The sequence below is a fragment of the Protomyctophum bolini genome (assembly GCF_963924005.1).
Source record: "Protomyctophum bolini genome assembly, chromosome: 4".
NCBI lineage: Eukaryota > Metazoa > Chordata > Actinopteri > Myctophiformes > Myctophidae > Protomyctophum > Protomyctophum bolini.
Window position 1 is genome coordinate 34964784 of NC_137865.1, and position 117923 is coordinate 35082706.

Here is a 117923-nt window from a genome sequence, read left to right on the forward strand (position 1 = left end):
TAATTTAAACACTGTTCTACCTATTTACCCAATGGAGAACAAACAGACACGGTGGTATTATACACACTTGTCGACATAATTTAGTGAGGTCTGTCAGGAGCGCACAATAAAAGCAGGGACACAGAACCTTGTTTACAGTCATGATGCAGGGCCTCTTGTGTCTCAGATACTAAGTCATCCTATTTCCTCCTCCTCAGCCTCAGACATTCCCAAATCCCAATATTTGTCTTCTATTATCCTCTGTAAACTCTGAAGTATATATCCGGTGGATGAATGGCTGTGCGTGCAGGCATGCACGTGATTAAATATATATATATATATATATATATATATATATATATATATATATATATATATTTTAGTCATTTCAAGAAATTGTAAATTTTGTTTCATTTCTTCCGTCAAAACTAAATCTGTTACAGTATTAATTGTGAAAGTATTGAAATGTTAAAGTGTATTGCCGAATATTGTGGGAGTCCTAATTGAATTTGCATATGAGATTGCTCTTCGAATTCAATTCCTGGCTAACTCTAATAACAAAATATATATGTTCCTCCCCCCTCCTTGTTATTACTGTATATCTCTCTCTCTCTCTCTCTCTCTCTCTCTCTCTCTCTCTATCAGATGGGGTGCATTTCCTTTTGTCTTCCTATAGTCACAGTCCGGCAGCCAAGGTAGACGGGTGGGAAATTTGGTATGTAGTATTTTTTTATTGTCATAAAATATTGTCTACCGCCTGTTAGTATTGAGCATTTGTTTTAGAGGGGTTTCTTGTGACCCTACCATTAACAAACTGTCAAAAATGTCAAACTTTTCTTATGCTTTAAGTAGCATGTGACATGTCAAACTAGGGAGATTTCATGATTCTGAATCCATTCCTAGCATTAGTTTTGCACAAAAAACACTCCGTGTGCTAAAAACAGCCATAGCCACTTGCCCAATGTGTCAAAAATGTGTTGACCTCATCACATTTGTGCTGACCTTGTCATGACATCTATGGCCGTTTCTAGCCCAAGGAATGTTTTTTTGTGCAAAACTAATGCTTGGAATGGATTCAGAATCATGAAAACCCCCTAGTTTGACATGTCACATACTTAAAGCATAAGGAAAGTTTGACATTTTTGCCTGTTTTGCCTGCCATAAGATGTTAATGGTAGGCTGTCAGTATTGCTCAATACTGACAGGTCAGCAAGTGGATTCATGAATGTATACACAATAATCTAGGCTAAAAAAGACTATATATACCAAATTTCCCACTTTGAACAAAAGAAGCCTGTCGGCTGCCGGACTATCTCACATCTCGCTCTTCTTAAGTGCAATAATTTGTGTAATTTCCTCCTATTTAGTGGTTGATCCATCATGAATTGAACGCACGCACACACGCACGCACGCACGCAAATGCAAACGCAATATACCATGGGGGGGGGGGGGGGGGGGGGTTATGTGCTCTCTTTACTCCTCGTTTTTTTCTGAACACCTCTCACGCACTCACAGCTGCGGGAGCTTTTCTCCCTCATCTCTCTCTCTCTCTCTCTCTCTCTCTCTCTCTCTCTGACTCGAGGACCTACTCTGCAGGTGCAGCCTCTTATTCCTGACCCCCTCCCATCACCCCCCCCCCCCTTCTCTCGCTCTTTCCTTTCCGTCTTTCTTTCTGTTTCCTCTGAGGATCCGCATTCACCCAATAAGCCATCATCATGTATTCACAAGTATACAAAGTATCTCTGATGGCTGTTTAAAACATTATTGGTTTATTCACCAATCTAGACAAGAGTATTGGTTACATGTGTGTGTGAACAGTGAACTCACACATGCACATGCACATGCACATGCACATGCACATGCACATGCACATGCACATGCACATGCACATGCACATGCACATGCACATGCACATGCACATGCACATGCACATGCACATGCACATGCACATGCACATAATATTCTGATAATTAACCAGTTAGTTAACCAGTAACCACCCTGTTTCAAGTAAAATATCTACAATATCACAGCGTTGAGATTTTTTGACATTTTGGGAACTTTGGGAAAGATTTCCGAGAACGTTCCATATACAGGTACAGTACATTGTCTGACATGCCCAAAATATGGAGGCCGTCCAGGTCGAAAGTGGTTAAATTACATTAGATTTAGAATTAGATTTCAGTATCCAATTCACTCAATAAATGAGAGAATAGACATCTTGCCATTTCATGGTGAAGCTTGTGGTCTTATCTAATCTCGTGCTAAACTTACTGACCTTTCCGACCTTTGCCAACGTGTATACCATTGTTTTTATTGACCACTGAGACTTGAGAGCATGCTCTCTTTTGCAAGGACGCCTTGAGTATATGACACCTGCCCTGATCATGTTTATACAAAACAACAAATAACACCATTTTACATAAGGTGAATGTTAAAAAGAACATCATAATGCTAATACACTGGAGCTATACAAACACAAGTACAGTCGCTATGTGTTGCATCCTCAAGTAGTGCTTTAAATTATAGAGACCAGTTTTTACAGTTTCAAAGTCCTGGATTTTCTTCCATTTGTCTGGAGCGTAAAAGATGAGCATTTATTCTAGCTGTGTTATACAAGGTTCAAGGTTGTAATTTACATATCTTGTGTACAGCCTGTACATACATAACACAGGCCTACATAAGTTATGTACAGTAGGCCTACCTGTACAGTACAGGTATAGGCCTACATAAGAGTAAAACTTATTTTAGTTTGGCTTCCTTACAGACAATGCAGCAGCATAGATATATTCAGAAAAGCACAGCAAAGCACAGCAAACAAAAGGATATAATAAAGAGTGCAAAAAAGAGCAATCAAAAGAGTATTTTTTTTGTGCATGTTTCCCCTGTAGTATAGCAAAATTATAGGTAAACTCTTTTGTGAACAATTGATGATAATCAACAATTTGTTCCATCAACACAATTTAGTTTAAGAAGGTGCAATTTGAGGCTATTCTGTTCATACAGCAACATTTGTTGCTGTCGGGAGGAAACCTCATAACTCCATTTTCGAGGGGGGGTTTTTTGTGGCATAAATCAGTGCTATTAAACACCCTTTACGTCTGTGTGTTGTTTCGAAAATATTGAACCAATGGAAAGTAGTAAAAAGTGTTTCGGACAAAACCTCTTAACTCCATTGGACCCTCAAAATGTCTGCTAAAGCAACTAACTCCACCACTTCTCCCCCTCTCATGGAAGTAATTGACAATATATAAAGTTACAACACCAACGTTGATGAGGCTGTATTGCTATATTGTAAAATATAAGGTTTTCTTAATTTCCTGAAAAATGTATATTTTTCATTTCCTGACAAATTTATATTTTTCATTTCCTGAAATGAGGTTTCCTCCCGACAGCAGATAAACACTAAGAACAGTGCAATTTAAGTATTCACTTCTGCTGTCAGCATGTGCTGACAGCAGAAGTGATTAAGTGAATGTAACTGCATGGGGTACAGAGCTGGGAGACAAGCGGACTGTTTGTTCACTGCAGTCATACAAATGTCTCAGCATAGCACCATCTATTGGACAATTAAAAGTGGTGCAGGTCAATCTCCTGATGCACAGAAAGTGTTGAGTCGAAAAGATTATGGACTGGTAATGATGACAAAATGTACACGATGTCTGTCATACGCCTGCGTTGGTCACCTAAAGGTGCATGTGGTTGTACAATGATTTATAATAGTGATTACACAGTGGTTCATCTGGTTCCTGAGATACCTGGATGGCTGGTTTTTGTTCTCTCTGTCTTAGAGCATTGATTGATTGATTGATTGATTGATTGATTGATTGATTGATTGATTGATTGATTGATTGATCGAAATATTTATTTACAGTTTGCGGAATACAGTACATTTCAAGCACAAACTCAATACAAAGACTGTTAACTGTGAGTGGACCCAATTAAGCATTACACTTGTTTACAAGAGGGCCCACCTTGTTCAATTCATCAAAACATTTAGAGACGTACAGACACTTCTATATAGGTGCCCATTGGTGCCCTTTGGGAGTGGTTTTGAAGGAGTCAATGACAGTATAGTGACAATTTAAGGAATTTTTTTAGGGTTAGGGTTAAAAAAGTAAAAAGGTAAAATACTATTATTGTAATCATTAATCAAGAAACAAAAAACTGGTCAAACATTGGCCAAATTGTCAAATAATATAAGAGGCACAAATTGTGAAAATAGCCAAATTGTGAAAATGTAATGCCTCAAACTGGGGGTCCCCAGTTCAAATATGATTATTTTCGGGGGTGACGGGGGTCCCCAGTTTAAATATGATTATTTTGGGCAGTCCCCAGTTCAAATATGCTAATTTTGGGCATTTCCCAATATGTTTATTTTTGGGGGTTCCCCAGTTCAAATATGATTATTTTTGGCGGTCCCCATGCAGTTCAAATATTTGGGGGTTGTGGTCTGAAAAGGTTGACAACCATTCTGTCTTAGTAGAGGACTAAATTCACCTGGGAGCCTGAGTGAACACTATTTATTTATAGTGACTCATAGGAATAGACAACCATGAATAGTCTGGTGAAAGCCGGAATTTAGACGGCACCCGGAAGCGGCGCCCCAGCCTGTGTCTTCCGTGAGAAGGAAGCCCAACAACCCACGGTGAGGCCTTTAGGAGGGCCATTCAAGCCGCAAAGCGAAGCCGCAGCACTACCGTTGCCCAGGTGGAGCCTGCAGAACCATTGCAGCTCAAGAAGGTCAGGGGGGCAGTCAGACAGATATTTTGTGAAGCCACTAAGGAAATCGGGATTTCCTGAAAGTTCATATAATGGCCTGTTGTGGCGCTGTCAATAGGCCCAAAAAAAACCATAGCCCCATAGAAGTCCATGTATTTGGGCCCAACTTCACCTAGAATGTATTACCTTAATAAACATGGTCATGAATACTTTCTGCTTCCAGTCACTAGTTTAAAGTCTCATTTCTAATGTCATAATATTCTTTTTGGAAAATTATGGTCCCATGTATAAAAAAATGTACCATAAAGTCGCGTATGTTCTGAGGGCCGTGGCTACCGTTACAGTCTATGATTCCCCACCCACTCGAGTCAAAATAAAAACCAACTAAGAAGAAGTCCCGCCTCGTTGTCTGGGCCAGCCAATGGCCAGCTGGGCCAAAACGGATCTAGAAAGATGGCAATTTACAATTCAAGGACTGACCGGCTTCATTTTACGTTCATGTTAGGGTCGATTCATACTCCTATTTTAGAGCCGAATAAAAGTCGGTTCGGCGCTGTAGAGCCTACAATTTGACGTCATTTGAGGTTCGGGGGGGGCGGGTACCGTCCTAAAGTCGGCTCTTCGGTGCTACTGAAATTTTCTGACGAGCCGAAATCATTTCGGCACTACAGCGCCGAAATGGGAGTATGAATCGGCCCTTAGACCCGGGGAACGCTTTGTCCATATTTTTTACAGTCTATGGGCTGTATTTTGCGTGTCTTAAGTACCAGGTCTTATTCCCTAACTTGAGTAAACTAAAGACCTGGAGGCGTGGTCAATGCTCTTTGGCCACTCAGAATAGCCAAATGGCATTGACCACGCCTCCAGGTGTTTAGTTTACTCAAGTTAGGGAATAAGACCTGGTATTTAAGACACGCAAAATACAGCCCTATGTGTCTGGTGCTGGGAGTCTGGTGCAACGCACAGGTCCTGGACCTGGTGAGAGCAGGAGTGGACCTGGTGAGACCATGGGGGAGGGGCCCGGACAGGAGTCAACCCACAAAGCCTAGTCCTTCCACACGCCAGATTGGTCTACCTCCCAGTCCCGGCAGAGTAGTTTGGGAGTGGCAGATTGTGTGGCCCTGGTCTTGCCCTAATCATTAGGGAAAGACCAGGGCCACACAATCTGCCACTCCCAAACTACCCATTAGGGCCTAATGGGATTAATTGAGGGTATAGCTACTGGGACTCGTGACATCATGTGACTTCATCAGTGATGTAGATCCCTGATGTCATAGTAAATGCGACCTGCTGTCGCAATTAAGCCCATATATGGAGATCCCTGATGTCATCAATATTGGCCAGCAACTCAATATTGATGACATCAAACATCTGACCTCAAACCTCAAACCCTTAGATCTCCATATATGGATATATGCCAGAACCTGTTCTCCATCCATCCTCTTCGATGTCTCTCTTTTGACTGATACCTGTTAATTATTTTATTGCCGGCTAGCAGTTAGCATTTATGTTCCCAGTGCCACCATACGCGTTCACTTTAAGAGTCAGAGTTTGCCCGCCCCCCACAAACATTATTCACTACACACACTTTTGCACAAGCACACACTGTTTACCTTTCGTCAGAAGCATTTACATGGCGGGAGCGTCGCAGTACAAAGGCACAGATTAAATCCGGAATTTGTATGGCAGAAGAAGGACAGCTCTCCTGGATTACGATTTATGGACGTTTGAAAATCCTCCTTTCAACTGCTTTACACGGTGATTATATTTTCAATCCCATAGCTGGAGAGGTGGGGCGTTGCCATAGCAACTGGACCAATGTTAAAAGCTGCCGTGGGACTGCCCCAAAGTTTTAGTGCAGCCGTGCCCGGCAGCTGGTGAAAACTAGAGCTCTCAACAGGCCCGAGGGCCCTGGGCCCTCATCAAATCCTGTACAGTACACTCAAGATACTGCCCCCGCTGCCACCCTTAGATCTCCATACAGTATATGGAGCTGACCAGGCTGTTCTGACATTCCTGTTGATCTGACCTCATCAAACCCTGTACACTCAAGACACACTCCATACAGTATATGGCCAGTACAGAATCCATTCCATATGTTGATCTGATCCCCCATGCAAAAGCACCAGCAGTCTGCTGTCAGCCTGTCACCCAGGCGGATATGTTGATCTGACCCCCTGTGCATGCACAAAATAGGGATGCTAAATTGAAATTGGCTTGAAAAAAGTTGTCTGTACAATAAGAGTTGACAATGGCTTTTTCCTAAAGTTAGATTTAGCATATAATGAATTGCATGATAGTGTCACATGCCGAGTGAGAACCACTACTATTGATATTCCCTTACAATCTAGAACAATACAGTAGGTTGATTACAATTCTCAAATTGGGCTGTGCTTTTGTCAAGTAGCCTATTCATACTATTTTAAGGCTTAATTTACAAAATCCATATAGGCTATATATTCCATATATATATATAGCCATTTATATGGAATACTCGAAAGTAATCTCTCAATATGTTTCTAAGATAATTATTGTTTATTTATCTTCAGCAATGGTATCGTTTGTTAGTGAAAGTAATAAATGTTATCAAAGTTGAAGTCTGAAAATAACAATTGCATGAGCATATGAATCACTGGAATGCATGGAAAGAAATATGTGCTGTCTGTAAGTTGTCAAAAAGATCACAGCCTCTTTTCTTAGATCCCTCGGAAGCTTTTGTCTCAGGGAATGCTGTAAGCTAAAACGACAGCTTATCTAATAATAAAAAGAAAAACCTGTCCCCCTCTCTCTATTATGGATGACCCACTCAAGCGCTAATTGCCTTGCACTCTCTCTCTCGCTTTACAAACCTCAAATGGACAAGCCAGTCGCACAAAAGCAGACCCTGCAGTGCTCTCTTTTTGCATGGACTTCCGACCCTTTGGGCTGGCGAGCGTAAACAAGGCTGAACGTTTGACTGATAAGGGAGAGCTCTGCAGGAAGCTTAGAGCGGCTCTGCTTCTTTCTCTTTGTAGTGTCTGGGAGACCCCTCTGAACCTTTCACCTCGTGAACTATCCCTCTTTCTGAGATAACAATGTCATTGCCATTTGCGACAGAGCCTCACCACTTCAGATGGCCAATCGGAGAGTATGGTGGTTTAACTCCACAGAGAGGGAGCAGTGGTGACTGGACTGTGTCAGAGAGTAGAACAACACAACAATGCAACGAGACTGGACGAAAACATTGCATCTTGAAGAAAACTGAAGGACTGTGGGAAGGAAAGCTAGCTGTGCCGTGTAGGCCTATATGCCTTGATTTTTGTAACATATATTAAAGATGGAGTGCCCCCCCCCCCCCCCCTAAAACATGATCATCAGGTATTATTATTATACAAGGAGGACAAATTTCTCAAAAACGCATACAGTATTAATTAAAATTTAGTTTTTATGTGGACACGCCAACCAGTTCATTAAGTATGCCTGGTTTGCCTGGTGTGTGGTGATGGGTCCTGTACTGAAGCCGAATCCGCAGCCAAAGAGTGAGGGGTTAGGGGAGGGGATGATATTGTGATGTCACTATATCACAGATTGTTTTTTTTCATTGGCACGTTTGACTGTCAAGGTTTCAGCCTCCAGGAAGAAACCCTAAATACAAAGGGAAGACATCATTGCACATAACAACCACACCAAGGGGTCTAATGAAGTACTGTCACCTATAGACAGTTAGACACATGGAAAACTGAAGAAAATAGCGTATTTTTTCGCTAATAGCAGATCTACAAGCTCGTATGAGCTCGTATGAGCTCTTATCGTACATCATTAATTAATTGTCATGAGAATTTAATCTTTATGTAGGACAAAAATAGCCGACTTGCTCGTCCACATATGACGTAAATTATCCATTCATTGTCAATGGTAATTTAATGTTTGTGTAAGACGGAAATCTACACTATAACTGAATAGAGGAGGTGCTAGCGCCCCACAAAAAAAATTAAATAAACATTAAATATAGGGTCTAAGTTTACGAAGATGGCTTTGTTCTTGATCTTGAGACTGGAAGGTTGAAGGTTTGAATCCTCAAAGAAGCAGCTTGGAATTTAGGCACGAAATGTCAACATATGACGTGTGACGCTCCATTGAGCAATAAGGCAGATGAATGTCATCTGTGCAGGATGATCTGTCCGGTAGCCAATAGCAGAAGACTGGTTGTACTCTACTGGGAGTGATTCACGGTAGTTGTGTCAGGAAAAGGTCAACTCCCATGGGAGAAAGGTTAAGCAATACATTCGAGCCATTAGAACGGATTATGTTTTTGTGCTCACCTTTGCTCCACTGTTCCACTGCTGACATTGTTCTGGAGCAGCGTCAGAAAGTGGGTCATTTTGGTCCAGAGCAAAGGCTCGGCCGTCGAACCGTTATCGGGCCGGATGGAGTGTATTCTTCCCATCTCCGTGGCAATCAATCTACAGGAAAAGAACATTTTCCCAGATGAGAACAACGTACCATCACGCTTCTATCTGTTGCAAAACAAACACTATCGGACGAGAAGCATGACTCCCTTTTCCATTTAGCGCTCTTATCTTGTTCGCCCCTTCCAAAATGGACATAATTTCAGCCATGACCTTTTGACTGCATGCTCGAGAGCCGTTCCTCTGGTAGTCTCAGGGGCGACATTAAGTTTGTTGGGGTTTCCCTGCTAGAGTATGACACGGAGGAGCAGGCTGATCAATGTGTATCATGGCCCTGGAGTTTGGCCCTGGCTGTCTGCGTTGCATCCTAGTACCCACTGAGTATTTTTCAGGCTATTAGACGTCTACAATATGTCTAAATGGCCGTCTAAAAATGGGTTATAAATGGTCTAAAAATGAAAGGTTTTTAGCGATCTAGGCTTAGATTAGACGTTGAAACAACGTAGTTTCAACGTCAATATAGACGGTCTATATATATATGTTTAAAAAACTACTAATCAACGTCTAAAAAGTACTAAGTAACTAAGTATATTTACGTATATTCTTTAGGTAGGTAAGTAACATTTTGAGGTATTTGTACTTTATTTGAGTACTTTCAATTTCCAGTACATTTACTTCTACTCCACTACATCTCAGAGGAAAATATTGCACTTTTACTCTTTAGTTACTATAGTTACTTTGTAGATTTTGATTAGAATACATACATTAACCATTACATTTCGGCCATTTGAACATAGCAGAACTAGATCGGCTATTTTCAAAATATATGAACTTGTGATTGTGAAATGGTGTGGCATTATCAGTGAGTGAAGTGATAGATGGAACAGGAGGAGTCCATGATGACCAAAAACACATTGCTCAATATGAAACACGACTGGGGTCAGGACCCGAGTCAGCACCAGCGATACTGTTGAAATGCCTGAGTAACGGTCTGCTATCGCATATGGACGTGGACATAATTTACTACTACTATACTACTACTACTACTACTACTACTACTAATAATAATAATAATAATATATAATAACTAGAACTGCACTCTGTCGAGTGCTTGTGCTTGTGCTTGTGCTTGTTGCACACTATGGCCTACTAGTGCGCAAGTAGAGCGCGCAAGTACTTTCGACCGCTACAAACTGTCAAATCTGGTCTGGTGCCAGATTACATACATGTATACATAGGAGCATTACCTTGTCCTTTAATCCTCCCAACACTAAAACATATCGTCATTACGTCACCATCGAAAACCAATTACACGCTGGCATTGGGTCCTTCAATCCACATCTTTATTACGTCATCATTGAGAGCTAGTTATACCAGCTAGTTATACCAGTGCCGGGTGGATTAAAGGAACTGCCTCTATGTATATGTAATTTGTAAGTTGATTAGCGTTATACTGTGGTATGCACCGTCCCAGCATTTTCGATGCGTATGCACCGTCCCAGCATTTTCAATGCGTATGCACCGTCCCAGAAAATGACGTAATGACTAGTTGTGCCTGATAAAACCAATGGTTTTCGATGGTGGTGACGTAATGACAATATGTTTTAGTGTCGGGAGGATTAAAGGTAATGCTCCTATGTATACAAGTATGTAATCTGGCACCACTGCCGTATCAGGCACAAGTAGTCATTACATAATTTGCTGGGACGGTGCATACGCATCAAAAGTGCTGGGACGGTGCATACGCATCAAAAGTGCTGGGACGGTGCATACACGTCCCGGGCGAAACTAGTACTTGCGTGCTCTGCTTGCGCAAGTAATAATAATTTTGAAAAATTGCAAAGTGTGGTTGCCACAGTCACTTACATAGGCCCATCCCACTAATATTGTCAGCCAATTACAATGGCACGTTTTGTTATGGACAAAAGGGCCATTCAAATTACATTTTGGACAGGTGTATTTATACCTTTTCATACAAGGTTATTGATCCTAAGCCACTGATTGCAATGTATGGTGTAGTCCTATAGGAGTCACCAATAACAACTCCAAGCCGACACATTTACTACGTAATGTAGACCTTAATTAATCCCACAGCTGCTACAAACGTTATGCAAAGCTTGGCCAATCACAGCGGAAGTTTGATTACTCCGGAAGAAGAAAAAAGTGTCACAATAACTATAGTCTGGCAACCACACTAATACTAATAATAACTAGAACTGCACTCTGCCGAGTGCATACTTGCTTGTTGCACACTAGTAGGCCAATGGCCTACTAGTGCGCAAGCAGAGCGCGCAAGTACTTTCGACCGCTGGAAACTATCACATCTCAGTATCTCTGTGAAGGAACGTTTGAAATGTATAATCATTACGTGTAACTATTTGCTACCTACTTTTTTACAGAAAAATGAATCATTGATATGTGATGAAAAAAAAGGTATATAAACTGAATTAAAATATATTATACAGTATAATTATTTTATTACTTATTGTAAATTGTCAATTGTTTTAAATGTATTTCATTTTGTACTATAGTGATATTAATACTAAATCATGATCAGAGTAATATGTGTCTCTAACTTCAATTTCTGTAATAATACTTTCAAATTTGTTGAAATATACATGATCTAAAATACTTCCGAAATCTGTAGTTGGATTTGTATTTAATTGTTTAAAGCCTAATCTTGAAGGTCTTTATATTTATATCTTTTTCAGTATAATGGTCTTCATTGAAATCTCCTATTATCATAATTGTGGAAGTCGGAGATGATAGATACTTTACCATTTTTTTGAGAAATGTGTTTAATTCCGAAAGGTTTGTTTTAGGTGATCTGTACATAAGAATGATATATAGATCTTTATTTTTTACATGTATACATACGTGTTCTACTTTTTTCATTACAACTACATACAGAGTATGTAGTTGTAGTTTGATTAGCAGTATACTCTGGTTACTTGGTTCCAAAAAGTGACAGCCAAGTTTTTTTCAACCGTAAGTCTGTGCCTGGTTTGCTGGGACCAGTTACCACATTACGTCATCGTTGAGAGCTGGGACCAGAGTACATGGTGTGTATATGTATGACTAGCTCTCAGTGATGACGTAAGAGAAATGGTCATCTGTGTAATCTGGTCCCACCAGATACCACATTACGTCATCGTTGAGAGCTGGGACCAGAGTACACGGTGTGTATATGTATGACTAGCTCTCAGTGATGACGTAAGAGATATGGTCATCTGGGTAGTCTGGTCCCAGCAGACCAGGCACAGATTTACAAATTACAAATCACATTACAACTACATACAGAGTATGTAGTTGTAATTTGATTAGCAGTATACTGTGGTTACTTGGTTCCAAAAAGTGACAGCCAAGTTTTTTTCAACCGTAAGTCTGTGCCTGGTTTGCTGGGACCAGTTACCACATTACGTCATCGTTGAGAGCTGGGACCAGAGTACATGGTGTGTATATGTATGACTAGCTCTCAGTGATGACGTAAGAGAAATGGTCATCTGTGTAATCTGGTCCCACCAGATACCACATTACGTCATCGTTGAGAGCTGGGACCAGAGTACACGGTGTGTGTATATGTATGACTAGCTCTCAGTGATGACGTAAGAGATATGGTCATCTGGGTAGTCTGGTCCCAGCAGACCAGGCACAGATTTACAAATTACAAATCACATTACAACTACATACAGAGTATGTAGTTGTAATTTGATTAGCAGTATACTGTGGTTACTTGGTTCCAAAAAGTGACAGCCAAGTTTTTTTCAACCGTAAGTCTGTGCCTGGTTTGCTGGGACCAGTTACCACATTACGTCATCGTTGAGAGCTGGGACCAGAGTACATGGTGTGTATATGTATGACTAGCTCTCAGTGATGACGTAAGAGATATGGTCATCTGTGTAGTCTGGTCCCAGCAGACCAGGCACAGATTTACAAATTACAAATCACATTACAACTACATACAGAGTATGTAGTTGTAATTTGATTAGCAGTATACTGTGGTTACTTGGTTCCAAAAAGTGACAGCCAAGTTTTTTTCAACCGTTTTTATGTATGCAAGTCTGTGCCTGGTTTGCTGGGACCAGATACCACATTACGTCATCGTTGAGAGCTGGGACCAGAGTACATGGTGTGTATATGTATGTGATGACGTAATGTGGTTGAAAAAAAACTGTCTGTCACTTTGAAGAGACCAAGCGAAATTATTACTTGCGCGCTCTGCTTGCGCAAGTAATAGTCAGTGTCATATTGATATTATGATGGAAACCTGGAGACTTGACATTAACAAATTGGGTATTATGATCAAAATTATAATGGTGTTTAAAATAAAAGCAAACATTACCCATTTTCCCTTCATTGTCAATGGCATTTAATTTTGTTTTGCCACATATTTACGTCATATTTGAGGTACATATGACCTAATTTCTCCTTTCATTGACAATGGCAAATATGAGACGTGTGGGGACAAAAGCTGTTTATGTGATTGGTTAGCCGATTTGCTCGTCTACATATGACGTAAATTTTCCCTTCGTTGTCAATGGCATTTAATGTTTTTGTTGCTACAAATGCAATATGTCATATTTGACGGACATTTGACCTAATTTCTCCTATCATTGTCAATAGCAATTATTGTGTGGACAAAAGCTGTATAGGAGGGGCTAGCGCCATCATCTCATTCTGGCCAATCGCATCTTCACTTGTCTGACCTCACTTTTTATCCTCAATACGTACTTTGCTCAGCCAATCAAATCATCTCAATTCCGTGCTCAGCCAATCAAATCATCGCTATGATTCACACAAACACACAATAGCTCCCTATAAAAAAAAGTAAATGTAATACAATGTTTGATATGATTACTTTAACCCCTTTATGAAACATCAAAGTGACAACGACCTGTAGATGGAGGGCTGTCGGAGCAGCTCGTCGTCCAACACGGCTCCCCTCACAAACTCGTAGCAGATGCCGTTCTGGAAGCTGCAGTAGATCTGGGGGCCGCAACCGTGAGCGTGGAACACCTGAAACATGTCCACCTCCTTGTCCCGGTCCACGAAGAGCTCCGTCATCCTGCCGTGCACGCGGACCAGCACGCAGCCCCCGGGTTCCTGCAGGGAGCCCACATGGCAGCCTCTCAGCTGGTTGGTGATGCCCTCTGTGAACACCTGCATGGAGGAGAACACAGAGCAGGCAGTGAAAGGTTAAAGATGGGGTGCCGTGATTTTTTCCCCCCCAACCCTAAAACATGATCAGGTATTATTTAGGGGCGAACAGCTATAGTGTGGATTATGTCTGTCTGAACACAAACATTAAATGCCATTGACAATGAATGAAGAATCTACATCATGTGTATCTGAGCAAATCAGCATATGTCTGTCAGTGGGATCCCTTGGCCAATAAGGGACCACCGTTCTTGATGATGAGTTACGATGCTTCAGGAAGGCATAACAAACAAAAAGCACTGAAGACTAAACTCACAAAAAAAAGACAGATGAAACTTGACTTTTGGCTTAAAAGCAAATTAGGAAACCAAAGCCAGAACTTAAAGGGGAATTTCTTCCTTACCATTTTTTTACAAAATCACGTTGATAATATGTATATTGACCAAAAAATCTCTCTAAAAAAAAAAAAAAAACATATAGGGCGCTGGTCCTTTAAGAAAAGCGTAGGAGGGGTCTAACGTCAGCACACGTAGAACAGGAAGAGTGCAGCAACAACACTGCATGGACTAACCTGTCATATCAGCTAGAACAGATGTAAACAAAAACTAAAACAAATCCACCCGGACGGTCCGTTAATTTGGTATTGAACGCTCGGCAAGTTCTTTTTTTTTTTAATGGACGAATGGATACGTGTCTTCATATACGGTAAGAAAACAGCTTGTGCGAAACTCTCCTTTAAGAAAGTGTATATAAACCCTTCCATAAAGGGACCCCTAGCAGCTGTTACCTGCTTGATGCCCGAGCCACTGCTCAACCTCGGCATCCTGCACCCTTAGGTGCAGATCATACCAAGAACACAGATCTAATTGGTAACCACTTAACTCAAAATAAGACAAACTATGGCCCATATTGATTTACACAATTATATACGGTTTTACTAAACCCATTCCAATACATGAATACAATTCAGGCACCACATCATTAACATAAGAGAACATATATGACACAAAGAGCTCTTGAAACATTAAACAAAGAGCTACCATTACAGTCTATGACCGGGAGCCACCCCCCGTTCGAGTCAAAATAAAAACCAACGAAGAAGAAGGGGGGAAGTCCTGGACCAGTTGTCTGGACCAGCCAATGGCCAGCTGGGCCCAAACGGATCTAGAAAGATGGCGATTTACAATTCAAGGACTGACTGGCTTCATCTTACGTCCATATCAGACCCGGCGAACGCTTTGTCCATATTTTTTTTACAGTCTATGGGTGAGCTGAAGAACAATCAACACAGGGATTGGCTGGGGGAAACAGGACACTGAGGACCAATCAACACAGGGATTGGCTGGGGGAAACGGGACACTGAGGAACAATCAACACAGGGATTGGCTGGGGGAAACGGGACACTGAGGAACAATCAACACAGGGATTGGCTGGAGGAAACAGGACAATGAGGTAACACTCATCTTTTCTTTTCTTTTCTTTTATGCCCAAATAAAATGGTATATCATACAAAGAAGCTGTATGTATATTAAAACTGCACAGACACATAGGTCAATAGATTAGATTATATAAAATATAGAACTTCTTGTGTTATACCTTTATATGAGAGTCAAAGTCGTACGATTTGTCACACACGTTACCGCAGTGAAATTTGTTCTCCGTATTTGACCCATATCTTAATTGGAGCGGTGAGCCGCAGCCAAGGAGCGGTGAGCTGCAGCCGTGCCACGCTCGGGAATCATTTGATTAGTTGATTTGACCCCCCAATCCAACCCATTGATGCTGAGTGCCAAGCAGGGAGGCATTGGGTCCCATTTTTACAATCTTTGGTATAACCCAAAGACTGTAAAAATGTTGTAACAATACAAAATCTGGAATCTTGAAACCCATCTCTATGGCACATTTGTATAGTGCACCCGAGCACACAATAATAAAGGGCCACTCTTTGCTCAACAAGCTCCCTTCAGACATTTGTCTTTTCTTCATTCAGCGGTTGTTCAGAATTCTCTCATTCACTCACCAACTGTCCCCAAGGATTTTGTTTCTCTGTGCGCCCGATGGGTCGTGTGTAGTGCAGTTGTTCATATCGAGCTAGAGTGAACAAACATGGCCCCTTGACATCTGATGAAGTATTCATGCCACTGTACCAGTTTGGACTAGCCTCGGAAACCACTTGGACGGATGCCATGGCTTTCCACATACGTACCTTTGGATCTGCTGTCTTTTGTCATACAGATTTGCATGGCCAAGCAATAGATACAATATTTGTGCTGGACAATTTAGCTGCAACAGTTAATTAACTTAATTATTAACATACATAACATAACTAAGAAAAACCTAACCTCACAGGAAGCCACAGGTAAGTTTTAACCTGCCACAGGTTTGTTATAAGTGTCAGGAGCGACGGTGCTGTCGGACTAATGCTTGTCGGACTGTTAGTAATATGACCATACTACTGTACGTAGGCAGTGCACCCCTACATTTATGCCACATCGGTTAGATCAGTGCTTCTGGACAACCGCCTATCTGAGCGACTTTACGCCAGGCACCGCAATCCAGGACATCGTCGTTATGATTTTGAGCTCTTCCTTTTTTTGGATTTTTTCTTGAGAGCTACTGTATTGATTAATGAGCCGCTCCATAACAATAGATGGCTGGGCAACAACTTTACTTCACAGGGAAAACGACCTGTTGAACCAGATAGGAGACTGTCAACTTAATGAGTTGGATGCCAGGTTCCGGAATCTCTCTGTCAGGCTTTTAGGTGTAAAAGTGAGAGAAGCTTGTGAATCACTTTGCTATACAGTAGGTAAGAGAAAGCAAATTATCTACTTTTAGGAGCCTAATAGAGATTGTTAGACTAGTGTAAAACACAGAATAACAGTGCAATGCTAACCTCTCGCCTAAATAGCCGTATCATGCATGCAAAGATTTGTGTAATTTATAGAAGCTAATCACTGCCTAAATGAACTGATATTTACAAAATGTATTTTTTTTCCACTTGTTCTGGAATGTTCAAAGCTCTTAGATCAGCTGTGTATTTGTTAGTGTCATCAAAACTCAGATACACAATGCATCACTGTGGGGGCTGTTGAGAGCTGCAGATGGAGGTATGTATGGTTTGTACACACAACCAGCAGCCCTGGTCTAGACGGATCGAGGGGTCACACACCCAAGTGCACTGTCCCCTAACAAACATAAAATCCATTTCTCTGACAGATTGGACCTTGTGTTTGCACATGGGAACTACCATGGGATTATCCTGTACAGAGCAGATGTTACAGCCAACACAATTCCCAGGATTCCCAGAACAAAATGTCCACCCTGCACGTTGATCTATAGTTCTCTTGGCTTTACAATAGTGTGGATAGTTGGGTGTATTGTATATTGTGATTTGTGAATATGCAACAAGCTAATCTACTATAGTCTTATATACACGTACATTTGAACATAAAACATAAAACAAAAAACAATTTGAGAACGCTCAAGTGTTCTCAAATAAACATGAGAAATTGCATCTGAGCCAGTCTTGAATCTTTTATTTTGGAGTGCTGCTTTTTCCACTTAGTTGGTTAATGAGTCAAGTTATTTTTAAAGCCGAGCACCCACTGCCTTAACCAAGGGCTGTTTCCAGAGGGAGAGCACCCGTTTTTCTTTCTTTACCGGTATCCACCATATCCTCATAAGTGATGTGCTCTAAATTGTAGCCTACTTAGTTGTAGTTAATGAGCAACACTGCTTTTTTAAGGGTATTTATTTTCTCAGGGCTAACATGGTTCTTAATTGAAATACAGTACACGTTAGTTGCCATTCCGACACGCTCAATACTAACCCTGTCCCGAACCCTGAACGCATGTGGAAGCCACGTATTTGGAAGTAAATTAATTAAATGGCGGTGTGTTGGAATGCCACTCTGTTCCCTCTCCAAACTTGGTCCCACTGTAAATAACGTTGAATGCTATTGTAAATGTGAATGTTTGGGCCAGGATATCCCATTCCTACTGTATGTGGAGATATCGTGATATGAAAATGGGCTCTCTAGAAATGTGTAATCCATCAAAAATGCCTGTAAATCTATCTAGTTTGGCTGTATATATTTTCCATTTGATTGCTCATGTGATTAATGTATATTCTGTCCCCAATTAAATCATGTTTACGCACCCATTCGGATCTTAGAAATCCCTGACCACAATATATATTCACCTGCCAAGATATTATTGACCAGAATGCTCTTAATGCCTCAAATATCACAAAACCCCATAAGAATAGTGATGGAAACAATAACTAGGATTACTGCAATTATCAAAATCTACTGTACATTTTATCATGTGATTCACTTGCCTTCATCTGGATGTCCCGGGCCTTCCACTGAGGACGCAGCCTGCCCAGGAGCTCCAGGATGCCAGTACGGGGTTCATGCTCATCAACAAAAACGTTGAGGTGGAGGAGCCGATTACGAGCATCAACTGAGCCTATACCTTCCATTGTCAGGGAAGCAGAGCTACTGTATGCTTCCAACCAGATCCAATACGTTTCAGGAAAGTGCTTTCTTGATTCACGGAAACTGAGCAAGACCCTCAAGCCTGTTTGATTGAAAACTACAGTAGTTATTGCACATAAATAACGTAGTATACTGTGTAAGAGTATATAAGAAGCTTTGAGATTAGTCAAATGGCGTGCATAGTCTCAAGTCCATCCAAATGTCATCCAGGAAGGATCTGCCAGTTCTGAAAAAGTCAGATTGTTCAAACGTTGAGGTGACAACCAGTGCAGGCATTCAAAACACGTTGACAAACCCCTCTAGGATGTACACACCTGACACCTCAGTCCATTTGCTCTAAAGGGCTTCAAAAAGGATGATGCAATCCACATGCGGAAAAGTGCATATACTCTAATGCAGCTGCTGCCAGCGAAGTGCCATCAGCCAGAGCATAGGCCACTGAAGATGTCCACTTATACAATGACTCAGCAAGCCAGCTGGGGTTATCAGAGGTCAATGTTATCCACCAGCTTAAACTTGGGTCAGAGAGTGTAGAGAGAGAGGGGGGGTTATACATTAACCGCTGTCTTTGGACGCTCTTTGGCAAAAGTGTTGATACAGTGTTGTGTTTAGCCTGCTGATGTCTACTGTATGTTGGACACAGTTTAATGAAGAGGTGTTGCAGTTGATCTGTGATTACGACAAATAATGTTGTGTTGACTTTGAACTTTGATTCAGTGAGTCAGGTTAGTTGGAGCCTATTGTTACTGAACTACACCTGTCACAATAGTTCATTCATTCATTAAAAGTTATGGCTTTGAAACAGAACCACAAGGCTGTCGAATGCACCTTTTTAGAAAATATTCTTATTGAAAAGTTAGCAAAGTAAGCTCTGACAATAATAGCATGCAGTTATACTCAAGGCAGGTTTCATTAAGAAATATAATTACAGTTATTATTATTATTATTTAGTAGTAGTCGTATATATATATATTATTATTATTTCTTTTTTACAAATTTGACTCTGATGTAGACCTACTCCACCTCTTCGTCTGTGGTTTCTGGTTGTCCCTGCCCAGTGGTACAGTATTTGACGATTTAAAGTTAGACTTTAAATAGGTCTACTGGTTTTTCTTTTACATTCAAGCTTCAAAGTGAAATTAAAATGTATAGCTATGCCAGAATTTAGATGAATACCATGACCCATGTCCTTTATACAAATGCAGATTTTTCAGGACAAACCTTTCACAGGATGGAGTCCATTCCATTGTCTATTTCGTCAGTATGACATCCAGAATGGCCATTAAAATATCATGCAATTAGCTCATCCAAACAAGACTATTCGTGCTAGCACAAGGCCTTGGAAGGCACATTATATGATCATTCTATAAAGACGGAATTAATTTACATTTTACAGCATCATCTGTTTTGTCTGTTAAATTATTTAGATGTTGGTCCAGTGTTTACCAGTTCGCATCATTACAACAGTAATTCCTTAGAAGTCGTAATTGTGGTGATCAAGCCGTCTTGAGCAGATGTTTTGTAAGCTTTTAGACGCAAATTAAGTTCACTTGTCATCAAAGAGCGTCTCGCCATCAAAGCTGTTATGTATTAACAAAGAGATGGATATGTAGATTAAAAATGTTATGGCTTCGCAGTAGAACCGAGAGTGACTCGGCAGTGTGGTTCTCGGCATGGTTGAACAAGAGGATGGTGGAGGACACACACACACACACACACACACACACACACACACACACACACACACACACACACACACACAATATAGTGTTTCGGGATATTATAGTGTTTCGGGATGGTTTCAGGATATAGTGTTTCGGGATGTAGTGTTTCGGGATATAGAGATCACGGGTACAGGAAGCATCTCCTCCTTTGAACAGAAGCTAAAAGATGCCGTAGCTCTTGGCATGGTCATGGTCATTTGTGCAATCTGCAGGCCTCTCACAACTGATTTATGGACATTAAAGCATCCAAATGTGAACACAAGCAGTTTACATGTGTAACCAAGTTGTGCAATAGCATCCAAAAGGACCAAAGAAGGGGACCCAGCCCGACCCGGGCACGGCCTCCCCGTGCCAGAAAAACGGGGAGGCCGTTCCATTTGCTAGGGGTGCTTTCGGACATGCGCACCGGGAATGTGCTCAGTTCTTTCACTGGGTCACGTCACAGAACACTCAGTGTGGCTAATTTACGAACGACCAGTTAAAACAACACACCTTCCTGTAACATTGAAAGGTAATTCATTCATAACATTAGCTAGCCCCATATGGAACCTCTCCCTCTGCTCATACTGTAGCCCTCAGAGCTACAGTATGAGTGAGAGGAGGAGAGGTTCCATATGGGGCTAAACATTAGCCTACCTGCTGTTGGTCTACACACGTTGATGCGTGTGTAATAACAAAGGTTAAATTTTGCCGCCGGGGGGTGCTCAAGACAGCGCAGTGATGCACCCCGACTTTATAGGGTCGGTCATGTCACAGTGCGACTCAGGAGATGTAGGACCCAATTGCAGAAACAGAGCAGGAGCAGAGCAGGTCAAATGTAGGTGATTTATTCTCCAAAACACAGGAACACAAGAGAACGCAGGAGAATACAAAGAAAAACACTACGAGAACATAACTAGGACTGAACACTGTAACAACATCTAAGATCTGGCAGGGAACACAAGGAACTGAGGGTTTAAGTAGCCACAGGATAACAATACACAGGTGAACAGACCTAACAATCAACACAGGGATTGGCTGGGAGACTAACAGGACACAGGTGGAGAAAACTAGTAAGGTGAGACAAGACAGGAAACAGTAACTAGGGAAAACAGGAAACACTAGGACATCACTACATAATAAAAGGTGTTCAACAGACTGATATCGTGACAGGTCAGGCCGGATTTTCGAACGACAACGCATCGAGTGCACTGAATAAACTAATGACAACAGGGCACACCAGTGCGCTCCGTGCAAATTTCCGAACGCACCTTAGATTTCACTGGTTTCTCGATTTCACTGTAATTTTTGTAATCTCAATCTGCATGTTGCTCAAGTTCAACGAGTTGTTAACCTTAAACCAACAACAAGGTCTGTGAAATTCAGCAATGAGTGTCAAACATTAATGATTGCCAAAACGATCAACAGTGAGCAGTGTGCAGCCGAAGAAGGGTTGTATTTGTCTGAGCTTTTGGATATTATTTAACCAGGGCAGTGGTTTCCAAAGTGGTATCTGAGATTAATTTGACAGAGATTAACCCGATCTTTCTTTCTGAAAGAGGGTTACAAAAAGTGATTTATAATAGATAAAATACAGCCATAATTCAATTCAACAAACTAAGGTATAGGCCTACAGGAAATATGCAGGGATAAAAGAGTCAATAAAACTATGAAAAAAGGACTTAGTATATGTACTGTATTAGGGGGGTGCAGTACTTAGTTTAGACTAGTCATTGGTTGGACCAAATTTCAGTTTCATTGTAGTGATTTCACATTGAAATGATGGATGGCTCATTTCTTCCATTGTTCTGATTTAATGCTAGTAGGCTGTAACCAACTGTAGCATATTGTCATTGTGTTAAGTAATGAGTACTTAAAGGGAAATACCACTAATTTTCACCATTGAACTATTGAGATAATATATACTGGTACCTAGAGATAGAAGTTGTGTAGAAATAAAAAATAAAAAAGTCTCTCCTTTATTGTCTAGAACTGGAGGTCTAGAACTTGTGATCAGTGGCATCACAAAGGTGTACTCACAGAGTAGGGGGGGGAAAGGGGGCAGATGCACAACGGAGAACGCCTGTTAATGATACGCGTGTCATTCTTGTTTTTATTATTTCCACACAAGGTATATTAATGGAAGATAAATTATTTTATTCTTTCATATGATATCTTAATCTTAAATAGGAATGTACCGGTTAAACAATGGCTGGTTGACTATATATACAGGAAAATGCACAGGGAAAGATAAGAGAAAAAAGAGCCTAAGTTCTGTGAAAGTACGCCCGGCCTGAATGGTAACGAGACGGCACTGCAGATGGTCTGTCACTGTTGTGTGGGTTTCACACAGTGAGACTATGTTTAAAATGAGTGGTATTCCCCTACAGAGTGCTCAGAAGGCTGAGGCTCACAAGGGAAAGAGTAGAACTGGCACATCTACTGGACGGCAGGTGCAGGACCAAACAGTGGATAAGGCAATAATTTAAAAAAAAAAGTCTGCACACTGTAACTTTGTAAAGCTCCCAGTCAAGGCTTTATTTTAGACAATAAATGCCCCGTATAGCTCTTTGCTGTCTTGACTCTCACGTGAGAGAGAGAGAGAATTGTGAGTGTGCGTGAGAGAGCATGGGTCACATGTGTCGGAGGGTATGCCGTATACGAATGTGTGTAAATAATATACCATATCATATATGTATATTTTGAAGTGTGACGTAATCACTGTCAATTAAGTGTAATCCTTATTAATGTATTTGTATTCTATAATCAAATATATCAGCAACGTGTTTCTTAGCCTTGAGTCCATATGTTTGCAAATGGATAAAAGTTCCAAATTGAGCCTCAAGCCGAATGGCTTAACAGAATCGTTTCATATCAACTGCCTTAAGAACATCAAATGATCTAGTGTCCTTCACAAGTGCAACACTGTACGCACCACAAAATACCAGGGCCCCATTATCTCCGGCGTGTTGCTCCGCACTGTATTTCAGAAGTGATTCAAAGGGGAAAATGCCCTTTTATTAGGCAAACAGCATTTGTTGGTGTCCTCTATCAAACAGCTCTTTAGAGAAAAGGAGAGAGGGAGCAAGGCAGACATTTAACCTTTTTATATAGTCTTACAATTGAGGCTCTCTTAAGGCCTTTCATTTGTGAAGTTCCTGCACAAAAAAAAGAATCAGCCAGCATGGACTCATTCCATCTACCCATGCAGTGTACAGTATATATATTTCACTTCCAATCAAACCTAGCCAATATGTCATCCCTATGTATTTTTCGCCTCCAGAGAGCCCTACCTTCCCACTATAATTTTCACAGACATTTTGTGTGCAAATGCAGTAATAGACACATTTATCACATCAAAAGGGATTCAATTTTCTTTTCAATCATCCACTGGTATGAATAGCACCACATTCTCCGCGGCCCACAATGAGGAGCCATTACCGTTAAACTGAAGGGACATCACGCTTTGCCTCCACCGATGCATTTAGGGCGGAAAGAGTGTGTCAAACTGTTTGCCAAACACCCTGTGTTTGTTCTTGAATGGAGATGGCTTTCAGACAGGTTCATATCCAATTTTATTGTCAGACGAGTGACATTTTCCTTTGTTTTGAGGAGGTATAGTATCTGTGGTAATCGTAGGTTCTCAGTGTCGGTTGTTCGTTGATGGTAATGCGGGGATAGTCCATTTAAAACAAAACATGTGTCCACTTTACAGTAGTTGTTGTTGGGGTATTTTTACCCATTAATTTGTACGTTTGCAATTAACGATCCTCGCTATCAGGGGAAGCCTTTAATAATAGGGACATGTCTGTCTCAGGGACACTTCTTCCGACACACATACACTGGGCGAGCAGGGGGGTCAATCCGGCGACCTTCCAATTCCTAGACTAACCCACTCAGCTACAGTACGTCCTCCCTAACTATCTTGTCAGAGAGCCGAGGCCCAGAAAAATGAAGAGTGGCTGACAGACAGTGGGAACTTGTTGGATCCTCTTTAATAATAATAATAATTATTATTATTATATCCCACAATTTTGTAACTCATTTTTCACCCAGTGTCAATTATCTAATGTAATCCTGGTCTCTACACTCCCTCCACCAACCTGGGGAGAGCAACGAACTGACCTCATGCTTCCTTCAATGCATGCAGCCGCTTCTTTTCACCTGACAGGGGGGAGTTTCCCCAGTTGGACGTAGCACGTGGAAGGAACACGTTATTTCAACCAGTTTCTTTCCCCTCCATCAGGTGCCCCGGCTGACCAGGGGGAGGCAGTATAGAGACCAGGATTACTGCGCCTGTGTCTGCTTTACTGTACTTTTTCTTACTCTGTATCTGTAACTGACTGTGCTGCCTCTGGTGACTGAATTACCCCCAGTGCATCAGTAAATAAAGGTCTATCTATAAGTTATATGATCTGTTTATAAACATCACTCTTTCCATTTGGCCCCAACAATACAATGCTATCTGGATTTTCAGTGGAGCGAGGACCTGACTTGGAGTATGTGCACAGAGACAGTGAGACAACTCCTGCAACACTTCAGACCGGTGAGGAAATCCACGGTCTCACAGAACGTCCTGCAAGCTTGATATCTACTCCACTATACCACCCAAAGCTTCCTGACACAATGTATTATTATCTTGCATACATTTATACATTATGTATATATGCAGCTGCTTTACAGACCATCATGTCACAACAAACTTTTGCTGCATTACTGAGTTAATGAACCATAAACGACTCTTGATTCTCTAGAATCTTGGTTCATGAACTATATACTGTACTGTACTGTAATAGAGATTGGACAGGTAGGCCCTTCTGTTATTAGACTCTATCTGAGACTTGTTTAGTTAATTTCATACTGTCTAATGTTTCTCAATTAACTATAGGTAATTTCCACAACAGCTCAAAGAGAGCAAAACATTTGGTTCAAAACTAAAGTAGGCCTACCGGTTCTACAATATTTCATCAAGCATGCAGCAGAAAAGTGGAGCGTCTAGAACAGCTTCATCTGAAGCCGTCCTTAATTCTTTTATAGCACTTCAAACTGCCCAACACAGGCGAGTGCGGATCAAATAATCTCCTAAATAAATACCAGTACCAACGTGCTGCTTCGGCAGAAAATGTCCGTGCTGCCTTAATTTCTCTGTCATCTTCTGCCACAGCTTACACACGTCTCCTCGCTGCCAAAACCACGCTAGCCACAGCCCATGAGGTCATCCTGAGCCAACACGCTGCAGACAGCCAGCCAGCCAGGCAGCCAGGAGGTTCTGGACGGGGGCCTTAAAGACCTTTCCCTTAAATCTGATATCATTGGCAGAGGGGACGCTTAACCAGTTCCATCGTTCGACCACACTTTAAAGGGGGAGGGGGAGGGGGGGTGTTCCTGATCGAACAATGTACTGTCTTGTATTAGCCTGCTGGGATATTCTCTGTATGAGCCTCTCGTAAAACTGAAACGGTTCTCATTTTATATGACTTACTTAAGCTCCTCGAGAGCGTTTGAGCAGAGGTTGTGTCTGCGGAGGTGGGGATGCCGTATGCGCGGGAAGCGGCATGGCGGTCGGAACAGTGTTTATCGAGCATGGCAGGCGAAGTCATCTGGTGGCGGTGTAGAACCATCCACCGGCTACCAGACCACGTCAGCACGCGGGGACAGAGGTATACCCCATTTAGTTTTTACAGCGAGTGGAGTGTATTATAGCTGCGGTCTGGCTACTGTAAGTGAATTTGGTTGGAGGTCAAGGAAAGAAATGGGCAAATCACACTCATGGTTTCAGGCGCCAAGAGTTGAAAATGTTGTGCCCGTTAATAAATAGCACTTTGAAAACACTCAATAATAATGTACTGTATGCTGTTAGCATGCTGCGGTATAGACTGACGTTTGTTGACTACTAATAATGCATGGAATTATACTATAGAAGTATTTAACATAAGATATCTAGAGCAGTGGTTCTCAACCAGTGGTCCTTGAGGGGGTTCCAGGTGATCCCCTACAGGCAGCTAAATGATGGCGAGTTGATAACCAAAAGGACCCTTAGGTCTTTAACTCAAAATGAATTGCGGGTCCATTTGGTTAAATTTTACACTCTCAAGAGTTACATTATTGTTAAACATCTGCATTACTTAATGTACAAGACATCTACACAATTAGAGCACAGTATAAGAAAAAAAATTCAAATCATATCTTCTTCTATGGTCCTCATCCTCTGAGCTAAACTCAAATATCTTCTGTAACTGTTTTGGTAACAATCTGTTAGTGTCATCAAATATGGTGGTCCATGGCTCAAATGACGAATTAAAAAATGGGCCTTGATATGAAAAGGGTTGAAAAGCACTGTGTGCAGATCTACAGTATGATGCTATCCTGTCTTGTTTTATTAAGTATGCATTGCCTAGGCACAGACTCCTGGCTGACCTTGGCTTTGGGGAGCAAGCTCGCAGCATTTCATCTTGAAATGAAAAGAGATGCATGCCTGCAATTACAGCGTGTTAATTACATATTCTCTTTCATCTGCAAGAAAAAAATCACACAGTCTGCCCGTTGGGCGTCTCATTTGATAAGGAAAAAGATAGAGAAATAGAAAATGTACTACATCAAAAATCTAGTCTAGTTAATATAGACTTCTTATCCTTACCTGTTTTTGATTTTTTTTTTATCGTATATCGCGATATATCGATATTATATCCCGACGATATGTATCGATTTATTAAATTTAAAAAAAAAAAGTGTGTGATATGAAATGTGAGCTGTATATTCCATCATATTCACATGCTTTTGGAGAGAAATGAGACAGACTCCATGCAGTCACTTTCAGTAGTAGAGGCCTGCAGAGGGGAGCTGTATAGTATGTGACTGTGCCCAGGTGATGGTCGTTATTGATGCTCATTAAAAAAAGAAGCGTGGACCAGGGTTTCAGCATCGGGAAGTGAAAGTATTGGACGGATTCTAGCAACGTTGTGCAGATGGAAGAAGGCAGATTTTGTGATGCTTTTTATGGTGTGTGAAGGATAGAGATGTGTCAAAAATGACTCCTAAGTTTCAGACTGTTGGTTTGTGGGTTATTGGGAAGCCATCAAGGTTAAGAGTTATGTTATTGAACAGATGGGTATGTTTAGCTGGACCGACTAGCAGCATCTCTATAATCTGATTTGGCAGAGTTCAGGAGCAGGAAGGAACTACCAGGCAATCATCCATTTCTTGACGGCTAAACATATTTCAAGGTTGTGAATGTTGGATGGGTCAGTTGCTGTGATGGGGATGTAGATTTGTGTGTCGTCTGCATAGCAGTGGTAATATATATAGTGGTTGCAACTAATTGACTGGCCGAGTCCCGTGGTGGGAGTTCTGCTCTGGTTTTGGTGAATATTAAGTAGTTCCGGTCATTTTGTGGGGGGCACTATGGGGCCACGCATCTAAAATATTAGCAAAACTTTCATTCAACTTTGACCCCTCTATCACATGGAACTATCTTTGGGTGTATATGTAGGCCTACACAAAAAAATCACACCCATGTAAACTGAGTGGTGCAACTCCCCTCTATTGGTTCTCTGTATCGTTCCAATTATATATCGTTCCAATTTCAGTTCCTATTGGTTCTCTGTATCGTTCCAATTTGTATCGTTCCAATTAATTAATGAATTACCTTCACAAAACCAAACACTCTTGACTTCTGTGCAAAATCCCTTTTACCTTACACAACTCAAAAATAAGCTATCACTATTCCTAAATAGCAGATACAAAACACTTTAATCTAAACACACAGTGGGCCCACACTCATACACACGCGCACACACACAAACCAAAAGTTACAGGCCTGATCGTGGTGATGGTGGGGTGATTTAATCATCCTCAGTCCTTGTTGATCATGAGCAAAAGTCCTACTCACAGTTCTTTGTCAGATCTGTAGAACAGTTCGTGAGATGGTGAGATGTGATGAAGCCGAGCAGACTGCAGGAACGTCGAATCCTCGTCAGGAACACACTGCAAACACAGTCTCTTTAGAATGAGCAAAAGTCTCCTCTTGTTGAGAAACTAACTTGACAAACACATGTTACATTACCACTCAATTAAGACTTATTATAACTCACTCAAACAAACACACAAGAATCATGCACTGTGCATCAAACTATCAGAAAACTTCCACTTCACTTCTGTGTCATGTCAACCTGTGTCAGGTCATAAACTCTGGTGAATCTGTTCAGTAATCTTCCACTCACTAAATATTTTCTCTCCTCCCCACTTCACCTAATTGAGAAACCCCCAATCAGAACACATCACTTGATCACACACACCAATCAGAATGAAGAACTCCAGTACCTGGTTAACTGTCTCATTTACTCTTTGCTCAGTAAACTCATTAACCCTGGAACACACCTGTTCAACATTGCACCTCGTTATTGGGTTTTTTCCACAGTCTCTCCTATGCATTTTACCCTTTAACTGCTATGTACGGCATGCATCGTTTTTAAACAAGTCCTGTACTAAAACATATTTATTTGGAGATCTATTTATAACAGACAACCTTTTATAAGCATATATTTTTAACTTAGTCAACTGTTTTAGAATGACTTGTATTACAGTGTATTAAAATATAAGAATAGGGCATGAAATAACCACTGGGCTACATTTGTATTTCAGTCAGATAACTCACGAATAGATTTACCAATATTTATTACAGAATGAGTAACAAGTGTGCATATGATATTTGACTTGGCGTTTGGCTCTGCTGGATTCTCTCCCTGCTCGACACAATTAAGCACCAACATTTAAACATTGAGAGCAGGGAGATAGATACACAATAAACCCCCATGGGGAGCATAAATAGCAGAGCCCACCGGTGGTGCTGGGGTGGAGGTGGGAGAAAACATCATACAACCAGGAACCATATGCAGAGGAAGGCAGGAAGAGCATGCAGTCCAGTGAGCTTAAGTAGCCCACTGCCCGCCCAATTGGTCAGCTGACTGCCACATCGGCCAATGACGTGTGGGACTTGCACACACTTATACGCCCACATAGTAATGCAGCATGTTAACCCCTTGACTATAGTATGCGCCTTTGAGCATGGCATGATGATGAACCCCCTCGAGTATGTCTGACTGAACTAACTCCGCAGGCTACGTCTCATTTATTCTTTATGTAGTTTGTCAGTGAAAAAGGGTAGTCGACGAACATTTCTTTCTTACTCTTATAACTCTCACCTATATTTTCGTGACGTGCGGGTCAGTCATGATGACCAAAAGAATAATCCCGGATAAGCACTCCAAATGAGTTGGTTTAAGGTGGTTGGCTGGGTGTCTCCTTTAGGGATAGGGTGAGAAGTGACCACCCACCCAGCACTGCAGAGACTCGAAGTAGAGTTGACGCTGCTCACCGGGCAGACCAAGGACCAGATGGGTGGGGGTATGGGTATTATATCTCCATGCTGGAGATATAATCTCCATGCTCCATGCTGGAGATATAATCCCTCAGGGGGATCCCTCAGGATGAAGTGGCTAATGTAATGTTGACCAGGAAAAGGTAAATCTGGAAGTCTCAGGTCTGATGGAACTGTTTGTTGCCCCTGCTGCGACCCAACGTCGGGATAAGAAGTTGAAGATGGACAAGTGTGAATATTACATTTGATCTTGGTCAGGTGCATATCAATCCCTGCTCAGTCCTCAGCACAATTAAGACAGCCATTTAAGAGCAGGCGGATATATCATAAAACCCCTCAGGGGCAAACAAAATCCACAGGTTAAGCAAAGGCAGGTGTTGCTGGTGTGGCAGGTGGTGCCGATTGGGACAGTGGGAATTGGCCACACATTGTTTAGCTGCTTGACACTTCACATGCACGCACAGTCACACATGTACATGTGACACGCACGCATGCATGCACTGATCTGTGTTGAGCTTGTATATCTGCTATCTTCAGTGTGGGTCACTGTTGTATGACAGTCCTATTAATTAGCCCATAAACATAATCTTGTTGATGGCTATATGTTCTGGGACCAATAGACTGCTGGGGGACCCCAGCTGTCAACATGGTCTAAGAGGTGAATGATCAGCATAAATGTTTGCAAAACGTAGTCAATATTCAATAGTGTGGATGAGTGCAATCTAAATATAATATAATAAAAAAATATGAATATAAAATATATTACAGTATACAAGCACTCTGATGAGCAGAGGAGTTTTGTTTGCATGCTACAGTATAGGGCAGTATAGGCATGTGTGATGTACAGTAAGCTTGGAATATTGATATTCCATGACGTAGGAAAATTGGCAAAATGTCACCTCTGCTTCAGTGAGAAAAACTCCAAATTCCTTTGAGACCAAAATACCTTCTGCCAAATCCAGTAGAGTGTCAAACACACTCATACTCGCAAAAGATGTGTGAAAAACAGAGCGGAGGGGGGGATAACAGCTTTGGATACCACACCGAAGCCTTAACACACACACACACACACACACACACACACACACACACACATACACACACACAAGCTACTGTCTGCTGAGCTAATATGGGCAGGCATACAGGGAAAACAAATACAATTCTCTGGCTTAATTCTCTCGGAGCGACAGCGAAACAGCCTCGCCACAAAAGCCCTCTGGGATGGCTGATGGACAAGGAGAGAGAGAAAAATATGGAGGCGATGGTAAAGAGAGAAGCGGGGGGAGGGGGAGAGGGGAGAAGTTTTGCTCTAGGGGTGGAGGGGTTGAGGAGGAGTATATAGAGGGTGTAAATGGAGAACTCGTGCTATTGTGGTCTGCTAATGGCCATGGTGGGCTCCGAGGGCCAACTGTCGAGACACATGTGCTTAAAGGAGAGGGTTATATGGGCCGACTGGTGTTTCTGCCTGCCTTGTGTATACATTAGGCCAGTGGTTCTCGAACGTTTTCATGTCAAGGACCCCCAAATTGACACGCGGACTCCCATTTGAAAAGACATGCCAGGGACCCCAATAAGAGAAGATTTTTACAGCTCAGTGACTCACAACCTTTTTAATTTCAAGGACCCCCCAGTTTGACATGCATTAGGCTACGGTATGGACCCCCATTTAATGGCAGTTCCATTCTGGGAGCCCAATTTATATTGTAAAATCACTGTTAACTCTGAATGTGAGTGTACAAATGGAACCAAATGGTCCCTGACGGGTCAATTTGGTTCCATTTGTACACTCTCTGAGTTACAGTAAAATGGTAAATGGTGCATTTATATAGCGCCTTTATCCAAGGCGCTTTACATAGATTGTGCATTACATTCACCCATTCACACACACATTCATACACCGATTGCGGCAGAAGCCATGCAAGGTGCCAACCAGCACATCGGGAGTAATTTGGGGTTCAGTGTCTTGCCCAAGGACACTGCACATACCGGTATGCAGCATATTAACCCCTCGAGGATATGTATGAGTATGTATGCGCCCTTGAGCACAGCATGAAGCGGCTGGAGTATATCTGACTGAACTAACTCCGTAAGCTAGAACTCTGGCTGCAACAGTTGCAGGTCCAGCTGGGTATAGGTAATGGTATACCACTGACTCTGAGTACCCAAATACACTTTACATGCTTCTCCTGAGCCACAGTCGCCCACAGTCCCTAAGGGTCCATTTGGTGGGTAACTATCATTTAGCTCGACCCACTGGAACTCCCTCAAGGACCCGTGGGGGTCCACGGACCCCACTTTGAGCACCACTGCAGGCATTTGAAGTATAGCTGATGTATTCATCCAGACTGACCTATACAGTATATACACATGCAGCGTCAAACTGGCAACAATTAAGCACAAACAAAAGTTTCTTATGTGTCCACTGGAGATCTGTCAAAGTGAAAACAGCAATGGTACCATTTGTTTTCTTTATTTCACATGGAAATTGGTTAAGCACCTTATTTCTTGTTTTCTCATGCCCCCCTGCATGTAAAGTGTATTTGGGTACTCAGAGTCAGTGGTATACCTATACCCAGCTGGGTAACTGCAACTGTTGCAGCCAGAGTTCTAGCTTACGGAGTTAGTTCAGTCAGATATACTCCAGCCGCTTCATGCTGTGCTCAAACATACATATCCTCGAGGGGTTAATATGCTGCATACCGGTATGTGCAAGACGCTTGATTATGGATCCTGCCGCAAAAGGACAAGGAGGCACGGCCTTTGCGCTTAGGCAGGCCCACGGCCGTCTTGAGTGACAGGCTGTCAGCCAGGCAGGCATGCAGACACCGCTGTTAAGAACGCAAGCGCGACGTGTTTTTAACAGAATATAGCGTACTTCGTATTTGAATGCGTTTTTAACAGAATATAGTTTACTTCGTGAGTTAGACTTTAATATTAATGTCACTCACTTCACACGGGTGTGATTTTTAACATAACAGTAGAGCTGTTCAAGCATTAACGCGAATGGAAACGCCAAAGTGATTTCTAGTAGGCACACTAGTACTAGGCATGACGATGATTGACCCAAGGCCAGAATACACAAGACTGAGGGATGAGGAGACCGTCCGATTGGGACAAAAACATAGAGAGACACATTCAAGAACAACAACTCAAAGGCCACCAACTCCTATGTCCAAAACCAAACAAACCAAACAAACAAACAAAAAGAATCAAAGAAACCTGTTTCTAGGCCTTCTGTCTCTGTCAATGCATATTTCATATTGGCTCTCAACAAAGTGAGTCAGGAGCATATTATTCTATCACAAAGGCTTCTGAGCACAGTCCCACATGTATACACTGGCTGGACAACATAGATTCATGCACATACACACACACGACACACACACGCACGCGCACACGCGCGCACACACACACACACACACACACACACACACACACTGTAGACTCAATTGTCTCTGTGCTGGGCCTGGGCTGAGGCTTGTGTGCCCTTAGGAGGTGAAACAGAGAGAACAGAGAGAGAGCAAAGAAGGTCCTCAATTGTCTCTCCAAGGACAGGAAGAGTAATGGAAGAAGAGAAAAAAAACCTGAGAGCGTTTCATCAAAGGCAAATATACATATGACAAGTGTGATGCCTCTTTATAACTTCTTTGGTAGCAGTCCATCCATCCATCTTCAACCGCTTATCCGTAGTCGGGTCACGGGGCAACAGCTCCACCAGAGTGCTCCAGACTTCCCCTGCAGTGCAACATTGGTGACTTCCTCCTGGGGGATTCCGAGACGTTCCAAGGCCAGTGAGTCGATGTGTTTCCTTCAACTGCGCCTTGGTCTGCCCCGGGGTCTCCTCCCAGTGGGACGTGCGTCGAGGACCTCCGTAAGGAGAGGCCAGAGAGGCAGCTGCCCGAAACACCTATAAGCTGGCTCCTTTCCAGGCGAAGGAGCAGCGTTTCTACTCTGAGTCTCTCTCGTGTGACTGAACTTCTCACCCTATCTGTAAGGGAGATGCCAGCCACCCGTTGAAGAAAACTCATTTCGGCCGCTTGTATTCGCAACCTTATTCTTTCGGTCATGACCCACACTTCATGACCATGGAATAGCAGTCTGCAGTAGCCTATCGTTTTACCCATCAATGAGGAGCCTATCACTTGTCCGGCCAAAAAGTGAAGGCTAATTAATTATTTGTCGCATGACCCATTCAACAAGAAGAAATCACACCTGTGAAGTGATGGGTTCTACTGTATGTTATGTTATGTTGCACCTAGATACAGTATGTGTTCTTTGTGCTGTGTACTTGACTGCTTGTAATGTTGTAGTTGTGTGTATAGGACCCCCTCTAAAATGAGATGCTGCATCTCAAGGGAGACAATTGGACTCGAGTCATAGTGACTCGACTCGAGTCTGACTCGAGTCGCATATTTGACGACTTGCGACTCGACTCGGACTTTGAATGTAAAGACTTGTGACTCAACTCGGACTTGGAAGGTAAAAGACCAACGAGACTTGAGACTTGACTCCGACTTGCTAGCCAATGACTCCCGACTCGACTCGACTCGAGACAAGATGACTTGTGACTTGTTTTGTTTCCGAGCATACGGTATTTGAATACAGCGTCGGTGTGCAGCGCAACTCATTTATCACTTACTCTCTTTTTCACCACACAGCTGCAGTAGATTGAAAAGTTGCTTCCTACCTTTGAGTTAGTGTTGCTGAAAGACACCCAGATCCAATTGTATATTCCATATTTCCATGTACTAACTAAGTGTGAAGTTGTGTCTGTAAACTAGTGTCAACACGGAGGCACACAGTGACAGGTGTGAGCATGCGCAGATTGCACTGCCTCTGCTCCAGCGTACAGGGACAAAACGGCCATTAGGGGGAGCCATAGTACAGTAAAATACATTGGGGAATATCTATTGATTCATTGATTGAATACTTTATTGGCAGAAATGTAATCGGTATAGGGTACAGTCAAACACTGATCAAAAAGGGATCACTGAAAAAAGTCCTTGCTGTCTTGTTTCCATTCGGTCCTGGGTAATCAATTCATAATCATGACAAGTCACATGACAAATAACAAAATTCAAATTCTAGACTTGACACAACCTTGTGACTCGACTTGTGACTCGGCTTGACTTGCCCACAACAGAAAGACTTGGGACTCGACTTGGACTTGGGACCAAATGACTTGGGACTCGACTTGGGACTCGGACCTGAGGGTTGGATTGACTTGGGACTCGACTTGGACTTGGGACCAAACGACTTGGGACTCGACTTGGACTCGGACCGGAGCGACTTGAACAATTGTTGATCCTCCCAATATAATTCGGTCAAAGTTCTGACATGCCTGGTCTCTATACTGCCTCCCCTGATGGAAGGGAAAGGAACTGGTTGGAATAACGTGTTTCTTTCACACACTACGTCCTACCGGGGAAACTCCCCCCCTGTCAGGTGATAAGTGCAAGCATGCAGTGTCCTGCATGCTTACTCCTCATGCATAGAAGGAAGCATGAGCTCAGTTCGGGTCTTTACATGATTGGCAATATGTAACGGCAGGAACAATACCACTAAAACATCATAATTTAATGTACATATTGTTAATTGTTTAGGAAACAGTGCCAGTATGTGTGGGAGCACACTGTTTCATCCATGTTGTCTGCATGTTCAGGGTGTGCTTTGTTTCAACCTAGCAGATGAATCCATGCTTCTTGTCATTTTAAGAAACAGACAAAAACATCATATAGGCCTATATATGATTCCCTTTAATAATCACATGCCATACATTCTTAATAGTAATTCTCTTTAAATAAAAATCATTTTTTTTCAATCATATACAACAAGACTCATTTAAAAACATATTTTCCAGTCACTGTACATGACATTAATGGCAGATATTCTGGAATGTACACTGTATGACATACAATTCTCCCAAAAGGGACAAAATACTTTTTGTTCTCTTTTTTTTGCACAACAGGGCATTGTACCAATAGCTCAATAAAGGTGGTTGCACACGGGATGCGTTTTTCGGAAAACCGACGGAAAAATGCAGCAAAAAATCCGAAAAACGCAGCAGTGTGCAGGTCCTTAACTCTTACTGGTGAAAGAAAGACTTCATTATAGACAATTCTGTATGAACCAACATTTAAATTAATGTATTTGAATGCTTTGAATTGGCAGCTGACACAGACCCTAACATGGATAATGGAACAAACAATCCTCTCACAAAATGTAAAGAAGAAGAAGTGCACTATGGCACTCATAGTCCCAGGTATTGAAGAACCCTTAAGACCCAGCACTGCAGATGTAGCGGCTTGTAGCCTACTGTGGAATTGTTGTAGCTTCAATTAATGTACAGACAAATATACAAGTGTTACACTAAACTCTTTTATGAATGATTGTTCTTCCTCTCATTGTCTGACTGAATGCTATAACTACAGCTTGTGTCCTTGTAGCTTGAACACAAACTCACACACTTGCAGTACTATAGTGCACACAGCACAGTATATAGCAAAGTGAAAGTTCGTTTCTTCATTTCTTTCTTCATATTTCGCTAAATATGCTTAGCTATTGGTGTTTGACTTTTACTTCTTTGTGATGCATTTTTATGTAATTAAGCCTCTTCTTCTTATAATATTTTTTTATGTCCCGTTTTGTGCCAATTTTCCCTGGTTTCTCCCAATTTAATTTAGTTCTGCTGATGCTATGCTGTTTGGTCTTTGGACTCTCCAGTGATAGTATTGAAACCACATGCCTCCTCTGATGGAATCACGTGCAACATCTTTTTACCCATCAATGAGGAGCCGCACAGTGGAGGAACACCCCCAGCAAGCCAAATGACGCCATGATGACGTCCTCCGGTGACTCTGATGATGTTCAGGACTATAGGCCAGATCACAGCCAATATGGATCTGACTAGTTATGATTGTCCAGGTCCTGACTCTGCTTGCTGGGCCTTTTCCTCACAGTTCAACAGCCCTGCTGACAGCTGATCAGACTGTATGAGTCACTTCAGCAGCAATCTGAGAATCCCATCGGCAAATAACGGGAAAACAGCAACCCCAGTCTGTCTTGAGAGACTACTTGAGCAGAGACAAAGAAGAAAACAAGGCTGGTTTGTTGGAATGTCTGGCATGCACTTTACCTTGCAATGCGTAGTTTTCCAAATGAAGGTCTCACGATAGTGAATGGAATCCCTACACTCAAAATATATTTATTTTTTTGTATTTTGTTTTCATAAAAAGGATTTTTGTTTAATCAAAGTGCATATATTGCATTTTACAATAGAACTGTGCCTTGTGTTCAGCTCAAAGGAATGATACAACTGCACCTACACAGCCATATTTCTATGTGCAATAATAAATAAATTATTCAGTAAAAAAAAGCCACTAACTGTTGCCCGAACAGTTTACCTTGAAAAGTTTACCATGATTTTCAGTTTGTTGAACTACGGAGTTGTTGAAAATCAGTGAACCCAGTTTTATATCCTCTTAAGGGTCATCCACACCAAGAACGATAACTACAATATAACTATAAATTGGGGATGTCCCGATCACATTTCTTTGCTCCTGATCCAATTCCGATCATTTGATTTTGAGTATCTGCCGATACCGATTTGTCCTGATCGAATATTTATGTACACTTGGGTCCATAATGAGATCAGTTATTAAAAATCTTCTTATTTTGACTAAAAGCAAAAATAAATAAGGTTTTCCCATTCAGACACATAGCAGCCGATCTTCACATGCTCTCCAATAATTGTGATATAGTGCTGAGGCATGTTCTGTGAGCTGCTGTAAAGCTTTAGCGCGGATACTGCAACCTGAACAGTCAACCCCTTTGACCTTTCTTGTTCTTGTAGATCTAACCTCATACGCCACTCGCGGATAACACCGGTGTCACAGATTATACAGTACCAGTGTTTATGTGGATTATGCGGTTGACACGAACCTTAATCCACATGTCCTAGCACCTAGTTAGCAACTAATGTCATTAAGTATATTTAAAACCCATTTTGGGCAGGAACCCATTTTGGTGTTTTAAACATTGTTATAATTTAGCTATTGAAAAATAGCAGATCTAGCTTGTAGGTCTGCTATTTTTGAAAAATCGAAAATTGAAATATCTATTTCAGAAAACTGGAGGATTTAGAAGATTTCTTATTTTCATTTCGAGGTCAGGCCTAAATGGGTTAATGCACAGTACACACCGGTTGTTATGCTCACGCACCTCTATCTCTTATCTCAGGTATCTCAGTTATGTTTTCTTTTCTTTTCTTTTTATCTTTTTTTCGGACCTTAATTGTCAAATAATTACTCATCCTGAGTTGAACAGAAAAGGATGCAACACGGCAAAACATTGGAAATGTCAAGAGGGTTGAAAACTGTTCCATGCACTATATACAATATTAGCCAGCTTTGCGTAAATGTTTGTATTGCATTTTCCAATATCCTAAAGCAAAATTTAGATGCACTCTATGCATGAAAGGTTCTGTACAATAAAGTGTATTATTCATATTGTTGCTGTTATTCCTCGGGTTTGTTCAACACCGGCATTGGACGTGTGATGTCTTGGTGCACTTTGAGCTCAGCTCCATTAGTGTTCGCTGCATTCAGGTCCAGGGCGATCATACGAAGCTCTCCTCCATGTTGGAGCACAGCAGAAAGGAGTCGACCAGCCGAGGTTTGATGAGCTGTTGGTGGTCGGCAGCATCTATGCTGTCTGGACACCCCGCTGCTAGCCGCCTCAGTGCAGCCTGGAGAGAGTACATACTGTACATTAGGATCTGGCACTGGATACACACATACAGCAGTCCGGCAGCCGACAGAATTCTTTTGTTTAAAGTGGGAAATTTGGTAGTCTCTTTTATTGGCCTAAAATATTGTCTATATACATGTATACATTCATGAATCCACTTGCTGACCGGCTGTCGGTATTGAGCAAATTTTTTATAGGGGTTTCTTGTGACCCTTTGAAATTTCAAAAATGTCAAACTGTTCTTTTGCCTTAAGTAACACTCCTTGGGCTAAAAAACTGCCATAGCTACTTGCCCAAATGTGCCCAAAATGCGCTGACCTCATCACATTTGTGCTGATCTCATCACATTTGTCATGACGGCTATGGCTGTATTGTTAAGAAAACTGATGTATAACTTTATGCAACGTCTGGAGATGTCTAGTAACAGCATCATAGTGGCACTAACGAACCCTATGAAGAGCTGTTACCGGGTCACGTCCAGGCTGCGCAAGCACTGGCTCAGCAGCCTGCTGCTGATTAGGTAGGTCAGTAGTAGTATGCACTACTGTACTTTGTTTTATATTAATTGATCGCTTTTATCCTTTTCCCATGTTGTTTGTCTTTTAGTTTTTTTGTACGTTGATCTTATGTGATATGGACTACTGTCTGAAATAAAGATTATATATATGGCTATTTTTAGCCCAAGGAGTGTTTTTTGTGCAAAACTAATGCTTGGAATGGATTCAGAATGTCACATGCTGATGCTACTTAAAGCGTAAGAAAGCGTTTTGTCTTATATTGGATGTTAATGGTAGTGTCACAAGAAACCCCTATAAAATAAATTGCTCTATACTGACAGCCGGTCAGCAAGTGGATTCATGAATGTGTATTATAGACAATATTTTAGGCCAATAAAAAAGACTATATACCAAATTTCCCACCCCACAAGCCCGGCTGCCGCACTACAGTAAATGCATGCACACAACTAAAAGTGCATGCACAAAGGCACCTGTACAAAATAACACTTAGAAGTCATATTGTGTAAAGTGTGGCTGTGGCTCAGGAGGTAGAGCAGGTCGTCCAATGATCCAAAGGTCGGCGGTTCGAATCCCGGCTCCTCCTGTCCACATGTCGAAGTGTCCTTGAGCAAGACATTGCCTCCAGTGGTTGCCACCATTGGTGTGTGACGGTGTGTGTGGCGTCGACTGTTCGCCGCTTCACCTCCCAATGACTGAATCAATGTGATTTGAGTAGGCGTGTAGCATAGAAAAGCGCTATAAAATGTAATCCAATTTTATTTCGGGGTGGGAGGGGGGGTGGATTGTCTAGTCTAGAGTGGATCTAGACTAATTGTAATTTCAAAAATATTTTGCTGATTATTACATTAATGATGTCAGACAGCCCTCTGCATCCATCGAAGGCAAACATTCCACACATACTGTACAAATGCACTGCATATTAACCCTTGGCTAAAAAAGATAAAGAATCATCGTTAATTTGAGTGAACTTGCAGGCGCTGCATTACTGTATAGTGAGAAAGGGAGGGCATGTCTTATTAGCACAGAGAGGCTGTCCAATAACACACATACGGCAAGAACACCGAGACCCCCCCCCCTCCCCCCCACTCTGGTACTATATGAATATGATCAAGTCCTATCAATTATGATCGAAACGAGAGAATGATAAAACATGAGGAGGAATCATATTCATGACATGTACATATTTAAACACACAGGCCTGTGTGTTCTCATTATAATGGTTGGAGTTTGAAGATGCTGGGTTTGGTTTGATGTGTTCCCATGCTGCCCCGTGGACGTAATTAAGCTGACCAGTCATTTGGTGCACCACTGATGGATGGATAGGTTGTTCAGTGTGGTGCAGCCAGTGTTGATTTCGTCGACTAATACTATGACGAAAAATGTTCGTCGACTACCTTTTTTCACTGACGAAAACTAAATGGAAACTAAGCAATGATGACTAAACTAAGACTAAATATATCGACAATTTTGTTGACAAATAAAAACTAGGCTAAAATGTTAGAAAGGGACCATGCAGTGGACAAGAGATCCAGTATAAATCATATTACTCTTGGTTGTAAGACACACACTCGTGTCTGACTGTATGTACAGTACGTACCAGACATGCGACCAGGACAGAGTCGCTGTTATTCCTCTCAGCAGGAGAGCGACAGAGTTCAATAAGGCGAGGGACAGCTGTAGACGAGAAGGACAATCGACATTTCAAGCTTGATAAATGCTCACAGGTCTACACATAAAATGGTTCATAATGTTAATGCTATCTTAGATTGTGTAATACTTGTCTTTTGCTTTGTTTTGTAATTGTTACACTATGCTATTTGTATATTTTGTTCTCTGTGATACTTGCTTTCTGATCTTGTTGTACAGAACTTTGGTTGACCTCTGGTCTTTGAAAATGTGACCTAGAAATAAAGTTTGATTTGATTTGATCTCCACCCAGCGTGGCAGAGATACAGAATGTGGACAGAATGTTGCACATCCATTCTCTCTCATGCACCTGACACCAGTACTAAAGGATCACTAGCACTAACTTAAGAGCCTTTTTCAGTTGCGAGTCTTTTATTGTGCATACAGTGCAGCAGCACACAAGACACATTAAGGCCAGGTTTTCTTTTCTTTTTTTTAAGCAAGACCAACGGCTTCTAATTCAGCATGCAACATTTCCAGGAAGACGAAGGCTGTAGTTTCAATAAACTGTAAGTTGATGTCATTGGTATAGGCATGTTTCTGGACTGTCCACAGCCCACCTCTGAGATACAGAGCGAGTAGACATAAAATGTGCCATCTCATGATGAGCATTAAACCAATTGAGGATATGGTTGAAGTGAAGTGAAATGCTCCCGTAACTATAACCCAGAAAAACAGTAGACTACAGCAGGGGGTTTGCAACCTTTATTTTTTCTTGTGTCTTGTGTCTTGTTTTTATTTTATAGTCAGTGTGCCATGTCAACATTAATTTTAATGACACCACATACACAATTCCAAGATATTTTTTTTTTGATTTGATTTAGATTGTCCACGAATATAACCTTTTACCTTATTTTTAAATATTTTCTCTCACATTGTTATAATGATCATTAGATCATTAACAATAACCCACCTATATCTCCCAGACTCCCTCTCCAGTCAGAGTTCAGTTTTAATGTAGATTGTACAATTATGTGCAGGATGTAATTTACATTAATGTGAGGAACTTCATTTATTTGACTACATTTTGTATTGTTTATTTTAAATCAAAACTTCTCTCTCTCACACACTTGTGTGCCGGGCCCTGTGATCACCCTTCTTTGTGCCAATGATTGCCTATACCCCTGGCCTACAATACCTTTTAGCTGGATGGCTGTTTGAGCACCCCTGGCCTACAATACCTTTTAGCTGGATGGCTGTTTGAGCCACCCCTGGCCTACAATACCTTTTAGCTGGATGGCTGTTTGAGCACCCCTGGCCTACAATACCTTTTAGCTGGATGGCTGTTTGAGCCACCCCTGGCCTACAATACCTTTTAGCTGGATGGCTGTTTGAGCACCCCTGGCCTACAATACCTTTTAGCTGGATGGCTGTTTGAGCCACCCCTGGCCTACAATACCTTTTAGCTGGATGGCTGTTTGAGCACCCCTGGCCTACAATACCTTTTAGCTGGATGGCTGTTTGAGCCACCCCTGGCCTACAATACCTTTTAGCTGGATGGCTGTTTGAGCACCCCTGGCCTACAATACCTTTCAGCTGGATGGCTGTTTGAGCCACCCCTGGCCTACAATACCTTTTAGCTGGATGGCTGTTTGAGCCACCCCTGGCCTACAATACCTTTTAGCTGGATGGCTGTTTGAGCACCCCTGGCCTACAGTACGTACCTTTAAAGATTTTTAATATTTAAAGATGGTCAATCTCGGTTGGAGCCGACCTTCACTTTGAATATGGGACTCTATAGGGCTGTATTTTGCGTGTCTTAAGTACCAGGTCTTATTACTTAACTTAAGACCTGGAGGCGTGGTCAATGCTCTATGGCCACTCAGAATAGCCAAATGGCATTGATCACGCCTCCAGGTCTTAAGTTAAGTAATAAGACCTGGTACTTAAGACACGCAAAATACAGCCCGTCCGTCGTCCGTCAGACTGCAGATGGACAGAGACACTCTTCCAGACTCCTCTCAAATCTTGCGAGAGTTTGTTTCTGGGATAAAGAAAGGTCGATAACAAAGTAGATTTTCTCCTGATTTGACTAGCTTAACTTAAAAAAAGCAATTTTTAGTAATGGCTTGTAAATCCTTGCAATGATCGATTCCAGTATTTAGTTCAGTGACCATGGATCGCCATGCTGAAGTGTGTGAGTGACCATGACCATGACCATGCATCGCCATGCTGAAGTGTGTCAGTGAGCGAGTGGCCGAGATTTTGGGTATTGGAATTTGGCTTTGAGTACCTTTTAGCTGGATGGCTGTTTGAGCCACATCAGGGTCTCTGCTGAGGCGGGCCAGGGTGACGGCAGCTTTCTGTTGGACTCGCTCGCATGCAGCACCCTCTGATGGACTGGCGGAGGAGGGCCTCTCTCCCAGTAGCAGGAGGAGTCTCTCTATGCCTGGAAGACGCAGCAGCGAACAAACGCTAGTGTTACAGCTTGAAGCTCAACATATAACATAACAGTAACAGTCACATAACAGTGGTGGACTTTCCACTACTGTATGTGAGCATATTGGAGTAAGAGAGAGTGTGGAGTATTCAGAATCAGGTTAATTTGTCCTGTCAAGTACACCGTCATTTTTTTTTCTTTGGCTATTCTACCCACCAGATTAGGCAGGCACTGACATAGAAAAAAAAGAAAACTTGACCCAGAAAGTCCCCCCAGAAACGTCTTGATTGATTGATTGATGTTTATTTGAATAAAGCAATTTTAAAAACAAGTAAAAAAAAAAGAAGAAAAACAAACGCATATTCAAAAGGAGTGAGTAGAAGCATGGCTTATTGCTCCCACCCCCTTTCAATCAATACTAAATATCATTCAATAATGATTGATGCTTTTGCATGTGATGTCATTTCATTGTATTCCCTGGCCCTGTGTCTCAAATGGTCAAATAAATATTTGATTAAGGAATATAATATGCCTTTTGTATTTTTTGTATATCAGCAAAAAGCAGATTTTTATGTTAGACATTGAGGGAAATTAAGATTCTCAGATTTAAAATTCTGCTTATCAACTAACCGGTTAATTGATCGATAAGGTTATCAAAACTTAAATTATCAATAAATGAATTGATTGATAATTCCCATCCCTATGTGAGACATGACAGGACCTGCAGCCATCATCAGCACAGATCAAGAGGTAATCGAATAAGAACACACAAATCACACAGAAACAAATAACAAAAGTGACAAATGAAGAAAAAGGCTGCAGCAATGAAAGAGAGTGGTATGATAGTTTGTCAATAAAAGGCTAGAGGAATTCAAGTGTGCCTCAGTTATGAGACGCTGCTGCCATCTTGTGACATGATGAAACATTGCATCGACATGCGCCAATTTTATCTTACTGCACTATACATTATTATTCACGATTAGTGGAATTATGTTTGTTTCCGTAATCCATGCAAGACTCTTCCTAGCATGCACACGCACGCACGCATGCACATCATAGTGTTATAGTAGCTATGCTACTAGAATGAAGTACAAAAAACTTGTCAGAGATCATTACCTTTTTCTTGAAGGACTTCTGGGGCTGACTGCTCCAAGACTGAGAGGTTTGCCAGAATTGTCACCACCTGATATTGAAAATGAACGACACAAGAAGGTATATGATGGCACTACATGCAAAACAAATAAGATGTGACATGAACCCTAAAACATACTTCATACATTTATGTGAAATTACTTAGCTAGGTTTATCCATACATGTCAAAATCATTTATCCAGGTTTTCTGACCATATGCATGCAGTTCAGCAATACCCTACCTACTCAGTACCTTCCTATACAGGATCTCCTCATTGGTCAACAAAAACACCTTGAAGACTCTAACAGGAGCCCTCGTACAATGTTTCTTCGACTGACGACTATGCATGCACCTCTTGGTACCACAGCACCTCAAAGGCCCTTAAACAAGGCTCCAGAATTCCCAAAACAAACTGGTCAGGCTACTACTTGGCCTCACTCCCCGAACCCACATCACCCCTGCCCACTTTAACAGGCTGGTATGGCTTAGGGTTGACGACAGAGTACAGCATCTTGCAATGGGTCTGGTCCACAAGATTTGCTACACGACCAAGATACCCATGTACCTGTCTAAATACTTGCTTAATGTCAACGAAGTCCACAACCACAACACCAGAGGGAGTTCAACAAACCATGTGCAACCCAGATTCGGCACAAACAAGGGACTCAAAATGAATTTTGCTCCTATGCCACCAAAATGTGGAACGCCCTATACTAACAGTCATTAAGACATGCAAATCCCTTGACTCTTTTAAAACTGCTCTACCTTTGTCTACCTTTCTATGTCTATGTGGAGATACAAACGCCCCGGCCAGAGCCGAAGGAGGTGTCTACCGTTCTATGTCTATGGAGATACAGACACTCCAGAGCCGAAGGAGGCGTCTACCTTTCTATGTCTATATGGAGATACAGACGCTCCAGAGCCGAAGGAGGCGTCTACCTTTCTATGTCTATGGAGATACAGACGCTCCAGAGCCGAAGGAAGTGTCTACCTTTCTGTCTATGGCAATACAGACGCCCCAGAGCCGAAGGAGGCGTCTACCTTTCTATGTCTATGGAGATACAGACGGTCATAGATGGTTCCTCTACCTGGTCTTTAGAGTAGGGCGTGTCAACTCTCTGGCGGTCCCTACAGGCCTCGAGTAAGATGTGTATGGCGTTGAGCTGCAAGAGGATCTCACAGGCCATGCTGTCGAAAAAGGTGATGTTAGCCAACGCTGCTGATGCTAGCAGGAACACTTCACCACAGGAGGCGGTCTCACACAACTCTGGAGGTGGGGAAATAAACACAGAACCCCAAATCAATAAATCAATAAAACTAAAAATGTAATCTCAATATATGTTTTTATTTTTCTACTTTAGACTGCTATCATCCTTTGTCAATGATATGTGAGACAACACATAGACAATACAAAAATGGATACAAAATGTATAGATGAGATGAGCACACTCACCAATTAGTTTGCATTGCACAGTGTGCTCAGTGCGCAATTTCCGAACACGCCCTAAATTACTCGAGTGTCTTTGTCACTTACGGATAAGTATGGTACATTTAATACAGCTACGCACTACTTCCAATAAAAGTCTCAACATGCTCTGGCAATCATCGTATTGAGCAAAACATGGTCTTCACAGTGTTTCAAAACAAAAAACTCCAATTATAAGCAGTTAGCCTACTACTGTTAAGAGAAACCTTGGGCTTCCTTCATCTTACATCCCTGTTTGTTTACAGCACACACGCACACATTACACATGAATTGTGAAATATAATTCAAAAGACATGAATACCTGCATGTATAGTGGAGTAAGCAATAGGTCTATTAAAGTTAATTAATAGGCCTATTGTTAACTGCAGTGTTAGGCAAGTTAAGCTGCATGTATGTACAGTAGCTGACCCAACACTGCTAAATTGTAGTTGTAATTGTCCAATAATGCTTCACAGTATTGGTCCACTCACTGATGAGGGCGGTGACGATGTCATGCATGCTCTCCAGGAAGCTGGCCAGGTGATTGGTGGAGGTGTGGTGAGGGGAGGTGATCTGGGCCACCACTGCCGCCGCCTCCGCCCTCGCCGCCTCCGGACTCTTCTCATCCGTCAGGATGTCCGCCAAGCACAGAATCCCATCCACCTGCAACGCCAGGAAACACAGACGTCACATCATGTGGCTCATATCACTTTTAATTATGTTTCATAACCGCCTTCTCTATTTTAGGGGATGTACAGATGCGCGAACAATTGTTTTTATTTTATTTAAAGATCATATGTTTGTGGCCTAAAGCAGGCTATTGGCCCACCGCCGCAGAGCAGAGTCTAGAGATTTGAATCCACAGCGGTGCATCCGGCTTGGCCTACTGTACATCAGAGGTTCATGTTTTGGGTCTGAGAGGCTAAATCTCATCAAATGGTTGTCCGTGGCTCCAATGCCGAATACATAATAGACCTTGATATGAAAAAGGTTTAAAAGTTAAAACCACATGCGGGTCTACACAACTGGTCCGTGTTTGAGAGGGAAGCCGGGTGGGGACTGGAAGGATAGGAAAGGATGTACTTTTTTCCAACAATAGCAAAATAGCTTTGGTATTTATCAAGTTTAAAGCGCGTAAGTGGTTAATAATGTTTAAAACCTGACTCCATCCATTGGAACACGTGTTCGACATTCAACACAATCTAGAAACAAAATTAGAACCAAAATCAACAAATGAAACACTGTAAATTCACATTTATTTTAACATTATATGAACTATAACTATCTACCATCCAGCTTGAATATTAGAGTTGACACAGTGTACTTTGAGTGGGCACTGTGCCCATTCTGCCTGTAGTTGACACAGTGTACTTTGAGTGGGCACTGTGCCCATTCTGCCTGTAGTTGACACAGTGTACTTTGAGTGGGCACTGTGCCCATTCGGCCTGGCAGTATACAACTGAATATTATAGTTCACACAGTGTACTTTGAGTGGGCACTGTGCCGATTCTGCCTGGCAGTATACAACTGCAGCATCACCACAATGAGATGCGGAGCTATTTTAAACCTCACAGACGGATAGTAAAGTGTCCTGCTGGGGTCAACCCGGGTGACACTTTAGTGCAGTCTGCCCATAAAGCCACAGTAATTAAAACAGCAACACTCCCCCATTTAATATCCCCCCGACCGGTGGGAGTGGTACTGCACTGCTGAGAGGTGTCTTTAATAGCCCCCCGACCGACCGGGCCTGTGAGTGCCGGGACTACACTGAGAGGTGTCTTTTCCTTCATCAGTGCATTTTTCTGGCACCCTCCCAAAGTGTGTGCATCATCATGCCGGAATCACACTTAATGGAAGAGAATGTGTTGTATTGTTGGAAAGGTGTCGTGTTGCATCCTGATGATGCAGGTTTCCTATACGTGTTGCAGTTAATCTGCTTATGTGTCAAACTCAAACTGCATACGTGAACAAAACAGAATGTTATATATACACTTTAGTAATTGTGTTACAGCAGCCATGAGACAATAAAACAGAGTAAAGTTCTTCTTCTTCTCTTATGGGGGTCCCTGGCATATCTTTTCAAATGGGGGTCCACGGGCTACTGTGTGTCAATTTGAGGGTTCTTGACGTGAAAATGTTTGGGAACCACTGATGTACAGGGCCCTGGGTTTCAACAACAAAAATGCATCATAATCTGCTAAGGTTAATTATCTGACACTATCACTCACCAAAGCCCATGGCCTGGCGCTTCGAAAAGGCTTCTAACTCTAGAGCAGGGCTTCTCAACGCTTTTGGCTGGGGACCCCCGGTAATGCATGCTGATGTATTAAAAATAATAATAATAATGATAAAATAAACAGCCTGCTTGTATATCTGAGTGAGAACGGAGGGCCAATCCAATAAAATGTGTTATAGGCACTGAAAAGTGCTGCGAGAGCACATTTATAATTAGAAGTGACTCAATCTGTAGGTTCCACCTAAATCTCAGCTTTGATTGGGTGTCACAGAAGTGACTGCGGCCTCCCTGTGCGTGTGTGCGTGCGTGTACGTGCGTCAGTGCGTGCGTGCACATGTGTTAGAACAAGTAGATGGATTGAAAAACAGTAGGACACTCAGTCCACATGGTGGCAGTGTTGTACAATCCTTCATAGCTGCTGAGCTGATATAGAACAGTGGTTTTCAACCCTTTTCATATAATCAAGGCCCATTATTTATTCAGCATTATGAGCCACGGACCACCATTTGATGACATTAAGCCTCTCAGACCCAAAACTAAAGAATATGTTGTCTTTGGATAAGATTCTGTCCACATTTCCATGCTGTATTTACGTTGGTACCATTAGGAGAGACAACAGGGAAACGATCAAAATAACAATTGCAACTCTTGAGAGTGCATATTGTTGCATCCGTATAAGGGTCCATTTGGTTGCATTTTACACTCTCAAGAGTTAAACATCGATAAGGGTCCATTTGGTTAGCAACTCTGGATCATCGAGCTGGGGACCACCTGCAAGACCCCTCAAGGACCACTGGTGGTCCCCATACCACTGGGGACCACCTGCAAGACCCCTCAAGGACCACTGGTGGTCCCCGTACCACTGGGGACCACCTGACCCCTCAAGGACCACTGGTGGTCCCCGGACCACTGGGGACCACCTGACCCCTCAAGGACCACTGGTGGTCCCCGGACCACTGGGGACCACCTGACCCCTCAAGGACCACTGGTGGTCCCCGGACCACTGGGGACCACCTGCAAGACCCCTCAAGGACCACTGGTGGTCCCCGTACCACTGGGGACCACCTGCAAGACCCCTCAAGGACCACTGGTGGTCCCCGGACCACTGGGGACCACCTGACCCCTCAAGGACCACTGGTGGTCCCCGGACCACTGGGGACCACCTGCAAGACCCCTCAAGGACCACTGGTGGTCCCCGTACCACTGGGGACCACCTGCAAGACCCCTCAAGGACCACTGGTGGTCCCCGTACCACTGGGGACCACCTGCAAGACCCCTCAAGGACCACTGGTGGTCCCCGGACCACTGGGGACCACCTGCAAGACCCCTCAAGGACCACTGGTGGTCCCCGTACCACTGGGGACCACCTGCAAGACCCCTCAAGGACCACTGGTGGTCCCCGGACCACTGGGGACCACCTGCAAGACCCCTCAAGGACCACTGGTGGTCCCCGGACCACTGGGGACCACCTGCAACCTCAAGGACCACTGGTGGTCCCCGGACCACTGGGGACCACCTGCAACCTCAAGGACCACTGGTGGTCCCCGGACCACTGGGGACCACCTGCTGAAAACTATACTGTTATAGAATCACATTCTGCATCATAAGCAGTAGAGGTAAAAGTCTGAAGTACTGAAGGTGCCATTTCAAGTTTTAAAAACGTATACAAATCATTTGAAAATAGCAGATCCACAAGTTCACGTATATATGTAGCAGAGTGTGGCTCAGAGCCAGGGTTGAAGTGGTTAATTGATGTTTTCGAATCAAATTATAAATGAGTAACTAAAGTTTTCAAATATTTGTAGTGGAGTAAAATAAAAATAATTGGCTCTGAGATGTAGTGGAGTATAAGTAAATGTAATTACGTCCACCTGTCAGACGCATGATGCATAGGTTTTGCATCCCTATTTTTTCCGACTGACGTCAGCAGCAATGCCACTGACGTGGAACAATCCACTTTTCGCACGCACGCACGCACACACACGCACACGCACACACACACACACACACACACACACACACACACACACACACACACACACACACACACACACACACACACACACACACACACACACACACACACACACACACACACACACACACACACACACACACACACACACACACACACACACACACACACACACAGTCTATCATAATTTCATTCATTTGTTCTTTGGTAATGTTTAACAGTGTTTTTTCTTACATAAAAACACACACACTGAGATAGTGTGTCCTGTGGGTGGCATTTTAAAGTGATAAGTGGCAAAGCATAATGAGTCTTTGTTCATTGTTGTCCTCATCTTTGTTGCATGTATGGTAAGCACTTTACCAAAACACGTACATTATGCATGTACTGTATACACACACAAGCTACAGTTCCCAAATCATACTTTTTGCCCTTCATTCCTGTGAAACTGACCAGCTGGCAAAGATCAACAATGCCAGAGTGAGAGTAAAGACACTGTAGTACAGCAGTATCTAGAACTATAAGAACAATAAAAAACCTAAAAAAATTATGACAGCCTTGTACAGTCACTTGGAGTGATGATCGGACTACTGACAGGTACCAGATGTGTCAGCAAAAACACTGAAACCCTACATCTACAGTATATGCACCAAGTTTCTGTGTGTGTGTGTGTGTGTGTGTGTGTGTGTGTGTGTGTGTGTGTGTATTCCACATAACTCGAAAACCGTGTGCATTGCCCGGTGTCGAGTCCGCCGGATAGCCGATCACACCAACACCTGATCACCCCTAGATCTCCATACTGTATATGTAGCTGGCCTGTTCTGACAATGATGTTCTGACATCAAAATGATGCGCGACCTCGCCGTTCATGTCAGAAAAGTTGCGGACCCCTGGCATATACTCATGTCATCACAGAACTCCATATACTGTATGGCCAGAAAAGGAGACTCACACATAATTATGCATAAGAGAATCATTACATAGCTGGGTGTGCCATGCATTTCCAATCATTAACGAGTAGGTCGGTGCCCAACTGGCACTGTTCTAGTCTTATGACTCTCAGCTAAATGCTCTGAGTCTACACAGTACAATCCTTAGTGAGGATTAACAGGTACATTTGGTTACAAATGGTGGATGCAGTACATTAACATAGGATATTTTTCAATTTATGTGTGCAAAGTGATTATTTGATCAACAGATGCAGGGTCAACGGCCTCCTTACTTTTCTCCATGTTGGGATTTCTTAAAGGACCAACAGAGACTCGAACGACATCTTATCCACCAATGAGCAAGGCAGCAGGGGCATCCCCATTCCTGTGCGTCACCCTTCAGTAGTGACTGACAGGTGTCTTTCTCAAGCCTGAGTGAGTTTAGACTTCCCTGGCGGTCTCTGTTGGGATGCCATTGGCCGCTTCTCGTCGCTGCATCGTTGTCTTTACACATGGACGGTTTACGAGCCGTCCCAGTTGCTCTTCGCACAAAGTACGAACACAGCACACCGTTGTGGCATCATTATTTGCATAACGAAGTGATGTTTGCATTACTGGAAAAACATATTTGACACTCTAAAAATTGAATCCTCGATAGAGAGAATGTGCAAGTGTGGGTTTTATCCTACGTTGTTTTAAAATATGCACTTATGTTCTGTCAATCTGAACATTGTTCAGCGGCCCCTGCTTAATGTATCTGTGGCCCGTCATGGTCATATACCAATACAAATATAATTAGTTATGTAAATCTGAACATTGTTCAGCGGCCCGTCATGGTCAGACCAATACAAATATAATTAGTTATGTCAATCTGAACATTGTTCAGCGGCCCCTGCTTACTGTATCTGTGGCCTGTCATGGTCATACCAATACAAATATAATTAGTTATGTTCATTGTTTTAAACAAGATTGTAGGTAGTATTGTTTGTTCCAATTAAGAGAAAGTGATATGACCTGATGTCAGCTGAGTATTAACACTTACTTATTATAGTCACCTCTGGTAGATTTTACAGTTAAGATATCTGTAACATTCTGTAACATTCATGATCAAATGTCATAATGTAACAGTATCCTCCTTTTTATTTTATTTTTTAATAAAACTTAATAATTGAGACAGGCATATTTCTGCTGCCATGTGACTATTTTTGTAGGATAAATATGTGTTTCATATACACCACGTCATTGTACGTTCTCAATTTAACCTCTTAAACCCCAGTGGGGTCCAGGGGGAAAATCTGCAACATCAGAGTTGGAACCGGAGAGTCCCAATTGGGTCTCCATTGACCCACTGAGCGCTGTTCAGAGGTTCTGAGCCGCCGCCCTCCGCCGGCAGGGGCAATGGGGCTTAAAAAAAAGTAGCTCAAAGTAGCTGAGCTACTTTCTAAGTAGCTGTAACTTTTCCAGCTCCATTTCTCCAGGGGCATAACTGTACAACACTGCTTAGGCCAACCAACTTGATTTGTGCTCAGTCTGCTCACCATAGGTATACGTACGTTGCAAGCTGCTGTTTTAGGGACGTGTGGCTGTCATGTTCGTATGTAGGACATGACAGTATTGACTAGCCTAGATCCCAAACTTACACATGTCAAGAACCCCCAGCCTCCGGCTGTGACCCCCTCCATTGGAATGGAAACCTGTGGCCTGCATATGCAAGTTCAATTTAACTGTCAGTCATCTTAATGTGTCATAACAATTGTTAACACTTATACAGTAATTCACAGTGTGCTTTTGAATCTTCCCAGCATTCAGCTGTCTGCTGGTATTCATTTCCCAACCCTGGGAGAACTTGTGCTCCATCGAAACAAGTCTCACGAGTGAAACAAGTGTTTCTTTGTCTGCTAAAATCCCCAGTCTGACTACTGATCCCTCGAACTCTGTGATCACAGGAATAGTTCTGCCATGGGAGTGGGACTGCATCTCCTGCTGCTCTTAGCATATTCACCTGTGAAAATAAACTGACATTCCAGCCATAACACTTTGCGAGAGGGATTGGATACATGTGGGCAACTCAGCATGGAATAGCTCGCTGTGAGCCAATTCTAACATGGGCTGAATAATTTGAACTGAAGGAGGGCATACAGTCCACTCTAGGCCAGGGGGCAGTAGAAGCAAATAAAGAACAAAAAACTAGAGTCATGCGTGCATGCGTGCATGCATGCGTGGTGCATGGGCTAGGATGAGGGGTTAAATTAGGGTTAGTTTTAAGGTTAGAGATCGGGATTTTAAGGTTAGGAATAGAGTTAAATTGAGTGTAGTCTAGCCAAGACCAACTCAGGACTCCTGAATTGCTGCGCACTCTTCTAACTTATATACCGGCAGCCTCAGGGTCTGCGCGCTACAGTGTTGTTAGCTATAGGCTGTCGCCCCACAGTGCATCTACAGCAGTGGTTCTCAAACTGTTTCATGTCAAGGACCCCCAAATCGACATTTATTAGCCCGCAGACCCCCATGTGAAAAGCTATGCCAGCAGGGACCCCCTTGAGAGAAGATTCTTACGGCTCTAGGTAGCAGTGATTCTCAACCGTTTTAATTTAAATCATCCCCAGTTTGGCATGCATGCATTAGTCTACGGAGTACGGACCCCCATTTAATGGCATGTCTATCTCTGGGACCCCAATTTATATTGTAGAATCACTGTTACTCTGAGTGTGTACAAATGGAACCTCTGAGTTACAGACCCATAAGAGTCCATTATAATTTAGCTGGGGACCCCCTGGAACTCCCCCAAGGACCCCTGTAGGGGTCCCCAGACCCACTTTGAAAACCAATGATCTACAGTACAGTACATAGGTGGTGCGCCTAATTCCCTTTCCTGGCTTTGCCCTCGGCTCCCATAGTGTCAGCTTTCTTTACACTATAGTTCCGCATCCAGGTGCCATGACGCATTACATGTAAGTCACCCAAAGTTTAGGGCTCCAAAACACACTCTGAACTCATGTCTCGTGTTCATGTTCAAATGCGTACCATACTTGTAACAAAGAGGAGGATGACAACAAAGAATCTGTGTGTGTGTGTGTGTGTGTGTGTGTGTGTGTGTGTGTGTGTGTGTGTGTGTGTGTGTGTGTGTGTGTGTGTGTGTGTGTGTGTGTGTGTGTGTGTGTGTGCGTGCGATAAGCTACGGATGGAGGCTTGTGGTGGCCTCGTTGTCTTTCTGTGACGCAAATGTTGGTTTAGCGCCAGCGGGGAAAATGATGATATCTGACAGAGACTCTGACAAGCCTCAGACTGGAGAGTCTCCAGAATGAAAAGTCAGTTCGGAGTAAACATTGTTAAACATCTGACAAACAGTGTGTGCGTGCGTTACTTGCAGGTACTGTAAGGTAAGTCTATACTATGTTTGTGCGTTCATGTGAGTGTGTACGTGACTGCACCTTGTCCAGTTGGCTGATGCCTTCTTCCACACAGCAGACGGAGGCCACAGTCCGCAGGGCGTGAGCATAGAGCTCACTGAAACAGTCCTGTCGGCAGATTTTAAACAGGGCCACCACCGCGCCTTCCTGAAAATAAATAAATACAAAGATTATAATCCTGAGTGAGAGACTATTGACATAATTATCTGCTGCATAGAGCAGTGGTTTTCAACCCTTTTCACATCAAGGTCCATTATTTATTCAGCATTTGAGCCACGGACCACCATTTGATGAGATTTAGCCTCTCATACCCAAGACTTAGAATATAATTTAGTTGTCGTTAAGATAAGATTTCCACAATTCCATGCTGTATTGATGTTTGTACTATTAGGAGAGATAACAGGCAAACGTTGATTAAAATAACAATTCTTCTACATTAAATTGTGTAGACCTCTTACGTAAATTACGTAATGCAGATCCAAATGGACCTTACGGGTCCATTTGGATTCATTTTACAATCAAGACGTAAAGATCTAGAAAGGGTCCATTTGGTTATCAACTCTCCACCATTTAGCTGTACCACTGGTTGAAAACCACTGGCATAGACTATTATCATAATGGGATATTATTATCAATTTTAATTTATCTAAATCAAGTCAGAACTGATGCTCTTTTAGACTTAGAGCAACAACATGTACGTACGCGGGTACACAACCTTCACATCGACAAACTGCATGAATAGCAATGTTCTGCTCACATTCTTCTACTGCTGCACCGAGTGCCTCAACTGTTCAACGGCATTATGCCAAAAGGTGGACATTGTAGTAAAGGGGCTGCTTTTCTCTTGCCATTCACTATCTTAAACCAGGGGTGGGCAACATGTGATGATGGAGAGAGTCACTATAGAGCGTCACAGTCCCTCCCCCTTTCAGAACAACGAGTGGCCCAGGAAATTAATCTCAATGCATTTTTCCAATAGGCATTTCTTACATTTTTTATTTAAAGACCTTTTATGCGTCGTACGAAGCCAACTCTTGTCATGACAAATCATGACAACAAACACAATACTTCGGGCCAAACAAAGAATTAGAAAGTAGAAAAAAACGGCAGGTTACAACACTTTTTTTGTTGTTTTTCTTCTTTGTAATTATTTGTTTGGTACAAAATATTGTGTGTGTTGTCGTGATTTGTCACGACAAGAGTTGGCTTCGTACGACGCTTAAAAGGTCTTTAAATAAATAATTTAAGAAATGCCTATGGGAAAAATGCATTGGGATTCATTTCCTGGGCCACTGTTCTGAAAGACGCTCTTTAATCTCCAAACTCACTGCATGAGGGCCACATTCCATATACTGTCGGGCAGAAACTGTTTTCGTAAAGAATGCCCTACTTCGTCATTCTGTGTCACACAAAAACAGCCACAAGCTCAAAACGCGTCACTCTGCGAATATATAATTTATTGAATATATTCAATAAATTACTCTGTGCTAGACCTTTCAATCAAGCTTAACTCAAAGCGACCTACAGTAGCATAACAAAAAACATTGCATGGATGCACCTGGGACGTATCCTCAGTGATATATCCCGAGGTCATCGGGGTTTCGGGTCTCTTGAACATCAATACCTCACTCAGGTGACCCAGCCGGGTGCCTTTTATAAATGATTCAGTTAATTCAAACTTCATGGTAAAACAAAGGCCTGCTGGGAAAGTTAAATAGTGAACAGAAAAATAAATCCATTTCCCATCCATAAAGGCCCACACACATATTTTTCATGGGATGTAGATTAGCATGGTATAAATAAACAACAATAGCATAATCTAAAACTAGAGCCATTCTCGGACAAAAAAAACAAAAAAAACATGCAGGTTGGGTTTGAATTCCATTCACTGCGGATAGGTAGAATTACACGAATAAATAAGAGGCTCTGTAACTACCACCATTATCCTATAATAAGGCCATTATAGCGGAGCTGGAATGTCTCATATATATACACCACTAAGGCTGCTCTGCCGCAGCTAGGCTTGAAGTGGCTAATCGTATACTGCCCTCATATCTGACCATTCCCTCTCCTGTTTTCTCCCACATCAGGCTTGCCATCCCTGAGAGAGAGAGAGAAAAAAAACAAACAGCAAAGGTGCAGGTCTCTCTCCTCCATGAGAGACATTTTGATAGATCATTTTAAACTCCAAAGAGCATCACGCATGATAAGCTACGGACGGAGGCTTGTGGTGGCCTCGTTGTCTTTCTGTGACGCAAATGTTGGTTTAGCGCCAGCGGGGGAAAATGATGATATCTGACAGAGACTCTGAGAAGCCTCAGACTGGAGAATCTCCAGAGTGAAAAGTTAGTTTGGAGTATTCTCTCTCTTGTTAAACATCTGACAAACAGAAGTTACAAATACTGTACTTTGTTTCAACTCTGTTGTGTTAAATGTGCTTTATAAATAAAGTGGTTTGCCCCAAAAATGCATTTACTAATTGCTTAAACACAAGGAGAATTTTAGTTTGTATGACACTAGAATTTCGTGCGCGCTTCGCGCGCACTCATCCCAGAGCTACTTCGCCACGCACTATGGGAAGAAATAAATGGCGGGAGTTGACTCCACATGTAGTAACGGATGGGTTATTGGAAATGTACCATTGTTTTGTCCTGAATATTTCCACAGCCTAATTACTAAAGGATTGTGACTGTGGGACAGACATACAGTCTGATACAATAGGCTACACGTGTGCACAGTGAATAAACAATGACCTATATGCCCAGAGTTCTTAAATTAACATAGTTGGATTTTAACAGAAAGACAATGCCATAAATCAGTCAAAGTAAGTGACAGACTCAACAGTAGCACACAGCATGCAAGGCAGCGATGCATGCATGCATGTTTGTCCAGCTGAGATTTAGTGTCTCCATCTCTCTGTGGAAGAGGTTGCACATGACCTGTACGGCCACACTGAGGCGCTGCAACACAAACACAGACACAAAACAACACCACGCTGTTTTTCCAGTTGACCCAAATCAACACCAATACCTAGCCTGTTTGTCCAAAACACAGTATCTGCTGGCCACGTTTCTACTTCGCCACAACCTAATGTTAGTAACAAATGTAGGGGAGAGCCGCCAAGGTTGTAACGCTTCACGGTTGTAACATGGACGTTATATCTTGATTGGTCAACGCCACCATGACGCCATCGCGTCAGTATGTGTACAGAAACGTACTCTACGTGGCCAGGAAGTTTGAAGTGTTTACCTTGAAAATGCGTATAATTTTACACCTGGAGTATATGTGTGCTATACAATTTTTGTCTTTGGTGTTGGTGAATAAAAATCCACATGGATGTGTTCATGCTTATGTTCTTCATTAGTTTGCATCGTGTTTAGACGGAATTCACGTTCATTCTGGTCTGTAAGCAACTGGAAAGAGAACTTGCAAAAGTTACAAATGGTCCGCTTCCATTCAATGCGATATGTAATATTTACATATTTGACATATTATTGGCCAATATTATATGTTCTGAAATTGTATTGTATTGTGTAGTGTATTCTAAAAGTAGTTTAGGGTTGTATAACATTGTACAACTCAATCAATCAAACGTTTGTTTAATCAATGTATTGCCCCATTGAAAAAAAAGAAAAGGCCAAACTGGTACACCCGATACTATTTAATATTTCCCTTATGTTTGATATTTTCTTATCACATCCATGGTATGAAAACAATGCTAAGGAGTTGCTTCAATGAAATATAATTGCTTTAAGCTGAAAACGGGTTATTAGTTATTATGTGTAGTGTAGTGTAGTCAACATGTTAAGGCTCATACACACTGCCCGGTATTTGCTGCGATTATGCTTTCGGGGAGCATTGTTGGCGCTGGCCGACAAAAAACCCTGATCTGACGTTAAGTGGTGCCCAAATGGTAGATCACGATCTACAAAGGCTTTGCAGGTAGACCACATGACATGGCAGTAAAAATATATATAATTTTAATATGAAAAACGATTTTTGCATCTTCCGCTTTAGATGACCTGAGATTACTTGAGTGATTGACATAAAAAAGGGCCTGTCAGCTCAAACACACAATGCAATACTTGTTGTTGCTTACAATCATCAGTAGCAAAGTGAAATACCAACAAAAATAAAAGCCTACGATTTGCATTTCCCCCCCTCTATTTCCCATTCCATGTGCGTTTGTCTTATATGTAGCCTATATGAAAGGCCCCTCAATTACATTTTGTCACTATTTTCAGCAATGGGATGATAGTTTTATTTGGTGGGTATGTTGAGCTGGTCGTTTTGAAAGTAGCTCTCAAGTCCATAAAACAAACTAACATAGGCTACTTCTCTATAAGCAGAATCATGAATAGGCCTATTTAATTTATACAAAAGGAGAAGAGAGAGAGAGAGAGAGAGAGAGAGAGAGAGAGAGAGCAATGTGTTTGTGGCTCAAACTTTGTCTAATATTGTTTTAGAGCAGTGGTTCTCAAACATTGTCATGGCAAGAGCAAAGGAGGCCCAATATTTTTTCAATCTACAAAAATAATCCCAAAATCGCTGATAAATTAAATTACATTACTTACTAATCGCGTATTTGGCAACACTGGTCAGAAACGGCCAGTTGCTTTGTGTTGCAGCTCCGTGACTGGGAGATGGGAACTTTCTATTACAGTTAAATCAATGTAAAAGTACCACACAACTGAAAAGTATCGCGACTGTGAGCGCAAGTTAGAGACGTGTGTGGCTATAATGACGCACAGCTGTTATGTAATCGCGCATCTATAAATTCTAATCTATTTCTTGGGGAGCCGGGACTGTGTGTGTGTGTGTGTGTGTGTGTGTGTGTATATATACACTCCGTCGGTAATTGCCTGTAGGCTATACCCACATATTGGTAGGCTATCTCAATATTGGCGTGACGCATTTCACGTGAATAATGTTGTGTGCGCGCGTGCGGAGAAATAGAGTTATTTAATGAGTCGCATGTTGGTGTGTGTGTGTGTGTGTGTGTGTGTGTGTGTGTGTGTGTGTGTGTGTGTGTGTGTGTGTGTGTGCACGTCATGCGTGCGTGTGCGTGCAGGCGTATGTATACATGTGTACTGGGTCTGGGCAGTTGGCTGTCTGGCGAAAATAGGCAAAGTGCTCGGTGTAATGGGGATATTTCGGCCCAATCCAATTAATGACAAAGAACAATGTTGATGTAACTAAGGGAATCGTCGAGTCATTTATTTTGTAAATAAAGAGATTTAGATGGAATAAGCAAAATAGCGATCGTATAATCTGTCCTCTTCCTTCTTTCTCTCATCAATGTCCTGCGCGAGATCAGATTCTGTGCTGCGCGAGATGAGTTTCTCTGTGGGGGCGGGCCTGGGAAGAGAGGGAAGCCTGGCTCCAGGTTGCCAGGTTAGCGAATTCTAAGCGAGTTGTAGTGTGTGTAATTGCATTGGTCCAAAGCAAACGTCAATTGAAGTGAAATAAATGGTTGTTCATTTTCAGGTCATGTACGCTTTTCATGAGACAGAAATAAATGTGAAATGCAATGTATAGGCTATTGTAAAATCCCAGGGTGATATAATACCCAATCCTGTGTGATTGTAAGCGAGTTGTAATGTATGTAAGTGGCGTGGTTAAAGGCCTTGTTTGTGTCCCTGTGTTTGGCAACAGGCGCAGCATTAGAAGGGCGCAGCAAATACGACATTGAGGGGTAGAAACCATCCCGGGCGCGTGGTTCATGTAACATGTGTGTCACTGTGAAAGACTGGCCCCATTAAGTGAACGTAGTTGGCGTAGTAGACGCCAGCATGACGATGTTGGTAGACGCCAACATGACGATTGTGACGTAGGCTGTTGACGTTGAGCAATAACAGCGTGTTTCATAAAAGTAATATTTGCAGAGTAAATAAGACACTTGAACGGCTTAAAAATAGCCTATGTCAGTTCGGGGAGCGTGCCGAATTTATTTTGCATATAGAGATGTGTGGTGAAAGTGTGGTTCGGTCGGAGATAGAGCACAAAGAATGAGTATGGGTACCACTTCTCACTTGTAATAAAGGATTGGGTAACATTGTGAGGATGGTTTTGGAGTATATAAACAGATTTTCTTTTATAATACATAGCTTGCGGAGTTAGTTCAGTCATTCAGTGTTATGCAAGACCATATGTCATTCGCCTACGTGGCAATCAGCTGACCAATCGGGCGGGGTATTTAAAGGGGAATTCCACTCATTTTCAACATTTTATGTCATTTATATACCTTAGAGCTGCTGTGGTGGCCTCGTTGTCTTTCTGTGACGCAAATGTTGGTTTAGCGCCAGCGGGGGAAATGATGATATCTGACAGAGACTCTGACAAGTCTCAGACTGGAGAATCTCCAGAGTGAAAAGTCAGTTCGGAGTATTCTCTCTCTTGTTCTGACAAATCTGACAAACAGGAGTTACAAATACTGTACTTTGTTTCAACTCTGTTGTGTTAAATGTGCTTTATAAATAAAGTGGATTGGATTGGACAAATTAGGCACTGCAGCTCAAATGCATTTTTCCCCCCATAATTTACTCATTGCTTAAACACAAGTAGAATTTTAGTTTGTATGACTTTGGGTAACATTGTGAAGATATATATTTTTTTAATGATACGTAGCTTGTGGAGTTTGTTCAGTCATTCAGCTCTAAGGTATATTAATGACATAGTAAACGGTTCAAAATGAGTGGAATTCCCCTTTATGCTCAACTATAGGTCTGGATTATTCCTGCCATATGGTTCCTGTTTGCTCCCACCACCCCAGCACCACCGGTGGGCTCTGCTATTTCTGTTCTTAAAGGGACACTTCACCCTTTTTGTTAATGATGTTTAGAAGATTTAGAACACTTTCCTGGGGTCTTTGTGTGTGTAATATGTGGTTTTAGATATTTTAGATTTTAGCAGTGTCCATGTTGTCACAGACACTGGGCTCACTTCCTTGCTGGACTACAATTCCCAATTGGTGCACTGCTCCTCCTTGTGGATAGGGGCAGGGCTGTCTTACACTGCATCCAGACAGTGGAGTCATGAAGATGCTAAAAGCCGCGAGCGGCAGGCGTCTCTTCCGGGTTTTTAGATGTCTGAAATATAGTTATATAGTATATAGTTTTACTGTTGTTAATCTTGTTGTTAATCTTTTACTGTTGTTTTACTGTTGTTAATCTTGGCCTTCATTTTACTTTTTGGGGATTCTTCATGAAATTAAAATGCTCCTTGTATTCAAGCCGTCATGGGGTCAATGGCCCATTGACAATGGGTCATTATATATATTTTTAAAAGGAATATTTGTGTGAACTTTTCCTTGAACTTACATTCAGTCAAACATACAATATTGTCTAAACATTTTGGCACTGGTGGCATTTCAGGGATGTCTTCAACAGATCGGACACAAAATGATAAAATTAGGTGATCTGTAAATGCAAAGCCACTCACTTTAATTAACTGCTACTGCAATACAAAATCCAATGCACAAGCTTCTGTCAAAAAACGTGCCTTTCTTAATCCCCCTGGAAAGATCATCCCATACAGTATGCAAATACAGATTATCCAATAGAATAAACTGCAACAGGGACTGCACCAAAATGTGCGGATGTGATAAATGACTAAACTTGCCTTGTTCAACTGTACAATGATTGTGTAAGGAGGGTTTATTGGAAATGATATAACTGCGGTTTTCTGATGTGAAACAATAGGAACAAGCTCAACAGGTTGTGAAATTCTGAAAGCAGGAGCAAATTTGTGGAAGAGAAAACAAACGTTTGAGAGGAAATCTATTACAGTGACTAGAGGAAATGAGCTATAATGGATAGGCGGACGATTTCTGTATTCCTCATTCATTATAAAAAATAAATAAAAACAGATTTCAGCCAAAATTTGTTCATCCTCCTTTGTTCATGAGGAGAGAGAGAGAGAGAGATAGAGAATAATAAACCAAAATTAACCTTCTTCGCCACTCGCCAGACAAGGGACAGGGTAAGACATACAGCAGCGAGTATATTAGACAGCACAAATAGCACACACATTCAGGAAAGGAGGGAGGGAGAGAGGGAGAGAGGGAGAGAGAGGGAGAGGGAGAGGGAGAGGGAGAGGGAGAGGGAGAGAGAGAGAGAGAGAGAGAGAGGGACAGACGGACAGACGGACAGACAGACAGACGGACAGACGGACAGACGGACAGACGGACAGACAGACAGAGAGCAGACCAGTGTCCTTAGATGATCTAATCAGAGTAATAGAAATTATCTTCTAAATGTCCATGTGCATTCTATTTATGAATGTTTCTGAACTGTCTCCACCTCGATCCTCCCAGGTGTTTTAAACGGGGCATGAGATATATTGCCTGCATGTCACTGGACTATTTACTACTGCATTACACAATCACCCAACAAAATCCCTCTCTGTCAGGTTTTTCAATTTGCTCTTTATTTTAGACCCAGTGACATCCATGTCACAATTAAACACACAACTCAATAACAGAAAGGAAAAGAAAAAGAAAATTATAGCCCACATTGTTCAGTTTCTGGCATACAAACGTGACAGAACTTCGTGTAGGGTCCGTTATGACAGTGATGATGTCATTTACTGACTCAGATGTCCTACACATAAATCTGTACAAGGTATAGCACAGCTTTTCTTGGAGCTCTTAGCAGCAGCCTCATTCGTCATTATTAGCCACTGGGAGTCGTCTGATGCTGCTTTGTCTTTACACCAAAGATGGGTAGTAATATACAGATCGAAAACCACATTCTGTCTCAGTGACAGAATGGACCAGAGTCTAGACTCTTGTCTCAGGAGGTACTTTAACGTCACATAACGCAAGATTCCGGGTTTGAACTGGGCTTCAGCCATGGGGCCATGCAGCCCTAGTAACACTAGATTTCTTTAATCTAGAGTTGCAACACCAACCATTGACAGCCCATACATCCAAACAGAAATGTTAAATTCACCAACATTGCAGCTGCATGAAAAGCTTGGATTATCCTCTTCCATCTGCAAAGTGTTTCTTCCATAAAAATCCACCGTGAGCTACTTTCTGTCAAGAAGAAGTGTTCGCATTTGGAAGCGCTCGCTGGTCCTGCGTACCACCTGTTTTGAAATTGCACATAACATAATAATGCAGGAGGTAGCAGCAGGAAGTTGCGGTTGGAAAATGAGCGCTTCCAAACTCCAAAACTTGAAAAAATAATTACCCGCACGGAATTTCTTGACAGAAAGTAGCTCATAATGTATAGCATGTCTACAGTACGTGGATTCTTATGAAACATTACACTTTATTGCAGGTAGAAAGAGGATAACTCAAACTTTTCATACAGCTGCAATGTTGGTTAGTTTAACATCGTTTAAATACAAACAGATAGGACTTTTCTGTTTGTTGCATCTGTGTACAAGCAGTATACTATAGCTAATGACTATGAGGGTGGCAGATAAGCAGAGAGGAAGAAACAGATAGGGAGGGAGGGATAAGAGGCAGTGTTAGGACGGAGAAAGACAGACAGAGTGTGAGAGGAAGCGATGAGCATAAATAAACAGAGATAAAGAAGTAAAGACAGAATGATAGGGAAAGACAGAGACAAGGAAAACAAGGTCTTAAGAAAGAGACAGATAGACAGAAGTGAACAGTGAATAGGCTCTATGCACACAGAATAACGTCCTACTTCCGGGCGGGGATTTGTGTGTGTGACTAATATATGTACAGTGCACACATTGATGCACGGTAATGGTATGTTTTTTTAAACTCATTCGACACCACAGCGCCATCTGGTGGAGTGCTCAGAGTGCCGCACATTTTCAACATTGAGCACCTTTAGTTTAAAAGCCGATTTGGCCGGAAACTGCCAGTCAGTAAATAAAAATCCGCTATGTAACAATTGTCATTTAATCCACCCAAAACATACTTTTTGTAAGGTACTGTAGGATCATATCGTTTGGAGAAATGAGGTGCAAATCAAGCTAGTTTTTAGTCTAAAAAGAAGATTCCGAGATATTTACATTCTAAATCATGCGTCCCCATAGACAGCATAAGCCAGCGGAATTTTCATTTACGTTTTTTTCTTTTCTCACCGCACCGGAACTGGAGTGTTATGAGTACAGGACACAGTTGATCACCGGAACTGGAGTGTTATGAGTACAGGACACAGTTGATCACCGGAATCAATTGATCCCGGGGCTTTTGGAAAACAGGCATAAAAAGGTGATTTTGGCGCCAAATGAGTTTAGATTTATTTTTGGGCTTTGCTGCCAGAAGAGACTGAGACAAGAAACAGCGAGATAGAGACAGGGGGTAACACGCAATTGCTCTCAGGACGCATTTGAGCCTATGGATGTGGTATGCACCTAAACCGCTAGGCCAGCGCTGCTCCAGATAAAGGTATGTTTTAACCCTAGAATACTAAACACAGGTGATTTTCACCCGGACAATTATATATTTTTCATAATGTTGCTGATGTCTGAGGTGGGTGGGTCTTTCTATACCTTCCTGATGCTCAGTGACATCATAGAAAGTAGGTTTATTTCCCTGCTCACATACCTCCCTCGGGTTTGGTGTTCTAGGGTTAAGGAGAGATTAACAAAGGAGGGCCATATTTATTATGGAGAGAATTACATTCAGCTTTAGAGGTCAGGTTGAAGTCTTCACAGATAACCGGTTTAGATGGATTACTCATGTCTGTATGTATCATGATCATCAATAGAGAAGAGAGGCAGATATCTCCCCTTGTGTGTATTGTACGTATATTGTCTTGTTTTGTTTTGTTTCTGTTGTATGTATTGTCAATTGTCATAGTCGTTTCGTTACATGTACGTTTGATTAAATTTCAATAAAAAGTAAATTGAAAAACGAAAAAAAGGAGGGCCCAGGGCTCGTACTGTATAGTGTACTCTGTGCCACTATACTCTGTGCTGTACTCACTTTAGGTGTTGCAGCGGTCCGTCTACTTGGACAGACAAACACGTACACAGGGACACACGTAGCTGCGTAATGGAGCGGAGGCAACGCCCAAAAGGTCAGCTCAGGAACAACCAGCAGTGTTACGCCTGAGGCCCTCTGTGTGCGTGCATGTGCATGTGCATGTGCATGTACATGTGCATGTGCATGTGCATGTGCATGTGCATGTGCATGTGCATGTGCATGTGCATGTGCATGTGCATGTGCATGTGCATGTGCATGTGCATGTGCATGTGCATGTGCATGTGCATGCCATCAGGAGCGGTCTTATCAGGGCATCCTGGAAGCGGTCAGTGGACTAATGGCTGTTTGAGACTGTCTGGATGGACAGATAGAGAAGGATGGCTGAAGGATAGATATAGAGATCTCGCAGTGTTGACGTCAGTTCAGGACTTTCAGAGTGCATGGAGGTCATCTATTTGGTCTATGGTGAAAATGACTGGGATGTTTGCAAAGGATCGCGCTCAATACACAAAACGGGAGCAAGGCAGACGAGCAGATACACAACAGAGGGTTTCGCTTAAGCATAACGTAATGCTAACACCAAATGGGTTCCTGCCCAAAATGGGTTAAATGACCTGGGGCCGATTTAAAAAGATATGTCTTCTAAAACAGTTTTCTGTTAGGAAAACTGTTTCTATGTCAGTGGTGCTCAACTTAATTATTTCATGTCAAGGACCCCCAGAATTATCTGTATTTGGCCGCGGACCCCCATCTGAAAATATGTTGTTCCAGACCCCCCCCCCCCCCCCAGAAGCAACCTTGAAACGTACTTTAGTTATGTCATCAAGTTATGTCATCAAGAACATCCCTTATTGGCCGGTGGAGTACACCGACATACATACTGTACATATCCAGCCGATGGCAGTACTTGCACGCTCTGCTTGCGCAAGTAATAAACACTGCAGGATTATACAGCGATTTCTTTCCCCCAGGATAGCTATAGGGAACCTAGGTTGCGCTCGTTTTGAGTCATGATATAAATGATTCCTGCAACCATGCTTGCCAAATCAGACACTGGGATTGTCGCACAGGGCCATCAGCTGGGAACTCACTCGCTTGGCAGCTCGCTCGGGTGCTCCTCACACAAGCCTCAAGGCCTTGCTGTCATATCAGCACGCCTGCATTGAATATTAACAAAAGAATACAGTAAATGAGCCCCTGCACCTTGGCTATGATGCTGCACAGCTGAGGTCCATCCTGTGTGAGGGACAGCAGGTTGCTGATCGCACTGCCGATGGTGTACACGTTGTCTGAGGACTCTATCTGTCGGATCAGCACCTGTAGGGAAACAAACACTCAGGTTAACCCCTTTAAAAGCCTCTGTTCCAGTGATTTTCAACCTTTTTCATGTCAAGGCTCATTATTTATTCGGCATGTGAGCTACGGAACTACCATTTGATGAGATTTATAGCCTCTCAGACCCAAACTAAAGAATCTTTTGATATTGTTGGATAAGATTTTGTCCACAATTCCATGGTTTTGCTCTAAATATCTTGCTGGTGTTCAAGTTGTTGATGTGAAAAATTCTACTTTATTTCAGAGTATACATTAACACTGAGGGCTTTACAGTATACTGCGCCAGTCTCATTGTCAGACCCTGGATGTACCATAGTGATTATGTGGTCAGCCTATTTAGTGGTTGAGCCATAATGTAGCCCTAATTGTCAAGAGTTATTTGAATGTAAATTAGTTTAGAAATGAACTTGGCTGGTTTTTAAATGTCTGTGATAATGCGAAGTACTAAGAACCCACCGTACCATTTTAGTCACGTGTGACTTACAATACGTAAAACAATGATTTTAACCTTGAAATGTAATTCAAAACTAATTATTTGGGAAATTTGATTTTCTTTTATAAAATAAATTTAAAAAGTAATTGAAAAACCGTGGCCTCCTCATATTAGAAGGACAATATTGATCACCTGAACCGGACGAAGTTACAATGGTTTACTTTGTATGAAGGTTATGATAAAAATCAATATATCGGATTGGTTCACATCATACCTGGATCTCATTGGCCAAGGCCATGTCGATCATGTTGCTGAAGGAGTCACTGACATCAGTGAGGATCTCATGAATGGCCTCCCTCATGGACTTGAGGAAGTATTCATCTTCTGTGTGAAGGCATCTGGAGATGGCAGAGAACATGTCAATGTGTGAAGGCATCTGGAGATGGCAGAGAACATGTCAATGTGTGAAGGCATCTGGAGATGGCAGAGAACATGTCAATGTGTGAAGGCATCTGGAGATGGCAGAGAACATGATGTGAATGAGCTCTTTTGTACAATTAGCTAGTGGCTCCTGAACCGGCTGTATTATTGAACTACTTAAATCTCTGCTGTCGGGCAGACACCAAAATATTTTCTTTTCGTTAAATGTGTTTTTAACACAATGAATGTGTCCTCTGTCCTCACTGTACCCAGCTCAAGTGAGTTAGGAGGTTTTGGAAAATCGATGTGGAGATTTGACTTTCCAAGCCCCAAAAAAGTTATGTGGTTTGACCGATGGATCCAATGGAGTTAGGAGGTTTAGTCATAAGCACTTTTTTAACATGTTCCATACTTTCTTTTTTTAAATATATTTTTTATCCCACGATTTTGTAACCCATTTTTCACCCCTGTGTCAATCATCTAATGTGATCCTGGGCTCTACACACCCTTCGCCAACCTGGGGAGAGCAACGGACTTAACTCATGCTTCGTTCATGCTTGAGTGTCCAAGTTGCTCCTTTACACCTGACAGGGGGGAGTTTCCCTGGTTGGACGTAGCTCGTGGAAGGAACACGTTATTCTCCATCCATGTTCCATACTTTCATACGTCTGTTTGTGTGTGTGTTTACCTCTCTGTGATATTGGTCAGCTCCATGCACTTATCAAGGAGAGATTTCTCATGCTGAAAAGTGACATTAAACAAGTGACAGGTTTATACAGACAGGTTTCCAAAGTCTTTGTTTAGAAATGAGTCCTCAGGATGATGGTAAATCGAATTTGACTTCGAGCATTCTATAGCATTGATGTCAACATATGGGATTTATATTTTGTATTATTGTATAATACTACTACTACTACTACTACTAATACACACACGCACGCACTCACACACGCACACACACACACACCTTCTGCATCTCTGGCGGCGTGTTGCGTGCCGCTCCGTACTCATGCACCAGCGAGCGCACGTGGCAGTTGGCGCGCACGGCCGTGCTGTGGACCCTCTGCCAGCGGCCCTTCTCCAGCCTCTGGAACATCTTGCCCAGCTCCGTGCTCACCACCAGCGCCCGGCGCAGCAGCGTCTGGAGGTTGTTCCTGGCCACGTGGTCCCCTCCTCCCCCCACACCGCTACCCCCACCTGCACCACCCCCGACGCCGAGCACGGACGAGCCCACGATCAGCTCCCCTTGCTGGGCGTCCTCCTCCACGCCGATGGGCTTGGCCTGGAGGACACACATGCACTCCACCTCGGTCATGTGACGCAGGTCCTCCATCCAGCGCTGCACCGAGTCCACCTGCAGGGACTGCATCCTGCTGCTGCTGCTGTGAGGAGGGGCAGAGAGAGAGAAAGAGTGTAAAATTTAATTTTAGTTTTGTCGTAATCTCTTGAATAGTTTTCATTTAGTGTTTTTAGTCACATTTTAGTCACCTGAAATGTTTTAGTGTTACTCTAGTTGTAGTCGACTAAATATCATAAGATTTAAGTCGATTTAAATCTACAGCTGATTTAGTCGACTAAAATGTATTTTGGCGGGCCTTGATGCCATCGTAATGACTGTTTTTACACTTGCTGAAAAATAGCCTATCTACAAGCTCACAACCTCAACGTAGCGCAGCGCATCGCAGCGTGTCGCAGCGCTGTGACACGTTGATGTAACATGTAACAAGTTCATGTAACTGTAAAAATGGAACCAACCATTTGTACAGTCTCTGAGTTACACGTACCCATAATGATCCATTTGGTTGCTATGCTAACTATCAATCCTTTAGCTGGGGACCCCCTGAGACCCCCTTTAGAACTTTTAAACAAGATAGACCCCTTGCAATTTGCATACAGAAAGGGGAGGGGCACTGATGATGCCCTTCTTCTTATGCTTAATAAAATCTACTACCATCTAGATAAACCTCTCGGGTACTCTTTGTAGACTTCTCCTCTGCATTTAACACAATGAGACCTCATATTTTGATGAGGAAACTCTTTAATATCCCCCTATCTGAAACCAGTTCCTCGTCACTCGCCCTACACACTTGCCCTCGATATGCGCGTTCACGGCTTCACGCAAGGCTGCGCCATATTAAGTGTCGTCCGAAACCAAGCAGCCTTGAGTGGAAGTGGCTTATAAAGCCCTCAAGAGCGAGTCTGTGCCGATCTAGACTCGATTACCTTGTGCAGCCCTGCTCTCTGTCCGCATGGAAACCGCGACATCAGGTGGGTGGAGTCATTCCTGACTGAGCGGGTACAACAGGTCAAGGTGAATAAAGCAATATCTCTCCCCATTACGACTAACACGGGGGCTTCGCAAGGGAGCGTGATTTCACCGGTATTGTTCAAGCCGTATACAAGCGACTGTAGGAGCGAGTCAGATAACACCTGTATTGTTAAATTTGCAGACATAACAGCTATTGTTGGTCTGATTGAGGATGATGAGCTAAGCTATAGAAGAACAGTGGACGAGTTTGCCGGTTGGTGCAGGAGTAACTTCCTCCAGCTTAATATCCAAAAAACTAAGGAGGTCATATTGGACCTTATAGGACTGGTGCTCATGCACACCAGGAATTAGTCATTGGTGGGGATGGGGTAGTGATTGTGGAGGAATATAAGTACTTGGGTACAACGATTGATTCCAAGCTGACATGGAATTCCAACACTCATTCCATCTACAAGAAAGGTCAGCAGAGGCTGCATTTTATGCGCAGACTGAGAGATTATAACGTTGAAAAAAATATTATGGCACTTTTTCATCGATCCTTTGTGGAGAGTGCATTGACATTTTGTTTTGTTTCATGGTATGGCTCATTATCATTGGTCAATAAGAACAAACTCCATAAAATCATCAGCGTGTCCAGCAAAATAGCTGGGGTACGATTTGAGAGTATGACCTCAATGTATGAGACCCGGGTACTCAGGAAGGGGAAAGCTATTACTAGGGACAACACACACCCGTTACACAGCCAATACCATCTTTTACCATCAGGGCGACGGTACATGGTACCTTCCCTGCAGGCTAGGGTCTCAAGATCGTTTGTTCCCATAAGTATAGGACTTATGAACAAGCAGGCCCCATCTCAGTTCCGTGCATAAAGTGTGATGTGATGCCTCTTGGAACTATGACTTCTGTTGGCACTGTTTCTGTCTATATACTGTGTGATCTGTTTGTTTGCATATGTTTTATTATGTATATCCTGATGACTGCTGTGCACAAAACAAATTTCCAGAACAACACAGAAACTTACTTACTAAAGCATGAACAACACAGAAACTCACTTACTAAAGTATGAATAGAGGAAATAGAAGATAAATATAGAACTTAGTATACTAGAATTTGAATCATGATGCTCATGTATGCATCGCAAATATTTGTCATCTACAATGACATGCCCAAACTGATTTGTTTGGGGGATAGCACAGACTAACAGATTGCAGAGTTTCATATCATCAATATCATATCAAACATAGTATACAAGGATGAATAAAGCAGATGACATCTGCTGAAATCAAATAGGGTCTGACTGCTTTGTAATGCAATGGGTTGGAGCACTGTAAGTTCACACGTGCCTAATGGACCTGTATTGATCATCCAGTTTGCTCTCAATTTGTGTACGCTTGATGGATCCAATTCCCTGCACAAAGCAGAGATACATTTACTCAACGCGTCGTAAATAGTACACTTATAGATCCAGAGAGTCTTTCCTCTGTGACATATAGTAACATATTCCAAAGATACATTTGAAACACCACAGCATTCCTAAAAAAATCAATGTTGGGGGTGAGAGGTCAAGTATCTCACAGGCGAGTTGTCTATGCTCGTTAGTCAAACCTTCACCATCAACTCAGGGCTGGTGTTATATCGCTGGGTCAAATCAACCAAACAGTTCAGAGACCAACTATGCCACTTAAATCCTAGCTACAATTGACCCAGCTGAACGTTAGCTTAAAGGGGGTCTCCACGGTCCACCACTCAATGAGGCAAACCCTGGCAGAGGGAAGATGGGTCGATTGTCGTGATTCCCTCCTCCGCCTCTGAGCAAACAAGCAGCGCGGGTGTGCTAACGAAGCTTCTCGTCTCCGCCTCCAATGGTATTGTCTGGTGTGTTTTTTTATTTTATGGAAATGATACACTGTATGTCAATGGAGACTCTATTCGAAATATTGCGTCGGCATCGAGTGTTAGTTGTTAAATGAAAGGGGAGGCATTGTCATTGCACGAGGACTCCAAACAAAGCTCATATTGAATGTGTTCGGAAGGGTAAACCTCGTTTCCCTTTGGCCTGATAGAGTGCCTTTGAGACATGCATATTTGTTTATTGGCCCACAGACGTATGCTAGAACCTTTATGTTGAATTTCTTTTTGCTCATGGTCACATATTGGGTTTCGGCTATTATACCCGTATGGCTAAACAGGCTGAGATATTAGGAAGGTGTGGCTGCAAATTAAGTTGTCAAACAATATAGAGGCTGTATATGTTTGCTAAAGAGAATCACTGTGTATGTGTAGTTGTAAAGTATACTCATATTGCAGAATGTCTCATTTCAAGTTCAAAATGTGTCGCATCGCGATGCATATTGTGAGCTTGTACATTTGCTATTTTAAAATGGCTGTAATATAGGGTATATAGGGCTGTAGCCTGTACTGTATGTTTTACAATCAAAATTAAAATCTCAAAAGTAACTAGTAGTAACTAAAGTTTTCAAATAATTGTAGTGGAGTAAAAGTAAAAAAAATTGGCTCTGAGATGTAGTGGAGTAGAAGTAAAAGTAACCTACTCAAGATTTGGAACTACTCAAGTACAAATACCTCAAAATTGTACTTAAGTACAGTACTTAAGTAAATGTACTTAGTTACATTACACCACTGCTCACCAGAGGGAGAAAAAAACAAACATGATGATAATAATAGCTTTGTCTTTTTTTTTCTTTCTTTTTTTAGGTTTGTTTTCTGAACAGGGATGGGAAGAGGTCATCTCCAGCTCACAGTGCATAACAAATATTTACATTCAGGGCCATGGACGGGTCAGACTACAACAGCTCTGTTATCCCCGTCAGGAGATCTATGGAGATGAGCGCGTCGATGTGTGACAATGTGAGAGATTGTCAGCATTATGCATAGTATGATAAAAACTCTCTATCTATCTATCTATCTATCTATCTATATCTCTCTCTCTCTCTCTCTCTCACCCTGTGCATGTGTATATGTGTACTGTATGTGTGCGTGTGTGCATGTGGGTGTGTGTGCATGTTTGCCACTAGCGTGTGATCTCACAGCCAAAGACAAGCACATCATGATTTATCATAGATGCTTCTGACTATCTATTGTTAACTCAGTGTGACTACTATCTGTACTAAGTAGACCGCTAGACCTGCTACACATGTAATCAGAGCTGCTACCTTTAAACACATCTTAAATCTGACTTGTTTTTTTATTAGTTTTTTCTTTCTTTTTTTGTATGCTATTTAAATGAAATAGTCTTGAAAATGCAGCTATTTGTCCCCATTTGTTAAGTGTATAAAACTGTTGCTATTTGTAAAAAAAGAAAAAGAAAAAAAAGCTTTATACCCTGTAACATGTATATAAAGACACAATGTGACAGCTCTGTTTACAAAATGCTGTAGCCTACAACTGCACTTTCCCCATTTTCAACTGTTTTTTATTATATCTTGACACTTGCTTTGGCAATGTAAACGTATGTTTTCTCATGCCAATAAAGCTCCTTTAATTGAATTGAATTGACTGTATTTACACTATAGGCTAGCCTACGTATTTGTGTGTGTATCAAATCTATAGAAGCACACAAATGTGTCTCTGTTTCCACAGCAGCACCCACGTACACCCGTCGCACGCACACCATGATGCCACGCAGCGGTCTTGTGGAGAGAGAAATGATTGCATTGCCAGTTCACTGGATCACTGGGATTCTATTTGTGATATAATTTACCTTGATGTCTCTGCCCTACAGTATACGTAGGGGCTATATGAGGAAAGAAATGCAATCACAGGAGCCTTTAACTGCTGGCAACAACCCAGTTGTGATTTGTGAGGACATTTCGTGACTATAAGGCTACAACTATATGGACCTTTTGCAAAACGGATATTTTTTAGAAAGAATCTCTGCCCATACGACAGAGATATCCGTGTCCACACACAAACGCAGAAACGCATTGAACACAGGATAAAATCACTGCAGTAGCAGGTTTCAATTGTAGGCTACTGGTATATTATATTAGATTTACACTGATGAGGTGTCAATCATATTTTTTAATGAAGGAATAATTACCGCATTTTAAAAGCCACCTAAATCATGAGTGGAAGTGGAACATGTTTCTTGAATTGTTTGTCAACATGTCACACTATGTGCGTAAATCTCCAAATCCCGACTCTCGACTATATTCTCTCCATATCATTTAAACGTGTTTTTTTTACCATTGCTCTGGCGACTTGGCAAGTCCTGCACAGAAAATAATAGCAGAGTCAGACCTATAGAAGTGTCCACAACCAGTTGTGAGCTTGTAGAGTGGCTATATTTTCGAGGTGTATAATAAATGTCACGTTATAATGTAGGCTAATAAAAGTTCACATGCGCACATTGTCGGCATGCAGGCACAGTGACAAATGCAGTTAAGGGTGCGCCCTTTATTACCTAAACAGGAGAGAGATAATGTGCGCACGCTGCACGGCGATCCACTATATACTTTCTTCTCACCATTCACACCTCTCTCTCTCCCCTCCATGACCATGAAATGGAGAGCAAAATACAGCACGAGAATATAGTTTCGCATGGCAATGCACACACCACGCATACACTTGTTGCAGGTGTAGCCTATACTGCAATGGCATTTGGCCTGGGTCCTTATTTGGTTAATATCCACAGTTTATCTGTAGCGGTCCGCAATTAACCTATTGTTCAAGCTTCGCACTCGGCACCAATACAAATGAAATCACCAGTCCACACTGGACTAGTATGCTGATATATTTATTATTGGATGCAGCAGAGCAGAACGTTTGTTCGCTGCAGTTGATTTGTTAACAGCGATATATAAACATGAACAATTGGATAGATATCCGTTTCCATGCAGACACAAGCTGCATTTCTCACCTAATTATAGTAAAAATGCTATGCGCTAATAAGCGGTGACATCAACGTTTCTCAAAAGCTCCGTTTCGCATGACTACACAGATCCACTGATCTGGATACCTCCTTTTGAGTGCCCGAAAACTCATTTGCCTGTGGCTGAAAGGCCCAAACGTACAAACAAATGTGCGTTTAGCAAAATATCCATATAGTGGCCTGGGCCTAAGAGGCATTATACAAAACAGGTCGTTTCGAGGAAGCAATCTGATTGGTTGAAACTTCTAGCCGTGCTTCAAACGAGCATGATGTAACACCTAATCAAAACAAATAAATCAGCTGCCCTGTTCTACCAGAGCGCAGCAGACTGGGTGGCTAGGCTAACGAGTTTCTTGTGACATTTCATTCATTCATTCATTCATTATAGTCGTAGTGGCTATCTGTCATTCAAAAAATAAATATTTGTTAGTGACTATCTTAGTTTTAATGGTAACTGTATTGCACTCGATGGGGTAGTTTAACGTCATTAATGCACTTCTGCGCTGCCTTTGCAGGTGAGTTGCTGCAGCACCGCAGGCGTGCATTAATGACACTATGCTATACATATGTATAGCATAGTATAGTTTATATGTATAGTGTCATTATATAGATATGTTCTAGTTACGTTCTTAGCTTAAGCATGTTTCATGATAAATGCATTTTATATGTGATGTATACCCATGCCTTTTTGTTCTTGGCAAGAACAAATTATTGCTTAATGTAAATCGCTCTGGATTAAGAGAGTCTGCTAAATGCCTAAATTGTAAATTGTTGTAAATTGTTGCCACTGATCCAAAGTGGAATCTCATCCTGGCCAAGGAAGACATTAGGCTACTCTAGGTACCTTGTATTGGAAAGTTCCAATAACTAATGATCAAATTACCAATGGTAGCCTACTAATGAAGGCTCTGTTCCATTTAGTGTAGCACAGTGGTTCTCAAACTTCTTTATTTCAAGGACCCCCACAACGCTGAGAGTTACACTCCCATACAGGGCCATCTGGAACCCCCTCAGGAACCATGAGGCTCCCTGGGCCCAAATTTGTAGCAGAGTTTTTCCATTGAGCCAACCATGCACTATATCGACACCGTGACTCCGTTTGACCACAATGGAACAGAGCGTTCATTAGAAACATTGGTGACACCTACATACGAAGGATGAGGCCCAATATCCTTCCAATATGGCTGTTGATGTGCATACTAGAGCCTATCCAGCTTTGATCCCAGAGGGGATTTGGGGAAACCCAATGTGATCAAGACTTGAGTTCAAACCTGGCTCTCCCACATGGGAAATCAAACATACAATAGGGTAGATATGATAGGTTCCTGCTCTTATTTACTGCTCTGCTACATATGGACGGGCACCATTATCCCGACTGGCATGCCTGATTCAAATCCACCAGAGCCTCTGGAGTCAATTATAGACTATAGACAATGTTGTCCAAATGCTGTCATATTGATATCAATGCAATGCCATGCAGCACTACAGTATGTCGTCCAATGTAAAAACCATCAAATAAAATCCATTCCAATTTGTCAAAATTTGACAAAAAGATTGTAATAATATAATATGTTTGCAAAATAACTACAGTAGTAATGCTGTTAAATAATTGGGCAGGAGGGACTAGGGACACATTTTCTCTTTGCGGGTGGGTGGCCACAGCAGGAGTTGTACTACACCAGGTCTCAAATGATTCATTATGAAAAACAAAGCAGACACACAGAGGCTGAAATGTCTACATGTTTGGTTAAAAATTATAAGCCTCCCATTAGTTTGAGTAAAATATAGGATGGCTGAGGATGTGTTTAGTTGTTAATGAAAACTATAGTGAATAAAATCATCATGATGTAACATTTTATTATTATTATAATTCATTTCCTCAAAAATATATGACGTACAGTAAATTCTCCATTCCTTGTCAATGGGAATTTAACAAAAATACCGATTTGCTCGTCTACATATAATGACGTAAATTCTCCATTCATGGTCAATGGCATTTAATGTTTGTGTTAGCACAAAAATTGCCGATTTGCTCTTGCCTTTATGTTATCTACACTATAGCTGAATAAAATGACGGTGTAGTGATCAACTATTTATAGGTTAATTATGTCATGACAAAGTGGGAAAAACTGGCCTTGGGAGACGAACATTTTAATTGCTGAGCAATGGATGAAACGGAGGATTAAAGGGACATTTCATCGCTGGAAGAAACTGCAGTCACCCAATGTTAATACTATTTGTAGTAGATAACAGTAGCACAATTTGAAATTCTCACCCTATGGCCTGAATTCCTACAATGACCATGATTCTTTGTTGCACTGCCCCTCCTCGTGGAGAGAGGGGAGGCTGCGTGGAGGTGTGACTTGTATAGTCCAGGAAGGAAGCGAGACCACTTTTTCATGACAAATTTTGGTCATGAACCTGGCGTCATGACTAAAATATTTCCTAAATGTGTCCTAAACACCATTTAAATAAGATCGGGAAAGCCAAGCATTTCCGTTTTTTGGCCGACGCGACAAGTTGCAGCCACGCGCCAATGTCATTTCCATCCACCAGCTGTTTAAAAACCCGGAAGAGACGCCTGGACTAGGTGGCATCTTGTCGCCTCTTGCCACGTATGCCTGGGTGTATCCATATCCTGCACACTCATACAGGTGTTTTCAGTTACTCTGGCTGATCACACCTCATGGTTGTGTGGGTTAGAATGAGAGCTGACCCTCACACTGTTTTGTTGCAGTCTGTGACATGATGAAATTGTCAGCAGCTTGACCTACAGCTTCGACCTGACTCGAGGTGTAATCAGTAAGAGTAAATGAAAACACATTTATGAGTGTTCAGGGACTTTACATAATTGCCAACATATTTGAGAGTGATAGAAGCCTGACATGTCCCATGGTGTGTAATTGATTCTGCATGTCCATATGTTTATCATTCGCTTAAAGGTGCAATGGTATTTTTCAAGCATTTTATTTTAAAGTTTTACTCTGAAACGGAAAGCTGTGTGTTTTTTAACCAATCATAATGTCGCATCCCTTCAGGGTATGGGACGTAGCTCCATGCGTGTACATGTACACGTATAAGTATAGTAAATATTTTAGCGTGATGATTCACTTTGAAACGATTAATACACTGTCTGGATATCATCTTGAATGAGATTAGAAACTGAGTAGTTGATCTGTAATCAGAAGCAGCAGTGTTTGGACGGTGAATGAAATCAAGATACATTTTGTATTCATGCAGGACATCATCATGCAGCACGTTTTCAAATTGGAATTTTATGGACTTTTGATATAAAAATAGTTTAAAATACACAAAGATGGGAAAAAAATTGAAATGTTCCCATTGTTTTGGTATAGATATGACGACCACGGATATGGTCTAAAAGTGTGACAAAGATATTTTTCATTTCCCTACGTCTTCAATATAATACAAACACAGGAAGAAAGTTAATTCGAAAGGGGAGAAACAAACCTTTTTGTTTTCTTTCTTTTGTTAAGTAGCATTGAGAACCAATGGTTCGATCCTGAGCCATGATGTGCCCTATAGGCCATGATGACCTAGTACACCCCCTGGACATGACGCTTCTAAGTCGCAGGGACTTAATTACCCTCAATCTAACCCTCTTTTTAACAGCTTATCCACTGTCAACGGTATTGAATTATCTGTCTAAAGTCTATTCAGTATGAGCCTGTTTGTAGGTGGACCCAACACTTCATATAATGTTTTCTATTCATCTTATACTCCAAGGTGACCCTGAGTTGGTGTCAGTGACACAAACTAAGACACAGAAACTCATTCCAGAATATTCTGTATACCGTTGTTTCGGCACTGTAGTGCCGAAATGATTTTGGCTCGTCAGAAATTTTCAGTAGCACCGAAGAGACGACTTTAGGACGGTACCCGCCCCCCCGAACCTCAAATGACGTCACATTGTAGGCTCTACAGCGCCGAACCGACTTTCGAGTATGAATCGGCCCTTAGATTCAACAAGCTGTTTTTTTTTTTATCCCACCATGTCTGTTTTTCATGAGCATTGCTGTCTGTAACGCTGTGCTGCCACATAGGAGTATACTGGAAATCTCTCTGCAGCACCACAACAGAACCACAGTATAAGTGGCTGAACATGGAACCGAATGGAAATGTGGGTGGAATGAGCTGCGAGACTTTGAGGATTCGGGCGACTGTGGCTTATTTGGAACGGACTACAGTAGGGAACAAGGGGTCTCTTGTTCCTCAAATAATGAACTACAAAGTCACGTGTCAAATGTCGCCATACATTATTCTCACACAGAACCCCCCAAAATATTCAAATTTCCGATTTCCTCACACTTGAGACTTCGATGCTTATCATGAGAGATTTCAACTTCAAATGTCAAGCAGATCATCTCATTTGATGATCTTTGATTTGGTGAACTGTACTATTCCTGTATCTGGCGAGTTTTAGGTTCAATTCCCCTTGGGATCTGAAGTATATGCCCTGCATAAATATCCTCAAACTAAATATTAAGTCCCCAACCAGCTCTGCTTCATAATAAGATTTTAGACATCGTATATGTAGCAAAATTCTAATCAAAGCAACAAACTGCAGTATTAGTCAAATCTAGTCAAATCTATCAGTCAAATTCGTTTAGCACATTTAAAAACAACAAGACTGGAGGGTTTTAAAATGAGAAAAATCCACAAGCAAACACTGACTACCATGAAATGTTTGTCAAAAACAAATAGAAACAATGCAAGAACAAACGACAATGACCTCAAACTGTTTTAAACGCAAGAGAAAAAAGGAAAAAGATCAGTCTTTAGTTTGGAGTTTGAAGTTCTCAATAAAAACAAACAAACAAAATAACAACAGAGCAGAATGCAAGGAATAACAAATAAGACGTAGGCCTACTACAGTAAAGTAAAACATATGCAACGCAGGGGGAAAATAATGTGCATTACATCTAAATATGTTAAATGTACTAATAAAAGGCGCAAGGACACTAAAATCACATTGAAATCAGACCGGGATTTGTTTTTCAATAAAAAAAACTTGATTTGAAAGACCTTCTCACTGACCTCCATGTAGCAAGAGGCAAGGCTATACAACACAATTCTACCTCTCAGGGGTCAAAGGACGAGTATCACCAAATACAATAAAAACAGAACCTCACTGTGTAGAGAGGTGAGGGATGAGCATGAGGTGAAATGTGAAAAGCATGTGGTTATATGGGTCGCTCTAGACCCCTTTTAAGTGTGCGAGCCACGGCGTGATTTGCAGGAGTTCTCCTGAGGTAGCGATGGGTAAGGGGATATCAGGGCCTCTCGTCTGGGATGGTGGAGGGGATCATGGGTAAGTACAGGGTCAGACATCTGACTTCCAGATGGTTCAGTGATGTGTTGCTCGGCTTCAGAAGGAACGCACTGATCCTACCCAATGTTCAGCCAGGACCACATTCACCCAGTCTTCTTTCCCTTTTTTGTGAATTCTCTCTCGGCCTGCCTCTGTCTCTCATTAAGTATTTTTTACAGATCCTTATTTTTTCATTCTGTCTGTCTCTCTCTCTCTCTCTCTCTCTGGCTGATACAATATATTACGGGAGGAAGTATCGCAAAATGTGATATATGATGATATATTGGCACACCCCTACGTTAGTAGGGCTAGTGTTAGGATCGCCAACCACCAGAGCTATGATTACTTCTAACGCGACTAGCGACAGGACCACGATGAGACGTCAAAAACACAATACTTTGTTAGAATTGGAATCATTGATTTAGATTCAGAGTTATTCGCATTTTTTTATTTTTAATCACATCCATTAAAACCGGAATGACATTAAATGTTGCCCAATCAACATTCGATGTCATTGTCCAAGTGAGTAACGTCACCAAAGTCTGCTAAGTAAACGAGTTACTTAGCAGTGAGTTTATTTAGTATTTATGCTATGTGTTGGTCATTGCGTCCATGTGTATTTCTGCAGGTTGCTGCTTGTGTATGCGTTTGTTTGTGGGAATAAGACAAAGCCATGCAGAGCCAAAGACAGTGTGTGTGTGTGTGTGTGTGTGTGTGTGTGTGTGTGTGTGTGTGTGTGTGTCTGTCAATAGGAGTTAGCATGTGTGCGTCAGTGCATGCATGTGTGCCTGCACTCGTGTAGATGTAGTATTTCACAACAGAACTGTCTGAACAATGCGTTTCCTCTGCACGCACACGCACGCACGCACACACACACACACACACACACACACACACACACACACACACACACACACACACACACACACACACACACACACACACACACACACACACACACACACACACACACACACACACACACACACACACACACACACACACACACAGCTGTCAAACATATTCATAATCAAACATGATGCAGTACAAACACATTCAAAATAATACAATAGGTTTTCCTCAAAAATCCTATGAAATCACAAATAATTTTGATGATGCAAGGTCATCTCCCACAGTTTTACAGAACCAGCATAATATGTTGGACAATGTAATAAAGGACAAAGGGTGCTCTATTACATTTTCCAATACAGTATGTAACAAAACATATCTCTCCCCATACATGGCTTCGACTGGTGGAGACAATAAAGACGACATAAGCTAAGCATATAAGCCCCAATAGCAGCACTATGATTCACTGATCCAATCTACAGTCCCGACAACAATTTAATAATAATAATAATAATAATAGCACCTTGTGTCACTCACCACTGACTGTATATCTTATTCCCTACTGTATGAGAAGGACTGCCTGCATGTCACCAGTGTCTGCCACACATTGTCACCATTCCAGGGCATTATCACAAGGAGACAGTCGACCAGGGGGCCAAAGTAGCACATGCTTCTGCATGGGCTCCATGTTCTATTTTCTGCTGGCATGATATCAGTGGCTTGTAAGGGTGTAAGGTAAGGGTGATGAGAGAGTGAGAGAGACTGTGAGAGAGAGAGAGAGAGAGAGAGAGAGAGAGAGAGAGAGAGAGAGAGAGAGAGAGAGAGAGAGAGAGAAAGTGCATGCGTGCTAGGTGTGCATGCGTGTGCGTGTGTGCGTTTCACAAAAGCCTGGTCTGGATGCCATAACATTCCACAAGGGTGTCCAGAAAGGTTAGCTCATGACATTGGTGAACTGAAGAATGGCAAAAATAATGAATGCAACGTCCAATCATACCCTAAAATGGAACCACTATACTGACAGCTGCACACCACGACTGACACAGTCCTGGGTATAGGCAACCTGCGGCCTGGCAGAGATCCACGCTCCAAGGAGCACACTTTTCTAGTTTGTGTCTGCAAGAATTCTTCAAGGCAAGTCACGATTTGGCTTCAAACAGCTGAGATTAATCTTGAGGACCCTTGAAAAAGCTAAAAATAACAGCTCGTATTTTCTTTACTGAGGCAGTTGGAGAAGATCACTGCTGTAGACAGGATGATGAAAGTAAAGCACTCAGGGGAAAAAATGGCATCAACTGAGCTCCCTTCTAAAGCAAATATACTGTCCAGACACAGGTGTTTAGTCTATGAGTCTGTCTGTGTGTGCGTGCGTGCATCAGTGTGCGTGAGGGCTTTCTTGTGTGTATTGCCACTGCAGACAACTTGTGTAGCCTACACTCTAGAATTGAGCTACTAGTTTTGCTATATAGCCTACTCAAGTATACGGACGCATGTCTGGTAGAGTGGTAGTTAAGGGGGCTTGCAGTTTGTAGTGAGCACAAAGATTTTATTGCTACCATGACGATAACACTGCTAATAGCAAATGCATGTTATATTTTGAGTAAAGTTGTCTTCAAATTAAATGTTTCTATACTGTCATATCTGTGCAATGTACCAACCTCACCGAAACAAGCTCACTGTACATTACAAACATACCAGGCAATAAAAAGAGATTCATATTCTGATGTTGATCTCTGTACCTGAGTCCTGACCTCACAGATACCCTATACCCAAGGTGCTGGTACAGTACAAATTCTTACACCTCCAAAGTGTAATTCATATATCTGCCTCCTCATTACACATACCCTCTTCCCACCCCATGCGCACACGCACGCACACGCACGCACACACACACGCACACACACACACACACACACACACAGTATGATACAATACGACATAATGGGTTCACAATATTGAAAACATTTGATATTTTACTAAACAAAAGTACAAAATAAAGTTTAAAAAAAAAGCAAAATGCAGAACAATGCTGTTGTTTGCCCTATAGTTCAATCTGCCACTTTCACGGTCTGTATATGATATTGGCCATCGACTAGCCTATTGAAATGTGTGTGAGTGAAATTTGCATGAAATGGCATATTACGTTACACTCGGAACACATGGAGATGTCATCGAAATCCTTGATTTTCCATTCCATTTTCACCACAGAAAATGGCCTCATGTCTCCTGCAAATTGCAATGATAATGCCAACGCCCCTCATTATCGTTGGGGCTCTTGCACTCAACTGTGGAAGCTGACGCATCAGTTCCAACAAAGCACTATAGCACAAGATGTATTATTATTTTATTAATGTCTGATATCGCGCTTCAGTTTTTCATCACGGTTATGAATATCATAACATTTTAATATCATGAACTTTAGTGACACAATATTTCACCATGCACAGCCCTACTATATTGTCCTGTCTCTTCCGAGTTGGCAGTGGCAAATGGCAATACAAGTTCAGCTTGACCAGCTCCTTGGTAATCTGAAACCCTCTGAGCTGAGGGAACATATATTCACCCCTCTCTGTCTGTCTGTCTGTCTGTCTGTCTGTCATGTCTCTAACTTCTCCCTCCTCAACCCCCTGGCCTACACCGATTCCCACACCTCTGCTGAAGCTTTCGCAACTATACTACTCCTTTATAAGAACTAATTAAAAAAAGAAAGGAAATAAAAATAAATAAAGCTCCTTCTCATCCACCAGACACCAGTCTTTCCTCTGACCCTCTTGCCTGTAAGTCACTCTGAGTGCCTGAGGATCTGCTAAATGTCTTAATTGTAACACATGACATAATATAATCTGATTTGCTTAAATAAGTCTAAACACAAACAACTCACATACTGTACAAGTCACATAGAATCTGATTTAGATCAGGTTGTTGCATTCAGACTGAGACGGATCTCCTCAAATCAGATTCGAAATGTGACTGAAGTCACATTGGGAAAAATCTGTTTCCATGTGACTTGTAGCCTACCGGTATGTGACCAGTCTGCATTTAGACTTAATTAAACAAATCATATTTTAATCTGGATGTGGCATAGATTCAGCCTGGATTCAGGTTAGATTTGGCTGCCAGTGTAAATGGGCCTAAATGCTCCCTGTCCATAATGACTCCCACCAGGCCCCAGTCAGTCGTTACTACTTTACTTGCCTCATTGAAGAAGATGAGATGGAGCTACTCTGTCTGGAGCTGCTCTGTGGAGTGGCCATTCTGTCTGAGGACATTATCCTTCAGCACACAACCTAGAAGACAAGGAAAAGCATTCAATACTGACGTCACCATCACATGAAACCGAATCGACTCTGTCGAGGCTTATCAGTGTATTGTGACTTTAGAATTCGACATCTTCATGGAGAAATGCAATGAAGTCAAGTATGGTTAGAGGAAATTAATGGACATAACATGTGTGTGCGTGCATGTGTGTGCGTGTGTGCATGTGTGTGCGTGTGTGTGTGTGCGTGGTGAACATGGAGCGCACACGCACACGCACACACACACACACACTCTCTCTCTCTCGTGGCTGTGTCGCGTGCCACTGCAGTGTTATCCACTACAGCATCACCCCTATTGATCTGCTCCTGCAAAGCCTTCTATTCTCGTCTTGTCTTTTTTTCCTTCCAAGTAATTCAATTATCAATAAAGCTCCCTGTTTTAAATAGCCACAGGCCCGCTCTGTGCCAGTGGAATAATATTTCTTATCTTCTAATTTATTGGCTGGCTGCCAGCCAGCTCTCCCTCTCTCTCTCTTTACTCTGAGGGCAAGCAAAAGGGGCTAACATTCTTAAGTGCCCGCCACAACTTTATTCCGTTTTTCTTTTTTTTATATTGATGTTTTCCTTTTAGATTATTCCATTTCCATTCGGGCAAAAGCTGCGGAAGCCGTCTTGCGCTCTAATCCATTTAGTTAATGTCATGCTGCACGGGTCCATTTGGTTACTAATGTCATGTTTATTAGCACGTATAGCAGATACAAATTGCGCTGTGCGGAAATGTAGGGAAACACACATGCATATATGCACATGTATAGAAAACAGATGCATGTGTCTGTGTAAATACAAACATGCGCACACACGCACGCACACACACACACACACACACACACACACACACACACACACACACACACACACACACACACACACACACACACACACACACACACACACACACACACACACACACACACACACACACACACACACTACAACACACCTATACTCTCACGTACTGTACACATGTACATCATGCAAACACAGACACTCGCACACCACAGAGATAACGCTCCATATCCTGCAGGGCAAGTTTTGGCACGGCAGTGTACCAGCTTTTATTAAATGCTTAGAGAGTGTTACGGGGTCGATCGAAGCCAACAGAAGCACTCACAGTACAAGGAAGTGGAATCTAAAGAATGTGTGTGTGTGTGTGTGTGTGTGTGTGTGTGTGTGTGTGTGTGTGTGTGTGTGTGTGTGTGTGTGTGTGTGAGTGTGTGCATGTGCATATGCGGACGTCACTGTCTGCATCATCTGATCGTGACTTGCACTTGATATCGCAGTATTCTATACGTTCTTCCACACTGAAATACCATCGTGAGCAAGAGAAGCCTCGGCTATATCTTGGGGACAGAGACCGGGATGTGGTGGAGAAAATGCATATAAACACTATGGTATTGATTAATTTAATGTAGCCTACTAGTAGATTATACTTAACATTCTAATTACCGCACCTGTTCTTCACTGACAAACTCATTAGAGACTGCAGCCGACTCATGTAAACCTATTTCAAACTGTGTGAGTTAACTATAAATTAGAGTCCATTTAAGGAATGACCTTCTCTTGTTACTCCTGAAACTCTGTACACTGCTGAAAGTATAAAATATGTGTGGGACATGTGTGTGGGGCGTGCTGGGGGAAGCTCTGGAGGGAGACACTAGTCTCTCTCCGGTGTGATGACATATACAATAAATAATGGAATCCTGATGGTTGAGTCCTGCTTCTTCCTGATGTTGTTTACTTACTAATAGTAATATCAAAAGCTGCCAGAACAGGGACGGGAGAGAAACAGAAGATGGTGAAGTCAGTGCATTAGGGAAGTCACTGCTGATGATTTACGGCCTCTCATACTTCTCGGAAAATACCCCGGGTTAGGTACTTATGAGCAACAAGGGACCTATCTGTGGAGGCATGGGAGGGACAGAGAGAGGGAGAGAGAGGGAAGGGGGTCTTTGAGTAAGCGAGATCGAAAAAGAGACAGAGTGTGTCTGAGACAGAGAGAGAGAGAGAGAGAGAGATAGATCACAAGAGAGAAGGAGCTAGGGGGAAGGGATGCTATTTGCTCTATAACGTCAGCCCTGCATGGCATTGCTCCTCTGGGACCATTTTCAGAGAGACCGGACCAGAAATGATCCTGTTCTGTCATACCCACACTGTACTGTGGCAGGAGCCTGACAGCCTGGCCAGGCATACCCACACTGTGCTATGCCCCATTGGCTCTAGCGTTTAATATTAACATGGCAATCCTGTTAGGACAGAAACTAATGGAATAGGACACAGCAGAACGGAACACACACCAGTCTGTCCGCTAACTTTATGGCACCATTAGATTATTCTCGATGGCATTGGCATGCAATAGCTGATTCTGACCAGATACAGTATTTAACCACAGGGTCAAAGGTGCGAGACGGTGCCTGGAGATCCCATTACATGGGTGACCGTCTCCTTCCAACGCTCTCCTGTGTATTATCATACTAATTGAGATGAGGCTTCTAATGTGCCCAATCAAGCCATTTCAGCCCCAGCACTTAGAGTGTGCAACTAAGTGCCATGCAGGTGTCAAGCACCCTCGTATTGAAACAAATCTCTCCTTTTAACAGGAGAGTGTCCACCAAGGCAAATGATGCATGGGAGGAGGGGGGGGGGGGGGGGGGGGGTACGGTGGGTGGGTTGTGGGGGTGGCGGTGTAGTGCTGGTGTCATAGTGAGCATTACGGGCGGTTTACAGCAGGTTTGGCATTCCTTCTAGATTGGCATGCTTTCACGGCCAGGCGGGTTTAGTGCCTCTTCTTCACACAGTGAGCGGCTGCCTGCTTTATAGTTACAGTACATGTTATTAGATCTAAGATGGCATAAAGATTGTTACAGCATCATCCACCTTTTTCGACCGCGGTCGAGATCATGGATTTCACAATGCCACGCCAGACTTCCCGGTCCTTCATTGCCATCCCCAGTTCCTGCTTACTGATGCATACTGAAGGTTGCCGTATATTAGAGAAGTCGATGGGTAGCTCTCCCAAGAGAGATTTTCCGCTCTCGTTAGAAGGCGGGTGTAAGTGCCATCCAGCCGTTTCTCTAATTTCTTAATGTCTCGGAGCCATAGAGTAGAATCGGCTTGACTGTAGTCCTAAATATTTTTACTTTGAACCCCTTACTGAGACGGGATGACCAGATCTTATGCATGTCATTGCAGGCTGATCAGGCCATACCCTTCCTAGTTTGAAAGTCATTTTGCGAAGAAGATATATATGAACCCAAATACTTAGTCATCAACCTGTTTCAAATGAGGGTTGTTAAAGGGACACTTCACCCTTTTTGCAAAAAAATATATGTTAATGACGTTTAGGAGCTTTAGAACACTTTCCTGGGGGTCTTTATGTGTGTAATATGTGGTTTTAGATATTTTATATTGTAGCAGTGAGCCTGTTGTCTCTGATGTCATGGACACTGGGCTCACTTCCTTCCTGGACTACATGTTGTCTCAGTAAGACAGCTCTCCCCCCTTTCCACAAGGAGGAGCAGTGCACCAAAGAATTATGGGAATTGTAGTCCAGGAAGGTAGTGAGACCAGTGTCCATGACATCAGAGACAACAGGCTCACTGCTACAATCTAAAATCACATATTACACACATAAATATAAATACCCTTTAAGCGTTTTGTTATAGCAAACATTGATACAGTAAACTGTAAAAGGTACTGTACTATACAAACAGTAGTGCCAGTAAGTAAGTAAGTCAAAGATATCTTGCAATGATTGTCTTACTGTACTGTACTGTACTGTACTGTACTGTACTGTACTGTACTGTACTGTACTGTACTGTACTGTACTGTACTGTACTGTACTGTACTGTACTGTACTGTACTGTACTGTGTGCCAGGTCAGATGTGGCATTAACATTGACATCACTTATTTTGGGTTTTCACAATGACCACAATGGACTTTTGCAAGCAATCACAACCTAACATTTAGTCTTTGTTGACAAAATTGTCATGGCTTAGTTTCCATTTAGTTTCCGTTTAGTTTTCGTCTGTGAAAAAAACGTGGTCGACAAACATTTTGCGTCATAGTTTTAGTTCATAGTTTTAGTCATGCTATACAGAATGTGCTGCCTGGTTCTGTTCATGCTAGACAGAATGTGCTGCCTGGTTCTGTTCATGCTATACAGAATGTGCTGCCTGGTTCTGTTCATGCTAGACAGAATGTGCTGCCTGGTTCTGTTCATGCTAGACTGAATGTGCTGCCTGGTTCTGTTCATGCTAGACTGAATGTGCTGCCTCATGGTTCTGTTCATGCTAGACAGAATGTGCTGGTTCTGTTCAGTTAATGCTAGACAGAATGAGCTGGTTCTGTTCAGTTCATGCTAGACAGAATGTGCTGGTTCTGTTCAGTTCATGCTAGACAGAATGTGCTGGTTCTGTTCAGTTCATGCTAGACAGAATGTGCTGCCTGGTTCTGTTCATGCTAGACAGAATGTGCTGGTTCTCTTCATGCTAGACAAAGGACACCTCTGTCTGGGCCCTGTGTCAGTGTGTCACACGCCAGCTAGGATTACAGGTGTCCATGCAGCAGCTTTCGTGTTTATATACCACTAAAGGGAAATCGTTCAAGTAGGACACTCAGGATTTACTGCTACACTTGCAGTTACTCTTTACATGAGCGGAGGAGGATGTGGCAGATTGACTGGTTACGTGCGTGCGTGTTTGCGTGCGTGTTTGCGTGCGTGCATTTCACAAAAGCCTGGTTTGGATGCCATAACATTCCACAAGGGTGTCCAGAAAGGTTAGCTCATGACATTGGTGAACTGAAGAATGGCAAAAATAATGAATGCAACGTGATCGTGAACGTCCAATCATACCCTAAAATGTGAGATATGAGATAATTCAAAGCAATAGGAAAGGCTTAACAAACCTACTGGTACTAATAAAGACAAATACATCAAACAGCAGATGTGTACCTACATCAGGGAGGTCACTAGGCTACATCAGGGCAATTACATTATTATATAATGGGTTATAAACTGCCATCAACTAAGTACAGCTTATGTACACTACAAGCCTATATCCTATGTGCCCTAAGGCCAAACAAATGATTTAGACAGAAACATATTGCCCAGGATTCAAGATACAGAAGCAGAAATTGTTATTCATGTATAGTTTACCATTATACAAATACAGCACCGAAACCTATATCGTACCCAAATTACTATTGTTCCAGATACAGTGTTGATTTTGTCGACTAAAACTATGACGAAGATTGTTCGTCGACTACCTTTTTTCACTGACGAAAAACGGAAACTAAATGAAAACTAAAACTAAGACTAAATATATTGGCAATTTTTCCAACAAATAAAAACTAGACTAAAATGGTAGGAAGGGACTAGTGGACAAGAGATCCAGTATAAGTCATGTTATACTTGGTTGCATGCTGAAAATAGGCGATTTCAAGCTCACGTCACAACGTGTCGTGCTGCGACGTGTTGTGAGCTTGTAGATTGCCTATAAGTGTAAAATCAGTCATTACGTCGGCATCAAGGCCCGCCAAAATACATTTTAGTTGACTAAATCAACTTTAGATTTAGTCAACTAAAATGTGACTAAAACTAAATGAAAACTATTCAAGAGACTTGAATTTGCTGTCAAAATCAGATATATAGACAGCTTTGAGATAATTTTTTACACTATACGTATTAAGTACGGTGCACAGGTTACTGTAAACTGCTTCCAGACAAAGACTTCATTGTCTACTGACCTCACTGTCTGTGGTCACCGTATATGTGCAGTCACAAAATAATGTTGTGTGTTGGAATGGCCCGACTGCCCCTTGCAGCTTGTGGGTAAAACCACCAAATGGATGCAAGTTCTGTAGAAAACAAAATACCGCACTGGAGTATTTGTGTTTGTGCTTTATTTATTTTTGCTCTATATTACCAATTGCCAAAGGCAATGGATTTCTGTTTGACAAAAACAGAGGAAATTTTAAACCCAGAGGAAACGAGAGGAGAATAAGCATAAAGCACTCACCAAATGCTGAGAGGCCAAAACCAGATGGAATTTGTTGTAATGAGGTTCAGAGCTATGTGAGCCAGACAAACGTATGTTCCAAGAGACAGCCTCATTCACATTTATAATTCAAAACCACCAGTATCTTCATGTTCCAAGAGACAGCCCCATTCACATTTCTAATTCAAAACCACCAAGTCATCAGGATTGTTGAGACAGCTCAATTCAAGTACCAGTATTACTGTATATAGGCCTACTGTATGTTTGCTCACTTACATTGTTGTAAACTGAAATGCTCGATTCAAGTATTTTTTTCAACTTCTGTATACACAGTATACAGATACAGTATAGCTCTCACTGTCAAGTGTAAAAAAAAAACTGCAACCTGAAAACTATTAGTCACTACCCACTAGCCACTACAGTGAAGTCAACAAAAGAGCCACTTAACATGCCTGTTATCTCATTTCACACAACTTTACATAATTCAGTTTGAAGATTATAAAAATAGACTCCTCAAAAGTTCACAACTCACAAATGTCAGTTATCTCAGTTAACTCAACCACACATGGCAAAACTGCAAATGAAGTCGTGAGAACAACTAAGTGACAGCAGAAAAAATAGGCCTACATTCCGAAATAGTTCTCTCAAAAGCACAAAAGTACCTCTGAGTTATCGCTATAATATGCCACCAAAGTGACTTTTTAGCCGCTCCAGGAAATGTCGCATTCAAGAGCCCATCTGTGCTCAGCCTTGACTTTTAAATAGAGATAATTCAAAGGTAAAAGCATGACACTGCGGTATTTCCTCTGTCCTCTCATTGAGCACAAGACAGGGAGGGATCATAGCAGGAGACAGTGGCCCCATAAAGTCCCGCCCGTGGTTGTGCCCCTCTTCGCACCCATTGGTTGCCCTTTGTGGTTGGACAAAAATCCTTCCTCTCCATCCATTACCATTGAAATAACATGTTTTTCAGTTGCTTCGTATTGATATTGTGCATTCAATTCATATTGCAAACTTGGTATCAGTAAAAAGGAACATCACAGGTGCAGCATGGTGACTGGGTTTGTTTTTAGTTATATTTTTTTCCAAAAATGATGTTTTAGCTAATTCAACACAAACAAGGCGGAACCAGGGCGGAACCAGGCAGAAAGAGCCTACTGGTTAGTCAGTCAGGGAGACAGGGACCAATCAGAAGTCTGACAAATGGTAAATTGTCCTGTGGACTTGTGGAGAGGGAGACTGGCTAGCATTGGTACTGTACAGTTAGAGTAGCTGTATGGGTGGGAACATGCTACACTGGAGAAACGGCCACTATAGGCCTATAGTCCTACATTCCAGTCCCACACAAGAAGGTTAAGAGACCCCTTACAAAGACAGACACCCACTCAGGCCAGATAATGATGCAGCCAAAGAAGGCTAGCTGCCATGCATAATACTACTGTTAGGAAATTATTCTTTTTATGCCAACGATGTTTAATAATTGACAATGAAAATCCCCTGCACAGAAGCATTTTTGCTCAATGTGAGCCTTATTTGTCCTTGAGAAAGAGAGGCCCACTCACTCAGAGAAACTTGGGTAAAGCTGGAAGGAAAGGCTAGCTCAGTTTAGGGTCACTTCACTCAAGTTTCCCCAGTTGAGATTATGTCAATTTTGTGGCCATAGAGCCTCTAAGTCTCTACAGTATATTTACTCAATTCTGTAGATGATATACACAGTAAACGAACCTTTCCAAGGCAAAGAATTCCAAGCTTTTCATGTTGCATGATAGATGATAAATCACTTCCTGAATCCTGAATTCACAGTGAACTCACTGTTATTGTAATAAACTATAGCTACAAGAGTTTGAAAATCAATCAGTGGCTTCGCCAAAAATGTAATCAGATAATGGTATCACAGCATATATTGATACAATCGTGGTATTCCACACCACACCACTTATAGAAGCACAATGATGCATTAGAGAGTAATATAAAGAAAGACAGAATGTCATCTCCAACATACATGGTTTTTGCCCTTTGAGGTGTTATGTTATTAGTTTGAGTATAAACGACGATGTTGTGCCGCCATTCTGGTTTCTGACTCCACACAACATTCCCGGGTCACAGCGTGACTTTGGGGTCACACTTCAACACGTAAATAACATGGGGAAGACCATGGGGCAGGCCATGGGGCAGGCCGAGAGGCGAACCGGTGACCTTCTGATTAACAGGCGGCCTCTCACTAAGCTATATGGCCACACCCCCAAATAAATTAATGAATGGAGTAGATAGTAGATATAAATAGGCAGATGGAAGGACAAATGGATTGACAGACACTGTCTGTCTGTCTGTCTGTTTGTCTGTCATGTTGGCAGCTATAGAATTCAATTTGAATCTACTGTTCCACTCTTTCTTTAGTCACTCGGAATGAGAGTCTCAATTAAATGCTTAAAGTACCTGACACAATCGTGGAGGTGAAAAGGTCTATAAAGTGCTTCCTGGACACCAGTGCCCCACTGCCAATTATCTCCACTGAGTCTAAATGTGGTGCATTTTTCAGATAACACTGGCAGGGGCCAACTCATTTCGGGTTTGGGTTATGTTTTGCCATGCTGACACTAGGCTAAAATAACTATGTATGGTATGTTAACAGACTGCAGGAACTGGGAATGGCTGTAGCAGCACTATCATTTAGAAAGAGTGAATGAAATCAGCTACCAAATATAAATACAGGCGTGTGACGTCTTTGACAACAAACTGTCAAAATGTTCAGACATGACCTGAAGTGGGAAGTATTTTGGCAATTTTGAAGAAAGATCGATGGCTGCATATGATATATCAGAATCCTGTTGGCATAAACTCATGGATAAAGTTGCTTGAACTAAAAAAATATCACTTTTGATCACTAAACGATGAATGATATTGGGGTTTTGTAGTGGCAAGAGGAGCTTCAAATGTGCATTTGAAGCCACACAATCGCAAAGATTTAGTAATATATGGTTGCAAATAATGGGACCGTGTCGACGACTTGACATCTTTCAGAGTGACAGCTTCAGTGACTAACAAGATGGAGGGAGAAGGTGTGGGTGGAAGGCTTTGTGAGTGGTGGTGGTGGGGGTGCTGACAGGGCCGTCATAAGAGACGCAGTTTGGAGGACCTGACGCGTGCACACACACACACACACACACACACACACACACACACACACACACACACACACACACACACACACACACACACACACACACACACACACACACACACACACACACACACACACACACACACACACACACACACACACACACACACACACACACACACACACACACACACACAGCCCTCAACTAAACCTTGATGCTTAATCTTAACTCTAACCGGAATCTTCTTTTTTAATAATTGTAATGCTAACTCTAAAAATATTCTGTAACCATAAAAATAACTCTTTCCTCTCCTTGTACTACCCTTGTGGGGATACAAACACGCACGCACGCACGCACGCACGCACAGTCTTGTGCGTTCCTACTGTGAAACGTCACCGTAATAAAGATCGTGCCAGTCGTTGGTTTTCCATAACATGCCATAATTGCCCTGCATGTGGAGCCACTCGACTCCGTGTCCCAATTTTGGAGATGGTAGCTCATAACTCTGGTTAGACCAAATAAGAAGATGTCCTTGTATGGCCAAAGTCTGACAGAGGGTGACGGTGGGTAGACCAAAAAAAGATGCAGGGTATTAGTTAGGGGTCTGGGAGAATTCTTTCCTAAAGCATCATGATATGGAAGTTTAATGCTGTGCCTCTGAGGTCTCCATGGCAACCTGCTGCCTTCATGCAATGCACAATTAGATCAGATGCGTGGGGTCAGGTTACACGCGCGCGCGTGCGTGCGCACGCACACACACACACACACACACACACACACACACACACAGGCTTGTAAACCCTGACCCTCTCAGTTCATCTATACCCTTTTAAATGTCTTGCACTAATAACAAATGTGGACAGATCATTATACGATTGATACACACTCAGCTACAAGGCAACAGTAATCTCCCAGCCCCAACAACCTCTGATTCCTCAAATAATCAAGACAGTGAAGACACCATCTTTATTTCTCTCCCCCGCTAAAAGAAACCCTAACTCAACCTCATAAACAACATTTCTTCTTCACCACACGAGTCTGCTAAAGTGAACAGTCCTCCATCTTGGCATTTCTACAGTCAGTCATTAAAAAAACACCCACAACTCTTTTCTTTCCATGGCAATATAAAAGCAAACAAATGACGGGCGACACCATACCTCCTGAGAGCCGAGAAACGCCCGCTGTCACGCCAAAAGAAACATCCAGATGCATCTTAAGGTTCCCACGTCCATTGACAGCTCGCTATATCAGTGAGTGAGAGCTAGGCCAAGGAAGAGATCCACTCACGACAACAACAAAAAAAGGACCCTGGTGTGAGATTGACTTTGGGAGGAAGGTCTACAAAGGGATCTAAGAGGCTGCAATCGGACCCTCAGGTGGCACAGCACTGAAGAGTGTACCTGACACCACAGCTATACTGTATGGCGGCTAGCGAGCCACTACGGCCTGCTACAGTAAATAATGAATGACTTGGGGGGCCTAGACAACAGCCCTGAGTCACACACACACATCTACTGGCACATGAAGACACACACACTGTACACTTAAACATGCATAGTAGGCTACATGCACGTTGTGCACTTATGTATGCACTACACACACACACACACACACACACACACACACACACACACACACACACACACGGCTAATAGGGAGTCATGCTGACACAAGTGGAGACAGGCTTAAAGCGTGGCCAGGTAAAAGTAGGGTGTATCACCATAATCAATGGGGGCAACCTGACACAAAGTGCTAACAAGGTTCTCTGTCACCACTTTGTTGAATCATTTCCACGCGGTCTACTGCTTGGGTGTATATTAGCCTACCAGTAGTTTAGTAAGGGAATAATCATTTCTATAAAAGTGACAATAGACACAATCTTGGTAAAAAATAATCTCCCTCATTTGAAAGGCTGGCCTGACGACCAAAAGCGGTTATCTTAAGACATTTTATTTTTATCGGATGGGTTTCCAGATTGTAGGTAGAACTCGACAAAATAGTATAATGTCTTCCTATTGGGACCATGAGTGACCGTGCACAGCAGACTGTGTGTATTTCCATAGATTAATGTTTAGCCTGTTAGTGGCAGGAATGTGCACCGCAATCCAGCCATTTGTTTTTTGCATAGTGGATGTTGGTCACAGACATACTGTAGGTCATGACCGTGGTAACATAAAGGTTGTATGGTCACAGACATACTGTAGGTCATGACCGTGGTAACATAAAGGTTGTATGGTCACAGACATACTGTAGGTAATTTCCGTGGTAACATAAAGGTTGTATGGTCACAGACATACTGTAGGTCATGACCGTGGTAACATAAAGGTTGTATGGTCACAGACATACTGTAGGTCATGTCCATAGGTAACATAAAGGTTGCGAACCCAATACATGTATATTGTATACTGTAGTTGGAGATGATGACATCAATAATAAACTTCAAGAGCTAGTTTTGCCTACAACACAATGGTAATTATTATTATTATTATTATTATTATGACTAGTCCGGGGTTAAGAACAGCCAACACCACCAGTCACCACAACAGTGCTGCCTCTAAAGAGGCCACCGGTATAACAAGGCAGCATTAAAGGAGAGGAACTGAGAGGAACTGCCACAGTTGGTTTACTACTGCGGCAATATAGTAGTAAACCAACATTTTTGAGTGGTGCAGCCACTCCAAAGAACAGCAATGTGTGTCCCTATGTCTGTTTAGGGTCCCTATGCCTGTTTAGGGTACCAACCGGTGAGCTTCACACTGTGCACAAGTGCATCATAGGAAGCTGAATTTTTTGGGAAGCTGAGAGCCGACAACCAATGGTCAGACAACCAATAGTCCGACAAGAGACAACCAAGTCTTCAGGTTTTCTCCAGACGAAGTATGGCAATTAACATTGATTTATTTCATTTATTGAACATAAATTGTGGGTCCCAGAGATAGAAATGTCATTAAATGGGGGTCCGTAGACTAATGCTTGTCAAAGTGGGGGTCCTTGAGATTAAACAGGTTGAGAATCACTGCTAGAGCCGTAAGAGAAAAGCCTGGTCACAACCTATAAGGCAGAGACGCTCGGCGGAATCTCCATGCTGGACCACATGCGGCCACGTAGCCAAAACAATCATCTGAAGCCAATTCCCGACAACAAAGCACCGCCCGGAGCTTTCCCCTGTCAGCAGCATCGCTATATAAGCTTGATCTTCTACCTGTCAATCAAACAAAAAGAGAATGACCTCACCGGGTGTGTGCACGTGTCAGAGCAGAAAAAAGATAGAGTGCTATACTGGAAAGTCACTGCCTCGCGTGTCAGAGAGAGACCCCATAGCAACTACGCACGCACAGGCGTCGGCGGGCAATCCATAATCACAATTTACAGCCCGCTGTCTGTCTATGTATCCATCTCCGCCCACCTGTCATGTAAATAACTGACCTCACATGTAATGCCGAGGGTCGTAAATATTTCCGCAGTTGACTGGATACGGGACAATGTTGAGGGGTCCTTTGGTTGGGCCTTGCTTGATCCTTTGGTTATGGGCCTTGCATGCTCGCTGACATTTGGCTGCCCCGCACGTGGGAAGACAGAGAGGCAGTGGTAGACGGCAGGGAGATGGAGGAAGAGGAACTTTGTTGTGCGGCAGCAATTCAGTACAGATGGTTAACATTAGAGAGAGGGGGGGGGGGTTGGTTGGGTTCAGTCCATATGAATGTGTGTGTCAGACAGAATGAGAGGGACAGAAAGCAGGGAATCATAGCTTCAAATTGACATATTGGTTGTTCAGTTTGACCCACCAGTTTTGGAGATATGGCTTATAGAGTAATGTCTTGCAGAGAAACAGCGAGTTGAGAAAACAGTCTTTTTCACTTCTGTGGACTCTAACATTACACCTTATAGCTAATTGTTAAAGAATATATTTCATATTTACATGTTGATTTCGGCTCTGACATTTATTTCAGACATGCTCTAGTATGTGAAGAGTATACATGCAGCTCTATAAGCCAGGAAACACGGACTCCCGCCCTGTCCCATACTTTGGGACAGGACGGGAGTGTTTTTGAGGTGTTTTCTGTTTAACTCACCTCCACATAACCCAACCAGTAGAGCCTGCCTGGGGTAAATGGAACACACGTGGGGTCAGTGCGATAAGTAAATATCGGCAGCAAGAATCACACAAGGTATGCAAGAAAGTCTTCCACATGTGACTGGCTGAGCAGTGTGAGCACACACGTGGCACTTCAAAAGCCATTTCCGTGCTATTTATTCCACCATGGGTATTGCAAAGTAAACACGTTTGAAGGTGTGTAATTGGGTCTCTGGAGTGCAGTCTGCCATGTCACATTTGACTTAAACAGGAATAAATGAAACAATTTCATCCGAATGTGAGATATCCACCATCTAAAAAATGTTGGTCTGCAGAGAGTCAATGGTCTGTATTAGGGCCTTTATCCAAAGTGCTTTACAATGAGGGTTACATTCATCGATTCACACACACACACACACACACACACACACACACACACACACACACACACACACACACACACACACACACACACACACACACACACACACACACACACACACACACACACACACACACACACACACACACACACACACACACACACACACACACACACACACACACACACACACACAGGTGGCAACCAAGCAAGGCACCAACCTGCTCAATGGTATTATGTTCAAATAGCTTTATTTTGAAGTTGTATTCAACGCCGCTTCAAGAGTAGAGCCCACCCTCTGCTTATCTCGATCACTCCCATTCCCTAAAAACGTATAATTTACACCTGCGTTCCTAGTCTCACAGCCAATCACGTAACATTCACGACAGCATATACCTGTTATCGCGTCACTTACCTGTTGGATGCTACTTTGTGCCGTCAAATTCCCCCCTCCTCCCCAACAAACCCCCGTCATCCTCAGCCTTGCCCCGCTAACACTTCTCTCTCTCTCTCCTTGTCCTAGGAGCCCTGAGGGGGGAAGAGCACGGCGGTCCTCAGGCTCCCGAGGCCACGCCCCCACCCTGAGTCTCGCCCCTCCTGGGGCTCCTCATCAATACACCTACATCTCACCTGTGCAATAAATACAGTTAAACTCTAGCAGAAGGTGTGGTCTCTTACTAGTGAAGTTCAAGTTGTGGCGGTCCACAGACACTATATGCCCAAAGTACTATGATAATGGATAGTCATGTGACATATAGAGGGTATGCACATGACATCATCGTCATACCCGGACGTAATGAGCGAACACCTATTGAGTGGCAAGAAACAGAAATGTCCTATCTGTTAAACTCACTTTGCCACTTGATTTGCCAATCACTTTGTGCATGTGCATACCCTTGGGTACAACAGGTTAAAAAATAAAAATAAAGGAATTGCATAACCGGAAGGGCATGCATTCCTAACCGAATTGGCATCGGCATTTGCATAAATGGTGTTGGCAATAGGCTTGTTTATGAAGCAGCTGCAGTATGACACAGGTTCTGACACTATAGCAGTATGACAAAGGTTCTGACACTATAGCAGCAGCCAGTAAACAGTACATCGAGCGAGGGAGTAGTTGTAGTAGTAGTAGTTACTTCTTTCATGTGTTCCCCCCCCCCTCTCACTCTCACTCTTCTCACTGCATCAACTTCTCTCTCTGCTGTGAGAATCTCAGACACCAAACAAGAGCCGGAACTCCCCATTTCCTAACACTCCGCCCCATCTCCCCGATGAACCATTACACCCACAAAGAGCCTATACAGTCGACGTAATCACAGGGGAGAAATAGACAGACAGAATGAGCGAAGCCCAAACAAGCTAGCAGAAACCTCCCTTCCAATTAACGGGTGGAAAGAGAGGGAAAGATATAGAGGGAAATGACGCGAGGTCAAGACCAAAGAAAGAGGCACTCGGAGCCCATGGACTCTAATTCAACTGGTCTGATATTGATTTATCTCACAGCCTCAGGGTCCCAGAGTGGCTGCCATATTGGGCCCACCTACGCAAAAATTTATACCTGCACTTTCTTAATTGAGTGTCTCTCAGTCTCTCACTGATGTGTCAACAGACACATTCCCACAATGATGCAGCCCCCGAAGACGCAAGTGTGACGCACATGCCGGTCCATATTTTGTGAAGAAAGAAAGTAGTAAGTTAAGTATCTTGTACATTATACCACCTACGGAAAAGCCGCCAGGATCACTTTAATTCACCAAGTGATAATAATAACGGGTGCATGTTTGTTCCGACGTACTAACAGCCCGACAGGCATTAGTCCGACAACCTATCCCAAACTGTAAACCTCACAGCAGTGGTTCCCAAAGTGGGGTCCAGGGACCCTTAGGGGTCCTTGGGGGAATTCCAAATGCAGCTAAATCCCCATTTGTACACTCTCAGAGTTAAATTAACATTGATTTTACAATATAAATTGGAGTCTCAGAGATAGAAATGCCATTAAATGGGGGTCCGTAGCCTGTTGCATATCAAACTGTTGGGTCCTTGAAATGAAAATGTTTTTAAATCACTGCTAGAGCTGAAAAAAGGGGGTCCTTGGCATATATTTTCAAATGGGTGGTCCGCAGGCTAATGAGTGTCCTTTTGGGGGTCTTTGACATGAAAAAGGTTGGAAACCACTGCCTTACAGGGAAGCCACGGGGGAGTTTTAGACTAGAGTTTCATTGTCAATGGCACTCAATGATTGTGTTAGGGCAATGTTTGTGTTTACACAAACCATCAAAGCTGGACATATAGGAGGGGATAGCGCCTCTCCAAAACAACTACAATTCCATCTGCTTTGTGTTAGCTTTCATCTACCTTATTCCTGGCATGCTAAGTGGTTAACATGTTGTGTCCTACACGGTAGCTGTGATGAGTGTCAGAGACACGCTGCTGGCTCCATGCTGGGGACCATGTCTCCCCTCTTACTGGGGTCATATAGGTTATAGGTCAACAGCTCAGAGCTAGCCAACAGAGCTATTGATGGTGGCCTTACCGTGGCAATCCGTCATGGAACGTTTGTAAAATCTGTGATATCAAATCCCTCCACAATGATATATTATTTTTATTTAAAAAACTCGCTGTTTTCTGAAAGACAAATTACTCAATAAGTCATATCTCCAAAACTGGTGGGTCAAACTGAACAACCAAGTATGTCAATTTGAAGCTATGATTCCCTGCTTTCATATGACATGAAAAAATATCCAATGGCCGTCCCTCAGTCAAAGCTGGTCACATTTGATACTCAAGGCCTACATGCAACATTATGTCATTGCCTCTGTTGTGTTGAATTCTGCTTATCAACGTTATTGGATCAGCTGTCTTAGTAGGAAATGATATGGACGGATAAATTCCAAAGCTATAGCTGCAGAGGCTTTGGTCAGAGAGTGAGAGGTTGGAGAGAAAGGCTGAGCTGAGCTAGACTGCAGGGAGGAGAGAAGAGGTTGGAGAGAAAGGCTGAGCTGAGCTAGACTGCAGGGAGGAGAGAAAGGCTGAGCTGAGCTAGACTGCAGGGAGGAGAGAAGTCAGAGAACCCAATCTGACCCGATTCCAGCACGGCGGCCACACAGAAAGAGAAAGAAGGAGGGCTGGAAAAATAGCAACGGACAAAGAAAGAAACTACCTCACCCCAAAGAAGAAAACCACTGATGGAAAACAATGGACATTATGCCACGTTGAACTCCAACTAGGACCTGGACCTCAACACGGACTGTATTAACTAACAGGGGAACTTGCAGAACTGCCAGTTTTCTGTTATTATGCACCTTTTGAGTGGCGCTATCCCCTCCTATGTCCAGCTTTGAGGGTTTGTGCAAACACTGAACATTGAATGCCATTGACAATGAATGGCCAGTTTTTAGTGTAAACGTTGCGTAAACACAAACATTGAAGACGAAGGTGAGGACGAAAGTTGTCATTGGCCAGAATGAGATGATGTATGATGACGTATGTCTATGATGATAAGAGCGCGCCCCTCACTTCACACTTTTCCCCCTTTTTTTTCCTATATTTATTTCTATTTAACAATTTTTGTATTGGGGCTAATTGTATGACCTTATAGAGAAAGTGGGCAGTATGTCACAGGTTCATTTGTGTCCATGTAGTAAGAAAGTTACTCAGCACGAGAGCTAGTCTTCTACAGCTGTAAACATAGAATTATAATGAGCTCATACAGTCAAAGCTAAAGCACAGGATCAGTGTCCATAACCCTGACCCAGGATCAGTGCAGTCTTACACCCTCTAAAACATTCATTCATTCGAGTTTTATTTATTCTCGAAATTACACTGAGTGATCAAACTCATTTTCAGTGTCGTCGAGTAATAAGACCCCCCCCCTGGTGAGTCCATGATTGACAGTCTGTGCTCCACCCGGATTCACAGGTGCGAACTGTTGACCTAATGATCGCCTAGCGTCCTCCAGGCATCTCTTCCGGGTTTTTAAACAGCTGGTAGATGGAAAGCGTCAGCAAATTTTTTTAAACGCGTTTACATTTTCTCTAAACTGCATCTTGCATCGTCGTGACACTCAATTTAAAGACTGTCTGTGCTGGATCATTGTACTGTTTATTCTCCCTGTGAGCCTTATTGTTTTGTAATATGTTCTAAGTTTAAGTAGGCTATATATATATATATATATATAGCCCCCCCCCCAATAATATGGATGTTGTCATTCAAGTGATTAAATTAAGAGGATTTTACTGTGCGCCCACATGACAGACAAAGGGACCCGCAAGGATAGCTTCATGTTTCCAACTTTAGCTCTGGCTACAAAGCTCTGTCAGCCACACCCTCAAGGACATGCACGTGCACTCACTGTCACAACTCACCACATCTTGTCCATGGGAGCAATCTCCTGATGACTGCCAGACAATAGATGTATAGGGGTGTGACTGGAAAGAGAGGAGAGGTTCTTTTTTTATAGCGGAAACCCCCCAATTACCCCCGCCTGTGGACTGAACGTAATTAAACAGTGTGTCAGTGCAGCGCAGGGCCACACCCACATGTGTGGTTCACATTAGTCAAGTCAAGCCCTGCTCTCTCTCTCTCTCTCTCCCTCTCTCTCTCTCTCCCTCTCTCTCTCTCTCCAGCTCCAGCAGATCAGCAGACAGCTGGCAGAAGAGAGTACAGGAGACATGCAGCCACTGGTCACAATATTGAACCAACCCTGCTTCTCCACACACCTTGTTGTGTACATGGTAAATGGCACAGGCTTCTGTGGTGGTGGTGGGTGAGTGTTTTATCTATATGCCCCCGCAGGACGATAGTTAAGGTGCTGAACAGACAACTTGTAGTCAGAACTTAAGATGGTAAAGCCAGAAAACCTAACACCAATAGCCTATATGTATTGTAACCATATTGATGTTGATCCCTATGTGGATATTAAATCTTAATATAATTGACATGTCCCACACACACACACACACACACACACACACACACACACACACACACACACACACACACACACACACACACACACACACACACACACACACACACACACACACACACACACACACACACACGAAAAGGGTTAATCCACTGTGGACGGGCTTGACCCATCTAGACCCCATTTGGACCTGTGCAGGGATATCACGGGACAGAACCTCATCTCGGAGCTAAAGCGTACTGTAGCAGCATAGATATTGAGGTTCCAAACGGAGCTACTATCAGTGAAGCAATAAGAGCAGATAGCCACTGCCAGTCATACTGTATGGTGCGAACCCATTTTACCAGGCGGTTGATTAAAATTGGATGATCAGGTGCAGAGCCAATCTAAGTCAATATCTAGGAGTATTCAGGCAAGCAATAAATCATTGGTGAACATTAACACAGAGTTAGCACTGTGCTATGTGCAGGGCCTTTTGACTCAAAGTCTTTCAGTTTTCATGAAGAAACCAAAAATACACAGAGAAGACATCTTTGTCTATGGTCTATTTAGCGTAATAGACACATAAGACAGAAAACAGAAAAAGTACAACAATCGCGGCACTCCATCTTTGGAGTGAACGATGAGCAGACTTTGAATTAAAAGCATGAGAATGGGAGGATGGAGGGATGGAGGGATGGAGGGAGGATGGAGGGATGGAGGGAGGATGGAGGGATGGAGGGAGCAGCACAAGAGAGCATGATCTGAAACATTGTCCGAGACAGGAAATGTTATTATATGGACATTATTCAGGACCAGTAGCAGACACAACAAGATTAAACCATTCAGTTTGATAAAAAAAAATCTGCAGATGAACAAGGGCAGCAAACATGCATATGAAAATATTACAGCTCATAAAATCATTCTAAATATCCTAAGAAAGGTTTTGGAAGCCTATAAATTAGGACCCCTAAAAGGTGGTCTTGCCTTTAATTTAAATATTTCACCTGATACTATGGAGCGAGACTGAGGAAAACAGACAATGTCGCAGGCTTCCAGAGTCTGAGGCCATGTCTTCAGAACTCAGGACGCATAAAAAAAAGTCTATTAGGCCTACTGTATGTTATTGACCATATATGGTATGGTCCACGATAGGAAAAGACATCAATGTTGGACAGGGAATACCAACCTGTACTGCTGGAGATCTTGGGTGACCGAATACCGTATTAGTGTGAAGTTAGGGTTAGTAGAGATAGTGTCAGTATAAAATGCAATTTGTCTGTCAAATGGTTTTTTTTTGGAAGCCTTCACAAATCGAATTAGTCATTATACAGCTACCTTAAATCCTCAGTTAAGAATGACGAAGCCTAGCTGACAAGGCTAAAGCTAGCAGTTGCTGATTCACACAAACAAACAATCCAACTATTTTACGGACAACCAGCATGCGCTGCATTGAAACATACAAACAGTAAAGAAGCACGCCACACACACACACACACACTCCTGCCTGCCACCACATCACACACACACACACACACACACACACACACACACACTCCTGCCTGCCACCACCACATCACTCACACAGCTACATGAGACCAGTGTCCTCATCATTACTGTCATCCACACTGTAATCAAGGTCCTTTTCCGTGGCAAACAAACCCAGTATCTGTAACGTCCTCACCCACGCATCCCAGATCACTAGTGAGAGCCAATGTGACTCAGGGAAGAAAAACCCACAAACAATGCCTCTTTTCTGCAATAAAACAACAAAGGAACAAGATTCATTTAGTGGTTGTTGGTGGTTACTACCACCGCCCCCTGACATTGGTCGTCAATGGTACTGTATATGGAATATTGAGGGATTATTGCCTTTCTGGAAGTATGGCATAGGGTGTAATGTTGCCCGAATGGCCAAGGCTCCAAGAACAGTCCAAATATGTAGTTTAAAGGTTTTTATATTTTTTCCCCCAAACCTCCTCCAAGTCCAGACAGATTTTTTACAGTACAACAAACGAAATTAGGAAAATAGCAAAAATATTACTGGCCAAAATAGAAATAGGCCGAAAATAAACACTTAAGCAAACACTAATGAATAAAGCCCAACTGGATAAGAACTCTCTTCAGGCTATTGACTTTATGCAGACCACAGTTATCATGCCAGCAAGGTGCTAACTACAGTAGATGCAATTTCCCATTGACAGCCCATTCATCCAAACAGAAATGTCCTATCTGATTGTATTAAACAACATCAAATTCACCAATATTGCATGTGGTCATGAGCACAAGTATATGACTATATAGGGTACCAGTAGGGGGCGCCAGAAACAGAGAGGGATAGTGCTGCAATGTTGCCTGCTAATGAGAGAGAGAGAGAGAGAGAGAGAGGTGGCGGGGGGGGAGCTGCACCACTCAGTTCACACGGGTGTGATTTTTTTCCTAAGTATTGGAGTTTGGAAGCACTCGTTTTTAGCAACCTCCTGCTGCCTCCTGCAATATGTCTATGTGCAAATTCAAAACAGGTGGTACGCATGGGCTGTTGAGTGATATCCAACAAGCACACCCAAGTAGCCGATTTGCTCAGACACATATGACGTAAATTCTCCATTCATTGTCAATGGGAATTTAATGTGTGTGCAAGACAAAAATCTACACTAATAGCTGAATATAATAAAAAATAATGAAATGTTACGGACATAATGTAAAGAAGACAAAGACATTTTCAATAAATTTGAAAGATCAAATACAATAGAGACTTAAAATAATACCACAGGTTAAGTGGCATTGTTCACATGAGAATAATAAACTAATAATAAACTCAGTATAAACCATCATAATAAAGTAAACAAAGGTTCCAGCGAATCTCAACTCAATCGTTCAGTGCAATATCTGTTATAAGGCCTTGCAGTTAGTATGGCAACAAAAGTTCATATATGATCGGTAAAGACTACTGGCAATGTCATCGGTATGTTGGTGCTCATATCAATTTTATTGTTGCCCTTTTCATTCAGAAACAGCTACAGTAGGAATTCCTCCGAAACCACTTGAAAATCTTCAGAGTCAGCACGGGCTGATGACAAGAAGTCGTCCAATCAGAAAAGCCTTTGATAAAGCCTTATCTTTTGCATTGAAAGGGGGCCTTGCTAGCCCTAAAGGGACACTTCACCCCTTTTGCAACGAGATCTTATTTTGATGATGTTTTGGAGACAAGAAACACTTTCCTGGGGGTTGCATGTGGGTAATATATGTTTTTAGATATTTTAATATTTCAAAGTGTCCATGATGTCATGGACACTGGGCTCACTTACTTCCTGGACTACATGTTGTCTCACCCCGTGGGCACACTGGACGCGTCAGAAGCGTCAGAAGAAGCTGAAGCCCTTCTTCTTCGTGGAGTTTTTAGACAGCTGGTGGATGGAAAAGAAGCTCCACCTCCGCGCCCGACGGACAGCTTCACGGACGCGCTCTCCTCCGCGTCCGTCGGGCGCGGAGGTGGAGCTTCTTTTCCATCCACTAGCTGTCTAAAAACCCCACGAAGAAGAAGGGCTTCAGATTCTTCTGACGCTCCTGACGCGTCCAGTGTGCCCACGGGGTCAGTAAGACAGCCCTCCCCCTATCCACAAGGAGGAGAAGTGCACCAAAGCATTATGGGAATTGTAGTCCAGGAAAGAAGTGAGCCCAGTGTCCATGACATCATGTACACTTTGAAATACTAAAATATCTAAAAACACATATTACCCACATAAAAACCCAGGGAGTGTTTCTTGTCTCCCAAACATCATTAAAATAAGATCTGGTTGCAAAAGGGGTGAAGTGTCCCTTTAAGCATGCCCTTTAAATCCTGGAAGCACCTTGACATGTGACGACAGCGTTCATTGCCTTGAGAGATTCTATTGTACTGCATCCCACAGTACTCAAAGCTTTGACCAATCAAAGGGCTGATTGTATACACCTGTCCCAGATAGGCCTACTTTGAGGAAACACATCAAGGCTGTTCTCTTCTCCCCTTCAAGTTGACACATTAGCTGAAACCTTACCACTGTTTGTGATCTCTGATGTTATAGTTTGAAGCTAGAACAAAGGACTTTTTACTGTCAATTCTAATACTTTATAATACTTCCAGAGTGAGTAGTTAAGACTTCTTGCCGGACTTACCCTGTTCAGTTGGTCCGTTCCTAAAAAAGGTCAATAGTTCCCAGGGGGATTCATTGCAGTTTGTTGTGGTTGTTGTCCTCTGTCTAGAAAAGGCTCTCTCTCTCTCTCTCTCTCTCTCTCTCAGGCTGTCCTCAGCTCAGAGTCCTCTCTCTCTCTGTCTCTCTCTCAGACTGTCCTCAGCTCAGAGTCCTCTCTCTCTCTCTCTCTCTCTCTCTCTCTCTCTCTCTCTCTCTCTCTTTCTCCCAACTTTATTTCTGTCTGTCTGCCACCCCTTCTCTCTATATATCTTTTCAGTCTCTCTCTCTCTCTCTCTCTCTCTCTCTCTCTCTCTCTCTCTCTCTCTCTCTCTCTGTCCCTCAGAACCCTCTCTCTCTCATTCAGTCTCTCTGTCCTCAGAGCCCCCGTCCAACTCAGACACCACCGTAGCCTGCCAGAGTACAACTGAGTCTTAATGTGACTGGCCTTAAGGTTTTTCTTTCTTTTGGGGGAGAGAGGGAGAAAGGAAAAAAAAACACAACCACATCCCACTGTCAGTCAAGTCAAACGGTGAAGCATAGTTTCAGCCGCCCGGGCCGCCTTCCAAACAGACATGAAACTATTCTATTTCGGTCTGCCATATGAGCAGTGGCGCTGGATCTTTTTTCTTTCTTTCTTTTCGTGCAGAGTGAAGGAGGGAGTTGGAAAGGGGGGAGAGGGGGGGCTCTGTGGTGGAGCATGTAATTGCCAAGTGGCCAGTTATGGAGAGATGTAATTGTATACTTCGTCAGAAAGGAGAGTGACTCCCAACGAGACGCAAGGTAAAGGACCTTTAAAGAAGTCATAGAAAGAGTAGGAAAGAGCGAAAGAAAAAAAACACACATCGCAGCTAGCCACATAAATAAATGAGAGCTGGGATCCAGATGTGCTACATGGAGGAACAGAGAGAAGAAAGGGTGGGGAGAAAGCGGGCGGAGGAGGAGAAGAAAGAGGTTGGGGAGGCAGAGAGAGGGATGGAGGGAGGGTCGAAAACAGAGGAGAGCCAGACCAACCGAGGAACTGCCGTGGCAGCAAGAATGAAATCACATTTCTGACACAGTGAAAAGGGTGTTTACCTTCCCGTTCCCGGGAGCGCTCACAAGAGGGGGGGGGGGGGGGGGGGGGGGTGTCTGGGCACTGAGGCAGTGTTGTGATTTTAGATTGAATAGTTTTTAGATTGAATTTAGTTTTAGTCACATTTCAGTCACCTGTAATGCTTTAGTGTTAGTTTTAGTAGACTAAATATCATAAGATTTTAGTCGACTACATCTACAGTTGATTTAGTCGACTAAAATGTATTTTGGCGGGCCTTGATGCCGTCGTAATGACACTTGCTGAAAATAGCACATCTACTGTACAAGCTCACAGCGCGTCAGTGAAAAAAGGCAGTCGACCAACATTACTTTTGTCATAGTTTTAGTCGACGAAATCATGAACACTACACTGAGGTGAAAGGATGTAGGCCCTGACCAGACCATGCAGCAGGCTGTGTTGTTCCTGGACGCTAACCACCGGTGCTCCTCGGTGTCTGGTTTCATGATGTCGGCCGTCGGAAAACGATTCCCAACTGGAAAACTCTGCACGGAGCTTTAAAAATGGAGGAGGGAAGGAGAAAAAAAAGACCATCATGTGTATGGGAAGGAGGCGGCTGCTGGTTCCCATTATGAGAAGAGATTCAGCTGGTTTGCATCGCTCCAGTTAATATTACTGCTATATGCTCGAGTGAATAATTACTGTGCCATTATCTGAAAGGGGGGGGGGGGCTCTCTCTCTCTCACTCTCACTCTCACACACACACACACACACACACACACACACACACAGGGCTTTTTATATTGTATAAAGACAACAAATATTAGCTCTCGTGTTAATCCGAGTGTAAACAGCCAATTTCCTTACAGATTTTTACCTCATTTCCTGGCAAAAAGTCCAGAGCGGGGGAATGGCAGCAAAAGTGTCAGAGAAGCATGCTGCTGTGTCTGCATATAATCCCACCTCAGACCCCCGTTATTCCAAATATTACAAGGGAAGCAGCTTCCAGGGGCCTCTGGGTTTGCGGTGTACTTTTGTGGGAACTGGAATAGGGGCTGTCCTTCACTTTGGATATCGGGGGGGATGATTTTGCTCCTTGGACTTCTTTCATACAAACCGTCTAATTTCCAACTGGAAGCGCCCCACGAAAAAGCAGCTGTGTACTATTAGGACTGTTTTTCTCATTGGCATATATACAGCGGGATTGTGAGATTGCTGAGAAAGGGCGGTTTACTGGTTTACTCCTTGAACTAGCCCTTAATTATCAGAATATGGAAAAGTTGTGTATTTTTTTCCTTCTTTTTCCTCAGTCATGCAAGAAATGTGTTCAATGTAGATTCCAACAAACAGAAAGGTAGGAGCGCACACCAGTAGTGGGGAGGTGCTGACCGCAGGAGATACAACTATGACTGAGAAAGGAAAGAGGCCGCACAGCTCGTAGTCACGATGCCATCAACATTTTTATTTTTCCAAAAAAAATAAAATAATAATAATAAAAGATTTGATGGCATCGTGACTACGAGCTGTCCTTTCTCAGTCATAATATTCAATGTAGATTCCAGCATGAGGAGAGAGAGAGAGAGTTCTTAATTGGGTTGGATGGTGTACTCTTTGATTACACTATGATATTGATGATGTTTTCATATATTTATTATTAGTAACGTGGTGCCTCAGTGACAGGAATTGATCACACCCACCACGCTGCATGCCTTTTCAAAGCAACATGATCATTCACTGTCACTCAGGCTGCTGTTCATTGGTGACAGTTCTGTCCGCATTTACTTGCTGCTTTTATGTTTGTATGCCAGCGGTTCTCAAACGTTTTCATGCCAAGGACCCCCAAATTGACACTATTTGAAAACGTATGCCATGCAGGGACCCCCATAAGAGAATATTTGTACGGCTCTAGCAGTGATTCCCAACCATTTTAATTTCAAGGACCCTCTGTTTGATATGCATTAGGCTACGGACCCCCCATTTATAACTACTTTTTATATGTGATGTATGCCATGCTTTTGTTATTGCCTAATGTAAATCGCTTTGGATTAAGAGCGTCTGCTAAATGCCTAAATTGTAAATTTAATGGCATTTCTATCTCTGGGATCCCAATTTTTATTGCAAAATCAATGTTAATTTAACTCTGTGAGTGTACTAATGTAATGGTTACAGACCCATCGGGGTCCATTTGGTTACAAACTATTTAGCTGGGGACCCCCCCCAGACCCCACTTTGAGAACCACTGTTGTATGCCATATTGTGTCGTGCTTTACAAGTCCCAGTGTACAAAGACAATGTCCTATGTCAGTGGATTTCAACCAGTGGTCCAAGGACCACCAGTGGTCCTTAAGGAGGTTCCAGGTGGTCCCCAGCTAAATGATGGAGAGTTGGTAACCAAATGGACCCTTATTAGAACTAGAAAAAGTGCCCCTCGGGGCACAGGTCTCCATACGATAGGGATAGTGTATACCGATTTCTGTGATGTATCGATAAAATGTGTACAAAACGGCCTCATGGTGGCGCTATAACAGGCCGTTCTGAATAATTTGGGGCAGAGGTTCATCATTGGCATCCAAGGAGTGTGTGGCGCGCACACACACACACACGGACGGACGGACGGACGGACGGACGGACAGAGTGCAAAACATACTCTCTCCCCATGCCTTCGGCCTGGTGGAGACAATTATTGTTAAGCATCTGCATTACTTACAGTATTTACAAGAAGTCTACACAATTAGAGAATGTTCTACATAATAATAACAGGCAAACATCTATTTTGATGTTTGCCTGTTATCTCTCCTAATGGTACCAACATCAATACAGCATGGAATTGTGGATAAAAATGTCATCAAATGGTGGACCGTGGCTGAAATACCAAAGAAATTAATAATGGACCTTGACAGGAAAGAGGGTGAACTTGTGACCGTTTCTCTTGCGTGCATGAGCAATACGTGCATACATGGGTGTGACGTGCAATCATTGGCAAATATCTTGTGTTGCCTCCGCTGCACACTTGGCCATTCATCCATGCGACCAAATAGGATCAACTGCATCCTGTTTTTATCCATTTTCATTTGCTTAATTGAATGGGCTCATTACCCCACCACTTTCCCAATCTACTGCATTATTTGTTGAGCTGAATAATTGGTGGAGTTGCATGCTTGCATCCACCCTTTTCCCAAGTGCTGCAATTCAATGTATCTGATGTTTCATATTCCTCTGTAGAATGCTTTTGTAAACCTATACAAAATACTAAATGGTGATATGTTGTGTTGTGTTTGATTGTCAACTTCTTCTGACTTACAGTAGTAAACAGTACGACTATCACAAAGACATACCACTTCTTAGCATAGGGCCTAATGTAAATTAAATGTGCAATTGTGCATCATTCAAAAACTGCTTGTTGTCACTAATATTAGGCATTGAAGTGGATGCCATTCAATGTAAACTGAGGTATTCCTCAGGTCTCTCTTTGGGTCTTTGCTGGGGGAATATGTGGATTTATACAATGGGGACTTTTTTCAAGCACATTAATTTATGTAAGTATGCATGTATCTGCCATTCATATGACTGGTTTGCTATATGATTGTGTCCCAATATATAGGCAAACCTGTGTTCACAATACAGGAACAAATATTTCCAAAAACCTTTCAATGTATAGGTAAGAGTGATTGCTATTCTTTTCCTTGTTTTGTTGATATTCTTGTGAATGTCCGTGGCTTCCAGAACAATAAAGATTTTTTCTCCCTCTCTTTTTCTCAGAAAACTGAACTTTATAGGATCTAATGTCACGTTCAAATTTGAGGAACCTGAATTTGAGACTAAGCTGAGCACAGCTTCAACTTACAGGCAATTAGATTGCCACCTATTGGAGCAATGCAGTAAAAACAAGAGAACCCCAAAAGTGTTGTTGAATTTTGAAGAGCATGACATTGCAAGGGACAGCAGAACATTTTGCATGGTCAGTGTATGACATTTTGTAAGTGGTATATTTGGAGCTATAGAAGAACATAATACTGTACAGTCCAGATTCAGGTTTGGCTGAATTTATTGAGCCATTCCTCATGCTGCTCCTGTTGGACCCCATTTTCTTATAACAATGTCCGGTTTTTAACCCTTTAGAGCGTCGCAGTCCCGGCCCCCTTTCATTACGGCCCGGAAAAAAATGTCTCGTTAATTTTTCGTTTCAGAAAGTATTTCTTTAAAGACCTTTTAAGCCTCGGACAAAGCCAACTCGGATGGTGACAAATCATGACAATAAAAATAAAATAAAAACGTATTTTCAAAAGTGTTGTACGCTGCTCTTTTTTTCTTCTTTCTAATTATTTGTTCAGCTAAAAAAAATAGTTTATTGTCATGTCACGATCCGAGTTGGTTTTGTCCGAGGCCTAAAGGTCTTTAGGAAATTATTTCTGAAACGTCTATGGGAAAAAAATAATTGGAAATTGTCTTCTGGGCCGCTCGCCGGGGGCGGGACTGCGGCTCTCTATAACGTCCCTATATTCTGCTGTGAACATTCGCCAACTACAAGCTCATGAATGGTTGCACACTTGTAGGTCGACTATTTTCAAATGGTTGCATAGTTGTAGGTCGGCTATTTTCAAATGGTTGCACACTTGTAGGTCGGCTATTTTTAAATGGTTGCAGTGCACACTTGCAACCATTTGAGTCTCGGACAGGAACAAACTGCAGGTTGAAAAGGCCCTCAGCTCTGAACTCGGTAGAATCTGCACCTGGCTCGCAAACTATCTTTACACCTGGGAAAAACTGAATCCATTCTCTTTCGATCAAATAGTAACCTCAGCAAGGCAGATGGCTTATTGGTTAGAGTTGGTGACAATATTATCACAAGAAAATATTAAATTACAAGTTCCATCCTGGAGGCCAGGGCTGGACTGGCCACAGGGGGTAGGGGGCCGCCATGATTAGTTGTGTAGTTGTCTGTTCGTTTGTATCATTTAGGTCTATGTTGTTCTGTAAATGTGGTGGCATTAGGGCTTGTTTGTTTGTGTGTGTCGCGACAGAAAAGGCGGTAGAGTTTAATTCTGCTATCAGCGTGCTGGTTGTGGTGGGCCGGTCTGGGCCAAATTCACACGAAAATACCCGGGTCGAATTTTTGTCCCAGTCCAGCCCTGCTGGAGGCTAATCTTTCTGGTGATAAAATGGCCACCAACGTAATCAAAAAAGTCAACCAAAGAACAAGATTCCTTTACAGCAGTGGTTCCCAAACTGTGGTGCGTGCACCCCTTGCAGTGTGTGAGTGCCTTCTAGGGGGTGCGCAACATGAAAAGTCTAATGGTGGTGCTATGGTTTCATTTTAAATGTATTATTATGACAATATATGGTACTGCAGAATATAGCCTATGGTGCATATATTATGCCATATTCAGGTTCATATATGTGCATATATGTGGATAAAAAGGAAATATATGTCGGGAGGTAACAGGGGGTGCATGGCCAAAAAGGTTTGGGAACCGCTGCTTTACAGGATCTCCTCACTGGTCAACAAAAACACCTTGAAGACCCGGCCCGGCCTAACAGGAGCCCTCGTAGTACAAGGTTTCTTTGACTATGCATGCACCTCTTGGTACCACAGAGCACCTCTGGTCAGGCACCTACTTGGCCTCACCCCCAGAACCCACCTCACCCCTGCCCACTTTGACAGGCTGGGATGGCTTAGGGTCGACGACAGAGTACAGCATCTTGCAATGGGTCTGGTCCACAAGATTCGCTACACCACCAAGATACCCATGTACCTGTCTAAATACTTCCTTAATGTCAACGAAGTCCACACCCACAACACCAGAGGGAGTGCAACAAACCATGTGCAACGCAGATTTGGTACAAACAAGGGACTACATTATTTCCGCTCCTATTATGCCACCAAAATGTGGAACGCCCAACAAACAGTCATTAAGACATTTTCCCTTTTTTACCTCCTCATGATGAATTACTGTTCTGTTCTTTGGCTAGATGTGATTTTGTACGTCTCTAAATGTGTGATTTGAACATGGTGGACCCTCTTGTAAACAAGTGTAATGCATTATTGGGTCGTCCACTCACAGTTAACAGTCTTTGTATTGAGTTGTGCTTGAAATGTACTAATTCAAACTGTTAATAAATATTTCATCAATCAATCAATCAATCAAAAACAGCGCCCAGCCACGCTGCTATTCTGCTGTTATTTCATAACAAACATGAAGGGAGATGATGGCTGACGAGATTCAGAGCGGGGTAATACTAAAGTAACGGGCCCTTCACTGTTATAAATGCAGGTTCATTTGGGTCAATTAAATTGATAAACTGCGCAGCCCTCATGTTTTACACAGTTGAACAATATTGAGCTTGTCGGGTGCAAACGTATAGTCTTACCTGTTTCCCTGGGCAGTCCTCCTGCTGCGTAGGCTACGTGTCTTCTTTATTGTTCCAAATAAATTATTCCATCTGAAAAGTCCTTAATTCAGCAACAGCTTCCAACAACAACAACAACAACACAAGACGCTAACTGAAGTTGTGATCATGTTAAAAAAAAAAAAAAAAAAAGCATCCACTCATCTCAACCCATGCACAGCTGCATGGGTATGCAGCGTTGTGACAACAACGCGTTGTCTCTCACTCTATCGCCTGTAGTCAATTAAACATCGTTAAGCTTCCCAATTTAACAAACTACACTACAACAGAAAGTGTATCCTATAACATTTTGAATCTCTATACAGAGCTTAAAATGAACTGAAACAACTGCAGCAGCTATAGTGAGTGACATGACATGAGGTATTTGTTTTTTCCTTAGACAATTTAATGCAGACATAGGCCTGTACTTCTGTGTCTGAATGGGGAAATCTTATTTCTGTGTTATACAATATATTAATTTAGCACAAAATATAGGCTTTTCTAAACCAAGCCCTCATTCAAAAGTTATGTAGGCTGTCATTGTATTTTCTGTGAATTAACTCACAGTTTAACCCAGTGATCCTCAGCCATTTTAATTTCAAGGACCCCCACATTAAATGTATCTAAATTAGCCTATAGGCCTATAGGGCAGCGGTGTCCGAACGGTTTGCGGAGCGGTCTTGATATCGGAAGGTCGCTAGTTCGTATCCCCGGACCAGCACGTTTAAATTACCACCGCTGAAGTGCCCTTGAACAAGGCATTGAACCCCTACCATGAAATGTTCTATAAGCAGGGCCTGGCTGTAAACAAGTTCTTGAGCTTAGTCCAGTTACCCTGGGTAAACATAGTAGGCCTATAAGAGATTTTCATCTCTGGACTGGGACCCCAATACATGTCACAGACATGTTTACAATATTTTACAACAGTAGCTACTTAGATTTTGTTATTTAAAGCTGTGATTATTTATTTAAGAAGCACTGTTCTGAACCAATGTTAATAAAATAAATGTAATCATCCTTAACTTTTAAGCTAAAATAATTATGACCGGGGACTTAAAATCATTGTTTTAATTAATGGCCTTCATGCCATTGTTGACCACACTAAAGGCCAAGTGCAGGCCTTGCCCCTAGAAGGATGAAATTCCAGGCCTGGTCGTAGACCGCTTTTTTCCCCTAAAAAGACAAGGTCAACAGGGGTTGTATGACTGTGCTTTGTCTGACCTCTTGCCTTTGACCTGTCCGGTGTGATAAAAGCTGCCAGGAATCGCCTCCCATCCGGCATACAGTAGCTCTCAAGGTTCAGTGAGGTACACAAGCTCCCTTACCACGACAAGGTTAACAGTCACAAGGGTTAGGGTGACTGTTAACCTTGTCGTGGTGATATTTTCTGTTTGTCATAGTTTGCTGGCTGCATCAGCCAGTGGGAGATGCTGTTGCCTCCTGCTTATTTCTGCTGCAAAGAAATACATTAAAAAAAAAACTAATTGTCCAGAGTGTGCCCTCTCAGGATTTTGGCGGCCTTGGCCATGATAAGTGCCTCTGAGTATTCTGCAGCTTGAAAGAGAGCAATGCCTACATCTCCCTGGAAAGCCAGGAGCACATCTCTGCCCTGTTTGTGAGCTTCATGGAATTCAGGGATCTCTTCTAACAGTTGTTCCTTTAATCTGGTAGAGTTTACTGTAAGTTTGTTTACACCTAGTTGCTCCAGACGCTGCTGGTAGGCCTACAGGTTGGTCATATCTGCGAGACGGAAGATGGTAAGACCATCAGAACTGAGACTGGTTTCTACAATGTAGTTGACCAGTTCTGAGAGAACCAGGGGAAAGATGTCTGTTTGAGCCTGAGATGACTTTCTCAAGGGTTCTTAGATGGGATTTATTTCTGTTATAGAGACCAGTGAGACATATAAGATGGTATTTCAGCTCCTGGCATCACCACCACTCAGTATAGCCAACAGCTTTCCATCATTTAGTATCTTGCCATTAATTTAGTCTGTCATCCAGGTCACTTGTCATTACCTGTCTTAGGTTATGTGCTGGGGATATTGCCTCGCAAAAATGCAAGCCTTACCAGAGCCTTCTACGGAGCTTTGCATAGCCATCTTGGAAAATGGCCACCATGTTGGAATTTCTGGTTGACTGAATCTTGGTCTAACACATGAGAAACAAAAAGCCCTTAATCTAAAAACTCCATCCATTTCGGGTGCAGGTCTTTTTTCCGACAGCATATTGATCCGAAACCTCAATCCTAACCTAACCCTAACCGCAAGCACGGGAGCAGCGCATGTCGGACCATCGCTTTTTCGCATCGCAGCGAATGTCCCCCCGCTGCGGATCGGATCGTTGCCCCGTCGCAAATTTTAATTTAAATGTTAATGTGGCGGCCATCTTGAAATATGTGTATCCTCTTGAAATTGTGGGTGGATACCGTGCTTTTTGAAAAAAATTGAACTTGTGGCCAGCCAGGGCGCCTGATGGAGGGGAAAGGAACTGGTTGGTATAACGTGTTCCTTCAACGCGCTACGTACAACCAGGGAAACTCCCCCCTGTCAGGTGTAAAGGAGCAACTTGGACACTCAGGCATGAAGGAAGCATGAGTTCAAGTCCGTTGCTCTCCCCTTGTCCCCCATATATATGGGGGACTAGGTTGGTGGAGGGTGTGTAGACTGTAGAGCCCAGGATCACATTAGATGATTGACACAGGGGTGAAAAATGGGTTACAAAAATCGTGGGATAAATGATGATTTAAAAATAATAAGAATGGACCTTGTGAAATATGCAAAATATCTGCTTCACTAATAGGGGATTTAATCCATTTAGGACTGCAGAGACCAGATTCTACAAAATGTCTTCTAAATCCGTACAGTTTTCTGAAAAACCTTGTGTTTCTATGTAAGTGATTCTCAAACTACTCCATGTCAAGGACCCCAGAATTATATTTTAATTGCTGTGGACTCCCATCTGAAAATATGTTGTTCCAGGGACCCCCCAGAAGCAACGATTTGAAAGCATATTCAAAGATTTGTGCTACATTTCCAGGTTTTTCAAAAATGGCAGACCTACAAGCTCATAGCGCTGCACTCGGTGTCACTTGTAGATCTGCTATTTTTCTATAGCTAAAGTATAATATAATGCTTAAAACACCAAAAGGGGTTCCCGTCCAGAATGGGTTTTTAAAGTGGTTGAATATTGTCATGCCACACCGCGCGGTATGGATCGATGCATCTCGCTCATGCTGGTGATGAATGCGCTGTGCATGTGAAATAAATCAACAAAACAAATCTCCCTCTCTGTGTCCTCAGTGAGTCATAATAATGCCACTGCATGCATATATGTATCCAACCGTGTGAATGTTGTCGCAGGGCATGTTCCCAATGTTTGTTGAATGATCACAGCATGAAATCACGCGAGTTCCAGTGAGGCTAGCTGCGTGCTCACTGCTCACGCCATTGCCTATGAGGACCTTTTTGAGTGGTGCAACCACTACAAGGAACAGCAATGTCCCTATGTCCCAACCTATGTGACTATGTCCGTTTAGAGTACCAATAGGGGCAAAAGTGGCGCTGTTGTGCCAGAAACAGAGAGAGAGATAGTGTTGCACTGTTGCCTGCTAATGAGAGAGAGAGAGAGAGAGAGAGAGAGAGAGGAGTTGCACCACTCAGTTCACACAGGTGTGATTTTTACTAAACACCCAACATCAACCACAAACTTCATTCAACCACTGAAATTTCCTTTAAAAAAAACTAAAAACAAAAAAACTCTTTGAAGAATAACACAAGTACCCCAAACCCGAATG

The 117923-nt window shown here is 42.5% G+C and overlaps 2 protein-coding genes across 5 annotated transcripts in view; both read right to left on the reverse strand.

Annotated features, from left to right (window-relative positions):
* The window catches only part of LOC308313694 (ethanolamine kinase 2), a gene marked incomplete at both ends in the record, with an annotated part of 33913 nt that extends 15185 nt beyond the window's left edge, over positions 1-18728 (reverse strand). Inside the window, 3 exons of the mRNA XM_080760968.1 lie at positions 9000-9140; positions 13981-14246; positions 18585-18728. Of these exons, the coding sequence (XP_080617094.1) occupies positions 9000-9140; positions 13981-14246; positions 18585-18728 (551 nt within the window). The remainder of the gene's footprint in view (positions 1-8999; positions 9141-13980; positions 14247-18584) is intronic.
* A 16830-nt stretch (positions 18729-35558) lies between these two features.
* Positions 35559-107237, reverse strand: insc (INSC spindle orientation adaptor protein). Of its 4 annotated transcripts, XM_080761767.1 has the most exons (14): positions 107058-107236; positions 106695-107021; positions 83936-84027; positions 68367-68781; positions 68088-68140; positions 67254-67377; positions 66415-66528; positions 54321-54446; positions 46244-46415; positions 45376-45554; positions 44272-44338; positions 43009-43164; positions 40687-40763; positions 35559-38569 (listed from the first exon to the last, which is right to left on the reverse strand). In XM_080761767.1, exons 3-14 carry the CDS (start codon positions 84007-84009, stop codon positions 38441-38443), a joined length of 1686 nt encoding a protein of 561 aa, XP_080617893.1. In that variant the 5' UTR covers positions 84010-84027; positions 106695-107021; positions 107058-107236; the 3' UTR covers positions 35559-38440. The 4 variants fall into 4 exon arrangements, with proteins under 4 accessions (XP_080617893.1, XP_080617894.1, XP_080617892.1 ...); XM_080761768.1 differs by having other exon boundaries at positions 68367-68778; positions 106695-107237; XM_080761766.1 differs by having other exon boundaries at positions 106695-107236.
* Positions 107238-117923: the final 10686 nt, after the last annotated feature.

Bases quoted from the DNA above. Each gene is read 5' to 3' on its own strand.
- insc (XM_080761767.1), bottom strand. From the start codon at position 84,009: ATGTCCTCAGACAGAATGGCCACTCCACAGAGCAGCTCCAGACAGAGT. The intron at 68,141-68,366 runs GTGTGTGTGTGT...GTCACTTTTCAG, and splicing joins CGCCGCCAGAGATGCAGAAG to CATGAGAAATCTCTCCTTGA. The intron at 43,165-44,271 runs GTAATGATCTCT...TGCGTCTTCCAG, and splicing joins AGAAGTCCTTCAAGAAAAAG to GCATAGAGAGACTCCTCCTG.